This window comes from Hordeum vulgare, chromosome 5H (assembly GCF_904849725.1).
Source record: "Hordeum vulgare subsp. vulgare chromosome 5H, MorexV3_pseudomolecules_assembly, whole genome shotgun sequence".
Classification (NCBI taxonomy): Eukaryota; Viridiplantae; Streptophyta; class Magnoliopsida; order Poales; family Poaceae; genus Hordeum; species Hordeum vulgare.
This window is the reverse complement of record NC_058522.1, coordinates 580188370-580332548: the sequence shown is the minus strand read 5'-3', so window position 1 is coordinate 580332548 and position 144179 is coordinate 580188370. Positions and strand designations below refer to the sequence as shown.

Genomic DNA, 144179 nt, shown 5'->3' with positions numbered 1-144179 from the left:
GTGTGGCTATTATGTTTTTTATACCCTGGTGGAATTGTAAAGAATTAGTTTGTCCGGCTAACATCATGAGTATTCTTTGTTGCACATTTTAAGATCTTCAGCATGAAGTATTGTCGGTTACACGTTGCTTGTGCAAGATGTGCATAAGCCGAGGAAGAATTTTTCATTATACCTACTCAAATATCGTGCGAATGAAGCTAAAGACAATATTTTTTATATTGTGCGAGAATTTCTGAAGGCAACAGCTAGATATTAATTTGCAATAAAATTTTAGTGGAATCGTCGCTCTATATGTATACATACTTAATTAACATTTTTACTCCCTCCGTCACGGTTTAGAAGGTGTGCTTGGAAATTCTCTGAAACCTAGATGGTTATTGATTAGCTGTAAGATGGGTTGAAAACTAGCATTCACACTATGCATGCACATAGAAATAGGACAACGGAGTACTAATTAGCTGCTAGAAGTAAATATAATGCGCTTTAAACTTTGTCTATTTTGAAAATGCACGTAAATTTAATCGTGACTTCTAAACTATGACGGAGGGAGTATCCTGGTATGGACTTTAAATAATACCCGAGTATGCTGGTGCCATCTTGTCTCTATATGTGAAATTTCACTAAAAGAAATACGTCAACTTTTGACCTTTAATGTTGGTCACTAAATGTTGACCTTTAATGTTGGTCACTAAATGGTCGTTGTTTTCCATTTGTGAACTTTTTACAACCAAAAACAGTTCGTCAAAAGCCGACCGTCTCTAATGAACTATAATGACCTTTTCTATGAAATGGTCATAGACGGTTACATATTGAGTAGCATATATTGAGTACCCGAAATTTGATAAAACAAAAGACAAATCAACGTTTTGTCAAAACATTGGCACTCATATTAAGTCCTGCAAATCAAACACATCGAATACCACCACGCAATCCACGTGTTCGTCAAGGTACACCTAAGAACATCTTTGTGTGGCATTTCATCGAACACATTAGAATCATCTATAATAGTGGAACATATAGATGTGAAATTATACCTTGACACACATGTGTATCAGAAATTTGCGATGCCGACGATGGTGTTGAAGAGACGGCCTGCTTTGTTGTGACGGCCGCGAGGTTCTCCAGGTGCCGGCTCGTGGGATCCCGCGGAAAAAAAAAACTACAGGTGTGGTGACCCGGAGTAACAACACTGGCGACGCCTACGGCTAACGGCATGTCACACCCTGTGTTTGTACCACCTTGTCACTACTGATTTCTTTCTCAAAAATTTGGAGTCAATTAAAACTTTTCAAGTGATTGCTATGATTGTCTTGATTGCCATTGCTTGTGTGCCTGCTTGTGTTTAGCTCACCAAAACAACTTTCTCTCGCTTAGGACTTATACCTTTGACTCCAAACCCCCGTCCAATGATCATGCCATGGGTATGACACCCGAAGATTTTATTTATAAAATATTAATCTAACAAAAACCTTTCTTCTTAATTTTAATTTCACAAACCTCTGGATTGGGATTTCTTCTACAAGTCCCTAATCTAAGGGAAATAATTGGGCTCAAAGGTTTTCCCTTATTTCTATTACTCAAATATCTTCTCAAAACCATAAAACAATTATTATAAAAGTTATTTTCCTATATTGCTTAACTGACTTTTTTTGAGGCAGAAATGGTATTTCATAGGGGAAAATTATTTTTCTACATTAGTAAATTCTGAGAAAAATTAGGGAAACTCACAGGACATATGTTTTCCATATATGTGAGTTTCAACCCTGGGTCATGTTCAAAATATTGGACTAATCCCTTGAAAACCATTTCTGCCTATTCTGATCCTTTGAAATATTTCCAAAGGAAATATTCTCAATAAATTCCAAGAAAATTCCAACATGTCCCACATATCATATGTGATGACAATACCAAGTTTCATCCCCATCCAAGATGGTTTGGTTCACCTAATAAGGTATTTTGCAGGCAGCATGGTTCTTATTCTCTAACGCACATGTGTATGAAACATTCTAATTACCGTTGAATTTGTAGGTGTTATTTCAAAGGAGAGAATTGGCGATGGATCATATTTCCCCCGGGTTGCCATATACACGTTGCCTCTTGCTACCTCTTGAGCTTGCGTTGGTTTTTTCCTTGAAGAAGAAAGGGTATGTAATCTCAAGAACACGAGAGAGAGAGAGAGAGAGAGAGAGATCAAACACATAGCTACTCGTACATACCCTCATCCCCGAGGGAGAACTACTCCCTCCTCATCATGGAGATCGCCGGGATGATGAAGATGGCCACCGGAGATGGATTCAGGGTGCTGGAACGGGCTCCAGATTGGTTTTTGGTGGCTACAGAGGCTTGCGGCGGCGGAACTCCCGATCTAGATTTATTTCTGGGGGTTTCTGAATTTATAGGAATTTATGGTGGTGGAATTGCGTCAGTTGGGCCCACGAGGACACTAGTGGGGACAGGGCCTATAGCCCCAGCCCGTAAGGGGCTTTAGTCCCGGTTCACCAACCGGGACTAAAGGGGCGGGACTAAAGGCCTAACCTTTTCGTCCCGGCCCTCTTACACGCCGGGACTAAAGGTGCTCCACGTGGGCGTCTCGTAGCGCCCCAGGGGCAGACCCTTTAGTCCCGGTTCGTTACACGGTCCGGGACTAAAGATTTTCAGATTTTGCTGGCTTTTGGGTTTTTTTTGAATGAAATTATTTTTGGGTTTTAGGGTTTTAGAGTTTAGGTATTCAAGAGATTAACGTGATGCCTCGTTTTGTGTTCGGGAATTAGTTTTCATATAATTTAGAATAGAAATAATTATGCATATATATATATATAAGATTAACTTATCTTACAAGCGATCATATATATACAATTATATGGAGATCTGAATTATCGGGACTAGAGCCCGTCTATTCGATTACATGGACGAACATCAGTAATGACCCTTAGCTACACTAAATCGTCCTTTGTCTTCTATAGCTTCCGTCCTCAGGAATCCCGCCAGCTCCTCTGCAACAGCAATCGCGCGTTGCTCTGGTAGGACCTTTGTCCTCATGGCCGTGTGCTATATAAGAAAAGGAGATGAATATGAATATCAATCATGATAACAAAGAATGACGGGTAAAAATAGAGGTGTGAATGTTCATTGCTTACGTCGAATCTGTGCTCCTTGAACTCAGAGGTAAACGTGCGAATGGTCTCGCAAACATAGTATCCGCATAGATGCGTTCCCCGTGGCAGCTCGTCGCACTTTACGAGAATGGAATATATATAATCAAAATAATAATCTAGCATCATAAATGTATTGAAAATTAATAGAAGTATATCATACTACTACTTACCTGAGCCGCTCTAAAGGTCAGCTTCTCAGGAAAGTTACCGGGAGTCACGCACTTGAACCGATTCCAAACCCTGCCCGACAAGGATAATGATTTGCTAAGTTTTTCATTAATTGATATATCAGAAAATCATCGAAACAGACCGATAGAGCGCAAGAATGATTAAAATTACCCTTGGAGCATGTCCTGCGGGCTTTGGAACTGTTCCAAGGGTCTCGATAATGGGTTGAAGGCATCAACTCTTCCCTTATCAATTTGAATGTCCAACAGAATCCAATGGAAGCTGCACATGTATATATATATGTGTGTGTGTGTGAGTAACTTATCAGTTACACTTATAAGTGAATGGACACAACAGAGTAAAGACCCTCACCTGAAGTTGTATGGAAACAGTACGTGGTCACAGAAATTTTGATCTCTTAGAAACCTTAGAAGGTTTTCCTCCGTCTCCTTGGGATAATTAGTTAGCGTCGCTATATATATTTTATCTGGATCAATAAACCCAATATTTATGATGCTCTTACTTTTACACTCCAGAATCTTCATTCTGCATAATAGAGTACAAGTTATATATAGACAATTAATTGAAATAACTAAACAAGTTATATGTAGACAACGAATTGAAAAACTTACAGACAATAGCAACTCATAAGCGATTTGTCGAGGGCGTCGCCATTGTACATCTGGAAGAGTTCATCAAAGTCGATATGGATTTCTTCGGAGCGGACGTAGTACTCCTGTGGGACACTCAGCACGATCATCGTTCTCCCATTCTTTGATTCACTTAAGTATCATTTATGCAAGTAACGCATATTTGTTGGGAGATCATCTTTGCTGACCAAAGGCTCTCCCATGACAAACTGTGGCTTAGGGGCAACCACAGCCTTGGGTATCCTGTCGTCTTGGGAAGCCAGCAAATTTTCAACCAAGATACCACATTCATCCGGCAACTCCTTTGCTTTTTCAAAAGCTTGTCCCTGCACCGGAGGGGGAACATTCTCGGTTAACACCTTGAGGGGTGGGATCGACTGTTTGGCCTGTTGTCCAAGCTGAGGAACGTCTGATTTTTTCTTGCTTGTAGTTGAACTTGATTTGCTCCCACTTGCACTTGCATGTGACCTGCTCTTTTTCACTTCCTTCTGCAATGTGCGTGTATAGTCATCAGGCTTATAGTGTAAGTCCTACTGTGATGGAGTGGTTATGAAGTCTTTTGCCCATGCTATGTTCTTCTCGGTGTATTTCGGGCGGGGCTCGGGTTCCTTCCTTTTCATCTGCGCCTCATGTTGTTCCTTTACTATCCTGGCGTTTTCCTCGGGGGTACGAACCGGGAGCAAGGGGGATACGAACGGTTGTTACCACCACTGCCCGCCGCGTAGCCCTTTAGTCCCGGTTTGTGACTCGAACCGGGACTACAGGCTCCTTACGGGCCGGGACTAAATGTTGGGTAACGTAGCATAAATTCAAAATTTTCCTACGCATATTTAGATCTTCCTATGGAGAGACCAGCAACGAGAGAGGGGTAAGAGCATCTTCATACCTTTGAAGATCGCTAAGCGGAAGCGTTGTTAGAACGCGGTTGATGGAGTCGTACTCGCGGCGATTCCGATCTAGTGCCGAACAACGGCACCTCCGCATTCAACACACGTACAGCCCGGTGACGTCTCCCGCACCTTGATCCAGCAAGGAGGAGGGAGAGGTTGGGGAAGAAGTCCAGCAAGACGACGGCATGGTGTCGGTGGAGAGACGAGGTCTCCCGGCAGGGCTTTGCCAAGCGCCGGCAGAGAGGAGGAGGGAGAGGAGCAGGGCTGCGCTGAGAGAGAGATGAAACCGTGTGTCAAACAGCCCCGAATCCTCAACTATATATAGGGGGAGAGGGAGGGGGCGCAGCCCTTAGGGTTCCCACCCCCAAGGGGTGCGGCAGCCCCAGATGGGAGAGGGGGCGGCGGCCAGGGCAGGGAGGAGGGGTGGCGCACCCCTCTGGTGGGCCTTAGGCCCACCTATGCTAGGGTTCCCCCCTTCCCCCTTTCTCTGGTGCGCATGGGCTGGGTGGGGGGGCGCACCAGCCCACCTAAGGGCTGGTTCCCTTCCCCACTTAGCCCATCTAGCCTCCCGGGGTCGTTGCCCCCCTTCGGTGGTCCCGGTGGTCCCGGTACATTACCGATGACGCCCGAAACACTTCCGGTGTCCAAAACCATCCGTCCTATATATCAATCTTTACCTTCGGACCATTCCGGAGCTCCTCGTGACGTCCGGGATCTCATCCGGGACTCCGAACAACTTTCGGTAACCTCTTACAACAATTCCCTATAACCCTAGCGTCATCGAACCTTAAGTGTGTAGACCCTACGGGTTCGGGAGACAGGCAGACATGACCGAGACACCTCTCTGGCCAATAACCATCAGCGGGGTCTGGATACCCATGGTGGCTCCCACTAGCTCCACGATGATCTCATCGGATGAACCACGATGTCAAGGATTCACTCAATCCCGTATACGATTCCCTTTGAATGTCGGTATAGAACTTGCCCGAGATTCGATCGTCGGTATACCTATACCTTGTTCAATCTCGTTACCGGTAAGTCTCTTTACTCGTTCCGTAGCACGTCATCGTGTGACTAACTCCTTAGTCACATTGAGCTCATGATGATGTTCTACCGAGTGGGCCCAGAGATACCTCTCCGTCACACGGAGTGACAAATCTTGATCTCGATTCGTACCAACCCAACAGACACTTTCGGAGGTACCCGTAGTGCACCTTTATAGTCACCCAGTTACGTTGTGACGTTTGATACACCCAAAGCACTCCTACGGTATCCGGGAGTTGCACAATCTGACGGTCGAAGGAAAAGATACTTGACATTACAAAAGCTTTAGCATACGAACAATACGATCTAGTGCTAGGTTTAGGATTGGGTCTTGTCCATCACATCATACTCCCAATGATGTGATCCCGTTATCAATGACATCTAATGACCATGATCAGGAAACCATGATCATCTATTGACTAACGAGCTAGCCAACTAGAGGCTTGCTAGGGACACATTGTGATCTATTTATTCACACATGTATTACTGTTTCCTGTTAATACAATTATCGCATGAACAATAGACGATTATCATGAACACGGAAATATGATAATAACTATTTTATTATTGCCTCTAGGGCATATTTCCAACAGTCTCCCACTTGCACTAGAGTCAATAATCTAGTTACATTGTGATGTATCGAACACCCATAGCATTATGGTGTTGATCATGTTTTGCTCGTGGAAGAGGTTTAGTCAACCGGTCTGCAATATTTAGATCCGTGTGTACTTTACAAATATATATCACTCCACTCTGGACATGGTCCTGGATGGAGTTGTAGCGGCGCTTGATGTGCTTCGTCTTCTGGTGAAACCTGGGCTCCTTGGCTATGGCAATGGCTCCAGTGTTATCACAGAAGAGTGTCATAGGACCCGACGCGCTTGGAACCACTCCAAGGTCGGTGATGAGCTCCTTCATCCAAATTCCTTCATGATCCGCTTCTGAAGCAGCTATGTACTCCGCTTCACATGTAGATGCTGCCATGACTTCTTGCTTGCTGCTGCACCAGCTCACTGCCCCACCATTCAACACATATACATATCCGGTCTGTGACTTAGATTCATCCGGATCTGTGTCGAAGCTAGCGTTGACGTAACCCTCTACGACGAGCTCTTCGTCACCTCCATAAACGAGAAACATTTCCTTAGTCCTTTTCAGGTACTTAAGTATATTCTTGACCGCTGTCCAGTGTTCCGTACCGGGATCACTTTGGTACCTCCCTACCAAACTTATGGCAAGGTTTATATCAGGTCTGGTACACAGCATGGCATACATTAGAGAGCCCACGGCTGAAGCCTAGGGGACAGAACTCATCTTCTCTCTATCTGTTGCCGTGGTCAGCGACTGAGTCTTACTGAATCTCATACCTTGCAAAACTGGCAAGAACCCTTTCTTTGAGTTTTCCATATTGAACTTCTTCAATATCTTGTCAAGGTATGTACTTTGCGAAAGACCTATGAGGCGTCTCGATCTATCTCTATAGATCTCGATGCCTAATATGTATGCAGCTTCTCCAAGGTCCTTCATTGAAAAACTCTTGTTCAAATAGGCCTTTATGCTCTCCAACATCTCTATATTATTCCCCATCAATAATATGTCATCTACATATAGTACGAGGAAAGCTACAGAGCTCCCACTCACTTTCCTGTACAGACAGGCTTCTCCGTAAACCTGTATGAACCCAAACGCTTTAATCACCTCACTAAAGCGAATGTTCCAACTCCGAGATGCTTGCACCAGTCCATAGATGGAGCGCTGGAGCTTGCACACTTTGTTAGCACCCTTAGGGTCGACAAAACCTTCTGGTTGCATCATATACAACTCTTCCTTAAGGTTCCCGTTAAGGAACGCTGTTTTGACGTCCATTTGCCAAATTTCGTAATCATAAAAGGCGGCAATTGCTAACATGATTCGGACTGATTTCAGCTTCGCTACGGGAGAGAAAGTCTCTTCATAGTCAACTCCTTGAATTTGTCGAAAACCCTTTGCGACAAGTCGAGCTTTGTAAACGGTTACATTACCGTTTGCATCAGTCTTCTTCTTGAAGATCCATTTATTTTCTATGGCTCGCCGGTCATCGGGCAAGTCTACCAAAGTCCATACTTTGTTCTCATACATGGATCCTATCTCGGATTTCATAGCCTCAAGCCATTTGTTGGAATCCGGGCCCGCCATTGCTTCTTCATAGTTCGAAGGTTCACCGTTGTCTAACAACATGATTTCCATCACAGGGTTGCCATACCATTCTGGTACGGTGTGTACCCTTGTGGACCTTCGCGGTTCAGTAGTAACTTGATCCGAAGCTTCATGATCATCATCATTAACTTCCTCTTCAGTCGGTGTAGGCGCCACAGGAACAACTTCCCGCGATGCGCTACTTTCCTGTTCGAGAGGGGGTGTAATTACCTCATCAAGTTCTACCTTCCTCCCACTTACTTCTTTCGAGAGAAACTCTTTCTCTAGAAAGGATCCGTTCTTGGCAACAAAGGTTTTACCTTCGGATCTAAGATAGAAGGTGTACCCAATAGTTTCCTTAGGGTATCCTACGAATACGCATTTCTCCGCTTTGGGTTCGAGCTTTTCTGGTTGAAGTTTCTTCACATAAGCATCGCAGCCCCAAACTTTAAGAAACGACAACTTAGGTTTCTTGCCAAACCACAGTTCATACGGAGTCGTCTCAACGGATTTAGACGGTGCCCTATTTAAAGTGAATGCTGCAGTTTCTAATGCGTATCCCCAAAACGATAGCGGTAAGTCGGTGAGAGACATCATTGATCGTACCATATCTAATAAAGTGCGATTACGACATTCAGACACTCTGTTGCGCTGCGGTGTGCCAGGCGGCGTCAGTTGTGAAACGATTCCACACTTCCTTAGGTGTGTGCCAAACTCAAATATTCTCCTCCACGATCAGATCGTAGACATTTAATTTTTCTGTCACGTTGATTCTCAACCTCACTCTGAAATTCCTTGAACTTTTCAAACGTCTCAGATTTGTGCTTCATCAAGTAGATATACCCATACCTACTCAAATCATCGGTGAGAGTGAGAACATAACGATAACCACCGCGAGCTTCAACGTTCATTGGACCACACACATCAGTATGTATTATTTCCAATAAGTCGGTTGCTCTCTCCATTATTCCTGAGAATGGAGTCTTAGTCATCTTGCCCATGAGGCACGGTTCGCATGTGTCAAATGATTCAAAGTCAAGAGACTCTAATAGTCCATCAGTATGGAGCTGCTTCATGCGCTTAACGCCGATATGACCAAGGCGGCAGTGCCACAAGTATGTGGGACTATCATTATCAACTTTGCATCTTTTGGTACTCACACTATGAATATGTGTAACATCACGATTGAGATTCATCAAGAATAAACCATTCACCAGTGGAGCATGACCATAAAACATATCACTCATATAAATAGAACAACCATTATTCTCTGACTTAAATGAGTAGCCGTCTCGCATTAAGCAAGACCCTGATACAATGTTCATGCTTAAGGCTGGTACTAAATAACAATTATTAAGGTTTAAAACTAATCCCGACGGTAGATGTAGAGGTAGCGTGCCGACGGCGATCACATCGACCTTTGAACCATTCCCGACGCGCATCGTCACCTCGTCCTTGGCCAGTCTCCGCTTATTCCGCAGTTCCTGCTTTGAGTTGCAAATGTGAGCAACAGCACCGGTATCAAATACCCAGGAGCTACTACGAGCGCTTGTAAGGTACACATCAATAACATGTATATCACATATACCTTTAACGTTGCCGGCCTTCTTGTCCGTTAAGTATTTGGGGCAGTTCCGCTTCCAGTGACCCTTTCCCTTGCAATAGAAGCACTCAGTCTCAGGCTTGGGTCCGTTCTTTTTCTTCTTCCCGGCATCTGGCTTACCGGGCATGGCAGCAACTTTGTCGTCTTTCTTGAAGTTCTTCTTACCCCTGCCTTTCTTGAAACTAGTGGTCTTGTTGACCATCAACACTTGATGCTCCTTCTTGATTTCTACTTCTGCAGACTTGAGCATCGAGTACAACTCGGGAATGGTCTTCTCCATCCATTGCATGTTGTAGTTAAGCACAAAGCCTTTATAGCTTGGTGGGAGAGATTGGAGGATTCTGTCAATGATAGCATCATTCGGAAGTTCGACTCCAAGTGAAGTCAGACGACCGTGTAACCCAGACATTTTGAGTATGTGCTCACTGACAGAACTGTTCTCCTCCATCTTACAGCTGAAGAACTTGTCAGAGACTTCATATCTCTCGACACGGGCATGAGCTTGAAAAACTAGCTTCAGCTCCTGGAACATCTCATATGCCCCGTGTTGCTCAAAACGCCTTTGGAGCCCCGTTTCTAAACTGTATAACATGCCACACCTGACCAGAGAGTAGTCATCACTCCGCGCTTGCCAGACATTTTGAACGTCTGGCAAACGCGGAGTGATGACTACTCTGTGGTTAGGTGTGGCATGTTATACAGTTTGAAAACTAGGATCCAAAGGCGTGTTGAGCAACACGGTGCATATGAGATGTTCCAAGAGCTGAAACTAGTTTTTCAAGCTCATGCCCATGTCGAGAGATATGAAGTCTCCGACAATTTCTTTAGCTGTAAGATGGAGGAGAACAATTCTGTCAGTGAGCACATACTCAAAATGTCTGGGTTACATGGTCGTCTGACTTCACTTGGAGTCAAACTTCCGGATGACGCTATAATTGACAGAATCCTCTAGTCTCTCCCACCAAGCTACAAGGGTTTTGTGCTGAACTACAACATGCACGAGATGGAAAAGACCGTTCCCGAGTTGTACTTGATGCTGAAATCTGCAGAAGTAGAAATCAAGAAAGAGCATCAAGTGTTGATGGTCAATAAGACCACCAGTTTTAAGAAGGGCAAGGGTAAGAAGAACTTCAAGCAAGACGGCAAAGCCGTTGCCGCGCCGGGTAAGTAAGATACCGGGAAGAAGAAAAAGAATGGACCCAAGCCTGAGACTGAGTGCTTCTATTGCATGGGAAAAGGTCAATGGAAGCGGAACTGCCCCAAGTACTTAGCGGACAAGAAGGCCGGCAACGTTAAAGGTATATGTGATATACAGTTATTGATGTGTACCTTACCAGCGCTCGTAGTAGCTCCTGGGTATTTGATACCGGTGTTGTTGCTTGCTATGGCAACAGACAACAGTGCCAGAGATTGGCACGTTGACGGAGATTAGGCTTGCGTTGGTTTTTTTTCTTGAAGAGGAAAGGGTGATGAAGCACAGGAGCAGTAAGTATTTCTCTCAGTTTGAGAACCAAGGTATCAATCCAGTAGGAGAATCTCGTCAAGTCCAGAGTACCTGCGCAAACACAATCGAGCTTGCACCCAATGCTATAAAGGGGTTGTCAATCCCATCAAGATTGATTGCAAAGTGAGATCTGAAGGCGGAAAGTACAACGAAATAAACGAGTAAGGCTGAAAATATGGTGTGAACTAGACCCGAGAGCCATAGTGTTCACTAGAGGCTTCTCTCAAAATAGCAAATATTACGGTGGGTGAAAAAATTACTGTCGAGCAATTGATAGAACCGTGCAAAGTCATGATGATATCTAAGGCAATAATCATACATATAGGCATCACGTCCGAGACAAGTAGACCGATACTTTCTGCATCTACTACTATTACTCCACACATCGACCGCTATCGAGCATGCATCTAGTGTATTGAGTTCATGACGAACAGAGTAGCGCCTTAAGCAAGATGACATGATGTAGAGGGATAAACTCAAACCAATGATGAAAACCCCATCTTTTTACCCTTGATGGCAACAACACGATGCGTGCCTCGCTACCCCTTCTGTCACTGGGTGAGGTCACAGCACGGTATGAACCCAAAACCAAGCACTTCTCCCATTGCAAGAATCATAGATCAAGTTGGCCAAACAAAACACACAACTCGAAGAGAGTTACAAGGATATGAAATCATGCATATAAGAGATCAGAGTAAACTCAAATAAGATTCATAGATAATCTGATCATAAATCCACAATTCATCGGATCTCGACAAACACACCGCAAAAGAAGATTACATCGGATAGATCTCCATGAAGATCATGGAGAACTTTGTATTGAAGATCCAAGAGAGAGAAGAAGCCATCTAGCTACTAGCTATGGACTCGTAGGTCTATGGTGAACTACTCACGCATCATCAGAGAGGTCATGGTGTTGATGAAGAAGCCCTCCGTATCCGAATCCCCCTTCCGACAGGGCACCAGAACGTGCCCCAGATAGGATCTCGCGGAGACAGAAGCTTGCGGCGGCGGAAAAGTATTTTAGTGGATCTCCTAATTTTTTCTGGGATTTTAGGGAATATATAGGCGAAGGAGCTAGGGCAGAGGAGGCCCAGGGAGCCCACAAGCCTGGGAGGCGCGGGCTCCCCTGGCCGCGCCATGAGGGCTTGTGGGGACCGTGGTGACCCTCTGCCTTGATTCTCAAGTCTCCCGATCGTCTTCTGTTTCGGAAAAAATCTTTTCGAAAGTTTTATTCCGTTTGGACTCCGTTCAAAATCCTCCTCTGGAAAGGGTCAAAAACACGGAAAAAACAGGAACTGGCACTTGGCACTGAGTTAATAAGTTAGTCCCAAAAAAGATAAAAAAGGCATACAAAACATCCAAAGTTTGACAAGATAATAGCATGAAACAATCAAAAATTATAGATACGTTGGAGACGTATGAAGCATCCCCAAGCTTAACTCCTGATCGTCTTCGAGTAGGGAAGTGATAAAGACTGAATTTTTGATGTGGAATGCTACCTAGCATAGTTGTCCTTTGTAACTTCTTTCATATGACATGAATGTTCAGATCCGTAAGATTCAAAACAATAGTTTGCTATTGACATGAAAACAATAATACTTCAAGCAAACTAGCAAGGTAATCATGAACTTTCGAAATAACAAGGCCAAAGAAAGTTATCCCTACAAAATCACATAGTCTGGCTATGCTCCATCATCCCCACACAATTAATTTAAATCATGCACAACCCCGGTATTGGCCAAGTAATTGGTTTTGCACTCTTACTTTCTCAAACTTTTTATAACTATCACGCAATACATGAGCATGAGCCATGGATATAGCACTATACACTACTAGGAAAAGGCTTGCTAATGGCGTACCTATTTTGGCTACTAATGGCGTACTATATGTGCGCCACTAGCATCACACCATTAGATTTTTTTACTAATGGCGCACCAAAAGTGCGCCATTAGTATCTGGTATACTAATGGCGCACCAGGCAGTGCACCATTAGTATTACTCATGGTGCGCCATTAGTATGCCTCCCAGGTGCGCCATTAGTATGCCTCCCAGGTGTGCCATTAGTATGCCTCTCAGGTGCGCCATTAGTATGCCTCCGAGGTGCGCCATTAGTATGCCTCTCAGGTGCGCCATTAGTATGCCTCCGAGGTGCGCCATTAGTATGCCTCCCACGGCATATATACTAATGACGCACCGGGCAGTGCGCCATTAGTATAGCCCATGGTGCTCCATTAGTATCTGTTTTCTGGCATATATATGTTTTGTTTCAAAACCACAAATTAAACATCACATAACATATATATCAAATATATAATACATAATATGTGCCCAATAGTTTTACTGATTCACAACACATAACATATATGCAAAGTTGCATAACAAATTTCATGATCCATATATCAAAATTCCATAGCATCCATACATCCAAAATTCCATAGCATCCATATATACATATAGTTCCATAGCATCCATACATACATAGCTCCATAGCAAATATAATACACAACGATACAACCCAAATCTATAGGACAGTGACAACAGTAATCCCAGCCTATAGATCTTTGACCCCATCCAGAAATTGGGTTCAATTTCATTGCTTGTTCTTTGGATACCTACCAGGCTTGTTCAGATCGTTCTATGCCACTACATATGCTGCTCAAAGGTCAAAAGTGTCGGAAATGACCGAGGACCAGCATGATTCTGAAAGACATCATTTTGCAATGCAGAATTTGCTGAATATGTTGCTCAAAACTTCTTCAGATATGTCCTCTCCACTGATTGTTGCCAGAGCCAATGCAGCATCCCTCAAGTCAATAGTCCAAAAATCCAAGGGCAGCTGCACATTGATCGACGACTTAGTCTTGTAAAAGCTTCTTGGGTCCTCATGAGTTGTTCCAGTTGGCTCTGGACAACACAATGTAATTGGATAAGAAGTCAACAATCTTTCATGCAACAATTCTAAGAGAAGAACTACTGGGGCTTCTACTGATGGCGTACGGAGATGTTTACCTGGTTTACAGTCCACCGTCGTCCCCCGGAAGGCACGGACTCAAGACCTCTATTACAGCGCTCTCCAGCTCAGAAATGCCTTTACCAGTGACCACACATGTGTGCACATGTTTCTGAAAATTCCGCTGAATTTCTCAAACTCTTCTCCGGGAACAAATGGTGTGCAATCTACCTTGTTGATAACCAGAACCATTGGCACTGCAGAACCCGAGCATTCCTGGTCATAATAAAGAGACAAAAAAAAGAATAGTCACTCTCTAATTTATTTACATACGACGAGAAGGGACAGAGAGGACTTCAAACAGAAGGCATGCAAACCAACAACCAGGCAACCAGACATCATCAACAAAATTGTTGAGAAAATGAAAATGATGGTACAATAGCTCTTTCACTCTGCAAGCTAAGCATTTAAGCTCCAGTATCAACTATTATGGCTGCAACACCAAATAAATCAAACTATCCAATTGGATATGTGATTCATATGAAGTATGTAGAATTATAGATTACAATCAGTATTCATATAAGAAGATTATACTACGATATCGTTCGATGTATACACTTAGGGCATGACACACAACGGAGAAGCAGGATACAGTATGTTGAGCAAAATCCTCTTAAATCACATGGCACTAGGCATCTACCGGAGTTTTGGTACAGTTCATTTGAAGTCACAACAGAATGGTAGTATCATAAAAGTTCTACGGGTCTAGTTTTGCGGAGAGAAAGATGGGCCCGTGCTCTGGACGGGAGTATGAAAAGTGGATGGTATCCCCCATGTTTTCTTGCTTAATTAATCTCGATGTCAAAAAACATCTTACATTTTGAGACAGTTGATCAATTATATATCTTTGGGATGCAATCCTAACTAATCTATTTTTAAGAGAGTTGTCGTCATGCTGCCTTGTGTGCTGGTTAATGACCCCATGCCTTAAGTAGCCTTGAACCCATAACAATAAGATAGAGCATATAAGGTGTGCCAGTTTCTATCTGTGCCTTCAAAATGTCAAACCAAAGGGTCTGTGCTGGAATGACCTTTTTCGCTTTGCCATGAAACCAGAAAGTGGATTACTGAAGCGTGTTCCTTTCTAACTCGTTGTATATGGGTAGAGTTTTGAACTTACTTCTTTCTCATATTTCTTGTACAATTCCTCAAACTTCTCACCCCAGCAATCAGCCAACCCCGGAGCTTCATTAGGACAAAACAGGGACCAATACTCATTATTTTGTACTCTTTGCATGAATAGATTAGGAACCCAGAGAGCAGAGAAAAGATCCCTCGCACGGTTCTCCTCCTGTTAAATTGGCATTCATCAGAACACCTTCTAGAGATGGTATATGACAGAAACACACATCACAAACAAAGTGCATAGGTTTGGGTCATAGTAAGCAGATAATTATTTAAAATCCTCCATATTATGCAAAAATGTACTACATAAATAGTATGTTAATATCAACTATTCTCTTGTATGGGCATAAATTGCAGCAAACTAAGACTTGCAGAGGCATCTGTTGGACAGGGTGCTCTTTAAATGTATGAGGTAAATCTGAATGTCATAGTAAGCACAGAAGATTTGAATGGTTATGTACTTCAGTTGCAAAACAAAAACAGTAATTAGATAATGCTGGGCTAACATTTTACCTTGCCATGGTTCTTCCTCAGATCAAGGAACTCAAAAATATCAGCATGTCAGGGCTCCAGGTATACAACAAAGGCACCTGATTTTTGAAACAATGTATGGATTTCAAAAGACGATGGGATTAGAATTTACAAGGGGGAGGAATGATTTTTGAAACAATAAATGGCACTCAAAAATAACCCCATGCCTTAAGAAGGCAGATATTCATACCAGTTATGTGACAATTAGTTTGAGCCAGCAGCAATAACTATGGATAATATATATTAATCAAATGATGAGATTAATTGTCTGGTACTAAACTATTTATATACTACATTTCTATGTGACAATGTTGTGGAAGACTATAAAAAATCATATTCACGTACTTTTTTTAGGAAATTATATTTACTTCAATGGTGGTATTCGCGACAATCAGGATGTCTTGTTGTAGCTTGTGTTTTTGTAAGTTGTAGCCAGCTTAACCATGATCCGGTGATATTGAGATATGCATCCTATGATGTGTTGCTACTTGTACTCCAAACATTTTAGCAACCGGATGGATACTGTAGAAAACAAAGGCGATATGAGATGGACGCAACTGTTCTATACCCGAGCTCACTTGAGCTCGGATGAACAGCAAAATCTGTAAAAATGCAAAAAAAAAAGAATTTTTTAGCAAGAAATATTGATGTTTCCTCAACCACTAGTAGAAAACAGGGCTTCGGTCCAGGGCTGAAATCCCATTAGTCCCGGTTCATTCACGAATCGGGACCCATGGGGGCATCGGTCCCGGTTCTAGAGGCCAGGGCGCCGGCCGGGCATCGTGGGCCATTGTTTCCGGTTCGTGTCACCCCATTGGTCCTAGTTCCATACATGAACCGGGACCAATAGGCCGGCAACCGTTCGTATCCCCCCTTTAGTCCCGGTTGGTCGTTCATTCCGGGACTAAGTGGTGATGGCAACCGTTCGTCTCGCCCCTTTAGTCCTGGTTGGTGGCTCAACCCGGGACTAAAGGTTCAAACGGTTCCTCTCCTGCATCGTTTCCAGCGAACAAAAGCACAACCGAAGCAGAGTCTCTCATCATTCTCTGTTCTTCTCCTCTCTCGCTCGCCTCTCTTCTTCCTCTCTTCTTCCCTTCTCTTCTTCCCTTCTATTGTTGCATTCAATCTTGGGGCCGTCCATATGCTCTTCCATTTTACTCAATCTCATGAAAGGCAATTGATGTGATGGAATGGCTAACCGCCATACCCCCTTACTGTGAGAGTAACAAAAGATAGCATTTCGATGCATCGATACAATAAAGTATCCAACTTTTTAGTCGATGTATGGATAGTTAGATAAATATATATTTTTAACTCAAACTCGAGATATTCATACTAGTTACGTGACAATTAGTTTCAACCGGCAGCAATAACTGTAGATAATATTAATTTAATTACGAGATTAATCGTCGTGTACTAAACTATTTATGTACTACATTTCTATGTGGCAATGTTGTGGAAGACTATAAGAAATCAAATTTACTTAGTTTTTTAGGAAATTATATTTACTTCAATGGTGGTACCCGCGACAAACAGGATGTCTTGTTGTAGCTAGTGTTTCTAAAAGTTATAGTCAGCTTAACCATTATCCGGTGATATTCGGATATGCATCCTATGATGTGTTGCTGCTTGTTGCTCGAGACAATTTAACAACCAGATGGCTACTGTAGAAAACAAAGGGCATTATGAGATGGATGCAGTTGTTCTGTACCCGAGCTCACTTGAGCTCGGATGAAGAGTAAAATCCGTAAAAATACCACAAAAAAACTGAATTTTTTAGCAAGAAATATTGATGTTTCCTCAACACGTGTGCAAAATTTCATTATGAAATCACATTTGTGTAGGTATTGGTGAAAAAAGAAAATTGATCCTTCAAATAGCAGCCCTTTTAAAGCATCAAGTGTTTTTTGTTGCCCACACCTGGACGGATGTGATTTCGTAGCGAAATTTTGCATGCATGATGAAAAAACAACAATGCACTCGAGCTCATCAATGTTAGAGTACATATATATAGCCATGTAACCTTTTCATATTTACCCTATTGTATAAGGGGTTTCCTTCATATCCTATACAGGTACATGTATATATACTGGCCTATGGCTTCGTGGAAATATATTTTTCATATTTCCTAACATGATATTAGAGCTAGGTCAATTTTTATGCACGTTGCAACTCGTGCGACTGATCCTCCTGGACGCCGCTGCTGCTTTTCTCTCTCATAGCCGGCAGTTCCCTCTAGATAGAAGCCGAAGGTTCCCTCTGGATCGAAGCCGGCGGTTCCCTCTGGATCGAATCCATCAGGAATTAGAGCCACCGGTTTCCCTCTGGTTCAACTCCATCATGCGTGCCCGGGATCGACGCTGCCCCTCGAACATCACTTTCGAGTATATGAGATATGCATGTAACCCTGTAGCCTCATATGCTCTAGCTTCCCTAAACTTAATTACCAAGATTCAGTTTACATGTCATATACTCTTAAGAAACACTGCTTGCTAAAGAACTGCAGCAACATTAGCACTAGACATGTACCACTAATTAAATTCAGAAGATAAATTTAGACACCTTATATATGAACATACCCAACATAAATGCCCTAATGAGCAGTTTTACATGTAGTAGCAAGACAGAAATCACTAGCTCTACACATGCCCTCTCATCTGCTCCTCGGATGTACCTCTTTTGGAAGGTGAACTTACAAACTGCATCAAAGCTAGGAGCGCAAACTGTAGAGTTTTTAAAGTGGGGACACGAAGATGTTTCTCTGCAGATGCATTTTAAGAAAATGAAAGAACACAAGAGATAACAGATGCTGCAATAAAAGAGAGGTTCAATACAAGATAATCCATTCTCTCATTTACGCATCCCAACATTGGCAAATTCAACAACAGTATGGGAAAACAAGCACGACCACACGAAACCAGCAGCTACCAAATACGATGGAGTTCATCAAAAGACCCTTGTCACCTCCAAATTGGTATCTTTATGGTTGATTATAAATCTGACTAGACACTAAACATAAAATTGTCAAAAGACCCTTGTCACCTCCAAGAGTTCACCATTTCTACAAACATAAAATTGTTCATCTGATGATTATAAATCTGACTAGACACTAAACATATATAACGTCTTACATGTGTTTATAGAGGGAGTGTGTGTACCGTTGCCCATGAGCGATACATAGTAGCGCCCCCATTAAATGGGTCCTAATTTGAGCCCGTATATGCTAAATATTTAGCAAACATGATAAGTTGATTTTTAAATAAAAAATAAAAATAAAAAAGTACCCGAGTTAAAATATGTTATTAATTTCTCTCAAAAACAAGAATACATTATTAATTGATACCACATATGACAAGCACCATGGCTGCTATATAAAGGCTCCCTCCAGATCTATTCATCCGCAAGATAGAAAGGTAATATCATCATTGGAAACAGAACTAATTTAAACAATTCCCTCTACGGTACATATCAGGGATGACGACTAACAAGCTGGTGCTCCTAGGCCTCGTCCTTTTGGTGCTTTGTTCAGGTATTTTGCAGGCAACATGGTTCTTATTCTGTAACTCACATGTGTATGAAACATTCTAATTACCGTTCAATTTGTAGGTGTTATTTCAAAGGAGGGAGTATATGATGGATCATATTTCCCCAGGGTTGCGATATACACGTTGCCTCCAAGTCATGTCCATCGAAAGATGCATGTATGAAACTATGCAAACAAATGTACCACTCCGGCAAGGTCTATGGTGAATGTGCTCTTGACGGATGCCACTGCATAGTCTGTGTGTTAGCTGCGGGAAACTGAGGATACTATCAAAACTTGCACGGCATGCGCGGCATGTTGTTTTCTAAGATTTCGAATATTTCTAGTAATAATATTTACATGTGCATGTAAAATAAATCTTAAAGCATGTGATAGTTTGTGTTTAGAGAAACATGATTGAATCCTGTGATAACTGAACCGTGATAAATGTATTCTTGCATTCAATCTTGGGAGCGTCCATACGCTCTGGCATCTTACTCAATCTCATGAAGGCAAATTGATGCGATGGAATGGCTAACCGCCATACCCCTTACTGTGAGAGTAATAGAAGATGGCATTTCCTTGCATGGATACCATAAAGTATCCAGCTTTTAGTCAATGTATGCATAGTTAGATAAATATATATTTTTGGCACAAACTCGAGATATTCATACCAGTTATGTGACAATTAGTTTGTGCCAGCGGCAATAACTATGGAAAATATTAATCAAATTATTAGATTAATTGCCTTGTACTAAACTATTTATATACCACATTTCTATGTGGCAATGTTGTGGAAGACTATAAGAAACTATATTTACTTACTTTTTTTAGGAAATTATATTTACTTCAATGGTGGTATCCACGACAATCAGGATGTCTTGTTGTAGCTTGTGTTTCTGTAAGTCGTAGTCAGCTTAACCATGATCCGGTGATATTGAGATGTGCATCCTATGATGTGTTGCCGCTTGCTTCTTCTGACAATACAGCAACGAGATGGATAATGTAGCAAACAAAGGCATTATGAGATGGATGCGATTGTTCTATACCTTAGCTCAAGCAGTAAAATCCGTAAAAAAGCAAAAAAAACTGAATTTTTTAGTAAGAAATATTGATGTTTCCTCAAACATGTGTGCAAAATTTCATTATGAAATCACATTCGTGTAGGTATGGGTTAAAAAACAAAATCGATGCTTCAAATAGAAGCCCATTTGAAGCATCAATTTTCTTTTGTTGCTCACACGTGGAAAAATGTGATTTGGTAGCGAAATTTTGTATGCATGATGAAAAAACATCAATGCACTCGAGCTCATCGATGTTAGAGTACATATATATAGCCATGTAACTTTTTCATATTTACCCTATTGTATAAGGGACTTTCTACATATCCTACACCTGTACATGTATATATACCGGCAAATGGGCTCATGGGAATACATTTTGCATATTTCCTAACATGGTATTAGAGGTAGGTTAAAAAAAGTTCCACGTTGCAACTCGTGCGATTGATCCTCCATGGCCGCCGCCGGTGCTTTTCTCTCTCGTAGCCGCTGGTTCTCCACCTCCTCCCCGCTCCTTCGAGATCGAAGGTGCCGGTTCCCTATGGATCGAATCTATCAGGAATCGAAGCCACCGGTCTCCCTCTGGTTCGACTCCATCGAGCCTACCCAGGATCGACGCTGCCCCTCGAACATCACTTTCGACTATATGAGATATGCATGTAACCTTGTAGCCTCATATGTTGTAGCTACTCTGAACTTACCAAGATTCAGTTTACAAGTAATATATTGTTAAAAACACTGCTTGCTAAAGAAGTGCAGCAACATTAGCACTTGACATGTACCACTAAATAAATTCAAAAGATAAATTTGGACACCTTATATATGAACAAACCCAACATAAATGCCCTCATCAGCAGTTTTACATGTCGCATCAAGACAGAAAACCACTAGCTCTACACATGCCCTCTCATCTATTCCTCAGCTGTACCACTTTTGGGAGGTGAATTTACAAACTGGATAGGGAGGTGAATTTACATACTGGATCACAGCTGGGAGCGCAAACTTTAGAGTTTTTAAAGTCGGGACACTATGATGTTTCTCTGCAGATGCATTTTAAGAAAGTTAAAGAACACAACGGATAACTGATGCTGCAATAAAAAAAAGGTTCACTTGAAGATAATCCATTCACTCATTTACGCATACCTACATTGGAAAATTCAATAATAGTACGAGAAAACAAGCACGACCACACCAAACCAGCAGCTGCCAAATTGGATGGAATTGATCGAAAGACCCTTGTCGGTTCCAAATTAGTGTATTTATGGTTGATGGGAGTGGGCTCGAATCCTCAGTAGCATACTAAATCATACTATGTGAATGCGCCACATCACAAGATTTCACCATATCTACGAACATAAAATTATTCGTGTGATGATGACCAATCTGACTAGACACTAAACATATATAACGTCTTACATTTGTTTATAGAGGGAGTGTGTGTACCGTTGCCCATGAGCGATACATAGTAGCGCCCCCATTAAATGGGTCCTAATTTGAGCCCGTATATGCTAAGTATTTACCAAACACGATAAGTTGATTTCTAAATATAAAATAAAAATAAAAAAGTACCTGGGTTAGAATATGTTATTAATTTCTCTCAAAAATAAGAATACATTATTAATTGATACCACATATGACAAGTACCATCGCTGCTATATAAAGGCTACCTCCGGATCTATTCGTCCGCAAGATAGAAAGGTAATATCACCATTGGAAACATAACTAATTTAAAAAATTCCCACTACGGTCCATATCAGGGATGACGACTACCAAGCTGGTGATCCTAGGCCTCGTCCTTTTGGTGCTTTGTTCAGGTATTTTGCAGGCAGCATGGTTCTTATTCTCTAACTCACATGTGTATGAAACATTCTAATTACCGTTCAATGTGTAGGTGTTATTTCAAAGGAGAGAATAGACGATGGATCATATTTCCCCCTGGGTTGCGATATACACCATGCCTCCAAGTCATGTCCATCGAAAGATGCATGTCTGAAACTATGCAAACAAACGTACCACTCCGGCAAGGTCTATGGTGAATGTGCTCTTGATGGATGCCACTGCATAGTCTGTGTGTTATCTGCGGGAAACTGAGGATACTACCAAACCATGCACAGCATACGCCGCATGTTGTTTTCTAAGATTTGGAATATTTGTAGTAATAATATTTACATGTGCATGTAAAATAAATCCTAAAGCATGTGATAGTTTGTTGTCACAGAAATGTGATTGAATCCTTCTGATAACTGAACCGTGATAAATATGTATTCTTGCATTCAATCTTGGGACCGTCCATGCGCTCTAGCATCTTACTCAATCTCATCAAGGCAAATTGATGCGATGGAATGGCTAACCGCGATACCCCTTACTGTGAGAGTAATAGAAGATAGCATTTCTATGCATGGATACAATAAAGTTTCCAGCTTTTAGTCAATGTTTGGATAGTTAGATAAATATATTTTTTTAGCACAAAATCGAGATATTCATACCAGTTATGTGACAATTAGTTTGAGACGGCGGAAATAACTATGGATAATATTAATCAAATTATGAGATTAATCGCCTTGTACTAAACTATTTATAGACCACATTTCTATGTGGCAGTGTTGTGGAAGACTATAAGAAATCATATTTACTTACTTTTTTAGGAAATTACATTTACTTCAATGGTGGTATCCGCGACAATCAGGATGTCTTGTAGTAGCTTGTGTTTGTGTAATTGTAGTCAGCTTAACCATGATCCGGTGATATTGAGATATGCATCCTATGATGTGTTGCCGCTTGCTGCTCCAAACAATTTAGCAACCAGATGGATACTGTAGCAAACAAAGGCATTATGAGATGGACGTGACTGTTCTATACCTGAGCTCAAACAGTAAAACCCGTAAAAATGCACACACAAAAACAACTGAATTTTTTAGCAAGAAATATTGATGTTTCCACAACATGTGTGCAAAATTTCATTATGAAATCACATTCGTGTACGTATGGGTTAGAAAACAAAACCGATGCTTCAAATAGAAGCCCTTTTGAAGCATCAAATTTTTTGGTTGCCCACACTAGGACGAATGTGATTTCGTAGCGAAATTTTGCATGCATGATGAGAAAACATAAATGCACTCGAACTCATCAGAACATCACTTTCGACTACATGACATATGCATGTAGCCATGTAGCCTCATATGTTGTAGCTTCCCTAAGCTTACCAACAATCAGTTTACATGTCATATACTCTTAAAAACACTACTTGCTCTCACTAAAGAACTGCAGCCAAATTAGCACTTGACATGTACCACTAATTAAATTTAATAGATTAGACACCTTATATATGAACAAACCCAACATAAATGCCCTCATCACCAATTTTACATGTAGCAGCACGACAGAAACCACTAATTCTACACATGCCCTCTCGTCTTCTCCCCAGTTGTACCTCTTTTGGGAGGTGAATTTACACACTAGATAGAGAGGTGAATTTACAGACTGGATCAAACCTGGGAGCGCAAACTGTATGGTTTGTAAAGTGGGGACACTAAGATGTTTCTCTGCAGATGCATTTTAAGAAAAATAAAGAACACATTAGATAACTGATGTTGCAATAAAAAAGAGGTTTACTTCAAGATAAGCCATTCACTCATTTATGCATGCCTACATTGGGAAATTCAACAACAGTACGAGAAAACAAGCATGACCACACCAAACCAGCAGCTACCAAATAGGATGGAATTCATTGAAAGACCCTCGTCGGTTCCAAATTGGTGTATTTATGGTTGATGGGAGTGGGCTCGAATCCTCGAAATCATATTAAATCATACTATGTGAGTGCGCCAGATCACAAGATTTCACTATTTCTACAAACATAAAATTATTCGTGTGACGATGATCAATCTGACTAGACACTAAACATATATAACGCATTACATGTGTTTATAGATGGGGTGTGCGTACCGTTGCCCATGAGCGATACATAGTAGGGCCCCCATTAAATGGGTCATAATTTGAGCCCGTATATGCGAAATATTTAGCAAACATGATAAGTTGATTTCTAAATAAAAATAAAAATAAAAAAGTACCTTAGTTAGAATATGTTATTAATTTCTCTCAGAAGTAAGAATACATTATTAATTGATACTACATATGACAAGCACCATGGCTGCTATATAAAGGCTCCCTCCGGATCTATTCATCCGCAAGATGGAAAGGTAATATCACCATTGGAAACAGAACTAATTTAAACAGTTCCCTCTACGGTCCTTATCAAGGATGACGACTACCAAGCTGGTGCTCCTAGGCCTCGTCCTTTTGGTGCTTTGTTCAGGTATTTTGCAGACAGCATGGTTCTTATTCTCTAACTCACACGTGTATGAAACATTCTAATTACCGTTCAATTTGTAGGTGTTATTTCAAAGGACAGAATAGACGAGGGATCATATTTCCCCCACAGTTGCGATATACATGTTGCCTCCAAGTCATGTCCATCCAAAGATGAATGTCTGAAACTATGCAAACAAACGTACCACTCCGGCAAGGTCTATGGTGAATGTGCTCGTGATGGATGCCACTGCATAGTCTGTGTGTTATCTGCAGGAAACTAAGGATACTACCAAACCTTGCACGGCGTACGCTGCATGTTGTTTTCTAAGATTTGGAATATTTTTAGTAATAATATTTACATGTGCATGTAGAATATATCTTAAAGCATGTGATAGTTTGTGTTCAGAGAAACATGATCGAATCCTTCTGATAACTGAACCGTGATAAATGTATTCTCGCATTCAATCTTGGGACGCTCCTTACGCTCTGGCATCTTAATCAATCTCATGAAGGCAAATTGATGCGATGGAATGGCTAACCGCCATACCACCTTACTGTGAGAGTTATAGAAGATAGCATTTCTATGCATCGATACAATAAAGTATCCAGCTTTTAGTCAATGTATGGATAGTCAGATAAATATACATTTTTAACTCAAACTCAAGATATTCATACCAGTTATGTGACAATTAGTTTGAGCTGGCGGCAATAACTATGGATAATATTAATCAAATGATGAGATTAATCGTCTGGTACTAAACTATTTATATACTACATTTGTATGTGGCAATGTTGTGGAAGACTATAAGAAATCATATTTACGTACTTTTTTTTAGGAAATTATATTTACTTCAATGGTGGTATCCGCGACAATCAGGATGTCTTGTTGTAGCTTGTGTTTCTGTAAGTTGTAGCCAGCTTAGCCATGATCCGGTGATATTGAGATATGCATCCTATGATGTGTTGCTACTTGCTACTCCATACAGTTTAGCAACCGGATGGATATTGTAGCAAACAAAGGCATTATGAGATGGACGCAACTGTTCTATACCCGCGCTCACTTGAGCTCGGATGAACAGCAAAATCCGTAAAAATGCAAAAAAAAAATTGAATTTTTTAGCAAGAAATATTGATGTTCCCTCAACCACTAGTAGAAAACAAGGCTTTGGTCCAGGGCTGAAATCCTATTAGTCCTGGTTCACTCACGAACCGGGACCCATGGGGGCATCGGTCCCGGTTCTTGAGGCCAGGGCGCCGGCCGGGCATCGTGGGCCATTGATCCCGGTTCGTGTCACCCCTTTTGTCCCGGTTTCATACACGAACCGGGACCAATAGGCCGACAACCGTTCGTATCCCCCCTTTAGTCCCGGTTGGTGGTTCAAACCGGGACTAAGTGGTGATGGAAACCGTTCGTCTCGCCCCTTTATTCCTGGTTGGTGGCTCAACCCGGGACTAAAGGTTCAAACGTTCCTCTCCCGCGTCGTTTCCAGCGAACAAAAGCACAACCGAAACAGAGTCTCTCATCATTCTCTGTTCTTCTCCTCTCTCGCTCCCCTCTCTTCTTCCTCTCTTCTTCCCTTCTATTGTTGCATTCAATCTTGGGACCATCCATATGCTCTTCCATTTTACTCAATCTCATGAAAGGAAATTGATGTGATGGAATGGCTAACCGCCATACCCCCTTACTGTGAGAGTAACAAAAGATAGCATTTCGATGCATCGATACAATAAAGTATCCAAATTTTTAGTCGATGTATGGATAGTTAGATAAATATATATTTTTAACTCAAACTCGAGATATTCATACTAGTTATGTGACAATTAGTTTCAACCGGCAGCAATAACTGTAGATAATATTAATTTAATAACGAGATTAATCGTCTTGTACTAAACTATTTATGTACTACATTTCTATGTGGCAATGTTGTGGAAGACTATAAGAAATCAAATTTACTTAGTTTTTTAGGAAATTATATTTACTTCAATGGTGGTACCCGCGACAAACAGGATGTCTTGTTGTAGCTAGTGTTTCTAAAAGTTATAGTCAGCTTAACCATTATCCGGTGATATTCGGATATGCATCCTATGATGTGTTGCTGCTTGTTGCTCGAGACAATTTAACAACCAGATGGCTACTGTAGAAAACAAAGGGCATTATGAGATGGATGCAGTTGTTCTGTACCCGAGCTCACTTGAGCTCGGATGAAGAGTAAAATCCGTAAAAATACCACAAAAAAACTGAATTTTTTAGCAAGAAATATTGATGTTTCCTCAACACGTGTGCAAAATTTCATTATGAAATCACATTTGTGTAGGTATTGGTGAAAAAAGAAAATTGATCCTTCAAATAGCAGCCCTTTTAAAGCATCAAGTGTTTTTTGTTGCCCACACCTGGACGGATGTGATTTCGTAGCGAAATTTTGCATGCATGATGAAAAAACAACAATGCACTCGAGCTCATCAATGTTAGAGTACATATATATAGCCATGTAACCTTTTCATATTTACCCTATTGTATAAGGGGTTTCCTTCATATCCTATACAGGTACATGTATATATACTGGCCTATGGCTTCGTGGAAATATATTTTTCATATTTCCTAACATGATATTAGAGCTAGGTCAATTTTTATGCACGTTGCAACTCGTGCGACTGATCCTCCTGGACGCCGCTGCTGCTTTTCTCTCTCATAGCCGGCAGTTCCCTCTAGATAGAAGCCGAAGGTTCCCTCTGGATCGAAGCCGGCGGTTCCCTCTGGATCGAATCCATCAGGAATTAGAGCCACCGGTTTCCCTCTGGTTCAACTCCATCATGCGTGCCCGGGATCGACGTTGCCCCTCGAACATCACTTTCGAGTATATGAGATATGCATGTAACCCTGTAGCCTCATATGCTCTAGCTTCCCTAAACTTAATTACCAAGATTCAGTTTACATGTCATATACTCTTAAGAAACACTGCTTGCTAAAGAACTGCAGCAACATTAGCACTAGACATGTACCACTAATTAAATTCAGAAGATAAATTTAGACACCTTATATATGAACATACCCAACATAAATGCCCTAATGAGCAGTTTTACATGTAGTAGCAAGACAGAAATCACTAGCTCTACACATGCCCTCTCATCTGCTCCTCGGATGTACCTCTTTTGGAAGGTGAACTTACAAACTGCATCAAAGCTAGGAGCGCAAACTGTAGAGTTTTTAAAGTGGGGACACGAAGATGTTTCTCTGCAGATGCATTTTAAGAAAATGAAAGAACACAAGAGATAACAGATGCTGCAATAAAAGAGAGGTTCAATACAAGATAATCCATTCTCTCATTTACGCATCCCAACATTGGCAAATTCAACAACAGTATGGGAAAACAAGCACGACCACACGAAACCAGCAGCTACCAAATACGATGGAGTTCATCAAAAGACCCTTGTCACCTCCAAATTGGTATCTTTATGGTTGATGGGAGTGGGCTCGAACCCTCGAAAGCATATTAAAGCATACTTTGTGAATGCACCACATCACAAGAGTTCACCATTTCTACAAACATAAAATTGTTCATCTGATGATTATAAATCTGACTAGACACTAAACATATATAACGCCTTACATGTGTTTATAGAGGGAGTGTGTGTACCGTTGCCCATGAGCGATACATAGTAGCGCCCCCATTAAATGGGTCCTAATTTGAGCCCGTATATGCTAAATATTTAGCAAACATGATAAGTTGATTTTTAAATAAAAAATAAAAATAAAAAAGTACCCAAGTTAAAATATGTTATTAATTTCTCTCAAAAACAAGAATACATTATTAATTGATACCACATATGACAAGCACCATGGCTGCTATATAAAGGCTCCCTCCAGATCTATTCATCCGCAAGATAGAAAGGTAATATCATCATTGGAAACAGAACTAATTTAAACAATTCCCTCTACGGTACATATCAGGGATGACGACTAACAAGCTGGTGCTCCTAGGCCTCGTCCTTTTGGTGCTTTGTTCAGGTATTTTGCAGGCAACATGGTTCTTATTCTGTAACTCACATGTGTATGAAACATTCTAATTACCGTTCAATTTGTAGGTTTTATTTCAAAGGAGGGAGTATACGATGGATCATATTTCCGCAGGGTTGCGGTATACACGTTGCCTCCAAGTCATGTCCATCGAAAGATGCATGTATGAAACTATGCAAACAAATGTACCACTCCGGCAAGGTCTATGGTGAATGTGCTCTTGACGGATGCCACTGCATAGTCTGTGTGTTAGCTGCGGGAAACTGAGGATACTATCAAAACTTGCACGGCATGCGCGGCATGTTGGTTTCTAAGATTTGGAATATTTCTAGTAATAATATTTACATGTGCATGTAAAATAAATCTTAAAGCATGTGATAGTTTGTGTTTAGAGAAACATGATTGAATCCTGTGATAACTGAACCGTGATAAATGTATTCTTGCATTCAATCTTGGGAACGTCCATACGCTCTGGCATCTTACTCAATCTCATGAAGGCAAATTGATGCGATGGAATGGCTAACCGCCATACCCCTTACTGTGAGAGTAATAGAAGATGGCATTTCCTTGCATGGATACCATAAAGTATCCAGCTTTTAGTCAATGTATGCATAGTTAGATAAATATATATTTTTGGCACAAACTCGAGATATTCATACCGGTTATGTGACAATTAGTTTGTGCCAGCGGCAATAACTATGGAAAATATTAATCAAATTATTAGATTAATTGCCTTGTACTAAACTATTTATATACCACATTTCTATGTGGCAATGTTGTGGAAGACTATAAGAAACTATATTTACTTACTTTTTTTAGGAAATTATATTTACTTCAATGGTGGTATCCGCGACAATCAGGATGTCTTGTTGTAGCTTGTGTTTCTGTAAGTCGTAGTCAGCTTAACCATGATCCGGTGATATTGAGATGTGCATCCTATGATGTGTTGCCGCTTGCTTCTTCTGACAATACAGCAACGAGATGGATAATGTAGCAAACAAAGGCATTATGAGATGGATGCGATTGTTCTATACCTTAGCTCAAGCAGTAAAATCCGTAAAAAAGCAAAAAAAACTGAATTTTTTAGTAAGAAATATTGATGTTTCCTCAAACATGTGTGCAAAATTTCATTATGAAATCACATTCGTGTAGGTATGGGTTAAAAAACAAAATCGATGCTTCAAATAGAAGCCCATTTGAAGCATCAATTTTCTTTTGTTGCTCACACGTGGAAAAATGTGATTTGGTAGCGAAATTTTGTATGCATGATGAAAAAACATCAATGCACTCGAGCTCATCGATGTTAGAGTACATATATATAGCCATGTAACTTTTTCATATTTACCCTATTGTATAAGGGACTTTCTACATATCCTACACCTGTACATGTATATATACCGGCAAATGGGCTCATGGGAATACATTTTGCATATTTCCTAACATGGTATTAGAGGTAGGTTAAAAAAAGTTCCACGTTGCAACTCGTGCGATTGATCCTCCATGGCCGCCGCCGGTGCTTTTCTCTCTCGTAGCCGCTGGTTCTCCACCTCCTCCCCGCTCCTTCGAGATCGAAGGTGCCGGTTCCCTATGGATCGAATCTATCAGGAATCGAAGCCACCGGTCTCCCTCTGGTTCGACTCCATCGAGCCTACCCAGGATCGACGCTGCCCCTCGAACATCACTTTCGACTATATGAGATATGCATGTAACCTTGTAGCCTCATATGTTGTAGCTACTCTGAACTTACCAAGATTCAGTTTACAAGTAATATATTGTTAAAAACACTGCTTGCTAAAGAAGTGCAGCAACATTAGCACTTGACATGTACCACTAAATAAATTCAAAAGATAAATTTGGACACCTTATATATGAACAAACCCAACATAAATGCCCTCATCAGCAGTTTTACATGTCGCATCAAGACAGAAAACCACTAGCTCTACACATGCCCTCTCATCTATTCCTCAGCTGTACCACTTTTGGGAGGTGAATTTACAAACTGGATAGGGAGGTGAATTTACATACTGGATCACAGCTGGGAGCGCAAACTTTAGAGTTTTTAAAGTCGGGACACTATGATGTTTCTCTGCAGATGCATTTTAAGAAAGTTAAAGAACACAACGGATAACTGATGCTGCAATAAAAAAAAGGTTCACTTGAAGATAATCCATTCACTCATTTACGCATACCTACATTGGAAAATTCAATAATAGTACGAGAAAACAAGCACGACCACACCAAACCAGCAGCTGCCAAATTGGATGGAATTCATCGAAAGACCCTTGTCGGTTCCAAATTAGTGTATTTATGGTTGATGGGAGTGGGCTCGAATCCTCAGTAGCATACTAAATCATACTATGTGAATGCGCCACATCACAAGATTTCACCATATCTACGAACATAAAATTATTCGTGTGATGATGACCAATCTGACTAGACACTAAACATATATAACGTCTTACATTTGTTTATAGAGGGAGTGTGTGTACCGTTGCCCATGAGCGATACATAGTAGCGCCCCCATTAAATGGGTCCTAATTTGAGCCCGTATATGCTAAGTATTTACCAAACACGATAAGTTGATTTCTAAATATAAAATAAAAATAAAAAAGTACCTGGGTTAGAATATGTTATTAATTTCTCTCAAAAATAAGAATACATTATTAATTGATACCACATATGACAAGTATCATCGCTGCTATATAAAGGCTACCTCCGGATCTATTCGTCCGCAAGATAGAAAGGTAATATCACCATTGGAAACATAACTAATTTAAAAAATTCCCACTACGGTCCATATCAGGGATGACGACTACCAAGCTGGTGATCCTAGGCCTCGTCCTTTTGGTGCTTTGTTCAGGTATTTTGAAGGCAGCATGGTTCTTATTCTCTAACTCACATGTGTATGAAACATTCTAATTACCGTTCAATGTGTAGGTGTTATTTCAAAGGAGAGAATAGACGATGGATCATATTTCCCCCTGGGTTGCGATATACACCATGCCTCCAAGTCATGTCCATCGAAAGATGCATGTCTGAAACTATGCAAACAAACGTACCACTCCGGCAAGGTCTATGGTGAATGTGCTCTTGATGGATGCCACTGCATAGTCTGTGTGTTATCTGCGGAAAACTGAGGATACTACCAAACCATGCACAGCATACGCCGCATGTTGTTTTCTAAGATTTGGAATATTTGTAGTAATAATATTTACATGTGCATGTAAAATAAATCCTAAAGCATGTGATAGTTTGTTGTCACAGAAATGTGATTGAATCCTTCTGATAACTGAACCGTGATAAATATGTATTCTTGCATTCAATCTTGGGACCGTCCATGCGCTCTAGCATCTTACTCAATCTCATCAAGGCAAATTGATGCGATGGAATGGCTAACCGCGATACCCCTTACTGTGAGAGTAATAGAAGATAGCATTTCTATGCATGGATACAATAAAGTTTCCAGCTTTTAGTCAATGTTTGGATAGTTAGATAAATATATTTTTTTAGCACAAAATCGAGATATTCATACCAGTTATGTGACAATTAGTTTGAGACGGCGGAAATAACTATGGATAATATTAATCAAATTATGAGATTAATCGCGTTGTACTAAACTATTTATAGACCACATTTCTATGTGGCAGTGTTGTGGAAGACTATAAGAAATCATATTTACTTACTTTTTTAGGAAATTACATTTACTTCAATGGTGGTATCCGCGACAATCAGGATGTCTTGTAGTAGCTTGTGTTTGTGTAATTGTAGTCAGCTTAACCATGATCCGGTGATATTGAGATATGCATCCTATGATGTGTTGCCGCTTGCTGCTCCAAACAATTTAGCAACCAGATGGATACTGTAGCAAACAAAGGCATTATGAGATGGACGTGACTGTTCTATACCTGAGCTCAAACAGTAAAACCCGTAAAAATGCACACACAAAAACAACTGAATTTTTTAGCAAGAAATATTGATGTTTCCTCAACATGTGTGCAAAATTTCATTATGAAATCACATTCGTGTACGTATGGGTTAGAAAACAAAACCGATGCTTCAAATAGAAGCCCTTTTGAAGCATCAAATTTTTTGGTTGCCCACACTAGGACGAATGTGATTTCGTAGCGAAATTTTGCATGCATGATGAGAAAACATAAATGCACTCGAACTCATCAGAACATCACTTTCGACTACATGACATATGCATGTAGCCATGTAGCCTCATATGTTGTAGCTTCCCTAAGCTTACCAACAATCAGTTTACATGTCATATACTCTTAAAAACACTACTTGCTCTCACTAAAGAACTGCAGCCAAATTAGCACTTGACATGTACCACTAATTAAATTTAATAGATTAGACACCTTATATATGAACAAACCCAACATAAATGCCCTCATCACCAATTTTACATGTAGCAGCACGACAGAAACCACTAATTCTACACATGCCCTCTCGTCTTCTCCCCAGTTGTACCTCTTTTGGGAGGTGAATTTACACACTAGATAGAGAGGTGAATTTACAGACTGGATCAAACCTGGGAGCGCAAACTGTATGGTTTGTAAAGTGGGGACACTAAGATGTTTCTCTGCAGATGCATTTTAAGAAAAATAAAGAACACATTAGATAACTGATGTTGCAATAAAAAAGAGGTTTACTTCAAGATAAGCCATTCACTCATTTATGCATGCCTACATTGGGAAATTCAACAACAGTACGAGAAAACAAGCATGACCACACCAAACCAGCAGCTACCAAATAGGATGGAATTCATTGAAAGACCCTCGTCGGTTCCAAATTGGTGTATTTATGGTTGATGGGAGTGGGCTCGAATCCTCGAAATCATATTAAATCATACTATGTGAGTGCGCCAGATCACAAGATTTCACTATTTCTACAAACATAAAATTATTCGTGTGACGATGATCAATCTGACTAGACACTAAACATATATAACGCATTACATGTGTTTATAGATGGGGTGTGCGTACCGTTGCCCATGAGCGATACATAGTAGGGCCCCCATTAAATGGGTCATAATTTGAGCCCGTATATGCGAAATATTTAGCAAACATGATAAGTTGATTTCTAAATAAAAATAAAAATAAAAAAGTACCTTAGTTAGAATATGTTATTAATTTCTCTCAGAAGTAAGAATACATTATTAATTGATACTACATATGACAAGCACCATGGCTGCTATATAAAGGCTCCCTCCGGATCTATTCATCCGCAAGATGGAAAGGTAATATCACCATTGGAAACAGAACTAATTTAAACAGTTCCCTCTACGGTCCTTATCAAGGATGACGACTACCAAGCTGGTGCTCCTAGGCCTCGTCCTTTTGGTGCTTTGTTCAGGTATTTTGCAGACAGCATGGTTCTTATTCTCTAACTCACACGTGTATGAAACATTCTAATTACCGTTCAATTTGTAGGTGTTATTTCAAAGGACAGAATAGACGAGGGATCATATTTCCCCCACAGTTGCGATATACATGTTGCCTCCAAGTCATGTCCATCCAAAGATGAATGTCTGAAACTATGCAAGCAAACGTACCACTCCGGCAAGGTCTATGGTGAATGTGCTCGTGATGGATGCCACTGCATAGTCTGTGTGTTATCTGCAGGAAACTAAGGATACTACCAAACCTTGCACGGCGTACGCTGCATGTTGTTTTCTAAGATTTGGAATATTTTTAGTAATAATATTTACATGTGCATGTAGAATATATCTTAAAGCATGTGATAGTTTGTGTTCAGAGAAACATGATCGAATCCTTCTGATAACTGAACCGTGATAAATGTATTCTCGCATTCAATCTTGGGACGCTCCTTACGCTCTGGCATCTTAATCAATCTCATGAAGGCAAATTGATGCGATGGAATGGCTAACCGCCATACCACCTTACTGTGAGAGTTATAGAAGATAGCATTTCTATGCATCGATACAATAAAGTATCCAGCTTTTAGTCAATGTATGGATAGTCAGATAAATATACATTTTTAACTCAAACTCAAGATATTCATACCAGTTATGTGACAATTAGTTTGAGCTGGCGGCAATAACTATGGATAATATTAATCAAATGATGAGATTAATCGTCTGGTACTAAACTATTTATATACTACATTTGTATGTGGCAATGTTGTGGAAGACTATAAGAAATCATATTTACGTACTTTTTTTTAGGAAATTATATTTACTTCAATGGTGGTATCCGCGACAATCAGGATGTCTTGTTGTAGCTTGTGTTTCTGTAAGTTGTAGCCAGCTTAGCCATGATCCGGTGATATTGAGATATGCATCCTATGATGTGTTGCTACTTGCTACTCCATACAGTTTAGCAACCGGATGGATATTGTAGCAAACAAAGGCATTATGAGATGGACGCAACTGTTCTATACCCGCGCTCACTTGAGCTCGGATGAACAGCAAAATCCGTAAAAATGCAAAAAAAAAATTGAATTTTTTAGCAAGAAATATTGATGTTCCCTCAACCACTAGTAGAAAACAAGGCTTTGGTCCAGGGCTGAAATCCTATTAGTCCTGGTTCACTCACGAACCGGGACCCATGGGGGCATCGGTCCCGGTTCTTGAGGCCAGGGCGCCGGCCGGGCATCGTGGGCCATTGATCCCGGTTCGTGTCACCCCTTTTGTCCCGGTTTCATACACGAACCGGGACCAATAGGCCGACAACCGTTCGTATCCCCCCTTTAGTCCCGGTTGGTGGTTCAAACCGGGACTAAGTGGTGATGGAAACCGTTCGTCTCGCCCCTTTATTCCTGGTTGGTGGCTCAACCCGGGACTAAAGGTTCAAACGTTCCTCTCCCGCGTCGTTTCCAGCGAACAAAAGCACAACCGAAACAGAGTCTCTCATCATTCTCTGTTCTTCTCCTCTCTCGCTCCCCTCTCTTCTTCCTCTCTTCTTCCCTTCTCTTCTTCCCTTCTATTGTTGCATTCAATCTTGGGACCATCCATATGCTCTTCCATTTTACTCAATCTCATGAAAGGAAATTGATGTGATGGAATGGCTAACCGCCATACCCCCTTACTGTGAGAGTAACAAAAGATAGCATTTCGATGCATCGATACAATAAAGTATCCAAATTTTTAGTCGATGTATGGATAGTTAGATAAATATATATTTTTAACTCAAACTCGAGATATTCATACTAGTTATGTGACAATTAGTTTCAACCGGCAGCAATAACTGTAGATAATATTAATTTAATAACAAGATTAATCGTCTTGTACTAAACTATTTATGTACTACATTTCTATGTGGCAATGTTGTGGAAGACTATAAGAAATCAAATTTACTTAGTTTTTTAGGAAATTATATTTACTTCAATGGTGGTACCCGCGACAAACAGGATGTCTTGTTGTAGCTAGTGTTTCTAAAAGTTATAGTCAGCTTAACCATTATCCGGTGATATTCGGATATGCATCCTATGATGTGTTGCTGCTTGTTGCTCGAGACAATTTAACAACCAGATGGCTACTGTAGAAAACAAAGGGCATTATGAGATGGATGCAGTTGTTCTGTACCCGAGCTCACTTGAGCTCGGATGAAGAGTAAAATCCGTAAAAATACCACAAAAAAACTGAATTTTTTAGCAAGAAATATTGATGTTTCCTCAACACGTGTGCAAAATTTCATTATGAAATCACATTTGTGTAGGTATTGGTGAAAAAAGAAAATTGATCCTTCAAATAGCAGCCCTTTTAAAGCATCAAGTGTTTTTTGTTGCCCACACCTGGACGGATGTGATTTCGTAGCGAAATTTTGCATGCATGATGAAAAAACAACAATGCACTCGAGCTCATCAATGTTAGAGTACATATATATAGCCATGTAACCTTTTCATATTTACCCTATTGTATAAGGGGTTTCCTTCATATCCTATACAGGTACATGTATATATACTGGTCTATGGCTTCGTGGAAATATATTTTTCATATTTCCTAACATGATATTAGAGCTAGGTCAATTTTTATGCACGTTGCAACTCGTGCGACTGATCCTCCTGGACGCCGCTGCTGCTTTTCTCTCTCATAGCCGGCAGTTCCCTCTAGATAGAAGCCGAAGGTTCCCTCTGGATCGAAGCCGGCGGTTCCCTCTGGATCGAATCCATCAGGAATTAGAGCCACCGGTTTCCCTCTGGTTCAACTCCATCATGCGTGCCCGGGATCGACGTTGCCCCTCGAACATCACTTTCGAGTATATGAGATATGCATGTAACCCTGTAGCCTCATATGCTCTAGCTTCCCTAAACTTAATTACCAAGATTCAGTTTACATGTCATATACTCTTAAGAAACACTGCTTGCTAAAGAACTGCAGCAACATTAGCACTAGACATGTACCACTAATTAAATTCAGAAGATAAATTTAGACACCTTATATATGAACATACCCAACATAAATGCCCTAATGAGCAGTTTTACATGTAGTAGCAAGACAGAAATCACTAGCTCTACACATGCCCTCTCATCTGCTCCTCGGATGTACCTCTTTTGGAAGGTGAACTTACAAACTGCATCAAAGCTAGGAGCGCAAACTGTAGAGTTTTTAAAGTGGGGACACGAAGATGTTTCTCTGCAGATGCATTTTAAGAAAATGAAAGAACACAAGAGATAACAGATGCTGCAATAAAAGAGAGGTTCAATACAAGATAATCCATTCTCTCATTTACGCATCCCAACATTGGCAAATTCAACAACAGTATGGGAAAACAAGCACGACCACACGAAACCAGCAGCTACCAAATACGATGGAGTTCATCAAAAGACCCTTGTCACCTCCAAATTGGTATCTTTATGGTTGATGGGAGTGGGCTCGAACCCTCGAAAGCATATTAAAGCATACTTTGTGAATGCACCACATCACAAGAGTTCACCATTTCTACAAACATAAAATTGTTCATCTGATGATTATAAATCTGACTAGACACTAAACATATATAACGCCTTACATGTGTTTATAGAGGGAGTGTGTGTACCGTTGCCCATGAGCGATACATAGTAGCGCCCCCATTAAATGGGTCCTAATTTGAGCCCGTATATGCTAAATATTTAGCAAACATGATAAGTTGATTTTTAAATAAAAAATAAAAATAAAAAAGTACCCGAGTTAAAATATGTTATTAATTTCTCTCAAAAACAAGAATACATTATTAATTGATACCACATATGACAAGCACCATGGCTGCTATATAAAGGCTCCCTCCAGATCTATTCATCCGCAAGATAGAAAGGTAATATCATCATTGGAAACAGAACTAATTTAAACAATTCCCTCTACGGTACATATCAGGGATGACGACTAACAAGCTGGTGCTCCTAGGCCTCGTCCTTTTGGTGCTTTGTTCAGGTATTTTGCAGGCAACATGGTTCTTATTCTGTAACTCACATGTGTATGAAACATTCTAATTACCGTTCAATTTGTAGGTTTTATTTCAAAGGAGGGAGTATACGATGGATCATATTTCCGCAGGGTTGCGGTATACACGTTGCCTCCAAGTCATGTCCATCGAAAGATGCATGTATGAAACTATGCAAACAAATGTACCACTCCGGCAAGGTCTATGGTGAATGTGCTCTTGACGGATGCCACTGCATAGTCTGTGTGTTAGCTGCGGGAAACTGAGGATACTATCAAAACTTGCACGGCATGCGCGGCATGTTGGTTTCTAAGATTTGGAATATTTCTAGTAATAATATTTACATGTGCATGTAAAATAAATCTTAAAGCATGTGATAGTTTGTGTTTAGAGAAACATGATTGAATCCTGTGATAACTGAACCGTGATAAATGTATTCTTGCATTCAATCTTGGGAACGTCCATATGCTCTGGCATCTTACTCAATCTCATGAAGGCAAATTGATGCGATGGAATGGCTAACCGCCATACCCCTTACTGTGAGAGTAATAGAAGATGGCATTTCCTTGCATGGATACCATAAAGTATCCAGCTTTTAGTCAATGTATGGATAGTTAGATAAATATATATTTTTGGCACAAACTCGAGATATTCATACCAGTTATGTGACAATTAGTTTGTGCCAGCGGCAATAACTATGGAAAATATTAATCAAATTATTAGATTAATTGCCTTGTACTAAACTATTTATATACCACATTTCTATGTGGCAATGTTGTGGAAGACTATAAGAAACTATATTTACTTACTTTTTTTAGGAAATTATATTTACTTCAATGGTGGTATCCGCGACAATCAGGATGTCTTGTTGTAGCTTGTGTTTCTGTAAGTCGTAGTCAGCTTAACCATGATCCGGTGATATTGAGATGTGCATCCTATGATGTGTTGCCGCTTGCTTCTTCTGACAATACAGCAACCAGATGGATAATGTAGCAAACAAAGGCATTATGAGATGGATGCAATTGTTCTATACCTGAGCTCAAGCAGTAAAATCCGTGAAAATACAAAAAAAACTGATGTTTTTAGCAAGAAATATTGATGTTTCCTCAACACGTGTGCAAAATTTCATTATGAAATCACATTCGTGTAGGTATGGGTTAAAAAACAAAATCGATGCTTCAAATAGAAGCCCATTTGAAGCATCAATTTTCTTTTGTTGCTCACACGTGGAAAAATGTGATTTGGTAGCGAAATTTTGTATGCATGATGAAAAAACATCAATGCACTCGAGCTCATCGATGTTAGAGTACATATATATAGCCATGTAACTTTTTCATATTTACCCTATTGTATAAGGGACTTTCTACATATCCTACACCTGTACATGTATATATACCGGCAAATGGGCTCATGGGAATACATTTTGCATATTTCCTAACATGGTATTAGAGGTAGGTTAAAAAAAGTTCCACGTTGCAACTCGTGCGATTGATCCTCCATGGCCGCCGCCGGTGCTTTTCTCTCTCGTAGCCGCTGGTTCTCCACCTCCTCCCCGCTCCTTTGAGATCGAAGGTGCCGGTTCCCTATGGATCGAATCTATCAGGAATCGAAGCCGCCGGTCTCCCTCTGGTTCGACTCCATCGAGCCTACCCAGGATCGACGCTGCCCCTCGAACATCACTTTCGACTATATGAGATATGCATGTAACCTTGTAGCCTCATATGTTGTAGCTACTCTGAACTTACCAAGATTCAGTTTACAAGTAATATATTGTTAAAAACACTGCTTGCTAAAGAAGTGCAGCAACATTAGCACTTGACATGTACCACTAAATAAATTCAAAAGATAAATTTGGACACCTTATATATGAACAAACCCAACATAAATGCCCTCATCAGCAGTTTTACATGTCGCATCAAGACAGAAAACCACTAGCTCTACACATGCCCTCTCATCTATTCCTCAGCTGTACCACTTTTGGGAGGTGAATTTACAAACTGGATAGGGAGGTGAATTTACATACTGGATCACAGCTGGGAGCGCAAACTTTAGAGTTTTTAAAGTGGGGACACTATGATGTTTCTCTGCAGATGCATTTTAAGAAAGATAAAGAAAACAAGCACGACCACACCAAACCAGCAGCTACCAAATTGGATGGAATTCATCGAAAGACCCTTGTCGGTTCCAAATTGGTGTATTTATGGTTGATGGGAGTGGGCTCGAATCCTCAATAGCATACTAAATCATACTATGTGAATGCGCCACATCACAAGATTTCACCATATCTACGAACATAAAATTATTCGTGTGATGATGACCAATCTGGCTAGACACTAAACATATATAACGTCTTACATTTGTTTATAGAGGGAGTGTGTGTACCGTTGCCCATGAGCGATACATAGTAGCGCCCCCATTAAATGGGTCCTAATTTGAGCCCGTATATGCTAAGTATTTACCAAACACGATAAGTTGATTTCTAAATATAAAATAAAAATAAAAAATTACCTGGGTTAGAATATGTTATTAATTTCTCTCAAAAATAAGAATACATTATTAATTGATACCACATATGAAAAGTACCATCGCTGCTATATAAAGGCTACCTCCGGATCTATTCGTCCGCAAGATAGAAAGGTAATATCACCATTGGAAACATAACTAATTTAAAAAATTCCCACTACGGTCCATATCAGGGATGACGACTACCAAGCTGGTGATCCTAGGCCTCGTCCTTTTGGTGCTTTGTTCAGGTATTTTGCAGGCAGCATGGTTCTTATTCTCTAACTCACATGTGTATGAAACATTCTAATTACCGTTCAATGTGTAGGTGTTATTTCAAAGGAGAGAATAGACGATGGATCATATTTCCCCCTGGGTTGCGATATACACCATGCCTCCAAGTCATGTCCATCGAAAGATGCATGTCTGAAACTATGCAAACAAACGTACCACTCCGGCAAGGTCTATGGTGAATGTGCTCTTGATGGATGCCACTGCATAGTCTGTGTGTTATCTGCGGGAAACTGAGGATACTACCAAACCATGCACAGCATACGCCGCATGTTGTTTTCTAAGATTTGGAATATTTGTAGTAATAATATTTACATGTGCATGTAAAATAAATCCTAAAGCATGTGATAGTTTGTTGTCACAGAAATGTGATTGAATCCTTCTGATAACTGAACCGTGATAAATATGTATTCTTGCATTCAATCTTGGGACCGTCCATGCGCTCTAGCATCTTACTCAATCTCATCAAGGCAAATTGATGCGATGGAATGGCTAACCGCGATACCCCTTACTGTGAGAGTAATAGAAGATAGCATTTCTATGCATGGATACAATAAAGTTTCCAGCTTTTAGTCAATGTTTGGATAGTTAGATAAATATATTTTTTTAGCACAAAATCGAGATATTCATACCAGTTATGTGACAATTAGTTTGAGACGGCGGAAATAACTATGGATAATATTAATCAAATTATGAGATTAATCGCCTTGTACTAAACTATTTATAGACCACATTTCTATGTGGCAGTGTTGTGGAAGACTATAAGAAATCATATTTACTTACTTTTTTAGGAAATTACATTTACTTCAATGGTGGTATCCGCGACAATCAGGATGTCTTGTAGTAGCTTGTGTTTGTGTAATTGTAGTCAGCTTAACCATGATCCGGTGATATTGAGATATGCATCCTATGATGTGTTGCCGCTTGCTGCTCCAAACAATTTAGCAACCAGATGGATACTGTAGCAAACAAAGGCATTATGAGATGGACGTGACTGTTCTATACCTGAGCTCAAACAGTAAAACCCGTAAAAATGCACACAAAAAAACAACTGAATTTTTTAGCATGAAATATTGATGTTTCCTCAACATGTGTGCAAAATTTCATTATGAAATCACATTCGTGTAGGTATGGGTTAGAAAACAAAACCGATGCTTCAAATAGAAGCCCTTTTGAAGCATCAAATTTTTTGGTTGCCCACACTAGGACGAATGTGATTTCGTAGCGAAATTTTGCATGCATGATGAGAAAACATAAATGCACTCGAACTCATCAGAACATCACTTTCGACTGCATGACATATGCATGTAGCCATGTAGCCTCATATGTTGTAGCTTCCCTAAGCTTACCAACAATCAGTTTACATGTCATATACTCTTAAAAACACTGCTTGCTCTCACTAAAGAACTGCAGCAAAATTAGCACTTGACATGTACCACTAATTAAATTTAATAGATTAGACACCTTATATATGAACAAACCCAACATAAATGCCGTCATCACCAATTTTACATGTAGCGGCACGACAGAAACCACTAATTCTACACATGCCCTCTCGTCTTCTCCCCGGTTGTACCTCTTTTGGGAGGTGAATTTACACACTAGATAGAGAGGTGAATTTACAGACTGGATCAAACCTGGGAGCGCAAACTGTATGGTTTGTAAAGTGGGGACACTAAGATGTTTCTCTGCAGATGCATTTTAAGAAAAATAAAGAACACATTAGATAACTGATGTTGCAATAAAAAAGAGGTTTACTTCAAGATAAGCCATTCACTCATTTATGCATGCCTACATTGGCAAATTCAACAACAGTACGAGAAAACAAGCATGACCACACCAAACCAGCAGCTACCAAATAGGATGGAATTCATTGAAAGACCCTCGTCGGTTCCAAATTGGTGTATTTATGGTTGATGGGAGTGGGCTCGAATCCTCGAAATCATATTAAATCATACTATGTGAGTGCGCCAGATCACAAGATTTCACTATTTCTACAAACATAAAATTATTCGTGTGACGATGATCAATCTGACTAGACACTAAACATATATAACGCATTACATGTGTTTATAGATGGGGTGTGCGTACCGTTGCCCATGAGCGATACATAGTAGGGCCCCCATTAAATGGGTCATAATTTGAGCCCGTATATGCGAAATATTTAGCAAACATGATAAGTTGATTTCTAAATAAAAATAAAAATAAAAAAGTACCTTAGTTAGAATATGTTATTAATTTCTCTCAGAAGTAAGAATACATTATTAATTGATACTACATATGACAAGCACCATGGCTGCTATATAAAGGCTCCCTCCGGATCTATTCATCCGCAAGATGGAAAGGTAATATCACCATTGGAAACAGAACTAATTTAAACAATTCCCTCTACGGTCCTTATCAAGGATGACGACTACCAAGCTGGTGCTCCTAGGCCTCGTCCTTTTGGTGCTTTGTTCAGGTATTTTGCAGACAGCATGGTTCTTATTCTCTAACTCACACGTGTATGAAACATTCTAATTACCGTTCAATTTGTAGGTGTTATTTCAAAGGACAGAATAGACGAGGGATCATATTTCCCCCACAGTTGCGATATACATGTTGCCTCCAAGTCATGTCCATCCAAAGATGAATGTCTGAAACTATGCAAACAAACGTACCACTCCGGCAAGGTCTATGGTGAATGTGCTCGTGATGGATGCCACTGCATAGTCTGTGTGTTATCTGCAGGAAACTAAGGATACTACCAAACCTTGCACGGCGTACGCTGCATGTTGTTTTCTAAGATTTGGAATATTTTTAGTAATAATATTTACATGTGCATGTAGAATATATCTTAAAGCATGTGATAGTTTGTGTTCAGAGAAACATGATCGAATCCTTCTGATAACTGAACCGTGATAAATGTATTCTCGCATTCAATCTTGGGACGCTCCTTACGCTCTGGCATCTTAATCAATCTCATGAAGGCAAATTGATGCGATGGAATGGCTAACCGCCATACCACCTTACTGTGAGAGTTATAGAAGATAGCATTTCTATGCATCGATACAATAAAGTATCCAGCTTTTAGTCAATGTATGGATAGTCAGATAAATATACATTTTTAACTCAAACTCAAGATATTCATACCAGTTATGTGACAATTAGTTTGAGCTGGCGGCAATAACTATGGATAATATTAATCAAATGATGAGATTAATCGTCTGGTACTAAACTATTTATATACTACATTTGTATGTGGCAATGTTGTGGAAGACTATAAGAAATCATATTTACGTACTTTTTTTTAGGAAATTATATTTACTTCAATGGTGGTATCCGCGACAATCAGGATGTCTTGTTGTAGCTTGTGTTTCTGTAAGTTGTAGCCAGCTTAGCCATGATCCGGTGATATTGAGATATGCATCCTATGATGTGTTGCTACTTGCTACTCCATACAGTTTAGCAACCGGATGGATATTGTAGCAAACAAAGGCATTATGAGATGGACGCAACTGTTCTATACCCGCGCTCACTTGAGCTCGGATGAACAGCAAAATCCGTAAAAATGCAAAAAAAAAATTGAATTTTTTAGCAAGAAATATTGATGTTCCCTCAACCACTAGTAGAAAACAAGGCTTTGGTCCAGGGCTGAAATCCTATTAGTCCTGGTTCACTCACGAACCGGGACCCATGGGGGCATCGGTCCCGGTTCTTGAGGCCAGGGCGCCGGCCGGGCATCGTGGGCCATTGATCCCGGTTCGTGTCACCCCTTTTGTCCCGGTTTCATACACGAACCGGGACCAATAGGCCGACAACCGTTCGTATCCCCCCTTTAGTCCCGGTTGGTGGTTCAAACCGGGACTAAGTGGTGATGGAAACCGTTCGTCTCGCCCCTTTATTCCTGGTTGGTGGCTCAACCCGGGACTAAAGGTTCAAACGTTCCTCTCCCGCGTCGTTTCCAGCGAACAAAAGCACAACCGAAACAGAGTCTCTCATCATTCTCTGTTCTTCTCCTCTCTCGCTCCCCTCTCTTCTTCCTCTCTTCTTCCCTTCTATTGTTGCATTCAATCTTGGGACCATCCATATGCTCTTCCATTTTACTCAATCTCATGAAAGGAAATTGATGTGATGGAATGGCTAACCGCCATACCCCCTTACTGTGAGAGTAACAAAAGATAGCATTTCGATGCATCGATACAATAAAGTATCCAAATTTTTAGTCGATGTATGGATAGTTAGATAAATATATATTTTTAACTCAAACTCGAGATATTCATACTAGTTATGTGACAATTAGTTTCAACCGGCAGCAATAACTGTAGATAATATTAATTTAATAACGAGATTAATCGTCTTGTACTAAACTATTTATGTACTACATTTCTATGTGGCAATGTTGTGGAAGACTATAAGAAATCAAATTTACTTAGTTTTTTAGGAAATTATATTTACTTCAATGGTGGTACCCGCGACAAACAGGATGTCTTGTTGTAGCTAGTGTTTCTAAAAGTTATAGTCAGCTTAACCATTATCCGGTGATATTCGGATATGCATCCTATGATGTGTTGCTGCTTGTTGCTCGAGACAATTTAACAACCAGATGGCTACTGTAGAAAACAAAGGGCATTATGAGATGGATGCAGTTGTTCTGTACCCGAGCTCACTTGAGCTCGGATGAAGAGTAAAATCCGTAAAAATACCACAAAAAAACTGAATTTTTTAGCAAGAAATATTGATGTTTCCTCAACACGTGTGCAAAATTTCATTATGAAATCACATTTGTGTAGGTATTGGTGAAAAAAGAAAATTGATCCTTCAAATAGCAGCCCTTTTAAAGCATCAAGTGTTTTTTGTTGCCCACACCTGGACGGATGTGATTTCGTAGCGAAATTTTGCATGCATGATGAAAAAACAACAATGCACTCGAGCTCATCAATGTTAGAGTACATATATATAGCCATGTAACCTTTTCATATTTACCCTATTGTATAAGGGGTTTCCTTCATATCCTATACAGGTACATGTATATATACTGGTCTATGGCTTCGTGGAAATATATTTTTCATATTTCCTAACATGATATTAGAGCTAGGTCAATTTTTATGCACGTTGCAACTCGTGCGACTGATCCTCCTGGACGCCGCTGCTGCTTTTCTCTCTCATAGCCGGCAGTTCCCTCTAGATAGAAGCCGAAGGTTCCCTCTGGATCGAAGCCGGCGGTTCCCTCTGGATCGAATCCATCAGGAATTAGAGCCACCGGTTTCCCTCTGGTTCAACTCCATCATGCGTGCCCGGGATCGACGTTGCCCCTCGAACATCACTTTCGAGTATATGAGATATGCATGTAACCCTGTAGCCTCATATGCTCTAGCTTCCCTAAACTTAATTACCAAGATTCAGTTTACATGTCATATACTCTTAAGAAACACTGCTTGCTAAAGAACTGCAGCAACATTAGCACTAGACATGTACCACTAATTAAATTCAGAAGATAAATTTAGACACCTTATATATGAACATACCCAACATAAATGCCCTAATGAGCAGTTTTACATGTAGTAGCAAGACAGAAATCACTAGCTCTACACATGCCCTCTCATCTGCTCCTCGGATGTACCTCTTTTGGAAGGTGAACTTACAAACTGCATCAAAGCTAGGAGCGCAAACTGTAGAGTTTTTAAAGTGGGGACACGAAGATGTTTCTCTGCAGATGCATTTTAAGAAAATGAAAGAACACAAGAGATAACAGATGCTGCAATAAAAGAGAGGTTCAATACAAGATAATCCATTCTCTCATTTACGCATCCCAACATTGGCAAATTCAACAACAGTATGGGAAAACAAGCACGACCACACGAAACCAGCAGCTACCAAATACGATGGAGTTCATCAAAAGACCCTTGTCACCTCCAAATTGGTATCTTTATGGTTGATGGGAGTGGGCTCGAACCCTCGAAAGCATATTAAAGCATACTTTGTGAATGCACCACATCACAAGAGTTCACCATTTCTACAAACATAAAATTGTTCATCTGATGATTATAAATCTGACTAGACACTAAACATATATAACGCCTTACATGTGTTTATAGAGGGAGTGTGTGTACCGTTGCCCATGAGCGATACATAGTAGCGCCCCCATTAAATGGGTCCTAATTTGAGCCCGTATATGCTAAATATTTAGCAAACATGATAAGTTGATTTTTAAATAAAAAATAAAAATAAAAAAGTACCCAAGTTAAAATATGTTATTAATTTCTCTCAAAAACAAGAATACATTATTAATTGATACCACATATGACAAGCACCATGGCTGCTATATAAAGGCTCCCTCCAGATCTATTCATCCGCAAGATAGAAAGGTAATATCATCATTGGAAACAGAACTAATTTAAACAATTCCCTCTACGGTACATATCAGGGATGACGACTAACAAGCTGGTGCTCCTAGGCCTCGTCCTTTTGGTGCTTTGTTCAGGTATTTTGCAGGCAACATGGTTCTTATTCTGTAACTCACATGTGTATGAAACATTCTAATTACCGTTCAATTTGTAGGTTTTATTTCAAAGGAGGGAGTATACGATGGATCATATTTCCGCAGGGTTGCGGTATACACGTTGCCTCCAAGTCATGTCCATTGAAAGATGCATGTATGAAACTATGCAAACAAATGTACCACTCCGGCAAGGTCTATGGTGAATGTGCTCTTGACGGATGCCACTGCATAGTCTGTGTGTTAGCTGCGGGAAACTGAGGATACTATCAAAACTTGCACGGCATGCGCGGCATGTTGGTTTCTAAGATTTGGAATATTTCTAGTAATAATATTTACATGTGCATGTAAAATAAATCTTAAAGCATGTGATAGTTTGTGTTTAGAGAAACATGATTGAATCCTGTGATAACTGAACCGTGATAAATGTATTCTTGCATTCAATCTTGGGAACGTCCATACGCTCTGGCATCTTACTCAATCTCATGAAGGCAAATTGATGCGATGGAATGGCTAACCGCCATACCCCTTACTGTGAGAGTAATAGAAGATGGCATTTCCTTGCATGGATACCATAAAGTATCCAGCTTTTAGTCAATGTATGCATAGTTAGATAAATATATATTTTTGGCACAAACTCGAGATATTCATACCGGTTATGTGACAATTAGTTTGTGCCAGCGGCAATAACTATGGAAAATATTAATCAAATTATTAGATTAATTGCCTTGTACTAAACTATTTATATACCACATTTCTATGTGGCAATGTTGTGGAAGACTATAAGAAACTATATTTACTTACTTTTTTTAGGAAATTATATTTACTTCAATGGTGGTATCCGCGACAATCAGGATGTCTTGTTGTAGCTTGTGTTTCTGTAAGTCGTAGTCAGCTTAACCATGATCCGGTGATATTGAGATGTGCATCCTATGATGTGTTGCCGCTTGCTTCTTCTGACAATACAGCAACGAGATGGATAATGTAGCAAACAAAGGCATTATGAGATGGATGCGATTGTTCTATACCTTAGCTCAAGCAGTAAAATCCGTAAAAAAGCAAAAAAAACTGAATTTTTTAGTAAGAAATATTGATGTTTCCTCAAACATGTGTGCAAAATTTCATTATGAAATCACATTCGTGTAGGTATGGGTTAAAAAACAAAATCGATGCTTCAAATAGAAGCCCATTTGAAGCATCAATTTTCTTTTGTTGCTCACACGTGGAAAAATGTGATTTGGTAGCGAAATTTTGTATGCATGATGAAAAAACATCAATGCACTCGAGCTCATCGATGTTAGAGTACATATATATAGCCATGTAACTTTTTCATATTTACCCTATTGTATAAGGGACTTTCTACATATCCTACACCTGTACATGTATATATACCGGCAAATGGGCTCATGGGAATACATTTTGCATATTTCCTAACATGGTATTAGAGGTAGGTTAAAAAAAGTTCCACGTTGCAACTCGTGCGATTGATCCTCCATGGCCGCCGCCGGTGCTTTTCTCTCTCGTAGCCGCTGGTTCTCCACCTCCTCCCCGCTCCTTCGAGATCGAAGGTGCCGGTTCCCTATGGATCGAATCTATCAGGAATCGAAGCCACCGGTCTCCCTCTGGTTCGACTCCATCGAGCCTACCCAGGATCGACGCTGCCCCTCGAACATCACTTTCGACTATATGAGATATGCATGTAACCTTGTAGCCTCATATGTTGTAGCTACTCTGAACTTACCAAGATTCAGTTTACAAGTAATATATTGTTAAAAACACTGCTTGCTAAAGAAGTGCAGCAACATTAGCACTTGACATGTACCACTAAATAAATTCAAAAGATAAATTTGGACACCTTATATATGAACAAACCCAACATAAATGCCCTCATCAGCAGTTTTACATGTCGCATCAAGACAGAAAACCACTAGCTCTACACATGCCCTCTCATCTATTCCTCAGCTGTACCACTTTTGGGAGGTGAATTTACAAACTGGATAGGGAGGTGAATTTACATACTGGATCACAGCTGGGAGCGCAAACTTTAGAGTTTTTAAAGTCGGGACACTATGATGTTTCTCTGCAGATGCATTTTAAGAAAGTTAAAGAACACAACGGATAACTGATGCTGCAATAAAAAAAAGGTTCACTTGAAGATAATCCATTCACTCATTTACGCATACCTACATTGGAAAATTCAATAATAGTACGAGAAAACAAGCACGACCACACCAAACCAGCAGCTGCCAAATTGGATGGAATTCATCGAAAGACCCTTGTCGGTTCCAAATTAGTGTATTTATGGTTGATGGGAGTGGGCTCGAATCCTCAGTAGCATACTAAATCATACTATGTGAATGCGCCACATCACAAGATTTCACCATATCTACGAACATAAAATTATTCGTGTGATGATGACCAATCTGACTAGACACTAAACATATATAACGTCTTACATTTGTTTATAGAGGGAGTGTGTGTACCGTTGCCCATGAGCGATACATAGTAGCGCCCCCATTAAATGGGTCCTAATTTGAGCCCGTATATGCTAAGTATTTACCAAACACGATAAGTTGATTTCTAAATATAAAATAAAAATAAAAAAGTACCTGGGTTAGAATATGTTATTAATTTCTCTCAAAAATAAGAATACATTATTAATTGATACCACATATGACAAGTACCATCGCTGCTATATAAAGGCTACCTCCGGATCTATTCGTCCGCAAGATAGAAAGGTAATATCACCATTGGAAACATAACTAATTTAAAAAATTCCCACTACGGTCCATATCAGGGATGACGACTACCAAGCTGGTGATCCTAGGCCTCGTCCTTTTGGTGCTTTGTTCAGGTATTTTGCAGGCAGCATGGTTCTTATTCTCTAGCTCACATGTGTATGAAACATTCTAATTACCGTTCAATGTGTAGGTGTTATTTCAAAGGAGAGAATAGACGATGGATCATATTTCCCCCTGGGTTGCGATATACACCATGCCTCCAAGTCATGTCCATCGAAAGATGCATGTCTGAAACTATGCAAACAAACGTACCACTCCGGCAAGGTCTATGGTGAATGTGCTCTTGATGGATGCCACTGCATAGTCTGTGTGTTATCTGCGGGAAACTGAGGATACTACCAAACCATGCACAGCATACGCCGCATGTTGTTTTCTAAGATTTGGAATATTTGTAGTAATAATATTTACATGTGCATGTAAAATAAATCCTAAAGCATGTGATAGTTTGTTGTCACAGAAATGTGATTGAATCCTTCTGATAACTGAACCGTGATAAATATGTATTCTTGCATTCAATCTTGGGACCGTCCATGCGCTCTAGCATCTTACTCAATCTCATCAAGGCAAATTGATGCGATGGAATGGCTAACCGCGATACCCCTTACTGTGAGAGTAATAGAAGATAGCATTTCTATGCATGGATACAATAAAGTTTCCAGCTTTTAGTCAATGTTTGGATAGTTAGATAAATATATTTTTTTAGCACAAAATCGAGATATTCATACCAGTTATGTGACAATTAGTTTGAGACGGCGGAAATAACTATGGATAATATTAATCAAATTATGAGATTAATCGCCTTGTACTAAACTATTTATAGACCACATTTCTATGTGGCAGTGTTGTGGAAGACTATAAGAAATCATATTTACTTACTTTTTTAGGAAATTACATTTACTTCAATGGTGGTATCCGCGACAATCAGGATGTCTTGTAGTAGCTTGTGTTTGTGTAATTGTAGTCAGCTTAACCATGATCCGGTGATATTGAGATATGCATCCTATGATGTGTTGCCGCTTGCTGCTCCAAACAATTTAGCAACCAGATGGATATTGTAGCAAACAAAGGCATTATGAGATGGACGTGACTGTTCTATACCTGAGCTCAAACAGTAAAACCCGTAAAAATGCACACACAAAAACAACTGAATTTTTTAGCAAGAAATATTGATGTTTCCTCAACATGTGTGCAAAATTTCATTATGAAATCACATTCGTGTACGTATGGGTTAGAAAACAAAACCGATGCTTCAAATAGAAGCCCTTTTGAAGCATCAAATTTTTTGGTTGCCCACACTAGGACGAATGTGATTTCGTAGCGAAATTTTGCATGCATGATGAGAAAACATAAATGCACTCGAACTCATCAGAACATCACTTTCGACTACATGACATATGCATGTAGCCATGTAGCCTCATATGTTGTAGCTTCCCTAAGCTTACCAACAATCAGTTTACATGTCATATACTCTTAAAAACACTACTTGCTCTCACTAAAGAACTACAGCCAAATTAGCACTTGACATGTACCACTAATTAAATTTAATAGATTAGACACCTTATATATGAACAAACCCAACATAAATGCCCTCATCACCAATTTTACATGTAGCAGCACGACAGAAACCACTAATTCTACACATGCCCTCTCGTCTTCTCCCCAGTTGTACCTCTTTTGGGAGGTGAATTTACACACTAGATAGAGAGGTGAATTTACAGACTGGATCAAACCTGGGAGCGCAAACTGTATGGTTTGTAAAGTGGGGACACTAAGATGTTTCTCTGCAGATGCATTTTAAGAAAAATAAAGAACACATTAGATAACTGATGTTGCAATAAAGAAGAGGTTTACTTCAAGATAAGCCATTCACTCATTTATGCATGCCTACATTGGCAAATTCAACAACAGTACGAGAAAACAAGCATGACCACACCAAACCAGCAGCTACCAAATAGGATGGAATTCATTGAAAGACCCTCGTCGGTTCCAAATTGGTGTATTTATGGTTGATGGGAGTGGGCTCGAATCCTCGAAATCATATTAAATCATACTATGTGAGTGCGCCAGATCACAAGATTTCACTATTTCTACAAACATAAAATTATTCGTGTGACGATGATCAATCTGACTAGACACTAAACATATATAACGCATTACATGTGTTTATAGATGGGGTGTGCGTACCGTTGCCCATGAGCGATACATAGTAGGGCCCCCATTAAATGGGTCATAATTTGAGCCCGTATATGCGAAATATTTAGCAAACATGATAAGTTGATTTCTAAATAAAAATAAAAATAAAAAAGTACCTTAGTTAGAATATGTTATTAATTTCTCTCAAAAGTAAGAATACATTATTAATTGATACTACATATGACAAGCACCATGGCTGCTATATAAAGGCTCCCTCCGGATCTATTCATCCGCAAGATGGAAAGGTAATATCACCATTGGAAACAGAACTAATTTAAACAGTTCCCTCTACGGTCCTTATCAAGGATGACGACTACCAAGCTGGTGCTCCTAGACCTCGTCCTTTTGGTGCTTTGTTCAGGTATTTTGCAGACAGCATGGTTCTTATTCTCTAACTCACACGTGTATGAAACATTCTAATTACCGTTCAATTTGTAGGTGTTATTTCAAAGGACAGAATAGACGAGGGATCATATTTCCCCCACAGTTGCGATATACATGTTGCCTCCAAGTCATGTCCATCCAAAGATGAATGTCTGAAACTATGCAAACAAACGTACCACTCCGGCAAGGTCTATGGTGAATGTGCTCGTGATGGATGCCACTGCATAGTCTGTGTGTTATCTGCAGGAAACTAAGGATACTACCAAACCTTGCACGGCGTACGCTGCATGTTGTTTTCTAAGATTTGGAATATTTTTAGTAATAATATTTACATGTGCATGTAGAATATATCTTAAAGCATGTGATAGTTAGTGTTCAGAGAAACATGATCGAATCCTTCTGATAACTGAACCGTGATAAATGTATTCTCGCATTCAATCTTGGGACGCTCCTTACGCTCTGGCATCTTAATCAATCTCATGAAGGCAAATTGATGCGATGGAATGGCTAACCGCCATACCACCTTACTGTGAGAGTTATAGAAGATAGCATTTCTATGCATCGATACAATAAAGTATCCAGCTTTTAGTCAATGTATGGATAGTCAGATAAATATACATTTTTAACTCAAACTCAAGATATTCATACCAGTTATGTGACAATTAGTTTGAGCTGGCGGCAATAACTATGGATAATATTAATCAAATGATGAGATTAATCGTCTGGTACTAAACTATTTATATACTACATTTGTATGTGGCAATGTTGTGGAAGACTATAAGAAATCATATTTACGTACTTTTTTTTAGGAAATTATATTTACTTCAATGGTGGTATCCGCGACAATCAGGATGTCTTGTTGTAGCTTGTGTTTCTGTAAGTTGTAGCCAGCTTAGCCATGATCCGGTGATATTGAGATATGCATCCTATGATGTGTTGCTACTTGCTACTCCATACAGTTTAGCAACCGGATGGATATTGTAGCAAACAAAGGCATTATGAGATGGACGCAACTGTTCTATACCCGCGCTCACTTGAGCTCGGATGAACAGCAAAATCCGTAAAAATGCAAAAAAAAATTGAATTTTTTAGCAAGAAATATTGATGTTCCCTCAACCACTAGTAGAAAACAAGGCTTTGGTCCAGGGCTGAAATCCTATTAGTCCTGGTTCACTCACGAACCGGGACCCATGGGGGCATCGGTCCCGGTTCTTGAGGCCAGGGCGCCGGCCGGGCATCGTGGGCCATTGATCCCGGTTTGTGTCACCCCTTTTGTCCCGGTTTCATACACGAACCGGGACCAATAGGCCGACAACCGTTCGTATCCCCCCTTTAGTCCCGGTTGGTGGTTCAAACCGGGACTAAGTGGTGATGGAAACCGTTCGTCTCGCCCCTTTATTCCTGGTTGGTGGCTCAACCCGGGACTAAAGGTTCAAACGTTCCTCTCCCGCGTCGTTTCCAGCGAACAAAAGCACAACCGAAACAGAGTCTCTCATCATTCTCTGTTCTTCTCCTCTCTCGCTCCCCTCTCTTCTTCCTCTCTTCTTCCCTTCTATTGTTGCATTCAATCTTGGGACCATCCATATGCTCTTCCATTTTACTCAATCTCATGAAAGGAAATTGATGTGATGGAATGGCTAACCGCCATACCCCCTTACTGTGAGAGTAACAAAAGATAGCATTTCGATGCATCGATACAATAAAGTATCCAAATTTTTAGTCGATGTATGGATAGTTAGATAAATATATATTTTTAACTCAAACTCGAGATATTCATACTAGTTATGTGACAATTAGTTTCAACCGGCAGCAATAACTGTAGATAATATTAATTTAATAACGAGATTAATCGTCTTGTACTAAACTATTTATGTACTACATTTCTATGTGGCAATGTTGTGGAAGACTATAAGAAATCAAATTTACTTAGTTTTTTAGGAAATTATATTTACTTCAATGGTGGTACCCGCGACAAACAGGATGTCTTGTTGTAGCTAGTGTTTCTAAAAGTTATAGTCAGCTTAACCATTATCCGGTGATATTCGGATATGCATCCTATGATGTGTTGCTGCTTGTTGCTCGAGACAATTTAACAACCAGATGGCTACTGTAGAAAACAAAGGGCATTATGAGATGGATGCAGTTGTTCTGTACCCGAGCTCACTTGAGCTCGGATGAAGAGTAAAATCCGTAAAAATACCACAAAAAAACTGAATTTTTTAGCAAGAAATATTGATGTTTCCTCAACACGTGTGCAAAATTTCATTATGAAATCACATTTGTGTAGGTATTGGTGAAAAAAGAAAATTGATCCTTCAAATAGCAGCCCTTTTAAAGCATCAAGTGTTTTTTGTTGCCCACACCTGGACGGATGTGATTTCGTAGCGAAATTTTGCATGCTTGATGAAAAAACAACAATGCACTCGAGCTCATCAATGTTAGAGTACATATATATAGCCATGTAACCTTTTCATATTTACCCTATTGTATAAGGGGTTTCCTTCATATCCTATACAGGTACATGTATATATACTGGCCTATGGCTTCGTGGAAATATATTTTTCATATTTCCTAACATGATATTAGAGCTAGGTCAATTTTTATGCACGTTGCAACTCGTGCGACTGATCCTCCTGGACGCCGCTGCTGCTTTTCTCTCTCATAGCCGGCAGTTCCCTCTAGATAGAAGCCGAAGGTTCCCTCTGGATCGAAGCCGGCGGTTCCCTCTGGATCGAATCCATCAGGAATTAGAGCCACCGGTTTCCCTCTGGTTCAACTCCATCATGCGTGCCCGGGATCGACGTTGCCCCTCGAACATCACTTTCGAGTATATGAGATATGCATGTAACCCTGTAGCCTCATATGCTCTAGCTTCCCTAAACTTAATTACCAAGATTCAGTTTACATGTCATATACTCTTAAGAAACACTGCTTGCTAAAGAACTGCAGCAACATTAGCACTAGACATGTACCACTAATTAAATTCAGAAGATAAATTTAGACACCTTATATATGAACATACCCAACATAAATGCCCTAATGAGCAGTTTTACATGTAGTAGCAAGACAGAAATCACTAGCTCTACACATGCCCTCTCATCTGCTCCTCGGATGTACCTCTTTTGGAAGGTGAACTTACAAACTGCATCAAAGCTAGGAGCGCAAACTGTAGAGTTTTTAAAGTGGGGACACGAAGATGTTTCTCTGCAGATGCATTTTAAGAAAATGAAAGAACACAAGAGATAACAGATGCTGCAATAAAAGAGAGGTTCAATACAAGATAATCCATTCTCTCATTTACGCATCCCAACATTGGCAAATTCAACAACAGTATGGGAAAACAAGCACGACCACACGAAACCAGCAGCTACCAAATACGATGGAGTTCATCAAAAGACCCTTGTCACCTCCAAATTGGTATCTTTATGGTTGATGGGAGTGGGCTCGAACCCTCGAAAGCATATTAAAGCATACTTTGTGAATGCACCACATCACAAGAGTTCACCATTTCTACAAACATAAAATTGTTCATCTGATGATTATAAATCTGACTAGACACTAAACATATATAACGCCTTACATGTGTTTATAGAGGGAGTGTGTGTACCGTTGCCCATGAGCGATACATAGTAGCGCCCCCATTAAATGGGTCCTAATTTGAGCCCGTATATGCTAAATATTTAGCAAACATGATAAGTTGATTTTTAAATAAAAAATAAAAATAAAAAAGTACCCGAGTTAAAATATGTTATTAATTTCTCTCAAAAACAAGAATACATTATTAATTGATACCACATATGACAAGCACCATGGCTGCTATATAAAGGCTCCCTCCAGATCTATTCATCCGCAAGATAGAAAGGTAATATCATCATTGGAAACAGAACTAATTTAAACAATTCCCTCTACGGTACATATCAGGGATGACGACTAACAAGCTGGTGCTCCTAGGCCTCGTCCTTTTGGTGCTTTGTTCAGGTATTTTGCAGGCAACATGGTTCTTATTCTGTAACTCACATGTGTATGAAACATTCTAATTACCGTTCAATTTGTAGGTTTTATTTCAAAGGAGGGAGTATACGATGGATCATATTTCCGCAGGGTTGCGGTATACACGTTGCCTCCAAGTCATGTCCATCGAAAGATGCATGTATGAAACTATGCAAACAAATGTACCACTCCGGCAAGGTCTATGGTGAATGTGCTCTTGACGGATGCCACTGCATAGTCTGTGTGTTAGCTGCGGGAAACTGAGGATACTATCAAAACTTGCACGGCATGCGCGGCATGTTGGTTTCTAAGATTTGGAATATTTCTAGTAATAATATTTACATGTGCATGTAAAATAAATCTTAAAGCATGTGATAGTTTGTGTTTAGAGAAACATGATTGAATCCTGTGATAACTGAACCGTGATAAATGTATTCTTGCATTCAATCTTGGGAACGTCCATACGCTCTGGCATCTTACTCAATCTCATGAAGGCAAATTGATGCGATGGAATGGCTAACCGCCATACCCCTTACTGTGAGAGTAATAGAAGATGGCATTTCCTTGCATGGATACCATAAAGTATCCAGCTTTTAGTCAATGTATGGATAGTTAGATAAATATATATTTTTGGCACAAACTCGAGATATTCATACCAGTTATGTGACAATTAGTTTGTGCCAGCGGCAATAACTATGGAAAATATTAATCAAATTATTAGATTAATTGCCTTGTACTAAACTATTTATATACCACATTTCTATGTGGCAATGTTGTGGAAGACTATAAGAAACTATATTTACTTACTTTTTTTAGGAAATTATATTTACTTCAATGGTGGTATCCGCGACAATCAGGATTTCTTGTTGTAGCTTGTGTTTCTGTAAGTCGTAGTCAGCTTAACCATGATCCGGTGATATTGAGATGTGCATCCTATGATGTGTTGCCGCTTGCTTCTTCTGACAATACAGCAACCAGATGGATAATGTAGCAAACAAAGGCATTATGAGATGGATGCAATTGTTCTATACCTGAGCTCAAGCAGTAAAATCCGTGAAAATACAAAAAAAACTGATGTTTTTAGCAAGAAATATTGATGTTTCCTCAACACGTGTGCAAAATTTCATTATGAAATCACATTCGTGTAGGTATGGGTTAAAAAACAAAATCGATGCTTCAAATAGAAGCCCATTTGAAGCATCAATTTTCTTTTGTTGCTCACACGTGGAAAAATGTGATTTGGTAGCGAAATTTTGTATGCATGATGAAAAAACATCAATGCACTCGAGCTCATCGATGTTAGAGTACATATATATAGCCATGTAACTTTTTCATATTTACCCTATTGTATAAGGGACTTTCTACATATCCTACACCTGTACATGTATATATACCGGCAAATGGGCTCATGGGAATACATTTTGCATATTTCCTAACATGGTATTAGAGGTAGGTTAAAAAAAGTTCCACGTTGCAACTCGTGCGATTGATCCTCCATGGCCGCCGCCGGTGCTTTTCTCTCTCGTAGCCGCTGGTTCTCCACCTCCTCCCCGCTCCTTTGAGATCGAAGGTGCCGGTTCCCTATGGATCGAATCTATCAGGAATCGAAGCCGCCGGTCTCCCTCTGGTTCGACTCCATCGAGCCTACCCAGGATCGACGCTGCCCCTCGAACATCACTTTCGACTATATGAGATATGCATGTAACCTTGTAGCCTCATATGTTGTAGCTACTCTGAACTTACCAAGATTCAGTTTACAAGTAATATATTGTTAAAAACACTGCTTGCTAAAGAAGTGCAGCAACATTAGCACTTGACATGTACCACTAAATAAATTCAAAAGATAAATTTGGACACCTTATATATGAACAAACCCAACATAAATGCCCTCATCAGCAGTTTTACATGTCGCATCAAGACAGAAAACCACTAGCTCTACACATGCCCTCTCATCTATTCCTCAGCTGTACCACTTTTGGGAGGTGAATTTACAAACTGGATAGGGAGGTGAATTTACATACTGGATCACAGCTGGGAGCGCAAACTTTAGAGTTTTTAAAGTGGGGACACTATGATGTTTCTCTGCAGATGCATTTTAAGAAAGATAAAGAAAACAAGCACGACCACACCAAACCAGCAGCTACCAAATTGGATGGAATTCATCGAAAGACCCTTGTCGGTTCCAAATTGGTGTATTTATGGTTGATGGGAGTGGGCTCGAATCCTCAATAGCATACTAAATCATACTATGTGAATGCGCCACATCACAAGATTTCACCATATCTACGAACATAAAATTATTCGTGTGATGATGACCAATCTGGCTAGACACTAAACATATATAACGTCTTACATTTGTTTATAGAGGGAGTGTGTGTACCGTTGCCCATGAGCGATACATAGTAGCGCCCCCATTAAATGGGTCCTAATTTGAGCCCGTATATGCTAAGTATTTACCAAACACGATAAGTTGATTTCTAAATATAAAATAAAAATAAAAAATTACCTGGGTTAGAATATGTTATTAATTTCTCTCAAAAATAAGAATACATTATTAATTGATACCACATATGAAAAGTACCATCGCTGCTATATAAAGGCTACCTCCGGATCTATTCGTCCGCAAGATAGAAAGGTAATATCACCATTGGAAACATAACTAATTTAAAAAATTCCCACTACGGTCCATATCAGGGATGACGACTACCAAGCTGGTGATCCTAGGCCTCGTCCTTTTGGTGCTTTGTTCAGGTATTTTGCAGGCAACATGGTTCTTATTCTCTAACTCACATGTGTATGAAACATTCTAATTACCGTTCAATTTGTAGGTGTTATTTCAAAGGAGAGAATAGACGATGGATCATATTTCCCCCAGGGTTGCGATATACACTGTTATCTCCAAGTCATGTCCATCGAAAGATGCATGTCTGAAACTATGCAAACAAACGTACCACTCCGGCAAGGTCTATGGTGAATGTGCTCTTGATGGATGCCACTGCATAGTTTGTGTGTTATCTGCGGGAAACTGAGGATACTACCAAACCATGCACAGCATACGCCGCATGTTGTTTTCTAAGATTTGGAATATTTGTAGTAATAATATTTACTTGTGCATGTAAAATAAATCCTAAAGCATGTGATAGTTTGTTGTCACAGAAATGTGATTGAATCCTTCTGATAACTGAACCGTGATAAATATGTATTCTTGCATTCAATCTTGGGACCGTCCATGCGCTCTAGCATCTTACTCAATCTCATCAAGGCAAATTGATGCGATGGAATGGCTAACCGCGATACCCCTTACTGTGAGAGTAATAAAAGTTATCATTTCTATGCATCGATACAATAAAGTATCCACCTTTTAGTCAATGTTTGGATAGTTAGATAAATATATTTTTTTAGCACAAAATCGAGATATTCATACCAGTTATGTGACAATTAGTTTGAGACGGCGGCAATAACTATGGATAATATTAATCAAATTATGAGATTAATCGCCTTGTACTAAACTATTTATAGACCACATTTCTATGTGGCAGTGTTGTGGAAGACTATAAGAAATCATATTTACTTACTTTTTTTAGGAAATTACATTTACTTCAATGGTGGTATCCGCGACAATCAGGATGTCTTGTAGTACCTTGTGTTTGTGTAATTGTAGTCAGCTTAACCATGATCCGGTGATATTGAGATATGCATCCTATGATGTGTTGCCGCTTGCTGCTCCAAACAATTTAGCAACCAGATGGATACTGTAGTTAACAAAGGCATTATGAGATGGACGTGACTGTTCTATACCTGAGCTCAAACAGTAAAACCCGTAAAAATGCACACAAAAAAACAACTGAATTTTTTAGCAAGAAATATTGATGTTTCCTCAACATGTGTGCAAAATTTCATTATGAAATCACATTCGTGTAGGTATGGGTTAGAAAACAAAACCGATGCTTCAAATAGAAGCCCTTTTGAAGCATCAAATTTTTTGGTTGCCCACACTAGGACGAATGTGATTTCGTAGCGAAATTTTGCATGCATGATGAGAAAACATAAATGCACTCGAACTCATCAGAACATCACTTTCGACTACATGACATATGCATGTAGCCATGTAGCCTCATATGTTGTAGCTTCCCTAAGCTTACCAACAATCAGTTTACATGTCATATACTCTTAAAAACACTGCTTGCTCTCACTAAAGAACTGCAGCAAAATTAGCACTTGACATGTACCACTAATTAAATTTAATAGATTAGACACCTTATATATGAACAAACCCAACATAAATGCCGTCATCACCAATTTTACATGTAGCGGCACGACAGAAACCACTAACTCTACACATGCCCTCTCGTCTTCTCCCCGGTTGTACCTCTTTTGGGAGGTGAATTTACACACTAGATAGAGAGGTGAATTTACAGACTGGATCAAACCTGGGAGCGCAAACTGTATGGTTTGTAAAGTGGGGACACTAAGATGTTTCTCTGCAGATGCATTTTAAGAAAAATAAAGAACACATCAGATAACTGATGTTGCAATAAAAAAGAGGTGTACTTCAAGATAAGCCATTCACTCATTTACGCATGCCTACATTGGCAAATTCAACGGTTCCAAATTGGTGTATTTATGGTTGATGGGAGTGGGCTCGAATCCTCAAAATCATATTAAATCATACTATGTGAATGCGCCAGATCACAAGATTTCACCATTTCTACAAACATAAAATTATTCGTGTGACGATGATCAATCTGACTAGACACTAAACATATATAACGCATTACATGTGTTTATAGATGGGGTGTGCGTACCGTTGCCCATGAGCGATACATAGTAGGGCCCCCATTAAATGGGTCGTAATTTGAGCCCGTATATGCGAAATATTTAGCAAACATGATAAGTTGATTTCTAAATAAAAATAAAAATAAAAAAGTACCTTAGTTAGAATATGTTATTAATTTCTCTCAAAAATAAGAATACATTATTAATTGATACTACATATGACAAGCACCATGGCTGCTATATAAAGGCTCCCTCCGGATCTATTCATCCGCAAGATGGAAAGGTAATATCACCATTGGAAACAGAACTAATTTAAACAGTTCCCTCTACGGTCCTTATCAAGGATGACGACTACCAAGCTGGTGCTCCTAGGCCTCGTCCTTTTGGTGCTTTGTTCAGGTATTTTGCAGACAGCATGGTTCTTATTCTCTAACTCACACGTGTATGAAACATTCTAATTACCGTTCAATTTGTAGGTGTTATTTCAAAGGACAGAATAGACGAGGGATCATATTTCCCCCACAGTTGCGATATACATGTTGCCTCCAAGTCATGTCCATCCAAAGATGAATGTCTGAAACTATGCAAACAAACGTACCACTCCGGCAAGGTATATGGTGAATGTGCTCGTGATGGATGCCACTGCATAGTCTGTGTGTTATCTGCAGGAAACTGAGGATACTACCAAACCTTGCACGGCGTACGCTGCATGTTGTTTTCTAAGATTTGGAATATTTTTAGTAATAATATTTACATGTGCATGTAGAATATATCTTAAAGCATGTGATAGTTTGTGTTCAGAGAAACATGATCGAATCCTTCTGATAACTGAACCGTGATAAATGTATTCTTGCATTCAATCTTGGGACGGTCCATACGCTCTGGCATCTTAATCAATCTCATGAAGTCAAATTGATGCGATGGAATGGCTAACCGCCATACCACCTTACTGTGAGAGTAATAGAAGATAGCATTTCTATGCATCGATACAATAAAGTATCCAGCTTTTAGTCAATGTATGGATAGTCAGATAAATATACATTTTTAACTCAAACTCAAGATATTCATACCAGTTATGTTACAATTAGTTTGAGCTGGCGGCAATAACTATGGATAATATATATTAATCAAATGATGAGATTAATCGTCTGGTACTAAACTATTTATATACTACATTTGTATGTGGCAATGTTGTGGAAGACTATAAGAAATCATATTTACGTACTTTTTTTAGGAAATTATATTTACTTCAATGGTGGTATCCGCGACAATCAGGATGTCTTGTTGTAGCTTGTGTTTCTGTAAGTTGTAGCCAGCTTAGCCATGATCCGGTGATATTGAGATATGCATCCTATGATGTGTTGCTACTTGCTACTCCAGACAGTTTAGCAACCGGATGGATATTGTAGCAAACAAAGGCATTATGAGATGGACGCAACTGTTCTATACCCGCGCTCACTTGAGCTCGGATGAACAGAAAAATCCGTAAAAATGCAAAAAAAAAATTGAATTTTTTAGCAAGAAATATTGATGTTCCCTCAACCACTAGTAGAAAACAAGGCTTTGGTCCAGGGCTGAAATCCCATTAGTCCCGGTTCACTCACGAACCGGGACCCATGGGGGCATCGGTCCCGGTTCTTGAGGCCAGGGCGCCGGCCGGGCATCGTGGGCCATTGATCCCGGTTCGTGTCACCCCTTTGGTCCCGTTTCATACACGAACCGGGACCAATAGGCCGACAACCGTTCGTATCCCCCCTTTAGTCCCGGTTGGTGGTTCAAACCGGGACTAAGTGGTGATGGCAACCGTTTGTCTCGCCCCTTTAGTCCCGGTTGGTGGCTCAACCCGGGACTAAAGGTCCAAATGTTTCCTCTCCCACATCGTTTCCAGCGAACAAAAGCACAACCGAAGCAGAGTCTCTCGTCATTCTCTGTTCTTCTCCACTCTCGCTCGCCTCTCTTCTTCCTCACTTCTTCCCTTCTCTTCTTCCCTTCTATTCTTGCATTCAATCTTGGGACCGTCCATATGCTCTGCCATTTTACTCAATCTCATGAAAGGAAATTGATGCGATTGAATGGCTAACCGCCATACCCCCTTACTGTGAGAGTAACAAAAGATAGCATTTCTATGCATCGATACAATAAAGTATCCAACTTTTTAGTCAATGTATGGATAGTTAGATAAATATATTTTTTTAACTCAAACTCGAGATATTCATTCTAGTTATGTGACAATTAGTTTGAACCGGCGGCAATAACTGTAGATAATATTGATTTAATTATGAGATTAATCGTCTTGTACTAAACTATTTATGTACTACATTTCTATGTCGCAATGTTGTGGAAGACTAAATCAAATTTACTTAGTTTTTTTAGGAAATTATATTTATTTCAATGGTGGTACCCGCGACAATCAGGATGTCTTGTTGTAGCTAGTGTTTCTAGAAGTTATAGTCAGCTTAACCATTATCCGGTGATATTCAGATATGCATCCTATGCATGATGTGTTGCTGCTTGTTGCTCCAGACAATTTAACAACCAGATGGCTACTGTAGAAAACAAAGGGCATTCTGAGATGGACGCAGTTGTTCTGTACCCGAGCTCACTTGAGCTCGGATGAAGAGTAAAATCCATGAAAATACAAAAAAAACTGATGTTTTTAGCAAGAAATATTGATGTTTCCTCAACACGTGTGCAAAATTTCATTATGAAATCACATTTGTGTAGGTATTGGTGAAAAAAGAAAATTGATCCTTCAAATAGCAGCCCTGTTGAAGCGTCAATTGTTTTTTGTTGCCCACACCTGGACGGATGTGATTTCGTAGCGAAATTTTGCATGCATGATGAAAAAACAACAATGCACTCGAGCTCATCGATGTTAGAGTACATATATATAGCCATGTAACCTTTTCATATTTACCCTATTGTATAAGGGGTTTCTTCATATCCTACACATGTACATGCATATATATAGCGGCCTATGGCCTCATGGGAATACATTTTGCATATTTCCTAACATGATATTAGAGCTAGGTCAATTTTTCTGCACGTTGCAACTCGTGCGACTGATCCTCCTAGACGTCGTCGCTGCTTTTCTGTCTCGTAGCCGACGGTTCCCTCTGGATCGAAGCCGGCGGTTCCCTCTGGATCGAATCCATCAGGAATCAGAGCCACCGGTTTCCCTATGGTTCGACTCCATCGTGCATGCCCGGGATCAACGCTGCCCCTCGAACATCACTTTCGACTATATGAGATATGCATGTAACCATGTAGCCTCATATGCTCTAGTTTCCCTAAACTTACCAAGATTCAGTTTACATGTCATATACTCTTAAGAAACACTGGTTGCTAAAGAACTGCAGCAACATTAGCACTAGACATGTACCACTAATTAAATTCAAAAGATAAATTTAGACACCTTATATATGAACAAACCCAACATAAATGCCCCAATGAGCAGTTTTACATGTAGCAGCAAGACAGAAATCACTAGCTCTACACATGCCCTCTCATCTGCTCCTCGGATGTACCTCTTTTGGAAGGTGAATTTACAAAGTGGATCAAAGCTGGGAGCGCAAACTGTAGAGTTTTTAAAATGGGGACACTAAGATATTTCTCTGCGGATGCATTTTAAGAAAATGAAAGAACACAACAGATAACAGATACTGCAATAAAAGAGAGGTTCAATACAAGATAATCCATTCTCTCATTTACGCATTCCAACATTGGCAAATTCAACAACAGTATGGAAAAACAAGCACGACCACACGAAACCATCAGCTACCAAATAGGATGGAGTTCACCAAAAGACCCATGTCGCCTCCAAATTGGTATCTTTATGGTTGATGGGAGTGGGCTCGAACCCTGGAAAGCATATTAAAGCATACATTGTGAATGCGCCACATCACAAGATATCACCATTTCTACAAACATAAAATTGTTCGTGTGATGATTATCAATCTGACTAGACACTAAACATATATAACGTCTTACGTGTGTTTATAGAGGGACTGTCTGTACCGCTGCCCATGAGGGATACATAGTACCACCCCCATTAAATGGGTCTGAATTTGAGCCCGTATAAGCTAAATACTGAGCAAACATGATAAGTTTATTTCTAAATATAAAAGAAAAAGAAAAAAGTAACTGAGTTAGAATATGTTAATAATTTCTTTCAAAAATAAGAATACATTATTAATTGATACCACATATGACAAGCACTGTGGCCGCTATATAAAGGCTCGCTCTGGATCTATTAATCTGCAAGATAGAAAGGTAATATCACCATTGAAAACAGAGCTAATTTAAACAATTTCCTCTATGGCCCATATCAAGGATGACGACTACCAAGCTGGTGATCCTAGGCCTCGTCCTTTTGGTGCTTTGTTAAGGTATTTTGCAGGCAGCATGGTTCTTATTCTCTAAAGCACATGTGTATGAAACATTCTAATTACCATTGAATTTGTAGGTGTTATTTCAAAGGAGAGAATAGACGATGGATTATATTTCCCCCCGGATTGCGACGTACACGTTGCGTCCAAGCCATGTCCATCCAAAGATGCATGTCTGAAACTATGCAAACAAACGTACCTCTCGTGGATGGTGTATGTTATCTGGGGGAACTTGAGGAGACTACCAAGCTTGGCACGGCGCACGGCGCATGTTGTTTTTAAAGATTTAGAATATTAGTAGTAATAATATTTACATGTTGATGTAAAATAAATATTAAAGTTCCGAACTCATGATTGAAGTCTTCTAATAATTTAATTATGATAAATGTATTCTTGCATTCAATCTGGAGACCGTCCATAAGCTCGGCCATTTTACTCGATCATGAAGGCAAGTTGATGTGATGGAATGGCTAACCGCATACCTGAGAGTAACAGAAGATATCATTTTTATGCATCGATCTTTTTGGGATACAATAAAGTATCCAGTTTTTAATCAATGTATCCATAGTTTGATAGATATATATATTTTTACTCAAACTCGAGATATTTATACTTGTTACGGGACAATTAGTTTGAACCGACAGGCAATAACTTCTTCCATTTCCTAAGAAGTGAAAACTTTGAGTGTCACCCCACAGCAGGTGAACAAATCAGCATACAATAATTTAGCTACACTGCAAGGTCCACACCAATCGAGTACCTTGAAATGATTTGCAATGAGTTGTACTCCCTCCGTATCAAATTATAAGACATTTTTCTAGGCTATTTTAGCCTACAGAAAGGTCTTATATTTTGGCACATAGGTAGTAGAAGAGTAGAACTTTGAATTTCGCCATGTCCAGTGACATTTCGGTTGATATCAGAAGTACAAGATGCCAACATCCAAATTTGTTTTGTCCATCACAAGGTTTCCAAAATCGGTCACATTCTAGAAACGGAACGACATTTATTTATTTTTTGAATAACACCCTCTAGAGGGTGCAGATATACGCACCAAGTGCTGTACCTGATTCAGCCAGTGTTGACATTAACTACACAAATTCGGAAGGCACGAGGGAGCCTAAGAAATGAAAATTTTGAGCGATGCCACAATAGGCAAATAGTAAAAAAGAAAATCATGCATCCAGACTGCGATCTGGTGGACTCAATGTCTATGGTGTTGCACTCGTAGTATGGGTGTTTACCAACCAATTCAATTGTCCTCAAGCCCAGGCTGCTTGTTACCTTGACACACTTCGGAGGAAATACTCCCTCCGTATCAAAATATAACCACAAAAACGTCTTATATTTTGGCAGAGGTAGTATCAGCTAAACCTTTATAGAGTTTGTGCATATGGCAGTAGGATCTGTACTGTGAAGTGGATGGTGTTCTTGCTATGCATCTCTTTCTCAAGGCATGCTACAAATAGTTTGATTGAGGCTATGTGTACACGCTGAATTGATATTAGTTGGACCAAACTGTCATGTGCGTGCTACCCTGTTCTCCTGCCGGCCATCTAAATAATCTGCATCCAGATGTAGAAGAGTAGAACCTCCAATTTGGCCCTATCAAGTGAGCTGTCGGCTGATATCGTAATTACAAGAAGCCAGCCATCTAACCTTTTTTGTCCACCAAAAGGTTTCCAAAGTCGGTCACATTCTAGAGAGAGAACGGCAACACAATTTGAATGACACCCTCCAGGTGGCGCTACATTTGCTACATTATCGTACATACTTCAGTCAGTGTTGATGTTAACTACACAAATTCAGAAGGCAAAAGCTTTCCTAAAAGGTGAAGAATTTGAGTGATTCCCCAAGCAGGTGAACATCAGCATACAGTATGCAAGTACCAAAAAGAAAAGCATGCATCCAGACTGCAGTACACACAATTTAAGATCCACACCAATCAAGTATAATCAGGCTATCAGTACCTAGAAATTAAAATTACTACCAGGTGCATACACAACCATCGCTCCAGCAACAACAAGCGTTATGAGACATAGCATTCCTGACCATACCTGTCAGCAGATTATTATCTCCACAGATGAGTAGGATCCATTTGTGAGTCGTTTCTTAACCCGACACCAGCTAGCTTCATTCATCTCGGATCCTTTTTCAAGCTCAATGTCATTGCACTCCTTACATGGGAATTTTCTACGCAGGATGATTATCTTCAGCCCCACGGCTCTTTCCATGATTAGCCTTATATAGTTTGTCACCTTGTCATCCTCCTCGAACCCGTACATCTGCAGCACCTTCAAATTGAGGTGCTTCAAATCCTTGGATGGCTCCCACACCACGTTGGTCTTCTCGGCACTGTCTTCGGAAGTTTTGACACATGAATGCCGATCTTGAGACAACTTCATGCATGGACATGGAAAATAAACAATACATGTTACAAACTTACAATTAAACTCACCACCAACCGATGTGGAAAAACATAGTAATGATTGCAGTTAAACATCTTTGCCATTTAAATTTTTGCATCAAGCTCAATACTAGCATTTAGGTCAGTTTAGGCCTCCATAGAGCTTTTGGAGAATATGCATAACCTGAATATGCTTCAAGGACTCTTATGAAAAATTATAGTCCCGGCTGCAAAAATTAAGATGGAGCATCGGAACTTCAACTTGTATTGCACCATCATCCATATGCATCCCATGTGTTCACTATATCCAATTACAATGCAGCCTATATGCACTACTTCTAATATTTGTGACAGATTAAAGTCGGTGAGTGATTGAAAATCAGATCAACTTCCTGGCATGTTGTTAAAGCTGGATATTCTAGAAACATGCCATACTAGAAATGTGTTACACCCAACGTTTTGGTTACCGAGCGAAATTCCGAGCTTTCGCGCGTTACCGCGTTTACCGTCCACCCTCGAGAAACACTCATACCGAGCAAAAGATCTCGAACAATTTGAAAATTTTGAATTCAAACGCTTGTAGTATAGTTAAATACAGGCCATCTCTGTGCAAACAACCGAACTGGTGCTGACCTAGTGGTAAAGCCAACCTTTGCTTAGCAGCGAGACGCAGGTTCGAGTCTGCGCTCACACTTTTTATTTCTTTTTGAGGATGCAAAAGTTTAAAAAGTTTACAAAATTGTTGGAGCGACCAGGGGACGAACTCACGACGTACGACCATGCGGCAGCTGCAGTAGAATAGTCGCTACACCAGGGTAACGCACGTAGTATTGTAGAGTTAAATTCCTATCTATATCGACTTCGAACAAATTGAATTTTAAATTTCGTCCGATTTTTTTTCGGTATTTCGCGGTTACCGTGGTAACCGCAAATTCCGGTGCCCCTCAAGAAAAAAGGTCCACTCGGGATCCAAAATATTGGTTACAGCAGACGAAGATGTGGATTAAATTTAAAGAAGGTAAAGTAACGGCCATACACTTAAAAACTGCAGGGCGGGTGCAGCTTCAAGGATAAACAGGGTCCAGCTCAGATCACACTCAGGGAAGACACCCAAAAGAGACAAACCAGTCAGGTTTCTGAATATAGCAGTAAGCTGCTTGGGATGTTCCGGTTGAATCCAAATCTGTAGCAAGTATAATAACACAATAGACAGCTAATGTTAGCAGAGGAAAAGAAGAACATATGATATTTAATGCAAGTTAAACTCATGAAACAAATAGATAATTAACTTAATTACCATTTGGCCAGCAAAATGGAGATGCAATTTCCACGGGTTTGTTACACTCGTTGACAAGCACTGACTCAGCAGGAATGGCGCCTGCCACGCCTTGGCCTGACAAGTGAAGGTCACATCACGAAGCTCTGGAACATAGCCGAAGCGCACCGGAGGGTTCTCGAAGCGCCAACAAAGGCACGTCACTTGCCTAAGCTTGGGGACAGAAACGAGCTCGATCCACTTGCCCCCAAAGTCGATGAACTTGAGCTCCTGGAGCCCTGAGCACGGCGTATCGATCTTGAGCACGGAGTGCTCAACCATCCAGCAGGAGCTCAGGGTGAGCTGCTTGAGCCCATCACAAGCGTTAATGAGGTCGGTGACGTCGGAGTCCTCGAACGCAAGGCCCTTGAGGCATAGCCTGGTGAGCCACCGGAAGGCGACCTGGTAGGCGCGGGAGAAGGACATGAACATCTGTCCAAACATGGCGATCAGCTGGGCAGTGTATTGTCCGGGCGGCGGCGGAGATATTTGTAAGGCGAGGCCAGTGGTCTTGCCACGGCTGACGACATCCTCGATGGCGCTGCCAATGGAGATCAGGTGAGGGTTTAACAGGTAGAAGCTGAGGTCGAGGGTCTTGATGACACGGCTGCGGTGGCAGTCACAGTCGCGCTCAGCCGGAGGACACACGAACAGCAAAGCGCTCGTGAAGGCGTCCATGGTGTCGACCAGAGTGGCGCCGCCGAAGTGGCCGGCGTCGAGCTCGAGGCGCGAGAGACGGTGGGGGAGGTGCCGCCACCGCGTGGAGACTGCGCCGGCGCGGACCGCGTCGCGCAGGTCAAGGCGCTCGAGGATTGCGAGGAGGAGGTCGTCGGTGAGCGCGCTGATTATGTCGTCATCTTGGGCGACGTTGCGCTTGAGCGGCGGCGACTCCATGGGCGGGATTGGGAGGCCCGCCGATTGATGGATTGAAACCATAGCTAGAACAAATCGCCTAGATGCGGCCGACCTACGGCGTAGATCTGGACGGGAACTCGACCGCGCGGCCAGATTGATGGATGGACCAACTCCCGCCGGCCGCCGCCTCCGGCGTGCCGCTGCTAGTGGCTGGGATACATGATTAGCTTGGAATCGGTGGTTGCTTGGATCGCTGGGTTTGTTCTCCAAAGTAAGTAAGTAGCGAGTGAGGGTTGAGCGGGCGGCGGCTGGACGGGGGAGACACACCAGGAGAGGAGCACGGGAGGCAGTCAGGGCCAAACGGGCCGGGCCAGCCCGCAAGCACGCCCAATAGGCTGAAAATATGCAGCCCAATGTGCCGGCCCATTTAAAAACCGTGTCCTGCCTAGGCCTGGAGACGCAACCCACGGGCTGGCACGGCACGGCCCGATTACTAAACATGCTCCTGCGGGCCGTGCCAGGCCAGGCAAATTCAGCACAAGTTGTACTTATGCCGTGTCAGGCCGCCCGTTTGGCCAGGACTGACGTGAGGAGAGGAGAGCACAACAAGCTCACCAAACTAGTACTACCATATCTCACTCAATGTTTTTACTATATAGATGTTTTTTCCAGCAGAATATAATCGAGGTCGCTCAAGTACACGAGCGTACACTCATCCCTATGAATCCATCGTAACCTTTGATCATCTTCAAGAGACTCAGTCGACATATCATCTTAAGATTGACGAACTCAGCACGGAAGCCTTCGTAGTTGACGGAAACGTCTACTTTCACTGAACGCATATCGTCGGAAGGCATGGAATAAATTCAAGAAAATACAAGAACCAATGTCAAATCTGAGATTTAAACTCTCATGAATAGGGGATACCACAATCTAGGATTCTCGGTGGCTATTACTTTTTACTATTCTAAATATTAACATTGTACATTGGGCCGCATTTTTTATGAGGAAAACATTCAACCTATTCATCAATTGTGAAAATAATACAAAGAACTTGCCACCTTCATCGCCCCTCCATCATTGGAGCCGGGAAAAACTTACAGTAAACACTCAAAAAGTTGTCGTGCTAAGGCTTAATTGGACCAGTGCACCAGAACAACAATCGTTGCTGATGAAGTGATAGGTAAATTTGATCTTACCAAAATTATCTTAATTACATGTTTGGTCTTGCCAATTTTTTACGTCAACATGAGATATTTATGGTCACGACATGAATATGCACCTAACCTTATATTGTAGGGAAAGGGACTATGATACATGGAGATGTTTCTTCAAAAAATATAAAAAATAATATTTGTCCCTCCCCCCTCCCCCCCTCCCCCGAGACTATTGTTGGAGTCTAACTTTGACCCCCCAACTCAGTAGTGATTGCATATTCATCCCTCAAGTGTCAAACCCATATAAGACTCTATGACAAACGATTTTTATAATGAAAGGCAATGAAATCTAGGTGGTAAGAATTTTATTTAAACAATATCTTGAAAATTTTGCTCACTTGAGAAAAATCGAGAAACAAATTTTACAACTCGCAAACTAAAATTCCAGTGAGTAAATTTTATATTTGGGTTTTACATGGAACTGAATGTTTAAATAACATTCAAATTAGCTAGGAAAACAAAAAATGAATTTTTCAACCTTTAATAAATTTTGTTAAAAAGATTGTTTTCTAGATATGTTTTTTGATAAATCTCAAGGTTTCATATTTTTTTCCTAAATAAATCACGAGGTTTGCCATCTACAAAAATAAAAAAATTGGTGTTGGTTAATGGACAAAGTTAATTGGAACAACGAGTTCTACTTTCGAAACTAGCGATACTGAAATTATACTAAAAATTTTCAATTCGTCAGCAGGTGGAAGATACTAAGAGCATTTTCAAGTCGCACTAAAAAACGCGTCCGCTCGTTAAAACGTCATTTTAACACGCATGGAACAGTTTCGAGCGCTTCAGCGGAAGAGGAAAGTTAGACGTGCGAGGGAAAAAGCGGCAAGGGCGCGCGCTAGATTTGGCGCGCGGCGTAGAGCGCCCCTATAAAGTGCAACACTCGCCACACGCCCTTTCATCGTATCAGTCGCCCCCTCGTCTCGCCACGCGCCCCTCTGCCTCATTTCTCGCTTCGCCGCCGTCGCGTCGCCGAGGAACTTCTGGTTACCGCGACGTTTGCGCGCGTCCCTCTGGCACGTTCTACGTCGAGATCCGATCTGGCGAGATGAGCCTCGGCCTCGACAATGTTCGACATCGCCGAAAAGGTCGCCGTACGATGCGTGTTTTGTGGTGCGCGTGCTATAAACAGAAATTGTCTGCGCCGCGCGATTGGGCGCGTGTTGGAGATCCTCTAATCGTAAACAGAGAGCACCACAGTCTCGAGTCTCGACCCGGCCCCACCCGTCGGATTCCCCAGCACCCGCCGCAGCAGCTCCAAAATTTCCTCATCCGAAACCCTCGCCGCATCCGCCCACCATGCCGCCGCCGCCGCCAGCGCTGCCGGACGAGCTCCTCGAGGAGGTCTTCTTCCGCCTCCCGCCGGACGAGCCCGAGTACCTCCTGCGCGCCTCCCTCGTCAGCAAGGTCTGGCTCTCCCTCCTCTCCGACCCTGGCTTCCATGCTCGCTATCGCGACTTCCATGGAGCTCCCCCCATGCTCGGCTTCCTTTGTTCCTGGCTCCCCAACTCCGTCCACAAGGTGGAAGATAACATCCCGCACTTCTTCCCCACCACCAAATTCCCTGCGCGCATTCCCGACGACGACTGGGGGGGCTTCCACTACGCTGCGTGGGACTGCCGCCATGGCCCCATTCGCTCGTCGTTTGGGACCCCATGACGGGCTGCCGGAGGGAACTGGACCAGCCCGGCCAGGTCGGCAGCAGCTATGCGGCAGCGGTGCTCTGCAGGGTGGCCGGCTGTGACCACCGTGCGTGCCACGCAGTCCCCTTCCAGGTGGCCTACATCGCTCGGCACACGATCGAAGAAGATGGCGAATGCTCTGCGAGCGCATGTGTGTCCTTGCCGATGACGGCTGATTGGAGCAAGCCGTGCTCTCATTCTCGTCTTGATAAGTGGGGCGAGCCGTGCTCTCCTCTTCATGTTGGGTCCCTTCCACTCTGGGACGAAATGGCCCCTGTCTTGGTGGAAGACGCACTTTACATCAAGCTCATGTATTTCCAAGATGATCCCATTGCAATTCTCAAGTACGACTTGGGATCTAACTGCTTATCACTCATTGATGCACCGTTGGCTGGGTCTATCCTTCGCAATGCCGCTATCCTCATGGCGATGGAGGATGGCAGTCTGGGGTTTGCACATGTGGACAAGTTAACCCTCCACTTGTGGTCAAGACAGAGGAGCTCCGACGGAATTGTGTCATGGACTCAACGCACAGCCGTCAGTCTTAGTAACCATCTCCCCATTGAAAATCCCAATGAAAGACTTAGACTGATTGGATCTGTGGAGGGCAGTGATATCATTTTCGTGACCATGGGCCTTGACATCTACCAGCTTAATCTCAAGACATTTCGGTGGAAGAAGCTGCAAAAGAGAGAAAAGCTTCGTGCTTTGTTTCCGTACATGAGCTTCTACAATCCACAAGGTATATTTGTACTATATGTCCTCTCATTTTTTATTCAGGAACAACTCTTATGTGATACTCCATATTAGTTAGTAATGCCTAATCAGATTGAAAGTTATATTTGAAATGCGGCCGAGCAAACTTTGAGTGCTATGTAATTACAGCTAATTATGCTTACTAATTGGCAATTTATATAATATCCTATCATCTCCTTTTTGGAATCACACTGATAAATTTATGCTTGCAGAAAGAGGGATCCCCGGTGATGTGGCGCATTGACAATGTATGGTTGAGTATGCTTGCGTAGGAGGCCAGTCTAATCGACAACAAATTGGAGGCTACAAGGGTCGTCACTATCTAGTACCCCCTCCGTCCCAAATTATAAGAGCATTTTTTATACTATGATAGTGTAAAAAACGCTCTTATATTTTGGGATGGAGGGAGTAGTTGGTTTTGGGCAGTGGTGCTTGTTTCTCATACTGTTGTTGGCTTTTTCCACTAAGCTTATAATTTCCCAGTCAGTACCTGTAGCTACATGTGTAAGTGTATAAATGGGTTATCTTGTAATGGACGCCCAGTTTCTTGCAGCGTCAGCTATATGCTCTGATGTCAGTAGCTATGTCTACAGTTTGCTGTCCCAACTCTGATCCATTCTTTAAATTCATCTCAAAGGATGTCCCATTAATGAGAACATACCCAGAGTTAGTGGTTCTGTTTCCCAGTAGATGATATGATGATAAATTCTGCATGTTGGCATGCTGATGTGTCCTAATTAATATTGTAGATTTAATTAGTGTTACCTGAAAGTGTTGATGATCAGATGTTGATGACTGACCATCCTCAGGGAGCTACCATTAAAACTGACTTGAACATTGCAGGGTTTAAGTTTGTTGCAGATGCTCCTGGAAGAAGTCCTCTCTGCAACCTGTTGTAGGCTAGCAATCGGCATTTGCAGAGAGCAGGATGATCATAGGATTAACGTCATGATCATGGCAAGTTGTGCTGCTGTCAGCTCTCCTCTTCAGGTAGAACCAAACGCTCTTCTCATTCCAATGGAGGTTGCAAAGTTAATCCAGATTAAGCAGGCATTAGCTAAAGCTGCAGATTCAGGTGACCTCCGTTCCAATCCAAGGCACTGGGAAAATTCAGTTTGATCTTGCAGAGTTCTTCTAGGCTTAAAATGATATAGTTGGACACACGATTCATTCCTGTCTCAAGAGAGAAAAATATTCTAAATGGATTTGGGTGCCTAAAGTTTCCATCTCTACCCCTCATGCTTCGAATTCTACGCCTTCCCCCACAGAGCTCATCACCCTCCTGTCCCCTCTGATACCACGGCCGTCGCACCCTCCCCTGTCTTCTCTCACATCGCCGTCTCCTCTGCTACCAACCACCTCCATTGCCATGGACAACTATCCTCTGAACCCAGTGCCGTTCCTCTCGTCCGGATTCGCCGTGGAACCTGGTCCGGCTGACAGAATCGTGAGAAGTGGCATGGTGGTTGGGCCATTTCCACCCCTCAACCACGACTTCCTGGCGATTGCGGAGGCAAGCCACTACGTTCCTCTTCATCGTCGCGCAGCCATCCGAGCTCAGATAGAAGGTTTGCTCCATGAAGCTCAACTATTCACTACTAAATCTTCTGATCATCCACTGGGTATTGGGATCTTTGGATTTGCGGATGCTTTTTTGAGGGATACTGCCATTGCTCCCCCCCAGAACTTGAGGAAGAGGACCTCCTCATCACATTTGTACCTCACAATGAAGCCTTGAATCGCCGCAGCACTACCTTTGGTCCTGAACTTTGGATTATGTACTTTGGTTTTCCTTATCATTATCAAACAGAGTACTACATACAGAAATCCCTAGGCGGTTTTGGTGCTCTCGTTTCCTGGTATAACCCGAGACAGGATAGAAGGTTTGTTCTGCTCAAAGTGAGAGTTCTCAATATGCGATTAATCCCTAAGAGTTTTGTAGTTTGGCAGCTAGGAGGGGCTAGAGACTGCTGGACTGTCCAAGTTACTATTTTGCATAGCAATGACTGGAATGGATTATTACCTGAAGTTCTTCCTGCAGGGGAGGAACCACCTCCTCCTGATGGCAACCCACACCCCCAGTTTGGCCCTGAACTAACTGCTGAGCAACTGTATCAGTAGCAAGTGTATAACTGGCTTGTTCAAAATGCATCTCAGCCTCATGTGGTTCCTCCAGCTAATGTAGCCCCACAGCAGCAAGATCAGAATAATGGATGGGGTGTGTGGCCAGCTTCACCTCCACAGGCACCACAATTACCTCCATACCTGTATAATTTTCAAGCTTGGCTTGCTGCTTAGGGACTCCAAGTGCAAGATGGTTTGGTTCCTGAGGATAACATCTCAGATAGTGCCTCCCAAGCATGGAATGATGCTATCTCTTACTCCAATAGTTCTGGTAGCACAACTATTTCTGCTGGATCCCTGCCTCCACTAGTGATGCACTCTCAATCACTTCAGCAGCAACATTCTGAGGGCCTTTTGAGAATCTCTCTTGAAGTTCATAATGAGGGCATCCGTTTTGGCTTATCTGAACATGGAGAATCAGTGCTCACCTTGTTGTTAACTGATCCAGCTCCAAGGCAGCAACTGAATGATTTCATCTTTAGGGCCATAAAACCTCTCTTAGCTTCTAGAGGACCTTGGAATAATGGATATGGATTTAAGCATGAATGCCTGAATGTGGAATTTGCAGTGGCTCTTGGAAAGGATGGTCTGATCTTTAGCAACACCTGTTCTACACTCCCCATGATCAGCTCATCATCTGCTGTTGTGATAGAAGCATTATCCCCTGAGCAACCACTATCACCAACTATAGAGCAAACAACTTCATTGGTGGAAACAGAGTACAACATGGATCAAGAGCCACCAGTAAGCAAGATCCCTCAGAAGAACAAAGGCAAAATGAAGTTTCAAGTGGACACTGCTAACCTTCGCCGGAGCCTGCGTTCAAACAAATATGATGGTTTTAAGATTCCATCCATGGCAGAGGGTAGGATCAATAAGTCCAAAGTTAAGCCCAGGGTGATTCCTAATATTGCACTACACGATGCTGACCGTGCCCTGACGATTGAGATACCCCCACCTACTGCCATTAACACAATGCAAGCTATTGGGACACAGCTCTGTGCCATACCTGAAGCAGAACTTGCAGCTAAGGAGCTCCTTCGCGAAGAACCAGGCCCTGAAGATGACCAAGCTTAGGCTTGTGCTTGAGATACCACTTTTATCGTTTTTATGGTGCTTTTGAATCGTTGGAATGTCTTATGTTGGAACATTCGTGGTCTTAATTCTCCCAAAAAACATCTAGCTCTATCGAATGTTATTCGTGACAGCGGCTGCTCTATTATTTGTTTACAAGAAACCAAAATGCCGTGGTTTGATGATAATGCCTTACGTTCCTTGTGTCCCAAACACTTTGATAAATTTGCCTATATTCCCTCCAGAGGTGCCTCTGGCGGGCTAGTCACGATTTGGAACAACACTATGTTTATAGGAGATACGTTTGTCGAAGAGGATTTCGCTCTAAGGGTTCAATTTTCATCGACGCAGTCAACACATACATGGAAGCTACTGAATATATATGGCCCCTGCCAAGGGGAACAACGCGTTCGTTTCACAACCTGGCTCTTTGATCTTAATATTGATGCATCCGAGGACTGGCTGATCCCGGGGGATTTCAACTACATTAGGGCCCCGGCAAACCGCAATCTACCCGGAGGTGATATTCAAGACATGTTCACGTTCAAGGAATTCATCAGCGAACAGGCGTTAACAGAGATCCCAATCAAAGGCCGAGCCTATAAATGGTCAAATATGCAGCAAAACCCCCTACTAGAACAGCTAGACTGATTCTTTACCTCTCTGAATTGGACCACTTCCTTTCCCAACACCTTGGTACGTCCCTTGGCTCGCCCTGTCTCAGATCATATTCCCTGCTCAGTAGAGATTCAAACAAACATCCCACGAAACAAAATCTTCCGCTTTGAAACCTACTGGATTGCTCACCCAGGATTCATGGAAACGGTATCGCAAGCATGGAATAAACCCATCAAACATGGTAGGGATAATAATGCGGCTGCGATAATTTGTCAGAAACTTAAGGCAGTAAGATTTGTGCTAAAACGCTGGAGCAGGAGTATCTCCCGCCTAAAAGTAGCAACTATCAACACCAACAAGACATTGCTGGAGATAGATGCCATCGAAGACAAACGAACTCTCACAACGCCAGAAAGAAACTTCCGGCGCATTCTCAAAACTCACCTTCTCAGATTGCTGCAATATCAGAAAGACTACTGGCGCAAGAGATGCACGATCAGATGGATCAAGTTTGGGGATGAAAATACCAAATTCTTTCAAACGGTGGCGGCTGAACGTTATAGACGCAACTATGTGGCCACGCTCAAAACTGCAGAAGGAGTCGTGGTTGAGACACATGCAAACAAGGAGATTCTCCTATTTGACACCTACATAACAAGGATGTGAACAGCAAGATCACCGGACATAAGATTTGATTCTAACGCAGCTACGGCGACAAGGGGTCGATTTTGAAGCTCTTACTGTCCCCTTTGCAAAAGAAGAAATTGATGCAGTAGTTAAAGAGATGCCAGCTGACAAATCACCAGGGCCGGACGGTTTTAACGGTGCCTTTCTAAAAGCTTGCTGGCACATCATCAAAAAGGACTTCTATGATCTCTGTGATGAGTTCCACCAAGGTAGTCTCAACTTAGAATCTATCAATTATGGACACATCACGCTAGTCCCGAAAACGGCTTCGCCTGAGACAGTAAACGGCTATCGTCCCATTACACTGCTTAACTGCTGCCTCAAGATGATCACCAAGATACTAGCACAGCGGCTTCAGAAAATCATTCTACAGATTGTGCATCGAAACCAGTACGGGTTCCTCCGTGGTAGATCTATTCATGATTGCTTGGCATGGGCTTTCGAGTACATTCACCAATGCCAAAGCTCCCGAAAGGAGGTGGTTCTTCTTAAGTTGGATTTCGCTAAAGCGTTTGATACGGTTGAACATTTGGCCATGATCACCATCATGCAACATATGGGGTTTAATTCAAAGTGGATTCAATGGATCAAATGCATCTTCTCGTCAGGGAAATCATCGGTGCTACTGAATGGCATCCCTGGTAAACAGTTTCCCTGCAGATGTGGAGTAAGACAGGGAGACCCTCTCTCCCCATTGATTTTTGTACTGGGACGATCTCCTTCAAACTGAGATTAACAAACAGTTGAATCTTGGCCTATTATCGCACCCCATTGATCCTAGAGGTGATGCCGCATTTCCAGTAATCCAATACGCCGATGACACCATCATCATCATGCCGGCGTGTCCTGTCCAAGCTGCGAGAATGAAATGAATATTGGACGATTTCGCCACGACTATCGGTCTCAAGATTAACTATCAAAAATCAACCTTAGTTCCTATTAACATGACGCCGGACGGCTGCAACACCATCATCTCGATCTTTCGATGTACACAAGCAACCATGTCATTCACCTATCTAGGGCTCCCGCTGGGTACGTCTAAGCCCACTGTCTTGGACATGACGCCGCTTGTCTATAAAGCAGAGAGGAAAATCACAGCTGCCATGTCACTGATGTCGCATGCGGGCAACTTAGCTTTGATGAACTCACTCATCACGTCGCTGCTTGTGTTCTCAATGGGGACTCTCAGAATTTCCCCGACAATCGTACAACAATTTGATAAGATCCAGAGGAGGTGTGGAGGAAAAAGACTGCGGATGGGTTTAAGAGCAATGCCCTAGTAGCCTGGGAATCAGTTTGCCGCCCCAAAGAAAATGGGGGCCTGGGGGTCTTGAATCTCAAGCTACAGAACGATGCCATGCTCCTGAATATGCTACACAAATTCTACAACCAAAGGGAAATCCCATGGGTATCATTGATTTGGAACACACATTACAGTGAAGCAATACCCCATGCGTGAGATCGGTGTGGCTCCTTTTGGTGGCGAGAACTAACTAAACTTATGTCGGTGTTCCGAGGGATAACACGAGTCAGGGTTAACAATGACCTTTCGTCGCTCTTTTGGAAGGATGAATGGAACAATGACGTCTATGCAGAAAAGTTCCCCCGTGCCTTCTCCTTCACTAGAACTGAGGATGCTTCGGTTCAGACCTTCCTGGGGACAAACTCGCTGCAGGAAGCCTTCTCACTGCCGCTGTCGGAACAAGCGCATGAAGAGCTCAAGGTGATGCAGCAGGAAATTAGAGGTGTGCGACTAAACCCTAGAGGAGATGACTGGGTATGTGCCTGGGGAGCTGACACTTTTACAACGGCAGCGTACCGTCGGTTCTACTTCGGAGGAGCCACGGTTCATGCGGCGTTTAACTGGCTGTGGAAAACAAAATGTGTCCCAAAGATTAAGGTGTTCGGATGGTTCTTGCTAATGGACAGGCTTAACACGAGGAATATGCTCAAACGAAGGCATTACAACATCGGGTCTACTTTGGACTACATGCTATGTGACCAACACGTGGAGGAAACCCTTGAACATCTCTTCTTCGAATGTCGTTTTAGCCAATGCTGTTGGGATATGCTAAACATCAAATGGTCGGATCGACGACATAGGCTGGAGATACTGCAACATCAGAGGGCGGCGCACCCCCAAAACATGTTCATGAAGATTTTCCTAGTGGCGGCCTGGAGTCTATGGAAGGAAAGAAATAACAAGTGCTTTGAACATATAACTCCCTCTCTGGGGGCTTGGCGACGTAGATTTGTTATAGACTTCTCCAACCTTAGATACCGAGTGCTTGCTAGCAAGGTGCAGATCATAGATAACATTGTTGCAACCCTAGCTGACGCCTCCTAATATGTAGCTCTTCCCTACCCACCTCCCCCCCTCCCCCCCCCCATGTATATGTGTAATTGTTGACTTTATATATACATGCAGTACGATCATTTCCTACTGTCTTACATTAAAAAAAAAGGATATATCACATCGCTAGAGATTGTATTGTCCAGCAATCCATCAGAAAAATTTAGAGAGTAGCCGGTGAAAGGGTTTTCTTATAATGAACCTCTAATTTCGTGCAGCATCAGAGATGTGCTCGGTTGTTTATATAGACAGTAGCTTAGTCCTTCCACTTTCAAAACTCTACAGTTCTCTCCTAGCTCTGATCCATTCTTTCAATTCATCTCAATGGATGTACCATTGCTGAGCAGACGATGAAAGTATATCCAGAGTTAGTGGTTCTGTCATCCAAGAATTGTCCCTAAATTTGTTTATGATGGGTTGCCAGAGTGACTGAAAGGTGGCTCGGAAATTTAGACAGTAGTGGGTGAATTTGTTTTCTTGTAATGAACCTCTAATTTCTTGCAGCATCAGAGATGTGCTCTGTGTTCTAGAGACAGTAGCTTACTCTTACCATTTAAAAAACTATACAGTTTGCTCTCCCAGCTCTGATCCATTCTTTAAATTCATCTCAAAGGATGTCCATTGCTGAGCTGAGCAGATGTTGGGAGTATATCCAGAGTTAGTGGTTCCGTCATCAAAGAATTGATATAATGATGGTTTCTGCATGCTGGTCTGCTGATGTATTCTAATTAGGGCATGTTTGGTTTCAAATAAGTCACCAATTTATAAGTTGAAAAGTATAAAAAGTGACTTATTTTGCCAAACAGACCCAACTTATAAGTCACCCCAACTTATAAGTCATAAGTTGCTCCATCCCAACTTAAAACTTATAAGTCATCCACTTTTGTGTGGGTCCCACCACCTTTTGTGTGGTCAGGTGACTCAGATGACAACCAAGCAGACGTGACTTATAAGTTACTGGTTTTAAGTCACCTGACTTATTGAAGCCAAACAGGCCCTTAATCTTGTGGCTTTAATTAGTGCTACATGTCACCCTAGAAAAGATTGGTGCTACCTGTCAAGTGTTGATGTCACTGCAGGTGTTTTTATTAAGCAATGTTGCTGAAGAGCATAGCATGGAAATTGAATTTTTAGTCAAAAGTATTATACATATTTTTATTGCTTCAGAAGGTCCAAAAAAATCTAGTCTACAGGATATGGGGCTGCATGGCTGCTTGAAGATCTCATACATATTTTTATTGCTTTAGTAGGTCCAAGAAACGTACCCCTCTGTAAAGAAATATAAGAGCGTTTAGATCACTAAAATAGTTATATAAACGCTCTTACATTTGTTTACGGAGGGAGTATTTGTTGAATAGTTTTGGCCTAGAGTGGACATAATAGTAGATTAGGATGCCCGTGTAGTGGGATGGGATATCCATATGTTATTATGCAGTGATCAGCAATTCAGTATTGGAGGCAGCCCCTGGGCTCGGCCAGCAAGATCAACTGCCAGGAGCAACGATAGATGTTGATGATTGACCCCCTCTGGGAGCTACCCATTAAAAGTTTAAAACTGACTTGAACATTGCGGGTTTAAGTTTTTTTTTTTTGCAGTTACCTGTCTGAACTTGCTGCGTGCATTGGAATCTACATTTGCAGAGAACATGATAGGATCAACATCATGATCATTGCAAACTGTGTGCTGCCAGCTCTCCTCTTAATGCACTAGTACACTTGCAACATGCTGCATCTCACTGGAGTCTTCCTTGTCTATCATCAATCCATAGGCATGAAAACCAAATGGCGGACGCATTGGGTCAAATTCTTCTCATACTCACCTTTCCAGTACTCTATAGTGTCATTCACACCCACGTAATTGCCTCTCAAGCCTCAAAATGTTTAACTTATTCAGTATCAATTTTGAGATTTTTTTTGCCAAATGTTTGTCTAAATTATTGTGAACTTTAATATCATAGAAGTTTATTAGCATTTTTGGAATATTTATTTCTCCCTGTTTTTTTATTTTCTTATTTTCTCCATTTGTATGAAAGTCTCGCCATCCAAAATCCAGATGCTTTCTACCTTGCATGAATCCAAATAAACCCATCAAATAGTGCGGTGCAAGCTTAGATTTTGACAACTCTCCATGAACGGAAAACATATACAGTGACCAATAAGCATCTATATTGGGTTTCGACTTTTTTATTAGTTTCTAAATATTTTTATAGAAACTAGCACAAATGTCGATGCGTTGCAATGGGATAAAAAATGTTCCATGTACCCACACCATCTTATACTAAAAGGAAAAATGTTGTAAGACTTGAGAATAAGGATGTAGGGTCGTGGTAGATATAGAAAGAACTTTTGAACATATGCAACGGTAAGATAAGAACTTTTAAAAATCCATTCAGAAAACTGAAATTGTGATGAAGTTGTCACGGGCTCACGGCCTGGTTTGCCTCTATCATTATATGAATCAAACACTACAAAATTCATAAACTGGATACAATAAACAAAGTGAAAATTTGGCATTATAGCTTTTATCATAATTTATCCAAATATTTCTGCACATGATTTGCAAATAATCTAAATATTCCTAACCACAGGCAAACCTTTTTATTTCAAGGTATAAGGCCAGATGATCAATGTTTTTCACACTGCCAAAAGTACCAAGCCCAGAACTGAAGAACCACATCCTCAAAGTGAGCATTTTCTTAAGGTTTAGTCAGAAGTGCAAAGACCACACAAAAGTGAATATGAAAGGAATGTACTAGTAGCTTGAATAGGAAATAAATCTACTTTCAACTCGGCTTTCTCTTCCTCCTGTGATTGCCATAGCGATGTCTATTTCCCGGAATTAATCTCACAAACGGGATACATTACTATTAATTATTGATTCTCATGGCTGCTTATTAATTATAAATCAGAGACCTATATAAATTGGTAGAACGCCATGTAAAGAAGCGAGGTGGTACTATTTAACATGGTAAAACCTTAGTCCGGTTGGGTACAACCTGCGAGCTTCACGCACAACGTTGGGAGTACGACTCCATGTGAAGGGGAGCTCCTATTCGCCGCGCGCTGCGGCGAAAGGTGGAGGCTTCACACAGAGTCGACGGACGGCTAGGCCGGCCCACCAAGCTATACCGTGGGATGAAAAATGAAAGCAAAAGGTGAAGGATATCGTGATGCCAGGATTCAAACGCAAGACTTGTTGCTTACGACTATGACCTCATATCCACTACACCAGACTAATTTTGTTGTTTATATCACAGCACGTCGCCTAAAGAATTAACGTAGCGAGTTTAAATCAGATATTGTGACCCACCAGAATTAAATACTGTGGTGATATTTTTTCCCCAAAAAATGTAATTTTTTAAACCTATATTTGTAAAATCTGCAAGCATTTTTTCCCCAAAGAACAGGAACTTAGTTTAAAAGTTGAACAATATTTTGATATTCTGAATATTTGTTGAAAATACTGAAAATTTCCTTGAAATACCGAACATTTTTTGAAACTCCTGAATTTGTTTAAGTTATGAATGTTTTTGCAAAAAATGACAAATATTTGAAATTTAGAATATTTTATTAAAAAGCAAAAACATTTCTCGAATTTGAAGAATACTTTTAGAATATTTAAAACATTTTTTCAAAACCTCAAACATTTTTTGAAACTATAGAACATTTCTATAAAAAGAAAAAACATTTTCGAATTTGAAGATAAATTTTTGAAAATCTCGAACAATTTTGGAAAATTCAATACACCATGAAAGACCCATCAAATCATGACATTATAAATAAAAGTAAAACACACTTTATCATCTTCCCCACCCGCCAAACTAAATATTTCATCAATTCTAAAATATAAAGCTATTGGTTTTTTAAAATGTCAAATGTCTCTAAATTTGACCAAATTCAGAGAAAAGTACGGACATCCACAATATTTAACAAAAAGAGCATGGAAATACATTTCAGGATGAACCTAATCATACCAACTTTAAAATAGGAATTTTCATATATTGCTCCACAAATTTGATCAAACTTAAAGTGATTGACTTTTAAAAAAAATACACTTTATAATGTAAAACAGGATGAGTAATTCAATAAAAAACTCAAAGAGGCAACAAAGCACGCTTGACCCTTCCAGTATTTACCTATTAATAAAGCACCTATTGCTTATGTGGTACGTCATTAAAATTGCCCCTAATGTTGTATTAAATTACCCACTATGCCATCCATAAGTGGAGGAAACGATTCGATTTTCGAATCTGTCAAAGTCACCGTTCGTATCAGTACTTAAAAGGGATGGCGAGACCTTCGAAAGCAACAATAACTAGCTTGGCCTATTGGCTTTTGTGCCGCTACTCCATCCAGGAATCCCAGGTTGGGATTCCTGAACCAACACCTTTTTCATCGGATTTTCTGTTTTATTATTTCAATTTGTTTGTTGCCTTCTTTTAATTAATTCGGAACTTTTCAAAATTCCAATTTCAAAAGTTTGGAGTTTTGAAAAACTGTTTGCATATTATAAAAGAATTCACAATTTCCAAAAATATATTCAGAAAATATAGAACGTTCATGATTTGAAAATGATCAACACCTTTTTCATCGGATTTTCTGTTTTATTATTTCAATTTGTTTGTTGCCTTCTTTTAATTAATTCGGAACTTTTCAAAATTCCAATTTTAAAAGTTTCGAGTTTTGAAAAACTGTTTGCATGTTATAAAAGAATTCACAATTTCCAAAAATATATTCCGAAAATATCGAACGTTCATGATTTGAAAATGATCATGTATTCAAAATATAGAAAAAATGTTCAGGAAATCATAAAATGTCTAGAAATTCAAAAGAAGGATCAGGAAATCAGAAATAGTTTGCAGAATTCAAAATTGTTTATGATTTTCAAAAAACAGTTTGCATATTATAAAATAATTTAGAAAATCGACAAATATAGTCTGGAAAGTATAAAATGTTTCTTATTTCAATTTATTTTTCTTCTATAAATTAATTCAGAATTTTTCAAAATTCTGTATTTTAAAGGTTTTGAGTTTTGGAAAAACGAATCGTGAAATCATAAAATGTTTGGTAATTTAAATAAAGTTTCAGAAAAACATAAAATGTTCACGGAATAAAAAATGTTGATGATTTTAGAGAACTGTTCCGATATCGTAAAAGAATTCACAATTTCGAAACATATCCATGAATTCAAAGAAAATATGTGTGAAATTTTATAAAATGTTACAAAATTTGATAACATGGACACCGGGCCCATCATCAACGAGGATGCCAAAAAAATAAGTTGTAATATGATCGACCATCGTGGTAAAATAAAAAAATAGAGAACGCTCATATGTCAGGATATTGAGCCATATCTATTTGGCTACAACGTAATATTTTTATTTACCGTTGCAACGCACGGGCATATTTGCTAGTGTTTAATTATGCACAGAAGTACGGTTACGATTTCTCTACACAGCACTTTGGAATCTGGCCCCTCTAACCAACAAAGTTTCATGCTTATTCCAGGAAACCGTCGCAGTATCAATAAATTCACTAACCCATCTTGGTGGATTATCACTTATCTGAGTGATCGGCAGCAGCAAGCCATCATGCGGAACCCAGCTTGTGTGCCATATATCAATTGACAGAAAAGGGCCATCATGCGGGACCCAGTTTGTGTGCCATATATCAATTGACGAAAAAGGGCCATCATACGGAACCCAATTTGTGTGCCATATATCAATTGATGAAAAAAGTTTTCCCCGCTTTGTATTACAAAGTAACCAACCAAAACATTCCATGATAGGTGTTAGGACGAAAATAGCTAAATCATGTTCAAAAGAAATTGAAAAGAAATACAAAAGAAACAAATGCCGACACCGGCGTATTGACAGAAAACACAAAAGACTCGCGACCGCTGCGTCCACCAAGAGTCTTCCATTAAGCTTCAGGACTCCGAAGCGCCGGTACCCATCAACACCTCTAAGAAGGAATGCGACGATGACGACGCTGCTGCCAAGGGTTTCCTCCGGTACCCGATGAGGCGCGAGGAAGGGTAGTCCCGACGCCCTTCAGGAAGGTTCGGCGACACTCGAGGGTGTCACCGCATCAGTATCGGCCGGCCCAAGAGGGGTTTCCCCCGACCCCAACCTGCACCTCGGGCACTCCCGAGTGTGCCACCAAATCAACCGACACCCAGCACCAACACGGTTTTGAGGCCCCTGCGCCGTCTCACCACGACACCGTAAGGAGAAGCCTGCACAGCGATGAAGAGGAGCCGGGAGAAGGAGCAGCAGCACTGTCGGCACGCGGGAGGGCTCAACCTCCACCATCAATGACAGTAGCCGACCAGAGGCAATAGCAGAAGCATACCAGGCCCGTGGGCCCACAGGCCTGGCCGGGACCCCCGTAAAGCTCCCGCCATCACGCTGCAACAGGCATACCGTTGACAACGCCGCCCCCTGTCCAAGCTGCTCCGCCTCACCACCATGTAGAAGACACCGTAGCCACGTTGGGAGCTGGCCCGCTAGGACCCACATGAGGTTTGCAGGGCCCAGATCTGGGCCAGGGGCGCACCGCCGGCCACGCCACACCACCATGCCGTCCTGCCTCTAAGGAGCAGCGTCGCCACCTCACCCGTCGCCGGCCACCATCACCGGGTCGCCGGACCGCAGCCGCCCCTGCCCTGGGAAGGGGGAACGCGTGCGGGGGGAAATGGAGGGCCTCTCGCCGCCGGCACTATCGTTGGTTGGTGCATAGTATCATAGGGTAGTTCATTAATTGCCATGAATGACACATAGTAACACAACATTTAATATGATACGGTATCATGATATGATACTTAACGCTTTCTTTTTTCATTTAATTTTATGTCACCTCATGAAAATTGACTAGTTATCATGTATGATACTATCTATGATACTTCCATTACAACCAATCTCAGTCCAGAGTTTCAACACTTCTTTGACATCCATCATCGCGAGTTTGCGATGGTGATGCTCCAGGGACACCTGGAATGTGAAGTAATGTGAGTGATGGTGATGTTTAAAAGTAATGTGCATGTTTAAAAATAATGTGAAGTCGACTCGATCGTATCAAGAATAATCCAGAGTATCTCTCGTATGCTTGCTCTGTATTATTCCCTCCTTTCGAATTTATAGAAATAAGACTTAAATCTGAAATCTCATTAATCAAGATGAACTATGAATGGATGATATACTAGTTTTAAGTAGCAATAAAATCAGCCAACAATAACATCGCCACCGACCGCATTGTCGTACGCATCCTGGTTGTTGGGTCGCTGTCAGCCTTTGTCTAGCCATGCTTTGCCTCGCCCTTTGTCTAGCCATGCTTTGCCTCGGCAACAGTACACGACGTGATCGCCGTGGTGGAGGTTTTGGGCTTCATGCTCGTGGCCGGCGTCCTTGACCTGGGTTTGCTCATGGCCGGCGTCCTCCGACGCGGTCCTGCTGGAACCCGGATCCGTGGTTAACCCATGCTGATCCATGGTTAACCCATGAAGATAAGAACATATCCGTTGGCCAAGGGCCGTTGATGTAAGAGAGGAATCTCAAAGTGCTCTGAACCCGGATCCATTGGAAGATTTGATGTAGGAATAATCGTCTCCCTTTCGTAAGTTTTGGAGCAATGGATTTCCACAGGAACTATGTATACACTACCCCGCTTATCTTTCCCCCTCGCTGGATATGGAATGGAGCAGGGGTGCGTGGGGAAGATGAACAGTGGGCTCTTGAATCACCCTTGCTTTTTTTGATCTGGCAATGGAGTTTGATCCGAACGCAACCGTTTTAATGCAAAGCGCACACTGTTCCGTTTTTTAATGTACCCGATGCAAACCTATTCAATGTCGAAGCACAGTTACGCATTGTTCCGATGTACTCTGTGGTCATGTAGTAGTAGTACTCCGCTTCCCATGTAACATGTTCAACATTAATATTCGAGCATCCCCCTGATTTCTGTGTGCTGCGTCCCGAGTACTTTTCGTCCGTTTCTCATGTAGTAACATGTTCAACATTAATATGAAATCGATCACTGCTGTGCCTTACAGCCCTGTTTGTTCCAGAAAGTCTCAGGATTTTCTTTGGTCCTAACTAAAAAGTCGCTAGTCCATATGTCTTTGTTTTTATGAATTAAACAGGAATCATAGGTCATTAAATGATATGTAAAAAGACCATGTTATCCCTAATAATATATTAAAACTTATTAAATGACATGCTAAAAGTATGAACACTGTTAAAAAAAATGCAAAAAAAGTTCTAAAATGACCCTTTCATAAGAATTTCTTTCTTTAGTTTCAAATACCCTTTTAGTTTCTAAAATTCCTTCATATTTGTTTCATATGGGACTAAAATAGACTTTGTTTTAGTTCCTACATGAAAAAATCCGTGGAAAAGTCGTAAAGTACTGCCGACATGAGTTGAACATGGTGCCATCGCGCAATAAGTGTCATGTACACCAACCAACGGTGCAAGTAACATTTAACCAGCTCTGCGCGCACCATGAGTTGTCTTTCTGTAAAAGACAAGACATGCACCATGGACCTCCAGGTCCGAGCTAACATTTAACCACCCATTTTTTTAGCTTACCAGATTATCCTATTGCTGGTTACGGACGCGTGTTCCTGTATGTGGGTGTTAGATGGAAGCGTTCCTACTCCTCGAGAGGAGCCGTGGTGTTTATTTATATTGGACAAAATCTTTGCCTTGGTTTACAAGAAAGGCATACAGATAGAACTCGGTTTAAGGAAGAGATAGAGATAGATTGAGATTACAACAATAATATATCTCTAAGCCTAACACCCTTCCTTAATCTCAACTATTCTATATTAAGATTCCTCTTGAATTCCTCAAATGGTTTAACTGGCAAGGCTTTAGTGAACCAATCTGCAACTTGATCTCTGGAAGAAATAAACCGTATGTCCAACTTCTTCTCTGCAACCCTTTCTCTGATAAAATGAAAGTCAATTTCTATGTGCTTTGTCCTGCCATGAAACACTGGATTTGCACAGAGATATGTGGCTCCTAGATTGTCACACCACAAACATGACACACGATGCTGTTTAACTCCCAGTTCTTTTAACAATGATTCAAGCCAAAAAATCTCAGCAGTTGCATTTGCTAATGATTTATATTCAGCTTCAGTACTTGACCTGGATACTGTGGCTTGTTTTCTGGCACTCCAAGATATAAGATTAGAACCAAAGAACACTGCAAAACCTCCTGTTGATCTTCTATCATCACTGCATCCTGCACAGTCAGCATCAGAGAAGGCACTAACAAGAGTGGATTTAGAGTGTTTTACTTGAAGACCCAAGCTCACAGAATATTTTATGTACCGTACAATTCTTTTGACAGCAGTCCAATGTATACTAGTAGGTGCATGAAGATACTGGCAAACCTTATAAACAACAAATGAAATATCAGGTCTTGTCAGTGTCAAGTACTGCAGTGAGTGGGTTTGGGTTCATACAGGTTTACGGAGAAGCCTGTCTGTACAAGAAAGTGAGTGGGAGCTCTGTAGCTTTCCTCATACTGTATGTGGATGACATATTATTGATGGGGAATAATATAAAGACGTTGGAGAGCATAAAGGCCTATTTGAACAAGAGTTTTTCAATGAAGGACCTTGGAGAAGCTGCATACATATTAGGCATCAAGATCTATAGAGATAGATCGAGACGCCTCATAGGTCTTTCGCAAAGTACATACCTTGACAAGATATTGAAGAAGTTCAATATGGAAAACTCAAAGAAATATAAACCTTGCCATAAGTTTGATAGGGAGGTACCAAAGTGATCCCGGTATGGAACACTGGACAGCGGTCAAGAATATCCTTAAGTACCTGAAAAGGACTAAGGTAATGTTTCTCGTTTATGGAGGTGACGAAGAGCTCGTCGTAAAGGGTTACGTCGACGCTAGCTTCGACACAGATCCAGATGACTCTAAGTCACAGACCGGATACGTATATGTGTTGAATGGTGGGGCAGTGAGCTGGTGCAGCAGCAAACAAGAAGTCGTGGCAGCATCTACATGTGAAGCGGAGTACATAGCTGCTTCAGAAGCAGCTCATGAAGGAATTTGGATGAAGGAGCTCATCACCGACCTTGGAGTGGTTCCAAGCGCGTCGGGTCCAATGACACTCTTCTGTGATAACACTGGGGCCATTGCCATAGCCAAGAAGCCCAGGTTTCACCGGAAGAAGAAGCACATCAAACGCCGCTACAACTCCATCCAGGACCATGTCCAGAGTGGTGTGATAGATATTTGTAAAGTACACACGGATCTGAATATTGCAGACCCGTTGACTAAACCTCTTCCACGAGCAAAACATGATCAACACCATAATGCTATGGGTGTTCGATACATCACAATGTAACTAGATTATTGACTCTAGTGCAAGTGGGAGACTGTTGGAAATATGCCATAGAGGCAATAATAAAATGGTTATTATCATATTTCCTTGTTCATGATAATCGTCTATTGTTCATGCTATAATTGTATTAACAGGAAACAGTAATACATGTGTGAATAGATAGATCACAATGTGTCCCTAGCAAGCCTCTAGTTGGCTAGCTCGTTAGTCAATAGATGATCATGGTTTCCTGATCATGGGCATTAGATGTCATTGATAACGGGATCACATCATTGGAGAATGATGTGATGGACAAGACCCAATCCTGAGCATAGCACTAGATCGTATTGTTCGTATGCTAAAGCTTTTCTAATGTCAAGTATATTTTCCTTCGACCGTGAGATTGTGCAACTCCCGGATACCGTAGGAGTTCTTTGGGTGTATCAAACGTCACAACGTAACTGGGTGACTATAAAGGTGCACTACGGGTACCTCCGAAAGTGTCTGTTGGGTTGGTACGAATCGAGATCGGGATTTGTCACTCCGTGTGACGGAGTGGTATCTCTGGGCCCACTCGGTAGAATATCATCATGAGCTCAATGTGACTAAGGAGTTAGTCACACGATGACGTGCTACAGAACGAGTAAAGAGACTTACCGGTAACGAGATTGAACAAGGTATAGGTATACCGACGATCGAATCTCGGGCAAGTTCTATACCGACAGACAAAGGGAATCGTATACGGGATTGATTGAATCCTTGACATCGTGGTTCATCCGATGAGATCATCGTGGAGCAAGTGGGAGCCACCATGGGTATCCAGACCCCGCTGATGGTTATTGGCCAGAGAGGTGTCTCGGTCATGTCTTCCTGTCTCCCGAACCCGTAGGGTCTACACACTTAAGGTTCGATGACGCTAGGGTTATAGGGAATCGTTATATGAGGTTACTGAAAGATGTTCGGAGTCCCAGATGAGATCCTGGACGTCACGAGGAGCTCCGGAATGGTCCGGAGGTAAAGATTGATATATAGGACGGATGGTTTCGGACAACGGAAGTGTTTCGGGCATCACCGGTAACGTACCGGGACCACCGGGACCACCGGAGGTGGCCCCGGGGACCACCGAAGGGGGGCAACGACCCCGGGAGGTAAGGTGGGCCAAGTGGGGGTGGGAACCAGCCCCTAGGTGGGCTGGTGCGCCTCCCCACTCAGCCCAATGCGCAGGGGAGAGAAAAAGGGGGGCAAACCCTAAGCCAGGTGGGCCTAAGGCCCACCAGATGGTGCGCCACCCCCTCCTCCCCCTCTGGCCGCCGCACCTCCCATCTGGGGGGCTGTCGCACCCCCTAGGGTGGGAACCTTAGGGGTGGCACCCCCTCTCCCCTCCCCCTATATATATCGGGCACTTTTGGCCATTGAGCGACAGACTTTTCCCTCTCCCTCGGCGCAACCCTGCTCTTCTTTCTCCTCCTCTTTGCCAGTGCTTGGCGAAGCCCTGCCGGGAGACCTCGTCTCTCCATCGACACCACGCTGTCGTGCTGCTGGAGTTCTTCCCCAACCTCTCCCTCCTCCTTGCTGGATCAAGGTGTGGGAGACGTCACCGGGCTGCACGTGTGTTGAACGCGGAGGTGCCGTAGTTCGGCACTAGATCGGAATCGCTGCGAGTACGACTCCATCAACCGCGTTCTAGCAACACTTCCGCTTAGCGATCTTCAAAGGTATGAAGATGCTCTTACCCCTCTCTCGTTGCTGGTCTCTCCATAGGAAGATCTAAATATGCGTAGGAAAATTTTGAATTTATGCTACGTTACCCAACACATATACTAGCACAAATATAGTTGTTTTGCCTTGTTGTAAATAAACAGAGAAGTATCAGCTTTGGATGCAACAAAACCTAAACGTTTCAACTGTGAACTTAACCTTGAGTACCATGCCCTTGGTGCTTGTTTCAGACCATAGAGTGCTTTGTCAAGCCTGCACACATAATGAGGTACCTTTTTGTCAACATACCCAGGTGGTTGTCTTATGTAAACCTCCTCTTCTAGAACACCATGCAAAAACGCATTCTGAACATCTAGCTGTCTCAAGCTCCATCCCCTGGATACATATATAGATAACACAAGTCTAATAGTTGCAGCTTTAACCACAAGACTAAAAGTATCCTCATAGTCCAAACCATATCGATGTTTAAAACCTTTTGCAACTAAACGAGCTTTATACCTATCAATGGAGCCATCTGCTTTCCTTTTTATTCTGCAAATCCATTTGCAGTCAATGACATTTTTACCTCTCTTTTCTGGCACAAGATGCCAAGTCTTGTTTCTCATGAGCGCTGAGTGCTCTTCATCCATTGCATGTTTCCATTTTGGATCTTTGAGTGCATCATCCAAATTTGCTGGTTCCCCTGCTACACATAACATGCCATATGGAATAGTGCCATCAGTTCGAACCTTTGGATTTTATACCTCTTTGTGACCGAGTTGTGACACGAGAAGTTGCAACCGGCTGGATTTTTCTTCTTCGTGTTTGCGCTGGTTGTGGCACAGGAGGTGACGCAGCCGTCTCGGTTGCAGAGGATCCCGAGCCCCTGTCGGAATCGCCGTTCGCAGCAGATCCGGAGGACATCTGAGTTACCTGCGGTGTGGCTGATGTCCCTGAAGAAATTGCCGCAGAAGATCCTTCGCTGCCAACCGTATGCATGCGTGTAGAGGACAGAGATCCCGACGCGGGCCCCACCAAATCTGTCGTGCCTGGCGCGGCCGGCCCACACGTGGGACGCGGTGTCGTTGTCGTGCCTGGCGCGGCCGGCCCGCACGTGGGACGCGACGTGTTCCCGCCTGACGTGGAGCTCGCTGATTGGTGCGGAGCGATGGCGGCGCTGACTGGCGTACGGGATCGCGCGCGCACAAGAGTTACAGGTGCAGCTGCCGCCGCCGCCGCGAGATCTTCCTCGTGTTCTGTGCCGCCTTCGTCTTCTTGTGCTGCATGCAATATGGATGGAAAATCTGCAAAATTTTGATCATTTTCTTCACCGTTTTCTGCCCCGATTGCTGTTGTAGAATCCTGCACACATGGAGATAATTCTCTGGTAATACAATCATCAGTTGGGTTAGTACAATTGTCGCCCCCATGATTGGAAGTTTGGAGATGTGGTGGAAGGAGAAGAATGGCTTGTTTGAGAAGTGCTCCGGCGTTGGGATGGAGGGTTTCGAAGGGAAAAAGTGACTCATCGAAGACCACATCTCGTGAGATATAGACTCGGCCAGTAGAAACATCTAGGCATTTGACTCCTTTATGAATGGGACTATATCCAAGAAAGACACATTTTTTGGAATGAAACGCAAGTTTGCGTGTGTTGTATGGCCTAAGATTGGGCCAACAAGCACAACCAAAGACACGAAGTGACTTATAGTCAGGGGAGATGCCAAAAAGGCGAGTGATGGGTGTCTCAAAGTTGATGACTTTGCTAGGTAGCAGATTTATCAGGTAGGTGGTTGTTAAAAAGGCTTCATCCCAGAACTTTAGTGGCATAGATGAGTTTGCAAGAAGAGCTAGTCCTACCTCAACAACATGGCGATGCTTTCTCTCGGCTGAGTCATTCTGTTGATGTGCATGAGGACATGCAACATGATGTGATATACCAAGAAAAGAGATTTAACTTCCTGTATTCACCTCCCCAATCTGTTTGCATGGCAATGATTTTGGTGTTTAGTTTGCGCTCAACAAGATTTTCAAAGTTTTTAAAGACATGAAATACTTCAGATCGTTTCTTGAGGAGATATATCCATGTGAATTTGCTAAAATCATCAATAAAGCTAACATAATATGAGTGTCTGCCGACAGAGGTGGGGGCTGGCCCCCACACATCTGAAAACACAAGTTGTAGAGGAGAAGTGGAAATACTAGTAGAAATAGGGTATGGTAGCTGATGACTTTTAGCTTGCTGACATTGATCACAAACAGACTCAACACTAGACTCATGAGAATAAGGAAGATTGTTCTTGTTAAGAACAAATTTGACAATAACTAAGGAGGGATGACCTAGTCTACTATGCCACTTTGATGAAGAGGGCTTGACAGCAGCAAGAGCTTGTTTATTGGATGGTGTTGATGAAGATATGAGCGGGTAGAGACCTCCCACGCATTTTCCCCTAAGAAGTATTTTCCTCGTGTCCAAGTCCTTTACCAAAAAGAAATAAGGATAAAATTCAATGAGAACACGATTATCAAGGGTAAACCTATGAACAGAAAGAAGATTCTTTGATGTTGTGGGCACATATAGGACTTTGTTAAGATGTAGGTTTTTCATGGGGTTTTTAACAACTGAACTTCCAACGTGAGCGATTTTCATACCAGATCCGCTTGCGGTGTGGACTTGATCATGGCCACGGTATTTGTCTCTGATCGTCAGCTTGTCAAGCTCGCCTGTGATGTGGTTGGTGGCACCGGAGTCGGCATACCAGTTGGTGTCGATGCCGTAGGAGTCTAAGGCAATATTGGCCTCCTTGTCTTCATATTCATCTTCCTCGTAGCGATCTCAACATTCACGGGCACCCCCGCAATGATGTTTGAGACATATCTGGCACTCGGGGTAGTCTCGGTGCGGTGGACGCTGTTGTTGTTGTTGAGACCGACCGCCTCTCCTGCCGTTGTCGTTTGGAGAGGATGACGAGGGTGAGCGTCTCCCTCGACCACGGCCTCTGCTGCCGCGCCCTCGTCCTCTGCCACGGGACTGGCCACGCCCCCTATACGCCATATTTGCAGAGGTGTTGTAGCCAGTTTCTGGTCCATCGTTGAGCATATCCACCCTTTGATCGAAGGCGGAGATTTGAGCGAAGAGCTCGTCGACGGTGATGGAGGTTTTGACAGCACTGATTGCCGCCACAACCGGGTCGTAGTCTCGATCTAGACCAGCAAGGACGTAGTCCACCATCTCTGGATCAGAGACGGGCCGGCCTGCAGCAGCGAGTTCATCGCCTAGGCTTTTCATCCTGGCGATGTAGGAGGTGCTCGACATGGAGCCCTTCTTGGTGGTGGCGATGGCAATTCTCAAATTTGTGATTCGAGATTGGGACTGCGAGGCAAACATGGTGATGATGGCAGTCCACAAATCAAAGGTATTTTCTTTACTCACAACTTGGGCGAGGATTTCCTTTGATAAGGAGTTGAGGAGATGGCTGAGAACTTGTTGATCTCTGGACAGCCACAGTGCATAAAGTGGATTAGGCACCGTGATCGTCGTCTTGTCCGTCTGCTGCTGCTCCACTGTTTCCGCGGGCGCTGCATCGGATCCATCCAGGAGGCCGATGACCTGCGCTCCTCGCAGGCCTGGCATTACCTGGGCTTTCCATTTGAGGAAATTCCCCTTGGTTAGCTTCTCGGCGGGCGGCGCTCCAAGGTTCAGGGCGACGGTGGCCGAAGAAGAGGACATGGCGATCGGTTTTGTCGATCGATGGGTTTCTGGTGTGGCTAGATAGATGGGAAGAGGTTGACTCTGTATACCATGTCAGATGGAAGCGTTCCTACTCCTCGAGAGGAGCCGCGGTGTTTATTTATATTGGGCAAAACCTTTGGCTTGGTTTACAAGAAAGGCATACAGATAGAACTCGGTTTAAGGAAGAGATAGAGATAGATTGAGATTACAACAATAATATATCTCTAAGTCTAACAGTGGGGAAGGCCCGAAGAGTGTGCCGAGGTGGGGAAGGCACGTCAAGAGTTCGAAGAGCACCGTTTCAAGCCAAAGCATTCTAGCGACCACCTCATGCGGATGCAAGTATTTGACCATCCCCACGTCTGCTCGACACATACATACATGACCTCAACGACTAAAACTACTCCCTTCGTACCTGCACTTGGTGCCGTTTCTACCGGTTCCTTTTCTCTTTGCTTTAATTAACACACCATGTCAGATTTTTGCTTATGTGGATGGCTTAGCACAGTACAAGCCTAAGAAGGAGCAGTGCGATCTAGACGCAAAAAGATTGGACTAGGTAAATAATTTGAATCATAAAGAAAGACAATCATTACTCAAGTCTGTACGAAACACTGCAATAAATCGAACAACAATAGCTGTCACGGTTTTGCTAAGCCATAAATTCAAATTTATAACATGCAACCTCCGTCCGGAGGAACTAGCATTCTTACATACCTTAAGAGCAAGTACAATAGTATAGCCAGCTGCTGGCTATAAGCCATTGCCATGTCATCTATAGCCCATCTTATAGCCAACATGTACAATAGTTCATTGCAAAAGCGTACTACTTCTTCATTATATGGTTCACCTTTCATACTCATAAAATGCCTAAGAGCACGTGCTAGAGCTGACTCTTAGCTAAAAGTCCGCTTACCTTCTCTCTGCTCTTCTCTTTCCTCTAACTAAACAAAAATATATTAGTTTATTTCTTATAGCCAGCTGACTCAGCTCTATTGTACTTGCTCTAATTGGATTGATTAGTGCATGTTCAGAAATCGATGTCACCAAGTGTACCACTGTATGGCACTAAATGCCGAGTACATAGGATAATACAGTATGAACAGAAATCAATGGCATTAAGTGTACTACTGTATATGGCACTAAATGCCGGGTACTCTACATAGGATAACATGAAATCGATCACTGTTGTGCCTTAAGTCCTGAATTATTGCGCAAATAGGAGTAAGTTGAACATGGTTCCATCGCGCAATAAGTGCCTTGTGCTCCAACCAACGGTGCAACATTTAATGACCTCTGCATGCACCATCAGTGGCTCTCTATAAAAGACAAGACATGCACCATGCACCACACCTCCAGGTCCCTCCCGGCTAATAGACAACTTCTTGGGTCCTTAAGCATCGATCGTATTCCTGGTTACGGACGCGAGTATGTGGAGGCTGAAGATGTCGGAGGGCAGCAGCCCATGGCTGCGGTCGACGAACAACCTCCTCGGCCGGCAAGTGTGGGAGTTCGATCCTGAACACGGCACGCCGGAGGAGCGCGCCGAGGTGGAGAAGGCACGCCGGGTGTTCACTCAGCACCGCTTCGAGCGAAAGCATTCTAGCGACCTCCTCATGCGGATGCAGGTATTTGTCCATGCCCGCCTATGTCTGCTCGACACGTACACGACCTCAAGAACTAAAACTATGTTATTTCTTCTTTTTTGAAACTAATGCTTTATAAGTAACACGAGTTTCATTTTGGAAGATTTGGAACATAATAAAGAGACTACTCCCTCCGTCTCGGTGTATAGGTCATCTTAGATAGTGCATCGTGATCAAGATGGAGAGGAAAACAAGAAAACTAATGTTATTTTGCTAATTAATACTATTGCATGCAATGAAATGACCACTTCATGTCATGCTAGTTAGTCTCAAGTCATTAAAAACATACATGCCTCACATCTCTTATTGGTTAATTCCTTTATTCATGACAAAAAACAAAAAACAAAATGAAAGTTAATGCATCATGCCTAAGTGTTTTGAAATTATTTGGTTTTCGTAAGATGACTTATAAACCGAAACGGAGGAAATATGTAGAAAAAGCATGGTTCGTCCTGATGCAGTCTAGTTCGGCGGAGTGTTAAAGGGCGTGACATCATTTTAACAATAAATAAAGGTAAATTTTAACATGCTCTCTCTTACCTCTCTCTTTCTACATATGAGGTAAGAAGGTAAGACTTAATCAGACCGTTAATTAATAAGATCAATGACTCGGATCTATTATCTACTCTTACCTTTCATGTAAAAATAGATAGGGGGTAAGAGGGAACATGCTAAAACTGCTTTTAGATAAATGTGCCGAACTCAAACATTCATACAAGCATGTGGGAAGGAAATGAAATGACACTAAACAGTTTTTACGTACGGGCCAAATCCTATTTTCAGGAACGGTTTTGCAGCCAATATAGCTGCGATTCGTTGTCGCAAATGGACATTTGTGCCAGTGATTTATGAACCATCTTTTGGAAGTACATTTTCTTTTAGATACAGGCCATCTTAGCCCCACTGATTTATGAACCATCTTTTGGAAGTACATTTTCTTTTAGATACAGGCCATCTTAGCCCTCCAGTTTTAAATCTTTCAGGACGGTTTTGTATAACTTTTACTAACCGGGTTTGATAATTTAAACTGGAGGGAGTAGAAGCTAATGAAATACTTAGCAAACTATCCTATATATCCTACGAACAAAAGCTGTTGTTGGATTGGCTTGAAATTAAATGTGCACGACATCTGTTAAAACAAGAATAATAGCAATAGACAACAATTCGATCGGTTAGTGCATGTTCAGAAATGATGTGAAGTTGACGGCATTAACAGTACTACTGTATGGAACTAAAGTCGGGTCAATACGATACTACATGCCCTCCGTTCCTAAATACTCCCTCCGTTTTTAAATATAAGTCTTTTTAGAGATTTTACTAAAGGGCTACATACGGAGCAAAATGAATGAATCTATAATCTAAAGTATGTCTATATACATCCGTATGTAGTCCCTCTAGTGAAACCTCTTAAAAGACTTATATTTAGGAACGGAGGGAGTATAAGTCTTTCCAGAGATTACACTACGGACTACATACGGAGTAAAATGAGTGAATCTATATTCTAAAGTATGTCTATATATATCAGTATGTAGTTCATAATAAAAATCTCTAAAAAGACTTATATTTAAAAACGAAGGGATTAACATGCATGTTCAACGTTAATATGAAAATAAAAAGCAATGCACATCTATAGGGTATGGAACTAAATGATATTGCGCAAGTTCTACTGTCTGCCATGAGAGAAATTGCATTTCTGTGTGCGGTCCAAGGGTGGTTAGTCTCCTGGCCCACCGGAAAGTTGGCAATGGGGGCTCTGTTTCTGATAATGGAAACTAAAATGACACATAATTAAAACTCGTTTTTTAGTACTAGTGGGAACCATATTCAAGCAGTCCGAGAAGGCTAATTCACCTTCTTGTAGAATTGGTACTGAACGAAAAACAATGATGCGCTGTGCTTGATTGGTTAATTCTTCCCAGGGCTCTCATCCTAAACTGATGACTAGAGTGACTCGCTTACCTTCTTCTATCGTTGTGCAGCTCGCTAAAGCAAACCCTCAGGAGTTGGACTTTCGAGTTGTCAAGCTTGGGGAGCATGAAGACGTCACGGAGGAAACCGTATGGAGCTCTTTGAAAAGGGCAGTAAGCCGCGTCTGTAATTTGCAGGCACATGATGGACACTGGCCCAACGATTATGGAGGACTTTTGTTCCTTTTGCCAGGCTTGGTACCTTGTCGAGCTTGTTCCCTCTTGCATCTTACTATTCGCGTTACCCACACTTCCAAGATTATTACAACATTATTATGTTTTGACTTGCATGTGCTCAGATTACAACATTGTATGTGACTGGAGCTCTGAACACTGTTTTATCATTGGAACATAAGAAGGAGATGCTCCGGTACATCTATAATCATCAGGCAAGATTATTGTGTTGATAAACTTTACAATTCTGCATTGGGGGAGACCAAATTTTAATCTCGTGAATACAATTGTAGAATGGAGACGGAGGGTGGGGAATGCATATTGAGGGCCACAGTACCATGCTTGGCTCCTCCTTGAACTATGTTGCCTTGAGATTGCTCGGGGAGGGTCCAAATGGCGGGGATGGAGCCATAGAAAAAGGTCGAAACTGGATTTTAGACCACGGAGGAGCCACATTTGCACCATCGTGGGGCAAGTTTTGGCTCTCGGTAGGGGATCGATTATACTTCTCTGCATATTGATTTTATGCAATTAATGTCAACCTTTCTCAAACTGCAGGTCTTCATAGCAAGAAGTTGCTTATATATTTTTTCACATATTTCAGGTACTTGGAGCATATGATTGGTCTGGTACTAACCCAGTGCCACCAGAATTATGGCTGTTACCCTATCAGCTGCCATTTCACCCAGGTTCTGCATACTTCTTGAGGCATTAATTGTATTCATGCATGTGTGTAGGGCATATTATTCTTCGCAATAAGCCATGCCCGTACGTGGCGGTGGCGACCGGCGTGAGCGTGCCGGGGTCGAGTTCGTGGCGGGTGTGCCGGGCGCCGGTCTGTGGCCGCGTCCATGGTGGTCATTAGTGTGTGTGCGTCATATACGTAGGCTTAGTATACACCAGGTTGTTAGATGGATGCATGAGTTAGTTGCTCCGGCGCGTTTTGTTGACCTTGGAGAGATTTCAGGAGTTGTTAGTACGTGGGCATGCATGTAGGAGATAGTTGTGGTTAGCTGGTTAGTGGCCGGCGTGCGTGTCGTGCTTGCGTGGTGGCCGTGACGTGCTAGCTAGCTATGTGTGTGTGTTATCCAGTTATCCTGGGTATAAAAAACCCTCCCCATGTACTTATCGAATTGTGCCGGAGTGTGTCGAGCCAGTTTGAGTTGGGTTGAATAGAGGCTAACATACATGTCGTTCGACGAATGTTCATCATCATAACCAAGTGTCTTCTGTTCATCTTCTTTTACTTATGTCCGGCGTTTGTCGCTACAGGATTACTCGGCGTTCCCAACACATGTTTGGGTTGAGCCCCACCAAATTTTAGTGACCAACAAAATTTTGGTAAACCTGGGGTGTATGGATTATAGCTCTATGCCACCACTGTCAGATGTCCATCAACCAAGTGTGCAGCATGTGGACTATATCTGCATATTTTGTTTGAGCCCCATGGGCAGCCAACGCACCCACATCCCAGTTTCTGAGCCAGCAGTATGCAAAGGACGGGGATACTATGTTATATAACATGGGACGGCTAGGACTACTGTAGTCTCCCTACCGGTGGTGCTTGATGTCAACAAGCAGGAATATCTGTTCTAAGGCAAAAAAAATATACTTCATCTGTTCTGAAATTATTATCTCTGTCTAGATCAAATTTGAACTAACCGATGACAATAATAAAAAGAATGGAGGGAGTATGTTTCTTCCATCCTGGATTATGTTAGAGCATCTCTAGCAGACTCCGTAAAAGTCGGACCCGAAAACGCATTTACAGTTCGCTGCATATCGGATTTGTCGGGCGAATTTATGCATTGCAGATTAGAACCCGTATATAAAACTGTAAAATTAAAAAAAACTTTCACGGGAGAAACTTGCAACGACTAGTGGGGGTCTGCGGGCCGTGTAGCGTACCTGATCAGCCTAAGCTACCAAAATCAACAAGTGCCGCAGTGACGACGTGGCGCAGGAGCCGGAGGAGCTCAGTCCTCGTTGGAGTCGAGGTCGATCCAAACCTTGGCCTGCCCGGCCTTCATGACGCGCAGGTCCGCCTGCTTGGACGTGCGTGCCTAGGATGCCGCGACGCCCTGCTCGAGGAAGATCTCATCAATCTCGAGTTCGCAGCGGTGGTCCGTGTCGTCCTCCTCCACCTCCCTCGCTGAGTGCACCATGATGGCACATTCGAAGTGCTCCTCCTGTCCCGGGGGGAGGTAGCCCTCGTTGCCGATGACACCTCGATGCGGTGGGTCCGCATTGGCCTCGAGCTTGACGACGAGCGGTCCAAGCTCCTCCTGCTCTCTTTTGACCGGAGTGAGCCGCGAGCTCGAGGCGCCCGCAGACGAGCTCCCCGCGGCAGAGGAGCCGACGGAGGCACGACGGCGGACCGCGAGCTCACGCTCGTACACGTCGAGCTCGCGGCATTCGAGGCGGCCCGCTCCCATAGTTGAGCCACCTCCATGCCCCCTGCTTGTGTGCGGCGTCGGAGATGCGACAGCGGCGGCGCTCCGCATCATCACCACCACTTCCATAGCCGTTCATGGGTCGGGAAGGTTGCTAGCGGTTTTTTTAGGCTCGTTGGCGGCAAGAAATTGGGCGGAGGGGGATGGAAATCGTGGCGGAGTGGCGATGGAGGCAAATAGGGTTTGACCCGTATCCAAGTGATGAAACCATATAAATTACGGTGGAAAGGGTCTTTATCCGGGCCACGCCAGGGATACCTGTTCTGGCAAGAAAAATGCGCCGAACCCATATACTAGTCAGAATTATATGGGTTCGGCCCTTTTAGGAGGAGGACTGTTGCCTACTTTGGTACTCCACTTGTTTTTAAATTGTTGTCGCTGAGAAGTACAACTTAATTATTTTATACTAGCCAACAACAGTAATTTTAAAATAAAAGAAAATAGTTCACGTCATCTCCTAGCTTGTAAGAAAAGCCTTCCTGCATACATTTCACACATGCTCAAATGGCAGCCTACGCAGGGGGACAGAAACAAAATTGACTGAATGCTACCATCAAATACAGATGCACATACCACACTGATTTTATTCCTTGGATATATCATGATGTGTTACAAAATTGACTGAATGCTACCATCAAATACAGATGCACATACCACACTGATTTTATTCCTTGGATATATCATGATGTGTTACAATTCCGTAATTTTACATATATGATAATTCATAGAGGTTCAACTTATGTTCTATTGCAAGCTGCAAACTGGGAGAACTAATTTATGGCTAAGACATGGCAGGGTAGTTAAACACATATAAGGAACTTGTTCTATTACAGAAAACACAAGAACTAAATTTGGATCAAACGTCAGTTAAGTAAGACAAATGTAATTATCACATAGCCACGTGCAAGCCTCTGTTCCTAAATAATTGTTGTTGGGGGGAGCTAGGTTAGTTCTCCCAAACAACAATTATTTAGGAACAGAGGGAGTAGGTTAGTAGATATATATGATCTGAGGCAAGCTAAGGCAGGATGGAAGAAGATATGCATACTTTATCAAACTTTACTGGTGCAGTGGGGATTTTCTGGGTAGTTTTTGTTTGCTGAAAGCACCCACATCAACTTCATTGGCTGCCGCCCCCTCTCATTCTCCATGACCTCCATCCAGAAAACATTTGATATCAGTGACCAATTTAAAGGATCTAGGTCAATTAGGTTTCTATAATGAATACTTTGTTGTATTTACCCCCCTTTAAACTTTCCGACATCTTTCTCCAGCTTCTTACGATCTTTGAGGATAGTGGCGGAGCCAGAAATTTTCTGGAGCCTGGGCAAGTTTGAGCCTAAGTGTCTAATGCCGAAATCAACATCTAATGCTCTGATAGATACATCATATAAAATAGCCCCAAACTTTCAAACCACAAATCCACATTAATAACGAAAAATAAAATAAAAAACAAAGTCATACAAATGTAGTTTTTAAGTGGACTAAATATGTAACATATCGATATTTGATTTCATATACCAAAATAAATTTGAGAGTTGACAATAAAAGACATAGAACCAGGCCATGCCTGGACCAAACTCACCTTGTTCCAAGCAAAAGTATAGATATCCAAATTACCATCCAAATCTCCTAAAAAATACTACAAGATCCGGTGTTCACATAAATTGATCGTTGTATTTTGTGGATTTATTAAAAATAGAGAGTTTGTAGGAATAAGTGGAACATAGAATTAATAGTGTGTTAAAGAAAATCATCACGACAGATGTAGTTTGAGATATTTTGTTGCAATAAATGTTTGAATAGTATTCTTATCATGATCTAACTTGAATAAATTTTAGCGGTCTGACCTTAAAATCTATGCCCTGAGTCTATCCATCCCTAAATGTGAATAGGCACATCAGTTAGCAATCTTACCTAATCTGATTAGGAAGGAAGGAACAAATAGTCAAGGTTGCAAGCCGTTCCTGCCTTCCTCGGGAAAGATCCTCTCATCCCGCTACCGGCCACACGCCGAGGCCAAAGGCCAGCCTCCGGCTGCCGCCGCTAGGCTGTTTCCACGCGATAGGCAGCTGAACAACATAGGGGAAGGCGAGAGATCAACGAACAGAAACAGAGATTAACCAACATCTGAACGTGCGTGTGTTTCTTGCTTGCTAGGCCTAGCTCTTACAAAGCCCATTACCGAAGTAAGCCGGCCCAACACAATTTTGCCCGGGAAATTATGGTGCGTATCTCAATTTTTCAAGCTGTTGCACGACGTCCTACAGCGTACGCGTAGGCATCGAGCCCGGGCAAGTGCCCAGGGTGGCCGGGCGCTGGCTCCGCCCCTGTTTGAGGATCATAGGATTGTTTGCATATCCCACAGTCGTCCCACTAGTTCATTGGACAAGTTAGACCGTAATATACTACCAGTTTTTTCTAAGACAGCAAAAATCTAGACATGTTGTATAATTTACTACTACAGCAGACAACCTGATTTAAGAACACATATCCATATTTGAAGCATATTCGTAGGAGCAAACTAAGTGCAATAAGGGCATTAAGCAGTCTAGAAATCTCAGGACAATTAGCAAGTTCATGATGAAGATTAATTCACGTTCCACAAAAAAAAAGAATTGACTAAATATGATAATTTAGAGGTCTGCAAAAGGTGCAAAAGTTCAAGAGTATACGTGGTTTTGCATAGCTTGTAGCGGACAATGAAATCTTGCACATGCAATGCTTTCTACTCCCTCTGTACCTAAATACTTGTAGTTGGAGAGAACTAGTATTTAGGTACACAGGGAGTAGTATCCAAATAGAGACAATTCGCTGATTAGTTCAATGGAATCCTGCACAGCAAATCTTCCTAGTGTTTTTCATGCTTAGGATCAAGCTGCATATTCCAGTTTTGTGATATTTTACCATTATAATGCAGCCTTGTGAGTTTAACATTTACATTGGCTCCAATGGCGTCAACTAATAAATCTATTTCCAATTAGTTATGATAATGTATAACAAAGGTCTTCATTAATTTGTGTGGCTAATCAAATAAATTTAATCGAAAACAATAAAATTATTTTATTGCAATACTACAAGTTCGATAGATGTTAAAAATTCTAGCTTGCTTGCTAATATGCTACAATAATTTACAACATAATGCAGGTCGATTTGCGTGCTATATCCGAATGGTGTATTTACCCATGTCTTATATTTATGGAAGGAAGTTTGTTGGCAGAGTCACACCAGTTATACTGGAACTAAGAAATGAACTCTACAGGGTCCCCTACGATGAGATTGACTGGAACAAAGCTCGAACTGAATGTGCTAAGGTTTGTATCAGATAGTATCTGGAGTAGAGCTCCTAGTCAATGTACTATTTTGTTTTGCGAACAATGTAGTATACCATTAATCAATTGTTATTCTTAGATTAGATCAACATTAAGATATTGGCTCATTGCATATCACTAGAAATAGAAAGCAAGTTAGGAGTTACATTCCCTCAGTTACAAATACATGACATTTAGGACAAGAAAATAAGTTTATTTTAAACCCAGTTAGCTTGTCGTTAGTTTCATAAATTAAGAAAATGAAATATTAGATAAATGAGATAGAAAATTTTCTGCCTATGGTACATGCATTGGACATGTATATATAGAGTCTGTCATAAAAATCACCAGTCTTCCTCACAATAGATTAAAAAGGGATTTATTTCGAGGGAAGATGTATTCAAATAATCATACGAGGTAACTATGGAAGGATAATTTTTTGAATAATATAATTATCACATAATTTGGCTGAAAATTCCTAAAAATGAACTTACTTGTCGGGTTTGGGGGTGCCCTCATGTCGGATTTGCCCCAGGGCCCTGCAAACAATAGAGCCGCCACTAGTAGTGATACAAAGTCAATTGGATAGAACATCATTGTCATGTTATATGCTCCAATGAATAGTGACTACTAGAAGCCAATTTAATGGACTAACCAACGATGGCTTATGGTTGAAAGGTTCTCGATGACACATTAGTGATAGATACTATCACTCTTAGTATTTACTTGATATGGTCATCGGTGTGCTACAATGAAAATTCTGAACTAAATTGGTCATTGATAGGTGCAAATGTCACTTACTCTCTTCTTACGGCATTCAATGATAATAATCCTTCTTCTGTAGTTTTATAAGGATTACCAATGATAACATTTAAGATTTCCCACACTAGTTAAATTTATAAGAACAATAAGAAGCCATTTTAAATTACACAAATATTTATGCAAGGTCACCCTCTATTCAAAGTAAATACTTGTAAACTATAAGGGATCGTGAAGTTCACCTGCCATTTAATCCTAATCATGTAATCTACCATTTAATCCTGCAACTTGAGGCAATCAAAACCCATCGACTGAAATTAACGAAGGGGTACATGTGTCTCTTTTATCTGGCACAAATTATCCTAAAAATCCTTGACCCCGTCATGTTTTGTGGGTCAATCTAATTAACACCATGTTTATATCAAACTATCAGGATAGGAAGGCAGATCAATTGTATATCTGAAATACGCATGCAATGTAAGCATATATTACGTATTTCACAATATATTAATAGACTATGTTTGCATCACGTCCATAGTAGCTTCATCTATATAGGTCGGTATTTCACAATATTCAGACCAAACTATTAGGGGAGAAAAGTAGCTCAACTATATATCTGAAATAGGCACAATGATAATCATACATTCCGTGAGCATCTGACAAGAAGAGAGCATATATAGAACCTTATGGGTTCAATAAGAATGATTATCTGATACCATGGAATAAGTTGGTGGCTGAGTCACATTATTGATAGTTGAAAAACATCTAGGGCGTGTTTAATTAATTACGAGGGGTCGGTCGAAATAAGTAATAAACCACACATTTATTGATGCAGTTTACTCATATTTTAGTTATTCCTCAGATGAAAAAATAGACATTTTAGATTGCTTGAAAAATCAAGGTACATAAATCATTATAATTAGTATTGTTTTCCGTATTTCCATTATACTTCTAAAACATGGCATACCTAAATTTTTCTTCAAAGAAGTTTAAAATTTATCACAACTTACGTGCTATAATTCACATGCAAATTAACTACACTAGCAATTTACAGTCAATTGTATTTTTATGGGCTACCCTGTCACTATCAAGAATGTCACTCTTTTGTGATAGAGTACTTATCAATATTGATGTGAAACTTTGACTTAATTAACAATTATGTAGCACAAATGAATACGGGAGGCTAGGATCATAACAAAATTTGCTTCCAGCAAGCCAGTATGTGCAAGGCTCTTATATTTTCATCATCAATGTAATAGGATTAACCTAGAGGTGCCATTTTCACGGCATGTAGGATTATAAGTTAGCTTAAAGCCATCTTACATCACTGCAAATAAAAGGTACTTGTTCATTGTCACCGCACTGCAATATTAAAAGTATTACAAGAGTTGGCCACACTTAATAGTCTGCAAGTGGATCTTATGAGCTAAAGGCGATCCTTATATTCCCTTTCATCAAGAACAAAAGTTATTCGGCAATCAAAATGACCAGGTTTACTATTTTAACAGTCAATACAATTAAGGTGCTACTTTTAGACACATGTGTGTTGAAGTACTTTTGTTCATACCAGATAAAAACTTAGCAAAAAAAACAATTGGGTCACTTGAGAAGTTATAGCAGGAAAATTGGAAAACATGTATAAGACTTCATATTTATCTTGCTTTGTGATAGAGAATTTTTTAACGTATCCTTTTCCACTATCTAAATGATTCCTTACGTGCTCACACTTCAGGAAGATATGTACAATCCACATTCATTAGTCAAGGATATACTCTCGTTCATTCTCCAGAAGTTTGTTGAACCTGTTTTGTCACATTGGCCTGGGAAAAAACTGAGGGAGAAAGCTCTGGCTAATGTCATGAGGCACATTCACTATGAAGATGAGTGCACTCGATACGTCAACCTTGGTGCTGTACCCAAGGTAAACGGAGGACTATGACTATTTGTTCCTTTTTTACATAATGGAATTACAGTTTCTTGTTTGGAAATTTCACGATGCTTACATTATTGCATCAAAAAATTACGAACACGCCAAGAAAAAACTTTACAGAATGGGTGGGCTGCAACAATAAATTTATTTATAAATAAGTCTATGTTTGGTCCTTTGAGACCAGGTATATCCCATCCCTCATTTGTCCATGCCGGTGCCAATCATTTCCCTACGATATCCATGTCATCGATGGTCCTGTCTCATGTGCCATGTCATCACATGGTCCCACACATCACTAGCCCTATTTTCATCACTTTTTGTGTCTCCTTTGCCCATGTACCCAAACGCCACTGAATCTGCTTTGCGTTACACTGTAGCGCGAGGCACTTCCCCTGCTAGCTTTCATTTGAACGACCGGACCTTGATGTTGCGGAGGTGCAGCGTGGAAGTTACGGATGGGGTGAGTGAGGTGTGTACATAAAGAATGTGATGTATTCAGTGAGTTCAAGATAAGGTGTGGGTGGGGGATGAGATTGGTGTGTAGTGGCAATTATTATTGGGTGGTTGCCACTCATGGTGGAGTTGTTGGATTTCCCTAAAGAGGAAGAGAGATGTAGCACAATAGCAGAAATTATTTCCCTCAATTAAGAACCAACGTTTATCAGACTAGTATGAGTCACCAAGCTAATAACATTGGCAGTACCTGCACACAAACAAATAATTTGCTTGCACCCAATAAAGGCAAGGGGGTCGTCACTCCCCTTATGCTTGCTAGCTACCCACAAGATTAAAAGCAAAAAAAAAGTACAAGAAAGCAATGTTAGGGATATGGCCTATCAGGAACTTATCGGTCGACCCAGGATAATGGGTAAATCTCCTTGTTTATCGGCATATCGGCGTATCGACCAATTTATCGGTAGGTATAACTTATGGGTCAGACAACAGTAAGCGATAAATCAGCCGATTTATCGACATATCGGGGGATTTCTTGGACAGTGTCAAGAAATAAAAAAAGAGCAATTATTGTAGGAGTTATTTGTATTGATGGTAAATAGACTCGAGGGCCATAGATTCACTAGAGGCATGTCTCTTGAAATAATGTAGTGGCATAGTAGACAAATTATTGTTCGACAATTGACAAAATAGTGGCAATTTATAACTATGATCATACATGACATAATATCAAATAGGAACTATGTCTGTGATAAGTAGACCATAATCCAACTGCATCTACTACTGTTACTCCATCACAGGATTTCTATCCAGCATGCATCTGAAAGTCTTAAGTTCACATGAAACAGAGTGACATAGTAAGCAAGATGACATAATGAAGATAGAAGAAAACCTAGCAATAAGATTAACCCCATCGTTTTATCCTTAGTGACAATAATACAAAGATGTGTATTGTTCCTTTTTGTCACTCGGATATATAAATCACCATTAGATTGAACCTACTACAAAGCTGTTGGGGAACGACGCATGGGAAACAAAAATTTTCCTACGCGCACGAAGACCTATCATGGTGATGTCCATCTACGAGAGGGGATGAGTGATCTACGTACCCTTGTAGACCGTACAGCAGAAGCGTTAGAGAACGCGGTTGATGTAGTGGAACGTCCTCACGTCCCTCGATCCGCCCCGCGAACAATCCCGCGATCAGTCCCACGATCTAGTACCGAATGGACGGCACCTCCGCGTTCAGCACACGTACAGCTCGACGATGATCTCGGCCTTCTTGATCCAGCAAGAGAGACGGAGAGGTAGAAGAGTTCTCCGGCAGCGTGACGGCGCTCCGGAGGTTGGTGATGACCTTGTCTCAGCAGGGCTCCGCCCGAGCTCCGCAGAAACGCGATCTAGAGGAAAAACTATGGAGGTATGTGGTCGGGCAGCCGTGAGAAAGTCGTCTCAAATCAGCCCTAAAACCTCCGTATATATAGGTGGGAGGGAGGGGAGGAGGCAGCCTCAAAACCTAAAGGTTTGGCCGAAATTGGAGGTGGAGGAGTCCTACTCCAATCCTACTTGGAGTAGGATTCCACCTTCCCACTTGGAAACTCTTTCCACCTTGTGTTTTTTCCTTCTCAAACCTTATGGGCCTTAGTGGGAACTTATTCCAGCCCACTAGGGGCTGGTTTATCTCTTCCCATAGCCCATGAGACCCCTTGGGGCATGACACCCCTCCCGATGGTCCCCGGCACCCCTCCCGGCACTCCCGGTACACTACCGATGAGCCCGAAACTTTTCCGGTAATGCACGAAAACCTTCCGGTAACCAAATGAGGTCATCCTATATATCAATCTTCGTTTCCGGACCATTCCGGAAACCCTCGTGACGTCCGTGATCTCATCCGGGACTCCAAACAACATTCGGTAACCAACCATATAACTCAAATACGCATAAAACAACGTCGAACCTTAAGTGTGCAGACCCTGCGGGTTCGAGAACTATGTAGACATGACCCGAGAGACTCCTCGGTCAATATCCAATAGCGGGACCTGGATGCCCATATTGGATCCTACATATTCTACGAAGATCTTACCGTTTGAACCTCAGTGCCAAGGATTCATATAATCCCGTATGTCATTCCCTTTGTCCTTCGGTATGTTACTTGCCCGAGATTCGATCGTTAGTATCCGCATACCTATTTCAATCTCGTTTACCGGCAAGTCTCTTTACTCGTTCCGTAATACAAGATCACGCAACTTACACTAAGTTACATTGCTTGCAAGGCTTGTGTGTGATGTTGCATTACCGAGTGGGCCCCGAGATACCTCTCCGTCACACGGAGTGACAAATCCCAGTCTTGATCCATACTAACTCAACTAACACCTTCGGAGATACCTGTAGAGCATCTTTATAGTCACCCAGTTACGTTGCGACATTTGATACACACAAAGCATTCCTCCGGTGTCAGTGAGTTATATGATCTCATGGTCATAGGAACAAATACTTGACACGCAGAAAACAGTAGCAACAAAATGACACGATCAACATGCTACGTCTATTAGTTTGGGTCTAGTCCATCACATGATTCTCCTAATGATGTGATCCCGTTATCAAGTGACAACACTTGCCTATGGCCAGGAAACCTTGACCATCTTTGATCAACGAGCTAGTCAACTAGAGGCTTACTAGGGACAGTGTTTTGTCTATGTATCCACACAAGTATTGTGTTTCCAATCAATACAATTATAGCATGGATAATAAACGATTATCATGAACTAAGAAATATAATAATAACTAATTTATTATTGCCTCTAGTGCATATTTCCAACAGTCTCCCACTTGCACTAGAGTCAATAATCTAGTTCACATCACCATGTGATTCCAACGAATCCAACACCCATATAGTTATGGGGTCTGATCACGTCTTGCTCGTGAGAGAGGTTTTAGTCAACGGTTCTGAAACTTTCAGATCCGTGCGTTCTTTACAAATCTTTATGTCATCTTATAGATGCTGCTACTACGTGCTATTCGGAAATGCTCCAAATATCTACTCTACTATATGAATCCGTTTCACTACTCATAGTTATTCGGATTAGTGTCAAAGCTTGCATCGACATAACCCTTTACGACGAACTCTTTAACCACCTCCATAATCGAGAAAAATTCCTTAGTCCATTTGTTACTAAGGATAAATTTTGACCGCTGCTAGTGATTCAAACATGGATCACTCTCTGTACCTCTCAACATACTTTGAGTCAAGGCACACTTCAGGTGCGGTACACAGCATGGCATACTTTAGATTCTATGGCTAAGGCATAGAAGACGACCTTCATCTATTCTCTTTATTCTGCCGTGGTCGGGTTTTGAGTCTTACTCAAATTCACACCTCACAACGCAACCAAGAACTCCTTCTTTGCTGGTCTATTTTGAACTCTTTCAAAAACTTGTCAAGGCATGCATCTTGTTGAAACTTCTATTAAGCGCTTTCGATCTATCTCCATAGATATTTGATGCTCAACCTTCAAGTAGCATAATCCAGGTACTCCTTTGAAAACTTCTTTCAAACAACCTTGTATGCTTTACAGAAATTCTACATTACTTCTGATCCACAATATGTCAACCACATATACCTATCAGAAATTCTATAGTGCTCCCACTCACTTCTTTGGAAATACAAGTTTCTCATAAACCTTGTACACACCCAAAATCTTTGATCATCTCATCAAAGTGCTTATTCCAACTCCGAGATGCTTGCACCAGTCCATTGAAGGATCACTGGAGCTTGCATACTTGCTAGTATCTTTAGGATCGACAAAACCTTCTGGTTGTATCACATACAATGTTTGCTCAAGGAAACCGTCGAGGAAACAATGTTTTGACATCCTACGTGCAATATTTCATAAATAATGCAGCAACTACTAACATAATTCTAACAGACCTTTAGCATCGCTACGAGTGAGAAAGACTCATCATAGTCAACTGTTTGATCTTGTCGAAAACATCTTTGCGACAAGTCGAGCTTTTCTTAATAGTGACTTATCACCATCATCGTCTGTCTTCTTTTAAAGATCCATTTTACCCAATAGTCCCATGACCATCAAGTAGTTCTACCAAAGTCTACACTTTGTTTTCACACATGGATCCTCTCTCGGATTTTATGGCTTCCAGCCATTTGTCGGAATCTGGGCCCACCATCGCTTTCTCCATAACTCGTAGGTTCACTGTTGCTCAACAACATGACCTCCAAGACAGGGTTACCGTACTACTCTGCAGCAGTACGCGACCTTGTCGACCTACGAGGTTTGTAGTAACTTGATTCGAAGCTTAATGATCACCATCATCAGCTTCCACTTCAATTGGTGTAGGCGCCACAGGAACAACTTCCTACGCCCTGCTACACACTGTTTGAAGTGATGGTTCAATAATTTCATCAAGTTCTACTACCCTCCCACTCAATTCTTTCGAGAGAAAACTTTCCTCGAGAAAGGATCCGTTTCTGGAAACAAACACTTTGCTTTCGAATCTGAGATAGGAGATGTACCCAACTGTTTTGGATATCCTATGAAGATGCATTTATCCGCTTTGGGTTCGAGCTTATCAGACTGAAACTTTTTCACATAAGTATCAAAGCCCCAAACTTTCAAGAAACGACAGTTTAGATTTCTCTAAACCTCAGTCTATACTGTGTCATCTCAACGGAAATACGCGGTGCCCTATTCAAAGTGAGTGTGGTTGTCTCTAATGCATAACCCATAAACGATAGTGGTAATTCGATAAGAGACATCATAGCATGCACCATACCAAATAGTGCATGGCTATGATGTTCAGACACATCATCACACTATGATGTTCCAGGTGGCATGAACTGCGAAACAATTTCCACATTGTCTTAACTGCGTACCAAAACTCGTAACTCAGATATTCATTTCTATGATCATATCGTAGACAGTTTATCCTCTTGTTACGACGAACTTCACTCCTAAACAGAATTGAACTTTTCAATATTTCAGACTTGTGATTCATTAAGTAAATACTCTAGTATCTACTCAAATCATCATTGAAGTAAGAACATAATGATATCCACTGCGTGCCTCAGCACCCATTGGACTGCATACATCAAAATGTATCACTTCCAACAAGTTACTATCTTGTTTCATCTCAATGAAAACAAGGCCTTGCTCATGTGGTATGATTTGCATGTCACTAGTGATTCGAAATCAGGTGAGTACAAAGATCCATCAGCATGGAGCCTCTTCATGCAATTTATACTAACAAGACTCAAGCGGCAGTGCCACAAGTAAGTGGTACTATCATCATCAACTCGTATCTTTTGGCACCAATATCATGAACATGTGTAACACTACGATCGAGATTCAATAAACCATTGAAGGTGATTATTCAAGAAAATAGAGTAACCATTATTCTCTTTAAATGAATAATCGTATTGCAATAAACACGATCCAATCATGTTCATGCTTAACGCAAGCACCAAATAACAATTAGTTAGGTTTAACACCAATCCCGATGGTAGAGGGAGCGTGCGACGTTTGATCTTATCATCCTTGGAAACACTTCCAACACGTATCGTCACCTCGCCTTTAGCTAGTCTCCGTTTATGCCGTAGCTTTCATTTCGTGTTACTAATCACTTAGCAACCGAACCGGTATCCAATACCCTCATGCTACTAGGAGTACTAGTAAAGTACACATCAACATCATGTATATAAAATATACTTCTTTCGACTTTTGCCAGCTTTCTTATCTACCAAGTATCTAGAGTTGCTCCGCCTCAGTGTCTGTTCCCCTCATTACAGAAGCACTTAGTCTCGGGTTTGGGTTTAATCTTGGGTCTCTTCATTAGTGCAGCAACTGTTTTGCCGTTTCACGAAGTATCCCTTCTAGCCCTTGCCTTTCTTGAAACTTAGTGGTTTTACAAACCATCAACTATTGATGCTCCTTCTTGATTTCTACTTTCGCAGTGTCAAACATCGCGAATCGCTCAAGGATCATTATATCTATCCTTGATATGTTATAGTTCATCACGAAGCTCTCACAGCTTGGTGGCAGTGACTTTGGAGAACCATCACCATCTCATCTGGAAGATTAACTCCCACTTGATTCAAGTGATTGTCGTACTCAGACAATCTGAGCACACCCTCAACGATTGAGCTTTTCTCCTTTACTTTGTGGACAAAGAATCTTGTCGGAGGTCTCGTACCTCTTAACAAGGGCACAAGCATGAAATCACAATTTCATCTCTTTAGAACATCACTTATGTTCCGTGACGTTTTAAAACGTTTTCGGCGCCTTGCTTCTAAGCCATTAAGTATTTTGCACTGAACTATCGTGTAGTCATCAGAAACGTGTATGTCGGATGTTCACAGCATCCACAGACAACGCTCGAGGTGCAGCACACCGAGTGGTGCATTAAGGACATAAGCCTTTTGTGCAGCAACGAGGACAATCCTCGGTTTTACAGACTCAGTCTGCAAAGTTTGCTACTATCAACTTTCAACTAAATTTTCTCTAGGAACATATAAAAAACAGTAGAGCTATAGCGCAAGCTACATCGTAATTCGCAAAGACCATTAGACTATGTTCATGACAATTAGTTCAATTAATCATATTACTTAAGAACTCCCACTCAAAATGTACATCTCTCTAGTCATTTGAGTGGTTCATGATCCACTTACACTAGCTCAAGTCCGATCATCACGTGAGTTGAGTATAGTTTCAGTGGTAAGCATCCCTATGCTAATCATATCATCTATATGATTCATGATCGACCTTTCGGTCTCATGTGTTCCGAGGCCATGTCTGCACATGCTAGGCTCGTCAAGCTTAACCCGAGTGTTCCGCGTGCGCAACTGTTTTGCACCCGTTGTATGTGAACGTTGAGTCTATCACACCCGATCATCACGTGGTGTCTCGAAACGACGAACTGTAGCAACGGTGCACAGTCGGGGAGAACACAATTTCGTCTTGAAATTTCAGTGAGAGATCACCTCATAATGCTACCGTCGTTCTAAGCAAAATAAGGTGCATAAAAGGATTAACATCACATGCAATTCATAAGTGACATGATATGGCCATCATCACGTGCTTCTTGATCTCCATCACCAAAGCACCGGCACGATCTTCTTGTCACCGGCGCCACACCATGATCATCCATCAACGTGTTGCCATCGGGGTTGTCGTGCTACTCATGCTATTACTACTAAAGCTACATCCTAGCAAAATAGTAAACGCATCTGCAAGCACAAACGTTAGTATAAAGACAACCCTATGGCTCCTGCCGGTTGCCGTACCATCGACGTGCAAGTCGATATTTCTATTACAACATGATCATCTCATACATCCAATATATCACATCACATCGTTGGCCATATCACATCACAATCATACCCTGCAAAAACAAGTTAGACGTCCTCTAATTTTGTTGTTGCATGTTTTACGTGGTGACCAAGGGTATCTAGTAGGATCGCATCTTACTTACGCAAACACCACAACGGAGATATATGAGTTGCTATTTAACCTCATCCAAGGACCTCCTCGGTCAAATCTGATTCAACTAAAGTTGGAGAAACCGTCACTTGCCAGTCATCTTTGAGCAAAGGGGGTTACTCGTAACGATGAAACCAGTCTCTCGTAAGCGTACGAGTAATGTCGGTCCAAGCCGCTTCAATCCAACAATACCGCGGAATCAAGAAAAGACTAAGGAGGGCAGCAAAACGCACATCACCGCCCACAAAAACTTTTGTGTTCTACTCGAGAAGACATCTACGCATGAACCTCTCCCACTTAAGATAAATCAATCAAACTTGGGCAAAGTGGACTGATAGATTGGACAGAAATACAAAGCTATAAAATTACACAACAAAGAAAATACTCATATAATGTCAGTGAAATCTGATCATAAATCCACAGTACATTGTCTCTCAACAAACACACCAAAATAATTGCATCGGATGCATCTCCAAAGAGATCATTGTATTGAAGATGAAGAGAGTGGACTCGTAGGTCCTGAAAGAACTACTCTAACATCACCATAGGTAGCAAGGTTGATGACGATGGCCTCCCCAATGACCCCCCCCTCCGGGGATTGCCAGAATAGGGCATGAGATGGGATCGCTTCAGAGAAGAGGCTTGCGGTGGTGATCAAATTGTTTAGATTCTCGCTCCATGGGTTTCAAAATATATATGAGAATTTACAGGCCAAGAACTAAGGAAAACAGAGAGCACCAGGGGGCCCACAAGCTGCGCCGACGCACCGTACCCCCTAGGGAGCGCCCTACTGGCTTGTGGGGCCCTGTTGCTCTTCTTGTCCTCCCTGAAATCATCTAAGGTTTCTTATTTTCAAGTAAAATAATCAAATAGTTTCGTCGTGATTGGACTTTTGTAGTTATGGATTTTATATAAAATCAAAAGCTGCAGAAGTTTGAAAATGCACTGTGCACTAAATTAATAGGTAAGTTCAGAAAAATAATATAAAATGACATAGAGATCATACAAAAGTTATAATATAATACCATTTAACAGTAAAAAATTATAGATACGTTTGGAGACGTACAGTGGTGCATACATGGGAGAGGTCGGCATTGAGAAAGTGACTAATTAACAAGGAAGGTTGAGTCAGCTAGTCATTACTCATTAGTCAATGTCAAGTAAGATCCTTGTCACCATGCTTGCCCACGTATAGAAAACCTCTTTCATTTGGGTGAAGGGACGGCGTATCTCGAATGATTTTCATAGTTGGAGAACGAATTAACTTACACTGAAGACTAGAGGTTGTTTCTGGCCTTTGGGAAGATGAGGGTCCAATAATTAACTTTTCTTTACTTATCAATGAAATTCCATAATTTTCACTAGCACAAAACACATGTTCATTGTTTCTTTGCATGGGTTTACACAACTGGTTTTATAACTGGTGGTGCTATGTCTATAGTATAATTCCCCTAATAGCAGGGTAGGTTAGAGGTGACCAACCGGCAACGTTAGTCTAGTGACTAATCGATGGTAGTTGCGGAGGTAGGCATGTAAGTTCACAAATCAGGCTTCAAACCCAAATTTACACCTCATGTATGCACATATTGTTCTAGTGTAGAACATTACAACACAAGACTTCAGATAGTGAGGCATTATTATTTTTATATTGAAGTTGGGGTGCGGGGCGTTGTATATCCCTTATTTATAGTGTTAAGTACAACGAGTAGTTTCATCATAAATATATACATGTATTGTGTTAATTACATGTCACTTTTTGAATAAAATATACTTGGGTTATGATCTGATGCCTTAAGAATCATCTCATGTCGTGATGGATTTAGTTGCGCTCGGAGTGAGCAAGTGAATTATTGTTAGCAATGATATTACTATTTGGAAATGAAACAGTGATCTGGTAAAATAGTGGGAAATATTGTAATGCATTGTTGTTACCTATTTCCACATATATTCGAAAACATAGTATCGCAATATCATAGTACCACGTGGTTTTATGTGGCATTGCAAAAATAAAATTAATAAGCATTTGAAGAGCTTTCATATTGCAAATCACAAGATGGTAGAAGAATTTGGTGATTCATAGATAGTTTTAGTATGGACGATTGATAGTTTCTTCGGTGGCTTGAGATAACAATGCAAGTGAGTACTCAATGGGTAGTTTGTGGATCACCGTTTAGTTCATTTTCCTTCATAAATGAATTTACTGTCTATTTGGGAAGTTTTGAGTAGACCCAGTGATAAAAGAAATGAAACATGTACCGCGAGTTGTGTTTCACATCTTAATTAAGGTATGTGGGATAAGCATGTATCTAAACAATCTACACAAGTTAGCATCAACAATTATTGTAGTACAACTTGAAAGGATGGTTACAGAATTTCCTTTACCTCTGGATAAAGTCTATATAAATTATTGGTACATGCTACATTGTAAGTACTCCATGGGGTGAATAAAAATCACATAGATATGTTGTGCCATGAAGAAACCTAAGTATCCAATGGTAACTGCACGTGCAAATCAATCGTCAATTGCTCTTCTTGAGAGCGCATATACCACATTTGAATTTTTTAGATACTTCCAGCATTTTATTTTTCTGCTTTTTTTGTTGAAAAGGAGGCATCTTATTTAAACAGAGATAAGGTTGTTCGATTCTTTTTTTTGAACAGAGAGATGCATGCGTCCTTTTGTTTAAACAGAGATAAGGTTGTTCGATTCGAGTACATCCGAAAATAGACAAAGACATGCAAGATACATAGCGGCATACGCGCCACAACCGGCTGTAATAATAGAACTAGATGACTAGCCACCTATCCTATTAGTATGTCCCCATCCAAACCGGTTGAAGATACCCAGAGCTACCATCTCCCAGCGGGCACACCCAGTAATCAAAGGCTCCCTGGCCTCCACATGAGTGAGTAATGACCACGTGCGGATCAAGGCAGTAGTCCGGAATAAAACCTGTAAAAAATTGATAGAGCTATATCTATTAAACACTAAATCATTCCTGCAGTTCCATGTCGCCCAAAGTAATGCACATGTTCCCACTCGAGTAAGTTGTGCCAATCCAAAATCAACCCCCCGTAGCCACGTCCCAAATAACGTGTTTATGCTGTTCGGAGGACTAATATTGAAAGCAATGTGAATCGTGCGCCTTAATAGTTTAGCCAACGGGCAGTCGAGAAAGAGGTGCTTAATACTTTCCTTATTGTTACAGAAGCTACATCTTAGATTTCCTTTCCAATTCCGTTTTGCCAGATTGTCTTTTGTTAGAATAGCACCTTGTGGACAAACCACATAAAGATCTTTATTCTGCAAGGCACTTTGACTTTCCAAATACGCACGGATTTTGGAATAGGCACCACATCTATGAGCTGCAAATACATAGATTTTACAGTGAAAACTTCATTAGTTGTCAACTGCCATTGAATACTATCAGGTGAGTCAAAAAGGCTTATGTTCATTAACCTTCTATCAACTTGATTCTATCCAACACTGGATGTTTCTAGAACAATAATTCTATTACACCACCTTTGCTAAAAAGTAATACCAAGAAGTGGGTGTAACTCATGCGTAAAGTAGTTGCAATTTTAATATAAGCCAGGGTAGCATACTGAGCAATATGCATCTACCAGTTGCACAAAAAAGCATAAAGCTGACACGAGAATCTGCACAACCGGCTTGTACTTCAACAGCAAGATGAACAATCACGCATATGTAGCACGTGTCTTCATCTCTCATTATCTATTCACCCAAACGAGAGAATTATGTGGTGTTTCGGCCAACAAGGAATAAATGATAGCACATGCAGTATGGTCCTAGAACTATCGGTCGTTATTGTCCAAGATGACCCTGTTGTCAGTACATGGTACAGCTCCATAAAAATATGACAGTGGTGCGGATTCACTCTCCTGTTATTCCTAACATCACTCATCCCAAAGATTACATGAAAAAATGTCATGCCTAGTAACATATTCGTAGAATACATGGTTCTACAGTGCTAGTGGCATTGGCGATGCCAAGAAGGCCATGGAAATACGGATGTCGAGCAGTGAAGAAAGATATATATAGGCTTTAACACAAAATGCCACAGCTTGATTATCTTGAGGTTGCTTACTTCAAACTTCAAAGGATACTTCTGCAAATAGTAGTATCAAATACGTTAATATAGGGGGTGTTTGTTTCCAGGGACTTTTTGGTGTAGGGACTAAAAAAAGTCTCTTTTAATCCCATGTGAAACAAACAGGAGAGACTTTTAGGGACTAAAAAGGGGTATTTGAGACTAAAGGAAGAAGTCCCTATGGGAGGGTCTTTTTAAAACTTTTTGGGCACTTTTTTCAACTATGCCCCTACTTTTACCATGTTATTTAATAACTACTACTACATTACTAGGGATAACATGGTCTTTTTGCATGTCATTTAATGACCTCTAGTCTCTGTTTAGTCATGAAAACAAACGGATAGGGACTAGAGACTTTTTAGTTGGGATTTAAAAAATTCCTGGAACTTCTGAAACAAACAGAGCCATAGTAAGACGCATATGATAACGTAGATACTTATTTACTGAAGCCACTGCTGTGATATGATATCAAGCACCCACTGTGGTATGACCTGGGCCAATAATCGGTCAGCCCTTGGTCTTAGCCGACGCATTTTGCGGCTCTTCGGTCGCTTCCGCAGCCTCCTCATGTATTTTCTATAGGCTACTAAAACAAATCGACACCATTAACTATACTGCAGTTTACTAAAGAGGATTTGTAAGCTATAGCCTGACACCCCTCAGGCTATAGGTAATGGCGTCGATTCCTACTATTCAAAGTGGTTCTAGTTGTGTTATGCATGCTCCTGTCAACTTTAAGCTTTTGCTGGCTCATTTTGTTTGAAATTAATTAAGTTGAATACCACAACCAAGTTGAACTCTGGTGCACAGCACCATGTTGTGTTACTGAACCCTTAGTTTGCCTTTCCTGTCTAATTATTCCTTCTCCCTATTCTGTGGCATTAGAGGGGAACGATGTGCATTTATATACTTTTGAGTGATTCCATTTTGTACTTCATAAATATTTAGTGAACTTCTATCAGAAATACTAGCAAAAGGGCACGTGCGTTGCAACGGAAGAAAAAAAACCATACACTCTTAATTTATAAAAAATGATCTATAATCTGAGACTTCGTAGTTAGGGCACAAACAAATATAGGTTTACCCTATAAAAGTTCAGTTCAAGATTTCACAGGTCTTCTATTTTTACACGGCTTACATGTAGATTTAATACATATAAAGAAACGGCAAGTGATCTTCAATTTCATCTCCAATCCAGATTTTGTTGACGTGTTCATCCCCAATCGGGATTAGTACCGCTATGAAAGAAAGACGAATAACGAATTATTTATTAAAATTGCACCCTAGATAATTTTTTTATTAAATATTTAACATGTAAAATAACATCATATTTAAATTCTACATATTTTTCTAATCAAATTCCATATATAATATGTTAAATTTGAAGTTACGATTCAAAAAATATGAGTATTTTAAAAAACATTTAATAAGTACTGCGTGTTTAATGTTAGAAACATCAGGGGTTTTCTATAAAATAACAAGACGGACTAAGAATACCTATTTCTTTTATTAGTAGGTATAGATATGCCGACTGCGTTTGTTTTCAATCATCTAGTCACTATAGCCGGAAAGGAAACTAATTAGGTAAACTATACACAGCCGTTAAATATGCTTGCTTGCTGGATTGAAGATCCAAACTCAGAGGCATTCAAATGCCATATTCCACGAGTATATGATTACATATGGATTGCTGAAGATGGCATGAAGATGCAGGTAACTACTGATTGCTCTTTTTTTTAGTATTCATATTATTCTTATGACCCACTTCCTGCTATTTCATTCAAATTCCATTCATACAACTACTGCATCGATAAGATTATCAACATGTCCACTTTAATGGTGTTTGCTAACAGTTTTGGCATGCTATATTAGGCCTTTTATCGGATCTGCCAGGTATTGAACATTGTTGGGATTGTTAGGCCTTTTATATTTGTACCGTTGTCAGGTCCTATGTATCTTCGCCTATGTTGTTCCAACATAGCCGGACACAAGCCCGGATAAAGCAGGAGGAGTTGTGATTGTTGGGAACATGCCCATGGCTGTGGTGACCGGGTCGAGTCTGTGGCGGGTGTGGGCATTCGTCGCCAGTAAACCTCGTGTCCTCTGTGCTTCGTCTACCTTTCGTCCGAGCGAGAGAGAGGAAGAGTTAGACTAGGGTTAGCCCCAACAGTGATACGCGTGGTGAGCCAGCAACTATTTTAGCCATTCTTATATATGGATATGAAATCCTATAAAAATTCGTCGATGCATAGCCCTCTTAGCGACGCGACATATCGGAATGCGGGTATGGTGTTAAATGGGCAAGGTCCGGGCTACCATCCCCTTGCTGGCAAGCCATATCTTGACTTGGATACGGTGATAAGCGAGCAAGGATCAAGTCATTGCATCCTTAGTGACGTGCTGCATCGACGTTTAGGTGTAGTGAAAAATAAGTAAGGGTCTTCGCATTTGACTAGACGGATGTGAAGGTTAAGGAAGCTAGTTGAGCCTAGTAGGTTATCTATGGGTAACTGTAATGTAGGGTGGCTCATGGGTAGGCTCTGAGAGGTAGTTCATACTACGATTTAGTGACGTGTGAACATTCTTTGCATTCGGAGGATGTGTAAAATACCGGTTTAAGGCTATGGTACACATGAATGACCGGGACCAAAAATGGAGTATGCATGGTGATTGACAAGAAGCTTAAGGATTATGTGGTTGACATCAAGAGCAAGGAGATAGGATTATTCTAGTGAAGTTGTACGCTGGTGATTTGGTTCTTGATGTTACTAGTGCTTAATCCCCTCAAATAGGTCTCGATGAGAGTGTTAAGAGGCATTTCTAGGAGGAGCTGGATGCATTGGTCAGCGGTGTACCATCTCCGAGAAGCTATTTATAGGAGGAGACCTCAATGGACATGTAGGCTCATCTAGAATAGGTTTTAAGTGGGTGCATGGGGGTTTCAGGTTCGAGAGTAGGAACCAAGAAGGGCAGGTGCTTTGAATTTTGCTTTGGCTCACGACTTAATTGTAGTGAATACCTTCTTTACAAAGAGAGACTCTCATCTAGTAACCTTTAGCCGTGGTCATCATTGTGGCCAAATTGGTTTCATCCCGTTGGGGAACGTTGCATGGAAAATTTAAAAAATTCGACGCACACGTAAGATCTATTTATGGAGATGTATAGCTACGAGAGGCGGTGTGCATCTACATATCCTTGCAGATCATTAAGCGGCAAGTGTTAAGAAACACGGTTGATGTAGTCATACTCTTCATGATCCAATTGTGATCCGTCCCGATCTAGCGCCGAACGGACGGCACCTTCGCCTTCAGCACACACACAACTCGATGAAGTCTCCGCCTCCTCGATCTAGCGAGCGAGGGTGGAGTAGTAGATGAGTTCTCCGGCAAACACGACGGCGTGGTGGCAATGGTGGTGGTGCTATCCCTGCAGGACTACGCCTAGCGCTATCAAAACCACGAACGAAGGAGAAATCGATCTAGCTAGGGAGAGAGAGGGGCGCCAAGGGCTTCGTGTGTGCTCTTGGGGCGCCCCTCCCCTCTATATATAGGTGGAGGGGCGTGGGGAACAGCCCCTCCAAGCCCTAGGGCGTAGCCAAGGAGAGAGGAGGTGGAATCCTAGTCCCCTCCTTCCCTTCCATAGAAAGGTGAACTTTTCACCTTTCCCAACTACATGGGCCTTGAGAGATTTGTGCGCTTGGCCCAGTAAGGACACGGTGTCTCCGCTCAGCCCATGCAAACCCTTAGGATGTGATGGAACCCTTGGTGTACTTTTGGACTCCTCTGGAAGTTTCCAGAACCTTCTGGAAGCTTTCTGGTACAATATCGGAAAAACCCAAAACTTTTCCGGTAGCCAAAATATGACTTCCCATATATAAATATTTACCTCCGGACCATTCCGGAGCTCGTCGTTACGTCTGGATCTCATACGTGAATCCGGAAAACTTTCGGTGACCAACATATATAACTCATCAACACTATATCGTCATCGAACGTTAAGTGTGCAGACCCGTTCGAGAACTATGCACACATGACCGGGACACCTATATGGTCAATAACCAATAGCGGGACCTGGATGCCCATATTGGTTCCTACATATTCTACGGAGATCTTTATCGGTCGAACCACGTTGTCAAGGATTCAATCAATCTCGTATGCAGTTCCCTTTGTCCATCGCTATGTTACTTACCCGAGATTCGATCGTCAGTATCTCCATACCTAGTTCAATCTCGTTACCCGCAAGTCTCTTTGCTCGTTACAAGATCCTGTGACTAACTCCTTAGTAACATTGCTTGCAAGCTTCTTGTGATGTTGTATTACCGAGTGGGCCTAGAGATACCTCTCCGTCATACGGAGTGACAAATCCCAGTCTTGATCCTAACCAACCCAAAAGACACCCTTGGAGATACCTGTAAAGCACCTTTATAGTCACTCAGTTACGTTCTGACGTTTGATACACACAAGGCATTCCTCCGGTGTCGGAGAGTTGGATGATCTCATAGTCGTAGGAACAGATAATTGACATGGATAAAGCAGTAGCAATAAACTGACGCGATCAAGCGCTATGCTTAAAGTTCGGTCTTGTTCATCACATCATTCTTCTAATGATGTGACCCTGTTATCAAATGATAACTCATGTCTATGGTCAGGAAACCTTGATCATCTTTGCTCAACGAGCTAGTCTACTAGAGGCTTACTAGGGACATAGTGTTTGTCTATATATCCATACATGTATCTGAATTTTCGATCAATACAATTTTAGCATGGATAATAAATGATTTTCATGAATAATAAAATATAATAATAAATTCTTAAGGAAGGAGTCTACTGGAACATGGGTGGACACTAGCTAGTAATAGTTTTCGGCTACCCCAGCTAAATGTGGTTGTCCAGGAAGTCTCACCTCGATCGCACGCACAAGCTCTACTAGCGTACAAATCATAAAATTATTATTCATAAAAGAGATATCTGTAGTGCAGCCCTAGCGCCCCCATTTTATGCAAGTTAACGCCCTATTGGGCCATAATAAGGTTTCAACTTTTCTACGCTGTCCACTGCAGATTTATGATGGCAGCCAAGTCTGGGACGCAGGTTTCACTGTTGAGGCCCTTGTGGGTACTGACCTTGTCAATGAGCTTGGACCAACTCTTAAAAGAGCGCACTCTTTCCTTAAGAATTCACAGGTACATGCATGCTATAATCGACAACGAAGTTATCTAAAAATGTCAATTTCATTCGGTAGTGTGCTTAACAAAAAATATTTTTTTGCTATGAAAGTTGCTTGAGGATTTCCCCGGAGATTTCAACCACACGTATCGCCACATTTGCAAAGGTGGTTGGACATTTACTACAGCTGATGATGGTTGGCAAGTTTCAGATTGCACTGCAACAGCATTAAAGGTGCAAAATTATATTTTCCATATAACCAATACAAAACTTTTATTGCCTAATTTAATTTCTTTCAATTTGTCTATTGAACACGTTATGTTCTCATGCATATACTAAAATAAAGTGTTGCTTTGATATGCGCTAGCAGGTTGGTACGTACGACACGCATGCACGATACCTATTCATGCAATGTATATTAAGATGAATTTATAGCGATAGAATATAAAATATGATATATACAATGCCTTTTAAAACACTAAATATCACACATTACACACTAATTTGTAATATTTATTTATTATATTTAGCAATAAATAACTTGCATGTGGAAATTAGTTAAGAAATCTTTGGATATGGAAAGAAATTTTAAAAATAAGTTTGACGATGGCAGGGGTTTATAGGAATGAAATTAAACCATCTGGTTACAGATGGGGCTAGGCATGGGGTGGGTGGAAAAAGTCTGAGTGAAGGAATTTCTTCATCCGGTGGGTCCTCTCCAATCATGTGGTTAGATGGATGCTCTCATATAAATACAAACCTCTAGATTGATGGGTATAGGATGTAGGCAGTGAAAACAAGAGTCACATGGATTCACTCTTTATTAGTTTAGATACGAAACTTTCCCTAGGCATCATTACTACAAACATGGAATTTAAAGTTTCAAAAAATTCAAAAAAATGGAATTTAAAGTTGTTGCACAGCACCGAGCTCATTGTCACATGAAATTTAATTCTAGAAGGGACCCACATGGGGGCCATGAAAGAAAATTACCTTTTTCTCCTTATCCGCCTATTCCTTAATTTCAGCTCCTTCGTGTACCCTTGCTCATAATCTTGTTGTTCTAACCTACTCCGTTCCAGAATATAAGTTGTATTGATTTCCATGCAAGTCAACCATTTGAATGTTCGACCAAGATTATATAATAAAATAACTACATCTGCAATATCTAATAGATAAAATATGAAACTACTTTTCATGATGGATCAAATGATATAAATTTTCTATTGTCAATACCGATATATTTTTTCTAAAAACTTGACGAAACATGCAATCGTTTGAGTTTTCAAAAAACAAATACACCTTATATAAAGGAACAAAGGGAGTACGTGTTAAGGGGAAACAACATACATAAAAATCCTTTTGAAACCCAATGAAGTTGGTAAACTAAGATATTGTACTCACCGGGTTAGGAGTAGAATCAGTTAAAACTACTTGCAAGGAGGGGATTCCCCTACCAACAACGACTCCAATAAGATTAGGAGGTTGCAGCCGAAATTTATGATGGAATAGACAGGGGATGGTGGCCAATTTTTGGTTTCTCCAAATTTTTATATTTGCTTTTGCAGGGTAGCCACGTGCATCACACACTATAGAGTCAGTTCAGGCGGGACCTGACCCAATTGAAGTAATATCACTATCTATTATAGCCTGTAAAAGTAGTTTGTTGATCTTGGTTCTTAGAACCTCATATGGACCAACTGTTCATTTCATATTTTGACTACCCGTTCTTGTTGTTTTGATCTTAATAGATTTCTGTGATTTTCTTACGTATTGATGGTATCACGTTTACATGCAGGCGTGTCTGTTGTTATCAAAGATGTCTCCTGAAATCGTTGGAAAACCGTTGGAAATTTATAGGCAATATGATGGTATCAATGTTCTGATGTCTTTCATGGTAAGCATCATTCGAACTTATGTTACCATTCTACACAAAATATAGTTAATAGTCAGATTTTAAACCACGCATTCACTTTTAAATTGAAAACATATTGGACATGTTGTGCATACTCGCTACTGAGTCTCTGAGGCACGACAAAACTAGTGGAATGTCAGAACTTTTATGCTTCAGTTCCGCTGGATAACAACTTTCTGGATTGCTCTGCTATAATGCCATAGAAATACACACACACACACACACACAGATATATATAGAGGGGGGTGAAGAATAACTAATCCTCACCCAGGGTGACGAATAGCGCAACATGGACTACCACAAACTAGCAAAACATCTATATGTTTGTTGTATGCACACAAAAGTGTGGCTAAAGCCTGCAGCAACATATATCATAAGTGGACGGTTTTGCTAAGAATTTAGTTGACATTAATAAATGTTGTTGTAGAGAAGAAAATGTATTGCGGTGTTGTGACACCACACACACACCGCTAGATTTAACATCACATAAATATTTATTTTTAACCTAAATGTATTTATATTGATTACCTTTGTCACCGGTGTTCAAAAATGCGGAGGAATGAAGTGAGCGGTTGGGCAACGCTTAGTGTCTAGGCATTCCTAGGCTACGCCTGGGCTATCATAGGCATTTGTACTTTTGGGTAATGAACATAAAAAGATACAAAAAACAAGTAAAACATTTCATATGGCCACATAATTATTCAAAAAACTGGGGAAACACTTTATTAATAGCTTAACTGAAAGCAAAGCGGTGGAGCTCTCCCTATCGCATAAGCAATGCTTAAGCGGCCTTGGTAATGCTTAAGCTATCCATAATTCAAACTACTATATTCCCTATCTAATTAAGAGATAAAAGAACAGTACACGACTTGATTAAACACTTCCAATCTCCTTCTTGATTTCCACATAATATTCTGGATATGTAGGTTGCCTTCTCGTCACAAAGAATAAATACATTTTGTATATAACCTTGAATGTTGATCATGAGATGTATACTGTAAATAGCATAGAATGTAAGTACGCGACACTAAACACAAATATAGAATTTAAAAATATCATTGCAAATATATTAAAGAAAGAGCTAAGCTGAGCATTTAACCCAATTATGTTAATGTGCCATGAATGATTCAAATATGACCAAATTATTTTGGTAAAAATACAACAGTTTTTAATAATTTATCAATGGCTCCTGCAAGGAAAAGCATATTCACTAGCTAAAATATAATCCTCTCTCGCACGCATTCTAACACTGATACTATATTCCTTTAAGTGTAATGCCACCTTGCGTCCAAAATTTGTTTACTCCCCAGCCCCCATGTGGGCATGCAAGGTCATGCATTGCACTCCTCCTATGCTTTCATCCTCAATTCAACTAAAAACATTCTATTGGTTGAACAACGAGGGTTATATGCTAACCCTCAGCCACCTAAATAGCCAATATGGAATTAATCCTACAACCCCACTTCCACTTATGGGCCTCTTGGGCCCAAACCATAATTGTTACGTGCTTTCAATAACTAGGGTGTTACAGTTACCCCCTTAAGAGCTGATACCCTTGGTAGCATACCATATATACCTCAAGTGGATACCTAGGATCCCCTCTCGTACTGTACCGTGATTATACTCTAATACCACTGTAACAATCATGCGGTCATGATCTTCTTACCGCCCAGCCCTCACGTAGGATAGCATGCAAATTAATGTGTAGCACTCCCTTTATTCTTCCGTGCTCACTTCGTTTAAATGGGTTAACCATGAGGTTGATTGGAACCGTGATGGTTATATAATGATTCTTACCCACCTAAATAACCAACATGGGACTAATCCCACAACTACACTTCCACTGTTGGGTCTCTTGGGCCCAAACCATTGATATTATTGGCGTCCAATATGATGGGGTATTACACTTTGCTAATGTCACAATCCCACATCTTGTTGATTCTGAATTCACGAAAAGAGAAGCAAAAAAACCAAAGTTTTAAGTAACATGCGGATAAACAATTAGAACGGATGAAGTTTGCTCTAGAGGATCATATCAAATCAAACAATATAGCATTTGGGAATCATGGCTTCCCGACACTGTGAGATTGCATCATCAGTGGTTTTACGTTATTAATCGATCAAGGAGGAGGGAATAGGGTCACCGATCCAATGCCACCATAAGCTCAAGTAACTGCGTTAACTAGAGATGGCTAGTAGGGTGGTGCATCTCGATTGTTCCTCGCCAACGTCAACACTCACAGTGGCATAACAAAAGTCGTCCGACTCCTCTTTGTAGAAGACCAGCCGGAGACCATGTATGGAATCGTGAGAGCGAGAGGAGCGGCTGCAGTGTTGGGATATCGTGGGGGTAGAGTTAGGGATCTCAATTCACAGAGTGGGTCTAATAAAGATGTTGAGAAAATAGTGGTGGGTAATTGTCCAACAAATCATATAGTTATTATTTCTTGCATACAACATAAACAGTAGAACCTTCTCCTCAAGTGGTAGGCTCCTCCAATCTTACATATGGACATGGAGTGGTGCACATTCGAAACACGATATCCTTTTTTTTCATTTTTCTCTTTCAATTTTATTATGTAGTTTTTTACCGAATGGGGCGCTGATTGTTGTCTAACTAAAATGGCACAATCTCATAAAATAAAACAAATCAAAAGTGATATGTGTGTTGCAATATCCTTTACAAGTCTACAACACATACTATGTGATCCTAAACATGACTCATAGAAACACATGCCGCATGTGGTGCCCAAAGTTTGTCTTGTATAGTGATTTGTAATTTACTTTTGTCAGATCAAACACGAAGGGGATAGAATCCAATTTACGATGACCGCATATAGACAGTCTTTCCAATTTTCTATGTTGGAACATTTAAGTTCATGAAATTTCTTTATCAACAGTTTCTCCTTGATGAGCCATTTATCTGATATGTTTGTGTTGATTAACTTTATAGAATAAGGATGGTGGATTTTCATCATTTGAACTCGTAAGGTCTTATGCATGGTTGGAGGTGAGAAATTGACTTCTTTCAGGATCCTCCTTTCTTGTGTTGATATGTATGCATATCTCCCAATTTAGCAAGTTATATTTTGCCCTGATTTCATCACTAAATGAAAGCGTTGAAGATAGAAAGAGATGGGCACACATTGGTGCGCACCACAAGCGGTGATGTATTTATGTAAGCACAAAACACACAAACCACGAGTATTACATAAGCTGGATTTGTTAGATGTACAACAACAGCCAAAGCATATCACTAATAATCTACCTAAATATACTAATAAAGCAGAAGTTAAGCACATGAGGTAAACAAATATAACCAAATACACTGCACCAGAACTTAGAATTGTATCCCAGGTTCGTACAATCTCAAGTATTGCAATATAGCATGCAAAGTTATACCGGTAATTGACTATGAACTTTGCTAAATATATTGCACATATACAAATATAAATTTAAAATATGTCTGACTATCTCTCTAATTACATGCTTGCTTTGTTGAAAAGCAAAGCTACTTTCATCAATGTGACTACTTTATCTATACTGACATGTTTTGTTGAAGTTCAGGATTTTAATCCTTCAGACTCATTTGGGCGCGTTATGATTGAATACCCGTAAGATGAGATAACATATTGATGTTCAGTTCTTATATATACACTTCCTTTTTTTCATTTATATGAAAATCTCCAATCACATAAATCTGAATTGGCAGGTATGTCGAATGTACATCGTCATCAATTCAGTGTCTAGCATTATTCAGAGAACTTAACCCCGGGCACCGCAAGGAAGAGGTGGAAAATTGTATCAGAAAAGGCGCTGATTTCATTGAGAGTTCTCAAAGAAGTGATGGTTCATGGTTAGTATGAGGACACCATCCATACATAACTACAAATACAATACATTGATTATATAATATCTCTACTCTGCTCTTATTGTTCAAAAACTATGTCCTAACAGGTATGGTTCGTGGGGTATTTGTTTCACGTATGCCACATGGTTTGGTGTGGCAGGATTAGTTTCTGTTGGCAAGACATTCGAGAATAGTGTTGCGATCAGAAAGGCTTGTGACTTTCTCTTGTCAAAAGAGCTTCCTTCTGGTGGCTGGGGAGAGAGCTATCTGTCAAGTCATGACGAGGTAACATTGAAGTCGATCTATCAATTTGTCAATCTATCAATTTGTTTGAAGGTGGTATTTAGGGTTCTGGATTTTCTATAGCTAACCGTTTATAGTTGTGGGTTGAGGAATCTGATATTGTGCTAGATAAGGTTCTAAACACCAATACAACTATATAGGCCCTAAATCTAGAGTATAATTAACAACCCTGTAACAGAGAGCTGACCAATCATATTATGAATTACATTGACTCAGGTTTACACAAATCTTAAAGGCAATCGACCTCATGGTACACACACTGCATGGGCCATGCTATCACTAATTGATGCAGGACAGGTCAGTTTTTTTTTCTGTTTCGCTTCTAGATTTCCATAAGACGTGTACATTCGCAAAGTAAACTAATTCAAGGTGTTGTTATAGGAGGAAAGAGATCCAATGCCTCTACATCGAGCAGCAAAGGTTTTGCTAAATTTACAATTGGATGATGGAGAATTTCCACAACAGGTAAGTAATAGTTGTGCATAGAAAGGTATTTTTACTACCATTGGGACATACCAAGGGATATTACTGAATTGTAAACTAGGATGGTAATAATCTCCATGGATACACGAGCATCAGTGCTTTATTCTACCTCACTTATTCTTGGTTCTACACTACAATGAATGCTAGAGGAAATATGTTGGATTTCACATGTACTAATATTTTCCTTGGCAAGTTAAATTATTCATTAAAGAGCTAGTCATCACTAAGCCTTTGGTTTGGACGATGTTGATAAGATTCATGGCAATCTTGTGGATATTAACTTAAATAACAAGATTCCTATAGTTGAAGGATTACTAATCCTTCCAAAATTGGAAACTATCCTAACTTATTAGCGCGTGTGAGTCGAACATTCCACCTCACAAAACATGTTATATGGCCCGTGAGGAAGCTAAACCATCATGATCATATTAAGACCCATCTAGGCAAGCTTCACACAACCGTGAAGCTTCTTCATTTGAGCATATCTTGATGTTTTTTTGTGCATGTTCAACGTTAATCAAAATAGATCCATCCCATGGTGCTCACATATAGGTAGAACAACACCTAGGTAGATAAATGGTTGGAACATGATGAATACATCGATGTTTACGAATGGATGAGGGTCATTTCTTATTTCTTATATAAACCAACATTGGACCAAAGTACTATTGTTCTTTGCACCACAAGTTTCATGATAAACAAACAAATCTTATAGATATGATATTATTATGTTTGCTAAACATACCATGAATAGAATGTAGAATAAAAGATGGTGGCCTCACACATGTCTCCTATTTATTTTTATCTCGGCATGTTTAAATATAATACGCGTGTGAACACTGACCATGTTGCGTGCTTATGTTTGTACATAGTTTTGCATTGTATTGAATATGGTCAGAGACCATGTATCAACCACTGATGATTTGAAATGACAGTACGTACATGTGTTATTCTATTTACACGGAAACTCCTATTCCGAACATAGTTAGTTTATGCACTGTTACCTTTTGGTGTAATGATTATTTATAATGTTGCATTGCGCTGATGAAAAGATCGGTCAACAACAGGAGATCATTGGAGTTTTTCTCCAAACTGCCATGGCCAGTTACTCCCATTACAGGAATGTCTTCCCTATCTGGGCTCTCACAGAATACCGTCGTCGAGTATTGCTTGCAGGCAGGAAATAGGCGCTTGATTTAAAGACGTACAGCAAGCTCTCGGCGTGTGAGATGCAAAAGTTACCTCTTACTCCTTGCACCTTGTACTATGTTTCTCTATCTTTTGTTTGCTTTATACTCTATTCTAGCAATTGTATTTTCTAAGAATAAGATGTGTAATCGTAAGTAACCAGTTCTGTTTAATGGTTGTTCCTTTTCTTTGTAATAAAAAATGTAACCGATAGTACTGCTTCTTTATATAGTTACAATATAATAAAAAGACGGTTGCTACAAATCAGTCAGATGATTTCTCTGTCGGGGTAGCCGTTCGATCTGACGCTATGTTGTTGTTCAATCCAAGCAAGCCCCGTCTCACGTCTTCCTCTGTTCCTCATCTGATTTCATTCTAGAGCAACACGACACCCGCCCCCTGACACATCCGCCAGGTGACCATGCGGCACCGGAGTCGTCGGAAGCGCTGCAATGTAGTGTTGGAACTCCGTCACAGGATTGATCACATCAAATCACGACAAACACGCGCACACAAAATCTTGTAGCCAAAGGCCCTTGTCGTGTCCTAATTTTCCCTCTTTATTTTCTTTTTTTTATCTCAACTCAAGGTATCAAGACTGAAGCCCCTCGTGCACACACACACACACACACACACACACACACACACACACACACACACACACACACACACACACACACACACACACATATATATATATATATATATACAGGAACAACCGACTCATAGACTACGTAAAACTTGATTTCTAGTCCAAACCGGACTGCTGGCAACTCTTATCTAACTAGGACACGTCTAACACTAGGACACGGCTAACACGTAGCTAAAATCTTCTACTCTCGATGCACACACCATGTACAAGTCACTAGTGGAAAACGGGCCTTTGGCCGGGACCCTTTAGTCCCGGCCTACCTCTGGGCCGGGACTAAAGGCCTGGCCATGTCGCCCCAACTCTCAATGCCTCCCTCGAGGCTTTAGTCCCGGCCCGTAAGGAGCCTTTAGTCCCGGTTCATGTCCCAAACCGGGACTAAAGGGCTACGCGGGGTGAAGCCCGCATGTGCGCCACCTTTAGTCCCAGTTTGTGTCTCAAACCGGGACTAAAGTCCTCTGCCTATATATAGCACAGCCCCCCTCTCCCCTCTTCCTTGCATTTTTCTTGGATGGAGGATTGTGGGTATGTGCTAGCTCTCCACTTTTTTTGATGCACTAGAGGTGTTTGTTGAAATGTGTGTTAGAGCGATGCCGCTTCAGTTCACCGAACACAACTACGATATGAGATGCCTGAGCCACGCTTAAACCTCTTCCTCTTTATTTCTACTTATTCTAAAAGGTTAGCAACTATATTTCCTCGTTTAGACCGTGCGGTACTAATTTTTAGGATCGTGATTGTATTTGATATACTGTCGTATAACACAGATGAGCCATCCATGGATGTACGGTGATCGACGCACAGCCGCTTACAGAGAAGGCGTGCATTCTTTTCGAGATGCAGCCGATGCGAACAAGCATGGTGGTGGCTTTATGTTTTGTCCATGTGTTGAATGTCGGAATGAGAAGGATTACACTTCCTCAAGAGTCATTCAGAGCCTTCTGCTTCGGTCCGGTTTTATGTCGGGCTATAATGTTTGGACCAAGCACGGAGAAAGAGGGGTTATGATGGAAGACGACGATGAAGAAGAAGAGAACGATGATGACAACTACCGATCTATGTTCCCTGAGTATGCTGATACCGCAATGGAAGACAATGAAGAATAAGATCAGGATGAAGAACGGGAACCAGATGAGCCCGCTGATGATCTTGGCCGGGTCATTTCTGATGCACGGCGAGCTTGCGACACAGAAAAGGAGAGGTTGCAGTTCGAGCAGATGTTACAGGACCACAACAAATTGTTGTACCCAACTTGTGAAGATGGCCAGAAGAAGCTGGGTAGCACACTGGAATTGCTGAAGTGGAAGGCAGAGACCGGTGTGACTGACTCGTCATTCGAAAAGTTGCTGGTACTGATGAAGAAGATGCTTCCAAGAAAGAACGAATTGCCCGCCAGCACGTACGAAGCAAAGAAGCTTGTCTGCCCTCTAGGATTAGACGTGCAGAAGATACATGCATGCCCTAATGATTGCATCCTCTACCGCGGTGAGAAGTACGAGAATATGGATAAATGCCCGGTATGCACTGCATTGCGGTATAAGATCAGAAAAGATGACCCTGGTGATATTGAGGGCGAGCCACCCAGGAAGAGGGTTCCTGCCAAGGTGATGTGGTATGCTCCTATAATACCACGGTTGAAACGTCTGTTCAGAAATAAAGATCATGCGAAGTTGTTGCGATGGCACATGGAAGATCGTATGAAAGACGATAAGTTGAGGCACACCGCTGATGGTCGGCAGTGGAGAAAAATTGAGAGAGAGTTCCCGAGATTTGCAGCTGACGCAAGGAACTTATGGTTAGGTCTGAGTACAGATGGCATGAATCCTTTTGGGGAGCAGAGTTGCAGTCACAACACCTGGCCCGTTACTCTATGTATCTACAACCTTCCTCCTTGGTTGTGCATGAAGCGGAAGTTCATTATGATGCCAGTGCTTATCCAAGGTCCAAAGCAACCCGACAACGATATTGATGTGTACCTAAGGTCATTAGTTGATGAACTTTTACAGTTGTGGGCCGAACCAGGTGTACGTGTGTGGGACGAGCACAAACAAGAGGAATTTGACCTTCGAGCGTTGCTTTTCATAACCATCAATGATTGGCATGCTCTTAGTAACATTTCAGGACAGTCAAACAAGGGATACAATGCATGCACGTACTGTTTGGATCAGACAGAAAGTATATATCTGGACAAATGTAGGAAGAATGTGTACCCGTACAATCGTCGTTTTCTTCCGCCCAAGCATCCCTTAAAGAAAAAAGGCAAGCATTTCAATGGCAAGGCAGAACCCCGGGGGAAGCCTGTCATCCGTACTGGTGCTGAAGTATTTGATATGGTCAAAGATTTAAAAGTAATCTTTGGAAAGGGTCCTGGCAGCCAACCTGTTCCTAACGGCCCTGATAAGCGCGTACCCGTGTGGAAGAAGAAACCTATATTTTGGGAGCTACCCTACTGGGAAGTCCATGAGGTCCGCTCGGCAATCAACGTGATGCACCTGACGAAGAATCTCTGCGTGAATATTCTAGGCTTCTTGGGCTTGTATGGGAAGTCAAAAGATACACTGGAAGCACGGGAGGACCAGGAACGTCATAAAGGAAGAGATGGCATGCATCCAGGGCAGTTTCAAGGGCGTGCCAGCTACGCTCTTACTAAGGAAGAGAAGGAAATCTTCTTTGAAGTCCTTTTCAGTATCAAGGTCCCGACTGGCTTCTCGTCGAATATAAAGGGAATCGTAAATATGAAAGACAAAAAATTCCAAAACCTAAATTCTCATGACTGCCACGTGCTTATGACGCAATTGCTTCCGGTTGCATTGAGGGGAATTCTACCGGAAAATGTTCGCCTGGCAATTGTGAAGGTATGTGCATTCCTCAATGCAATTTCTCAGAAGGTAATCGATCGAGAAAGTCTATCAGGGTTACAGATTGATGTGGTCCAATGTCTGGTCAGCTTTGAGTTGTTGTTCCCGCCATCCTTCTTCAATATAATGATGCACCTCCTAGTTCACCTAGTCGAAGAGATTAGAATTCTCGGTCCTGTGTTTCTACACAATATGTTCCCCTTCGAGAGGTTCATGGGAGTCTTAAAGAAATATGTTCGTAACCGTGCTAGGCCAGAAGGAAGCATCTTCAAGGGCTATGGAACAGAGGAGGTCATTGAGTTTTGTGTGGACTTTCTTCCTGACCTTAAGCCGATTGGTGTTCCTGAATCTCGGTATGAGGGTAGGCTGACAGGAAAAGGCACACTAGGAAGGAAAGCAAAAGTATGTATGGACGGGCATTCTTTCTCTCAAGCACACTACACAGTTCTACACAATTCCACCGTGGTGGCTCCGTATATCGTGAGACACAAGAATATTCTACGCTCCGAAAACCCGGGGAAGGCTGACTCTTGGATTAAAGGGGAACACGAGAAGACTTTCGGTAGTTGGTTGCAGACACATCTCATGAATGACGACACTGTTGGAGATCAGCGGTACTGTTTGGCCAGGCCACCATCTTCGACTATATGTATTTTCCAAGGGTATGAGATAAATGGGAATACATTTTACACGGTTGCCCAAGATAAAAAGAGCACCAACCAAAATAGTCGTGTCCGCTTTGATGCAACAGACGAGAATGGGCACTGTTTGTAAACATATTACGGGTACATAGAGGAGATATGGGAACTTGACTATGGACCTACTTTTAAGATCCCTTTGTTACGGTGCAAATGGGTGAAGCTGACAGGAGGCGGGGTAGTTGTAGACCAAAAGTACGACATGACAACAGTGGATCTCAACAATCTTGCGTACATGGACGAACCATTTGTCCTAGCCAATGATGTCGCTCAGGTTTTCTATGTGAAGGACATGTCTACAAAAACGAGAAAAAGAAATAAGCAAAAGAAGATATCGTCCGATGAGCCAAACCGCCACATAGTTCTTTCAGGGAAAAGAAACATCGTGGGAGTAGATGACAAGACAGACATGTTAGAAGATTATAATAAGTTTCATGAAATTCCGTCCTTCAAAGTGAAAACTGACCCAAGCATCCTACTGAATGATGAAGATTCTCCATGGCTACGACCCACAAGAAAACAGAAATAATAGATAGGAATATTGGTGCAATAATGTAATAATGTATTAAACCTTTTATGTAATGCATGTATGGAATGTACTAAATTTCAAACACTTTTCATTTTCATAGTTTTGTCAAATTCTCAAATACGGAAAAAGAATTTTAATAAACCTTTGTAAGAGATGAGTTCTCGTTCGAAACGCTGATACTTCGAGAGAGATTGTCCGTTTTGTACACGAAGTGCATCCAGTTTTTGTCGTAGCCCTCTCAACTTTTTAACACATGCTATGTGGGTGAAATGATGATAGCATGCCAACTTTCAACATTTCCAGAGTTCATTTGTAGTGCTTTTCAATTTCAGAGTCAACTAGCTCAAAAAAATAAGTAAATGCACGAAGAATACCAAATGAAGTCAGAAATTGTTGAAATTTTGTGATATGCCTTTGAATGGTGCATTTTGAACACACAAAAAGTATGGAGTTCAAATAAGTTCAAAAAAATGAAATCCCTTTGTAAGAGATGAGTCTCGTTCAAAACCCTGATGCTTCGAGAGAGATTGTCCGTTTTGTACACGAAGTGCATCCAGTTTTTGTCGTAGCCCTCTCAACTTTTTAACACATGCTATGTGGGTCAAATGATGATAGCATGCCAACTTTCAACATTTTCAGAGTTCATTTGTAGTGCTTTTCAATTTCACGGTCAACTAGCTCAAAAAAATAAGTAAATGCACGAAGAATACCAAATGAAGTCAGAAATTGTTGAAATTTTGCGATGTGCCTTTTAATGGTGCATTTTGAACACACAAAAAGTATGGAGTTCAAATAAGTTCAAAAAAATGAAATCCCTTTGTAAGAGATGAGTTCTCGTTCGAAACCCTGATACTTCGAGAGAGATTGTCCGTTTTGTACACGAAGTGCATCCAGTTTTTGTCGTAGCCCTCTCAACTTTTTAACACATGCTACGTGGGTGAAATGATGATAGCATGCCAACTTTCAACATTTTCAAAGTTCATTTGTAGTGCTTTTCAATTTCAGGGTCAACTAGCTCAAAAAAAAAAGTAAATGCACGAAGAATACCAAATGAAGTCAGAAATTGTTGAAATTTCGTGATGTGCCTTTGAATGGTGCATTTTGAACACACAAAAAGTATGGAGTTCAAATAAGTTCAAAAAAATGAAATCCCTTTGTAAGAGAGGAGTTCTCGTTCGAAACCCTGATACTTCGAGAGAGATTGTCCGTTTTGTACACGAAGTGCATCCAGTTTTTGTCGTAGCCTTCTCAACTTTTTAACACATGCTACGTGGGTGAAATGATGATAGCATGCCAACTTTCAACATTTTCAAAGTTCATTTGTAGTGCTTTTCAATTTCAGGGTCAACTAGCTCAAAAAAAATAAGTAAATGCACGAAGAATACCAAATGAAGTCAGAAATTGTTGAAATTTCGTGATGTGCCTTTGAATGGTGCATTTTGAACACACAAAAAGTATGGAGTTCAAATAAGTTCAAAAAAATGAAATCCCTTTGTAAGAGATGAGTTCTCGTTCGAAACCCTGATACTTCAAGAGAGATTGTCCGTTTTGTACACGAAGTGCATCCAGTTTTTGTCGTAGCCCTCTCAACGTTTTAACACATGCTATGTGGGTGAAATGATGATAGCATGCCAACTTTCAACATTTTTAAAGTTCATTTGTAGTGCTTTTCACTTTCAGGGTCAACTAGCTCAAAAAAATAAGTAAATGCACGAAGAATACCAAATGAAGTCAGAAATTGTTGAAATTTTGTGATGTGCCTTTGAATGGTGCATTTTGAACACACAAAAAGTATGGAGTTCAAATAAGTTCAAAAAAATGAAATCCCTTTGTAAGAGATGAGTTCTCGTTCGAAACCCTGATACTTCGAGAGAGATTGTCCGTTTTGTACACGAAGTGCATCCAGTTTTTGTCGTAGCCCTCTCAACGTTTTAACACATGCTATGTGGGTGAAATGATGATAGCATGCCAACTTTCAACATTTTTCAGAGTTCATTTGTAGTGCTTTTCAATTTCAGGGTCAACTAGCTCAAAAAAAAAAAGGTAAATGCACGAAGAATACCAAATGAAGTCAGAAATTGTTGAAATTTTGCGATGTGCATTTTAATGGTGCATTTTGAACACACAAAAAGGATGGAGTTCAAAAAAGTTCAAAAAAATGAAATCCCTTTGTAAGAGATGACTTCTCGTTCGAAACCCTGATACTTCGAGAGAGATTGTCCGTTTTGTACACGAAGTGCATCCAGTTTTTGTCGTAGCCCTCTCAACTTTTTAACACATGCTATGTGGGTGAAATGATGATAGCATGCCAAATTTCAACATTTTCAAAGTTCATTTGTAGTGCTTTTCAATTTCAGGGTCAACTAGCTCAAAAAAAATAAGTAAATGCACGAAGAATACCAAATGAAGTCAGAAATTGTTGAAATTTCGTGATGTGCCTTTGAATGGTGCATTTTGAACACACAAAAAGTATGGAGTTCAAATAAGTTCAAAAAAATGAAATCCCTTTGTAAGAGATGAGTTCTCGTTCGAAACGCTGATACTTCGCGAGAGATTGTCCGTTTTGTACACGAAGTGCATCCAGTTTTTGTCGTAGCCCTCTCAACTTTTTAACACATGCTATGTGGGTGAAATGATGATAGCATGCCAACTTTCAACATTTTCAAAGTTCATTTGTAGTGCTTTTCAATTTCAGGGTCAACTGGCTCAAAACAAATAAGTAAATGCACGAAGAATACCAAATGAAGTCAGAAATTGTTGAAATTTTGTGATGTGCCTTTGAATGGTGCATTTTGAACACACAAAAAGTATGGAGTCCAAATAAGTTCAAAAAATGAAATCCCTTTGTAAGAGATGAGTTCTCGTTCGAAACGCTGATACTTCGAGAGAGATTGTCCGTTTTGTACACGAAGTGCATCCAGTTTTTGTCGTAGCCCTCTCAACTTTTTAACACATGCTATGTGGGTGAAATGATGATAGCATGCCAACTTTCAACATTTTCAGAGTTCGTTTGTAGTGCTTTTCAATTTCAGGGTCAACTAGCTCAAAAAAATAAGTTAATAGTTTGGATAGTCAAAATAATCACTTTTGAAAATAGAAAATAGTTTCGCATTGTTTATTTAATTTCAAACACTTTTCATTATCATAGTTTTGTCAAATTCTCAAATATGCAAAAAGAATTTTAATAAACATAGTTTATAATTGAAAATAACAAAATAGTTAATAGTTTGGATAGTCAAAATAATTACTTTTGAAAATAGAAAATAGTTTTGAATTATTTATTCAATTTCAAACACTTTTCATTATCATGGTTTTGTCAAATTCTCAAATATGCAAAAAGAATTTTAATAAAACATAGTTTTTAATTGAAAATAGAAAAAAATTGAAACTATATGAGAATTTGTAAAGAAACTTAAACCTGAATTCACTCCACAATTTCAAATATAGTTTCAATTTTTTAATTTACAGTCAGTTTAGGCCCGTAAGCCTGCTTTAGAGAGGAGCTCGATGGAGTAGCTGCGACGGGGCTTATAAACAAGTGTTATTCCCCTCGCTGGGCGAGGTGGGACTAAACTTATCGTGCAGGCAAGGAGGGGCTTTAGTCCCGGGTGGAGCCACGACCCGGGACTAAAGCCCCTCGCCTGCCGAGGAGGGGCTTTAGTCCCGGTGCGTGGCTCCAACCGGGACTAAAGACCCCCTTTAGTCCCGGTAGAGCTCCGCACCGGGACTAAAGGCCCCTGCTTCCCGCCTTCTGGTCTGCCCGAAAAAGGGCCTTTAGTCCCGGGTCGTGGCTCCACCCGGGACTAAAGGGGGTCTTTAGTCCCGGTTCGAGCCCCGAACCGGGACTAAAGATCCACCTATATAAGCGGGACTTAGAAAAATTCCAACCCAAATCATCCATTTCTCTTCTTCCTCTCGTTCTCCTGCCCGGCGCGGCACACCGACGACCTCGACGACGCCGTCAGGCTGCCCGCCGTCCTCCTCGCCGCCGCCTGCCGTCCTCCTTGCCGTGCGCCGCCCTCCTCGCCGCGCGTCGCCGTCCTCCTCGCCACGCGCCGTCGACACCTCCGACCGATAAGCCCCCCGCCCCCTCCTCCCCAACACTCCGGCCAGTAGAAGAAAAGAAGAAAAAGGAGAAGAAAAGAAGAAAAAGGAGAAGAAAAGAAGAAAAAGGAGAAGAATGGAAGAAAAAGGAGATGAAAGGAAGAAAAAGGAGAAGAAAAGAAGAAAAAGGGAAGGAGAAGAAAAGAAGAAAAAGGAGAAGAAAAGAAGAAAAAGGAGAAGAAAAGTAGAAAAGGGAAGAAAGGAAGAAAAAGGAGAAGAAAGGAAGAAAAAGGAGAAGAAAAGAAGAAAAAGGAGAAGAAAGGAAGAAAAAGGAGAAGAAAAGAAGAAAAGAAGAAAAAGGGAAGAAAAGAAGAAAAAGAAAAAGATTTTTTTGTCATTTAATTCCTATTGTTATTAGGTTTGTGCTAGATTATTAGGGTTAGTAATATTTAGAATTAGGTTAGGGTTACAAGAAGAAGAAATATGAACAAAAATAAGAAAATAAGATTAGGAAAATGGAAAATAAGAAGAGGAGGAGAAGAAAAGAAGAAAAAGGAGAATAAGAAGAGGAGGAGAGGAGAAGAAGAGGAAAAATAGAAGAAGAGGAGAAGTAGAAGAAGAGAAAAAATTAGAAGAGGAGGAGAGGAGAAGTAGAAGAAGAGAAGAGGAGAGGTAGTAGAAGAAGAGGAGAAGTAGAAGTAGAAGAATAAGTAGAAGAAGAGGAGAAATAGAAGAAGAGGAAAAATTAGTTTAGGGTTACAAGAAGAAGAAATATATTTTTTGTCATTTAATTTTGCTATTGTATAGTGTGTATGCTTAAGTGTTAATAGTATTTCTTAGATTATTGCTTATTTTTGCTATTGTATATGCTTAAGTGTTAATAGTTTAATTTTGCTATTGTATATGCTTAAGTGTTAATAGTTTATTTTTAGCAAGAAAATTAATAGAACTAGTTTATTTTTTAGTTCATTTTACGATGCCTATCCCGCATCCTCGTCGTCGACTCAGCGGAGGACACCTGCTTGATCAGAGGGGCCCTGTCCGGGACTGGGCTCCGCCCGGCTGGTATTGGGAGGTGCTACCTTCCGGGGGGCGTAGGTTGGTGAGGAGCCAGCCCGTCGTTGACCCGATCCTTGTTTGGTGGTGGTTGCGTGGGCCAGTGAGGGTGCCGAGGCTTCCGGAACCGTCGGAGGTGGTACGTCACCGTGTCAGAAGGAGGATGAGCACGTCCGTCGCTACATGGTTGCGTTGGAGGGCAGGTTCGAGCATACCTGGCAGGTTCTTCGGGGATCTCACTGGAGCTATGATCCTGTGATGGTTCCTTCTCTTTGGGTGTCCACCGCCCGTGCCGATACCCGTCGGGCATT

General features: G+C 41.1%; 8 protein-coding genes, 1 long non-coding RNA gene and 1 pseudogene across 11 annotated transcripts; 8 read left to right on the top strand and 2 right to left on the bottom strand.

Annotated features, from left to right (window-relative positions):
* Positions 1–13632: 13632 nt before the first annotated feature.
* Positions 13633–14574, bottom strand: LOC123399566. Its single transcript, XR_006610395.1, has 2 exons — positions 14505–14574; positions 13633–13943 (listed from the first exon to the last, which is right to left on the bottom strand). It is a non-coding gene; the product is annotated as an uncharacterized LOC123399566 (long non-coding RNA).
* Positions 14575–24642: 10068 nt separating this feature from the next.
* On the top strand, positions 24643–25194 carry LOC123399565. The gene is made up of 2 exons (XM_045093967.1): positions 24643–24757; positions 24835–25194. Exons 1-2 carry the CDS (start codon positions 24703–24705, stop codon positions 25032–25034), a joined length of 255 nt encoding a protein of 84 aa, XP_044949902.1. The 5' UTR covers positions 24643–24702; the 3' UTR covers positions 25035–25194.
* Positions 25195–34014: 8820 nt separating this feature from the next.
* LOC123399561 lies at positions 34015–34566 on the top strand. The gene is made up of 2 exons (XM_045093962.1): positions 34015–34129; positions 34207–34566. The coding sequence occupies exons 1-2, from the start codon at positions 34075–34077 to the stop codon at positions 34404–34406; spliced, it is 255 nt and encodes an 84-aa protein (XP_044949897.1). The 5' UTR covers positions 34015–34074; the 3' UTR covers positions 34407–34566.
* Positions 34567–43335: 8769 nt separating this feature from the next.
* Positions 43336–43845, top strand: LOC123399559. Its single transcript, XM_045093961.1, has 2 exons — positions 43336–43408; positions 43486–43845. Exons 1-2 carry the CDS (start codon positions 43354–43356, stop codon positions 43683–43685), a joined length of 255 nt encoding a protein of 84 aa, XP_044949896.1. The 5' UTR covers positions 43336–43353; the 3' UTR covers positions 43686–43845.
* A 3514-nt stretch (positions 43846–47359) lies between these two features.
* On the top strand, positions 47360–53166 carry LOC123399558. 3 transcript variants are annotated; one of them, XR_006610393.1, is made up of 2 exons: positions 47360–47410; positions 52858–52931. XR_006610393.1 is itself a non-coding variant. In XM_045093960.1 (2 exons), the coding sequence occupies exons 1-2, from the start codon at positions 52726–52728 to the stop codon at positions 53055–53057; spliced, it is 255 nt and encodes an 84-aa protein (XP_044949895.1). In that variant the 5' UTR covers positions 52720–52725; the 3' UTR covers positions 53058–53166. The 3 variants fall into 3 exon arrangements, 1 of the variants encoding a protein (XP_044949895.1); XR_006610394.1 differs by lacking the exon at positions 47360–47410 and adding an exon at positions 50223–50279; XM_045093960.1 differs by lacking the exon at positions 47360–47410 and adding an exon at positions 52720–52780 and having other exon boundaries at positions 52858–53166.
* Positions 53167–61847: 8681 nt separating this feature from the next.
* On the top strand, positions 61848–62429 carry LOC123399556. Its single transcript, XM_045093958.1, has 2 exons — positions 61848–61968; positions 62046–62429. The coding sequence occupies exons 1-2, from the start codon at positions 61914–61916 to the stop codon at positions 62243–62245; spliced, it is 255 nt and encodes an 84-aa protein (XP_044949893.1). The 5' UTR covers positions 61848–61913; the 3' UTR covers positions 62246–62429.
* A 5414-nt stretch (positions 62430–67843) lies between these two features.
* Positions 67844–70813, bottom strand: LOC123395128. The gene is made up of 3 exons (XM_045090064.1): positions 69662–70813; positions 69401–69547; positions 67844–68356 (listed from the first exon to the last, which is right to left on the bottom strand). Exons 1-3 carry the CDS (start codon positions 70613–70615, stop codon positions 68018–68020), a joined length of 1440 nt encoding a protein of 479 aa, XP_044945999.1. The 5' UTR covers positions 70616–70813; the 3' UTR covers positions 67844–68017.
* Positions 70814–72929: 2116 nt separating this feature from the next.
* Positions 72930–73413, top strand: LOC123397431. The gene has a single exon (XM_045091964.1). It carries the CDS (start codon positions 73054–73056, stop codon positions 73411–73413), a length of 360 nt encoding a protein of 119 aa, XP_044947899.1. The 5' UTR covers positions 72930–73053.
* Positions 73389–74869, top strand: LOC123395127 (annotated as a pseudogene).
* A 23332-nt stretch (positions 74870–98201) lies between these two features.
* LOC123395126 (parkeol synthase-like) lies at positions 98202–134295 on the top strand. The gene is made up of 18 exons (XM_045090063.1): positions 98202–98460; positions 100458–100643; positions 100745–100834; positions 100913–101107; positions 101224–101308; positions 106220–106386; positions 108875–109063; positions 122730–122843; positions 126190–126312; positions 126407–126529; positions 128094–128192; positions 131164–131220; positions 131778–131824; positions 131923–132066; positions 132168–132345; positions 132580–132660; positions 132745–132828; positions 133914–134295. The coding sequence occupies exons 1-18, from the start codon at positions 98263–98265 to the stop codon at positions 134031–134033; spliced, it is 2280 nt and encodes a 759-aa protein (XP_044945998.1). The 5' UTR covers positions 98202–98262; the 3' UTR covers positions 134034–134295.
* The last annotated feature ends 9884 nt before the right edge of the window (positions 134296–144179 follow it).

Coding starts and splice junctions, on each gene's coding strand:
- LOC123399565 (XM_045093967.1), top strand. CDS start 24,703: ATGACGACTACCAAGCTGGTGCTCCTAGGCCTCGTCCTTTTGGTGCTT. Junction 24,758..24,834: donor CCTTTTGGTGCTTTGTTCAG/GTATTTTGCAGA, acceptor TTCAATTTGTAG/GTGTTATTTCAAAGGACAGA.
- LOC123399561 (XM_045093962.1), top strand. CDS start 34,075: ATGACGACTACCAAGCTGGTGCTCCTAGGCCTCGTCCTTTTGGTGCTT. Junction 34,130..34,206: donor CCTTTTGGTGCTTTGTTCAG/GTATTTTGCAGA, acceptor TTCAATTTGTAG/GTGTTATTTCAAAGGACAGA.
- LOC123399559 (XM_045093961.1), top strand. CDS start 43,354: ATGACGACTACCAAGCTGGTGCTCCTAGGCCTCGTCCTTTTGGTGCTT. Junction 43,409..43,485: donor CCTTTTGGTGCTTTGTTCAG/GTATTTTGCAGA, acceptor TTCAATTTGTAG/GTGTTATTTCAAAGGACAGA.
- LOC123399558 (XM_045093960.1), top strand. CDS start 52,726: ATGACGACTACCAAGCTGGTGCTCCTAGACCTCGTCCTTTTGGTGCTT. Junction 52,781..52,857: donor CCTTTTGGTGCTTTGTTCAG/GTATTTTGCAGA, acceptor TTCAATTTGTAG/GTGTTATTTCAAAGGACAGA.
- LOC123399556 (XM_045093958.1), top strand. CDS start 61,914: ATGACGACTACCAAGCTGGTGCTCCTAGGCCTCGTCCTTTTGGTGCTT. Junction 61,969..62,045: donor CCTTTTGGTGCTTTGTTCAG/GTATTTTGCAGA, acceptor TTCAATTTGTAG/GTGTTATTTCAAAGGACAGA.
- LOC123395128 (XM_045090064.1), bottom strand. CDS start 70,615: ATGGTTTCAATCCATCAATCGGCGGGCCTCCCAATCCCGCCCATGGAG. Junction 69,548..69,661: donor TCCATTTTGCTGGCCAAATG/GTAATTAAGTTA, acceptor TACTTGCTACAG/ATTTGGATTCAACCGGAACA. Junction 68,357..69,400: donor CCGCCCTGCAGTTTTTAAGT/GTATGGCCGTTA, acceptor CCATGCATGAAG/TTGTCTCAAGATCGGCATTC.
- LOC123397431 (XM_045091964.1), top strand. CDS start 73,054: ATGCCGCCGCCGCCGCCAGCGCTGCCGGACGAGCTCCTCGAGGAGGTC.
- LOC123395126 (XM_045090063.1), top strand. CDS start 98,263: ATGTGGAGGCTGAAGATGTCGGAGGGCAGCAGCCCATGGCTGCGGTCG. Junction 100,644..100,744: donor TGTTCCTTTTGCCAGGCTTG/GTACCTTGTCGA, acceptor GCATGTGCTCAG/ATTACAACATTGTATGTGAC. Junction 131,825..131,922: donor CGCGTTATGATTGAATACCC/GTAAGATGAGAT, acceptor CTGAATTGGCAG/GTATGTCGAATGTACATCGT.